At 44.7% G+C, this 144,179-nt stretch overlaps 3 protein-coding genes and 1 pseudogene across 7 annotated transcripts; 2 read left to right on the top strand and 2 right to left on the bottom strand.

The window, feature by feature from the left end:
* Positions 1–14,911: 14,911 nt before the first annotated feature.
* LOC118149439 (uncharacterized) lies at positions 14,912–50,672 on the top strand. 3 transcript variants are annotated; one of them, XR_004736850.3, is made up of 3 exons: positions 14,912–15,049; positions 25,486–25,606; positions 26,865–30,429. XR_004736850.3 is itself a non-coding variant. In XM_078356406.1 (2 exons), the coding sequence occupies exon 2, from the start codon at positions 50,010–50,012 to the stop codon at positions 50,580–50,582; it is 573 nt and encodes a 190-aa protein (XP_078212532.1). In that variant the 5' UTR covers positions 14,912–15,049; positions 42,691–50,009; the 3' UTR covers positions 50,583–50,672. The 3 variants fall into 3 exon arrangements, 1 of the variants encoding a protein (XP_078212532.1); XR_013529615.1 differs by lacking the exons at positions 25,486–25,606; positions 26,865–30,429 and adding an exon at positions 17,586–25,467; XM_078356406.1 differs by lacking the exons at positions 25,486–25,606; positions 26,865–30,429 and adding an exon at positions 42,691–50,672.
* GARIN4 (golgi associated RAB2 interactor family member 4) lies at positions 32,652–34,923 on the bottom strand. The gene is made up of 2 exons (XM_035280585.3): positions 34,752–34,923; positions 32,652–34,612 (listed from the first exon to the last, which is right to left on the bottom strand). The coding sequence occupies exon 2, from the start codon at positions 34,523–34,525 to the stop codon at positions 32,750–32,752; it is 1,776 nt and encodes a 591-aa protein (XP_035136476.3). The 5' UTR covers positions 34,526–34,612; positions 34,752–34,923; the 3' UTR covers positions 32,652–32,749.
* Positions 38,879–94,733, bottom strand: ATF3 (activating transcription factor 3). 2 transcript variants are annotated; one of them, XM_035280587.3, is made up of 4 exons: positions 94,657–94,733; positions 44,352–44,595; positions 41,461–41,568; positions 38,879–40,317 (listed from the first exon to the last, which is right to left on the bottom strand). In XM_035280587.3, exons 2-4 carry the CDS (start codon positions 44,589–44,591, stop codon positions 40,120–40,122), a joined length of 546 nt encoding a protein of 181 aa, XP_035136478.1. In that variant the 5' UTR covers positions 44,592–44,595; positions 94,657–94,733; the 3' UTR covers positions 38,879–40,119. The 2 variants fall into 2 exon arrangements, with proteins under 2 accessions (XP_035136478.1, XP_017822054.2); XM_017966565.4 differs by lacking the exon at positions 94,657–94,733 and adding an exon at positions 50,791–50,978.
* A 23,139-nt stretch (positions 94,734–117,872) lies between these two features.
* On the top strand, positions 117,873–119,256 carry LOC100410782 (protein cereblon pseudogene; annotated as a pseudogene). Its single transcript, XR_013529616.1, has one exon. The product of XR_013529616.1 is annotated as a protein cereblon pseudogene (transcript).
* Positions 119,257–144,179: the final 24,923 nt, after the last annotated feature.

Genomic DNA, 144,179 nt, shown 5'->3' on the forward strand with positions numbered 1-144,179 from the left:
CACAGACCTCAGGGCCCTGCCCAGGCCACCATCTCCTTATCCTGCAGAGGGAGGATGGCTTGTGTCTGTGTGATCCTTTTGTGAACCACACCTGCCAACTCCTGCCTGTGCCAGCTCCTCCTTGGGTACATCGGTGCATGAACCTTGCTCTGCGGATGTTTGACTTTTCCTACCACTATTTTACCTTCTTTCCATTTCTGCTTTACTAAAAAAAAAAAAAACTTGCTGAATTATATGTATTAATATTTGTATTAGCCATCATAGGTTACTCCTGGAATAGACAGAGAATAGAGAAAGAAACCACCTCATTTCTAGAGTTCTTAGTTAACATTCTTCAAGTTTTTATAGCAGTGGTTGTCCAATTTTATTTTCAGAGGATTCCCCTTTTAAAAAATGAAATCTTTTCTAAAACCCCTAGTATATATAAGCAGCTTGATCAGGTCAAAGCAGGGAAAAGGACCTCAGCCACCCCCTGCCTGCCCTGCCTAACCCCGTGTTCCCTAAGGCGACTTCACCAAGTCCTATCCCTGAGGAGCACTGTTTGTAAACCATGAGTCCACTCCATGGAAACCACTCTGCAATGTTTGGTATATCATTTTGATGCAAAAATAAGGAAGTGAGAGGGTTTCCTATGACCTTTTAGACAATTTCCTAATTATTGGTAGACATTAACTGCTGAAGAACGAATATTTGTTAACCTCTAAGAGGAAATAACAAAATGAACAGAAACAAAAGTCCTGTTTACCTTTCTATCACAGAAGACCATCATTTGTGAGTTTAAGCAACACCTGAGCTTTAATTACCACTGACAGAATGAAAACAAGAGCTGGATGCAGATCTTCAATGTGAAAAACAGAGAATACAATTCAAAAGTAGTTTAGAAACTGAATTGTAACTAATAATCAATGTAACCTCTACCTCAGCTACCCCTGGTCTTCCCCCATACAGGGAATTCTCCATTCCTCAGATTGTCTCTACTTTCCCATCCTTTCCTTTCCGTTCAACCCTCTCCTCCAATCCCAGCTCCTTCGTGAAGCCTCTATGTGATCTACCTAGTCCAAACCCGGTGGCACTTTATTAAATACAGTCTGCTCTATCTTAGGGTGTGGACTTAGTCCCCTCAGTGAGGGGCCAACATGGCATCTGGGCCACTCTCACACAGTGGTCAGCCCTGCCGAGGGCAGTGGACACCCAAACACTGCTCCTTCTATTCTCTCTCATTCTTCCCAGTTCTCAAGACAGTGCCTGCTTCTGTAAGAGTTAAAATTTATGTGACTGTGTTGGTAGAAAGACAAATACAGGCTGGGCATGGTGGCTCACTCTTGTAATCCCAGCACTTTGGGAGGCCAAGGTGGGCAGATCACAAGGTTAGGAGTTCAAGACCAGCCTGGCCAACATAGTGAAACCCCATCTCCACTAAAAATACAAAAAAATTAGCCGGGTGTGGTGATAGGCACCTGTAATCCCCGCTACTTGGAAGGCAGAGGCAGGAGAATTGCTTGAACCCAGGAGGCAGAGGTTGCAGCGAGCGGAGATCATGCCTTTGCACTCCAGCCTGGGCGACAGTGCGAGAATTCGTGTCAAAAAAAAAAAAAAAGACAAATACATTAAATATTATATATTAAAACATTCTCTTTCAACATCAAGGTCATTTTTCTTCTGATTTTAGAAGAAATTAAAATATTTACATAAGCCCCTAAAAGCACGATGGGCCCTTGATGATGCTACTGTGCATTAAGGCTGCCACTTGGCTATGTGGACTTGGGCAATTGACTTAACTTCTTCTTTAGTTTTCTCATTTGTAAATGGAGATAATAGCACCCAATTCGCAGGATGAAATGTCAGCTATGACTTGCCTGTAATGCAAGTTAAAAATAGAGAAACACAAATGATAATATCTTCTTGATTTCTTCTACTGCTCTGATCCAATATCAAATCTAGCTTTTCAACTTATTTTTGGCAAACACAGACTTCCTATTTCAAAGGAAAAGCACTGCAAAGAACAAATGAAACCAAACCAACAGCTCTTCCGAGACATCCAAGGACTCTTGCCAAACAGCAACTTGATGAGTTCACCGTAAATGAATCAGAGACAGTGGTTCAGATTCCCCACTCAAAGTGTCAGAGGGACACAGGAAGGCCGAGGACTCCAGAGAGCCGCTGCTGTGTTAGCCCCACTCTGCCAGCTGAGCAGGAGATCACGATGCCCTTGAGCCCCTCCGACATCTCCAGATAATCCTTTCCCCCAGGCTCAACTCACATTCTCATTTCACTCTGTCTTCCCCCAGAGAGAAGATGTCACCAAGGAACCCTAACTGGAAACTAGATAGTTACCAGGGTACCCGTAACCCAATATTTGGTTGTTACTTCATTCCATTCATTCCCAGCTGCAGACAGGTAGGATTTCTAAGGAAGTTACGAGGGAAGAGGTGGTGGACTGTCTCTCTGTGATTGATGTTTTCCAGGAACTCAGCTTGTTGCCCGAGAGATGTCACACACTAGAACGTTCCCAGTGACCAGCAGGGGAACTCTGGAATGACTCATGTGAGGACCTGCGCCAGGAAAGGGAGGGTTATGGCCTAAAACCACACCCCACCTGACCCCCATTGTATCAAACTGCAACCTTTTCAATGTCAGCTTCAGCCCCTCCCCCTCCCCCCCCAGGAAGCCTTCCTAGATGAACCAGAAGCACTTTCTACCCCAAGCCACTCTCACACCTCCAACACTTCATTTGCATATGTGGTTAGCTTTTTAATGATATCAGAGCACTCCATGAACAGCTTCAGCAGGGGGCCCTCTGACGGAATTGAATAAATTAGATGGTTAAAGATCTGATTGAGGCCAGATGTGTTGGCTCACGCCTGTAATACCAGCACTTTGGGAGGCCTAGGAGGGAGGATTGATTGAGCCCAGGAGTTTGAGACCAGCTCCAGGCAACATAGTGAGATCCCCATCTCTAAAATATAAAATAAAAATCAGCCAGGTGTGGTGGCAGGTCCAAGGTGGGAGGATCGCTTGAACCCCAGAATACGAGGCTGCAGTGAGCCATGATTATGCCACTGCACTCCAGCCAGGCAACAGAGTGAGACCCTGTCTCAAAAACTAAAAAGAAAATCGGACTGAGAGCCAACTTGGTAAAGTCATCAGAGCCAAAGCATTAGGCAGTCAGTCAACACACATGGAAGGATTGTGCACTGGGGAACTGTGGGGCAAGACACAGATGTAGAGGAAAGGCCTGACTCTCAGAAAACTCAGGACAGACACAAATAAAAACTCCAAAGAAGCCCCAGACCCAGACCTCTACAAACTGACTTGTTAAGCTTTTGACCAATCACAGGGGAAGCAAGGGCTCCACATCATATGAGCCTGGGTCAAGGCCAAGGTGCTGGGCCAGGTTCTTCTCTGCTCAAGCAGGCTTTGTGTGGAACACACTCTCTCTTTGGGACACAAAACAAGCACCACGCCCCCTTCCACCCTGGACCCCTCACCGTCTCAGAAGGGGCTCCCTGGCCTAGCAGAGAGCAAAAGGCTACAGCTCTCACCACTCAAAGCTGGGCATCACCACCCCAAAGCAGCGAAGTGGAGGAGAGGACACTTGGTAACTGCACCAGCAGGGCTGCACATGAAGCCAGCGCCCGAGAGAAGGCAGGCGGGAGGCAGAATGGAGCCAGAGCCTGTGGTTTGCGGTGGTCACCGCGGCCAGTCTAATTACCATGCACCAGGCCAGGGCCTGTGCTGGGTGCTCCTGAGCATAGAGATATGCAAGACACGGCCCTTGGGGGTGGGATGTCCTGCGGGAGAAATTAGCCAAAAACACAAGGCGGCCTGCATTGAATGCCATGTGATGGATACACATCCTAAGTGTCAGAGGAAAAGAAATCTTTACTGAGTACTTACTGTGTGTCAAAGCACCTCTCAATGGTTTAGATAGATTTAATTTTTCCAACAGCCCATAAAGTAATAACTAGTTTTATTTCCACTTTATGGATGAGAAAATCGAGGCTCGAAGAGACTTAAAGAACTTTCTTACGTCACAGTTTTTCATGGTAGATCCAGATTTTCAATTCAAAATTCTGCCTCTCCAAGTGCATGTGCGTGCACCGATGCATTAAGTGATGGGAGAGGACTTTGGGAAAGAGAGGTGACACCAGGCACAGGACTCTGGAACTTCGATGGCTGAGTTTTCAAGCAAAGGGATGCTTTTTTTTTTTTAGACATAGTCTCTTTTTGTCGACAGGCTGGAGTGCAGTGGGGCTATCTCATCTTGACTCAGGGCAACCTCCGCCTCCCTGGTTCAAGCGATTCTCCTGCCTCAGCCTCCGCAGTAGCAGGGACTACAGGCCCGCGCCACTACGCTCGGCTAATTTTTTTGTATTTTAGTAAAGACAGGGTTTCACCATCTCGGTCTGGCTGGTCTCGATCTCCTGACCTAGTGATCCGCCCGCCTCTGCCTCCCTAAGTGCTGGGATTACAGGCGTGGGAACCAAGAGCTCATGTTTGATGTTTAGTTGTGTAGTCGTTAAGTCTGAGAGTTGTGATCCTGCTTCATTTGTGCTGTGGGAGGGCAGTGGGCCAGGACTGGCTGGCCGGGCTGGGGAGGAGCCCAGGGAAAGAGGAAGGGAGGGCAGGGGAGGGGAGAAGCAGCTGCCCCCGGGCTGCCTGGGAGTCGCTGGGGAGTCCCAGCCTGCCCTTGGGCCTAGAGCTCCCTGATATGGCATCCACTCTTCGCAGGGCCAGGGGGCGAGGAAGGAGGAGGGAAGAAAGAGGGATCTCGGTGGGGAGTGGGAGAGCGTCCTCCAACAACTAACGCTTGGGTCTTCCGCGGGGCAGCCTCGGAGAGGGTGGCGGCAGGGCCCGGAGTCGCCTGGGTCGCAGCGCCATCTCGTGGCTGCTGGCAGGTCTGCCTTGGGCCCTCTTGCGCACATAGGAATCCGGCGTTCTTCCCGTCAGTGGCAGGTGCCCGCCGGCCCGCAGTGAGTTCCAGGGGGATTTCTCCAACGTCAGGGAGCCAGGAGGGGAAGGGGTCACGGGTGCTGGAACCAGATTTGCCTGGGTCTGTGCTCCTGGGTAAGGACTGATTGTCAAGAGTGGGCCTCCACTTCTACCCCAGACCCTGCCCTGCAGGCCTTGTCCTTTTGCTGGGAGCCCCCCACCGTTCTCCCCTGCTCTCTCCCGGCCTCTCAAAGGATAGCATAATGGAAGAAATCATCCTTAGAGTATGCAGGCCAGAACCCTGCCCCGTTGCTTATGAGCTGTTGTCCCCACACCTCTTTGGGCATCAATGGTCTCATCTGTTAAAGGGCATAATAACACCAGGAGGAGAATATTTATAAAGCCTCTAGCACAGTGCGTTGAAGTAGTAGGAACGTAATCCATCATTGATGGCGACGTCATCATCAGTGGTTACGACAGATCTCAGTGTTGCAGAAGCTCATGCTTAGCAGATGGTAGGTGTTCTGGAATATCCAAACCTCACAGTGAGGCCGTCTTAGCTCCAGCCCAAGAATGGGACAGTCGTAGTGCTAGATGTTTGCCTATTTCCATAGATGTTAACTGTCTGGCTGGTCTTGCAAACCTAGTAAAAATAGCTGTCTATTCTACCATCAGCCCAGGAGAATGCTCCTGTGTCCTAGTGACTCCTGCTCCCACTTTTGCCTATAGGAAGCCCTCTTGGAACAAAAATGTCTCACTTCTGGGAGGCATCCAGGTAGTGAAGGGAGAGGGCAGTGGAGTGGAGTACACAGACTTGGGGCTCCCAAACCGGGGTAGGACCTGGACAGGCCACTAACCTCTCCTAACCCCATGTTTGTCATCTGTAAATCAGGGATATTATTAGACTTCCCACCTCTTTGGGCTTTCATGGAATTAAATGAGCGTATTCCTGTAAAACACTTAGCATGGTGGTTTGAGTTCATCAACATCACCTGAGAATTTATTAAAATATGAGTTGCTGGCCCCACCTCAAGGTTCTGAATCAGTAGGACTCTGGTGTGGCTCAATAATTTGTGTTTCCAATTTGCATCTCGGGGGATGTTGGTGCAGTCTGTCCAGGAATCAGACTTGAGGACTAACCTAGCACATACTAGACCTTTAATGAATTTTTATTTTCATTCCCCACACACCCAGGTACAAATCGAAAGAGAATATGAGAACATATGGGAAAATATAACCCAAATCCAGTCAAGTAAAAGTATAACACTCACATCTAGCCAGACATAAGAACAGTTCCATTTAACAAAAGTTAGTTGAATGCCTTTTCTATTTCTTCCCTATGCTTTGTTGGGTAGGGATTCACTCACATGCCTGGTCTCTTTCGACGCTCATAACGATCTTGTGAAGTGCATCATGATCTCCATTAAGAGGTGAGTGACTTGCTTACAGATACAAAGCTCCGGAAGGCAGAGCATAGCCTCAGTTGGAATCCGCTGACCCTGGCTGGGTCCTTTGGAGTACGTCTCAGACACCTCAGCCTGCTCATGGAGGCCGGCTGGGCTTATGTCAGTCTGCTTCAGCCGCTGTCTTCTGAGATTTTCTGTCTTGACTGAATTTCCTGGCCAAGCTCACTCTCTTAACCAGCTCACACTGCTCTGGGGTCAAGTGTGGGTTGGTTTATCCTTGCCAGGCTCACTGGCTCTCATTTCTCATCCACTGAACACTTGGTCCTTTCAGAGCATGGCTCCCAGCAGAAGAACGAGGCCATCAGGGCCTGGGGTAGACTAGAGGCTCATCCTTGACAATCAGTCCTTACCCAGGCCCTCTAGGTCTCAGGAGGAGTCCCCTTCTCCCCCCTCCTGGGCATCTGAGGGGCCTCAGTATCGAGTCACTTGGAGTCGTGGGAGGAGCCGCCATCCTTCCCTACTCAGCGCCTCCTTTGCCTCTCCTGAGTGGGGTGAAGGAAGGAAAGAGCACTAAACCCAGTGGACTCTGGAATGTCAGGGTTCTCTCCTCCAGTTTCCTCCTCCAGAGCCCAGATGGTTTGGGTTTTTATGGTTGGTGGAATGAACATGGCCTTAAGAGCAAAACCTGATTTGAACCAACATCAGGTCTCTGCCACCAAAATACCGGGTGGTCATTAGGAAGTCTCTTAATTTCTTTGTGTTAGTTTCCTCATCAGCAAAAATAGGCACAGGAAGACTTGCCTTTCAAAACTACTGTTTGGCTTGAGTGACATCTCTGTGTTAAAGTTGCTGGCAGCTAATGAGCAGTGTCTTAGGTCATCCATGCTGCTGTAGCGAAGTACTGGAGACTGGGTGGCTGGGAAGTCCACGATCAAGGTGCTAACAGATTCAGTGTCTGGTGGGAACTGCCTTCTTGCTGTGTCCTCATATGGCAGAAAGGGTGAGAGGTCCCTCTTGGGCCTGTTTTATAGGACACTGGTTCCATTCAAGAGTGCTCCACCATAATCACCTCCCAGTGGCCTGTGACTGGGAGGTGATCACCTCAAACAGGCCTCATCTAATACCATTATGCTGGGGTTAGGATCTCAACATACGAGTGGTTGGTGCAGGGGGCAGGGAGGGCACAAACACTCAGACCAGAACAAATACCAAATAACTCCATTTTCCTCCATTTGGTATTCACTAAGCACCTACTGTGAGCCTCTCCATGGGGGTACACAGGTGAGTGAGTCAAAATCCTTGCCTGCTGGGAGCTTCCACCCCATACACTACCCTACATAGACAATGTGGCAGGCTTGAGACCAGACCTCAGTGGGGGAGTTGGGTGTAGGAGGCAAGGCTGCTGGTCGGGGATGGGTGCTCAGGGTGTGAACTCTGCAGCCAGGGCGACTGAAGCGTGCTCTATGCCTGCTGGGCTTGAATACAGCTAACGGTTTTCACGGCTTTGCCTTGGAGGCACAGAGAGCCCTTTGAATCACAGAAGCCTCCTCCACTCAGCAGCCTCTGCTCTGGCATCCTTTGTTACATGTCCATTCTCTCATTCGTTCGTTCATTCATTCATTCATTCATTCATTCCACAGAAAGTGTGCTGGACCTTGGAAAGTGAGCCTGGAATGTGGAAGACAGACTTGATGGGAGGATAAGAGGGGATTATACCCCGGCCATCCCACCTCTCCTCACTGGGTCCTAAAAGGAGTTGGGAGTAGGAACTTTTCTCCCAGTTCTCAAGGCTCACCTCATGGGGTCACAGGGAAGCCTGATAAAGGAGAAGTTTCTGAGGTTAACTGGACTGGTCATAGCTCCTGAAGGGATACGGGATGAGGAAGGAGGAGCCATCGTGCGGGGGCGGGGGGGGGTAGGCGGGATGCCTGATACCTGGCTTGGAGGGGAAGGAAACCAAATTGGGTTCAGTATCAGTGTTCCCTTGAATTTCTTTTCTTTTAGAAGATGAAAAGAGAGTCAAGAAACACAGAGTGGAGGATTGGTGGGTGAATGCTTTCAAGGCCCTGCCCCCTCCAGCCCTCCCGCCTGGTCACATCCTCTCCCCGGTTCTCCTGTCTCTTCAGTGTCTCCCCCTACCCTCCAGACTAGGTCTGAAGCTCCCAAGGAATAACTGAAAAGTGCAGTGACCCCTAAACCTGCTCCCTCCCATCCCACTCCACCTCTGCAACCAGATTTTACTTCAAAGTTTTGCCCCATGACTTATAACCAGAAAAGAAGTCCTACTTAGAAAAAAAAAAGTTGTTTTCATTAGAGGGTGGAAGGAGCAAACAGCCTCCTTCACACTGAGTTACAGGCTACTCTGCTAGTGAGCTGGTGAGCTGTTGTTAGTGGGTTGTCCATGCCACCAAATCCCATTTAAATCCTGCAGAGTAGGGACATTGCTCTTAGAGGTCTCATTCAAGGTTAGCTGACGGATGTTGACAGTTCAGTGGCTTGTCTAACAATATGCTGTTAAGATCATTCTTTCCTCTTCCTTCTCGAATTTCCTTGGGGAGGTCCCAGCCATTCTTAAGATCTCCCCTGTCATCTCTGTGGCCACAGATCAGCTTCTGACCTCTTCCCCAAGCGCCAGAGCCTCATGGTGGTTAGGCGCTTTGGAGCCAGGGGCCTGGGTTCTTACTATCTGTGGGAACTTGGGCAAGTACTTACCCTCTTGGAGCGGTAGTTTCATCATCTATAAGATGGGGATAACAATGTCTGCCCTTTGGGGTGTTCTGAGAATTAAATGCGATAATGCATGTGAAGGGCTTAGCACGGTTCCTGGTAGAGAGTAATCTCTCAATGTGTGTCAGCCAATTCTAGTGACAGTAATAACATCTCCACTTGGACGACCTACAAATACCTTAAACTTGGTATTTCTTCCCTGTAAACCAGCTCCCTGGCCTCCCTTTCTAGCTCCCTTTAAAGGAATCAGCATTCTTCCTATAAGTCTTTTGGGACAAGGTCACCTGGATTCTACTTTGTGCCTTTCTTGTGACCTTTCTACCATTCCTGTATGGCCATGTTCAGCCCTTCATTATGCCTTCCCTGGACTCCCTGATGCCAGTCTCTCCATTCAGTCCTCTCCACAGAGACATCAGATTTGGCTTTTGGATTATGTTAGTCTCCTCCTCAAGAACCTTCAATGGCTCCCTAGTGTCCACTGGCAAAGTAACTATATACTTCTTACACTTCTCTCCACAATATGCCCCAATACACCTGACCACCCACCTCCATGCCCTCCCCTTGCCCAGCTTTTCTCCCTGGAAGTTTACATAACTGTCTCCACCACCCTCTTGCTCTCCAGTATGTGTATCATCAGCAGGGCAGACTTGCAGCAGCTATCTGGGTGAAAAAGAGAATCTTTTGGTGCTGCCCTCAACCTACCTTGTCCTTTCTCCACTCGGATTCTTCTCAACATTGACCCTTTTGAAAGGATCATAAAAACTCACTTTCAGGTGTATATGAGGAGTTTTGTCTCTTGGGAAGGTTTGCATCGTATCTCTAATGGTGGCGTCTCAGGCACCGACTTTTCAGGCAAAGGAAGGGTGATTTTGGGCTGGGGGGCCTTCCTGAAACCTCTGAAGAAACAGCACACCGGCACCTCTGCCAGTCAGCTGCGTCCAGGACCAATGTTCCCCCTGGGTCTGGTTCACTCTTTTGAAGCTTTGTGAAGCCTGGAAGTTCATTCCAACCCTTTCTGTGGTCTCTCTGGTGCAGGCGGAGCTGTAGGAAACATTGTGCAGTGGCATGAAAAAAGTGAAGGGTTTATAGTGTAGTAAACTCTGCAATTTTTCTTTAAAAAAAATACTGCATTAAAAAAATAAAAATACTATGTCTTGTTATAAGGGAAATGTATTTCTACATACACATATATGCAAATATACCTAAGGGACAGTTCAGTTGAAAGTAGGTATACATCTTTATCATAAAAATCCTTGGTTTACCAAAATTAACATTTCTCCTGAAAATGAGAATTCTTGAATCATATTGGGTTTTGGGGAACAACTGCTAATTCATAGAATGTGAGCATCTAGCAGGTACACAATATGTGTTCTCTGAACCTGCATATTAAATGCAAATACTCTGGGCTGGGCAACATGGTTTTCAGTTTTTGCCTGTGTGTGTGCGTGTGCACGTGTTTATACGTTCTTATGCATTCTATCCAAATGATATTCAGAAATAACACTGTGGCTTTGATGCACTTGTATTTTTTTTCCCATTATGGCTGGTTTTGGATATACGCACAATTACTGTCGTCAAAGCAGTTCCCATTTCACCCTCTCTAAATGTAGATTTACACAGTGGTGGAATGTATACTGCGGGGACTTCACAGTGATGAAAGCTGACACTGAAGAGCTGTTTCAGCCCTGTTCTTCTCACCTGCTGGCATACAGGAACAGACTGGTTTCCTCTGTGCCAGCCCGGACACTGCTGGTTACCCAGACTGGGATTCCAGGGCAAACCCCACGGGTTCTAGTTTGTAAACTGTAAATGGAAACAGCTTTACTTCCTTACATGTACACTTTGGAAATAAAGCCCTAAAAATGAAATCAAGAAAAAAAGGAAAGGGCATGAAACCAATCAGAAACCACAAAAAGTATCCATCCATGAGAGGAAGAAGACCTTGCTGCCAGGCCAGTGGGGAAGCAGGAGATCCTAGAGACTCAGGGAGGCCAAAAAGTGGAACCCAGGGCAAAGGTGTGTGTGTGCGCCCAGATGCACGGATGGACACACACACACACACACACACACACACACACACACTCATGGATACAATGGGAACCCCAACAGAAAGAGCTGGGAACACAGCTCTGGCATTTTAGGTGTCCAGCCCACAGCTCTGCCCAAGCCCAGCAGAGGCCCACTCTGCCCCTTCTTGTTTTTATTTGCCCCTTTGCCCAAATTCTCAGATGCCAGGATCCAGGCTCTAGCCCTATGGCTCCCTGTGGAATGCCCTGGGCACCTCCTCAGGGTGCTGGAGAGACCACCATAGGGTAAGACTCACAGGATAAGGCTCAGGAGGCCTGGGTTCTCCCTCTGCTTTTGCCTCCCTATCCTCCTTAGATTCTTCTAGTATAAAGAGGCTCAAAGATCTCCTAGATCTCTTCCAGATCCAACAACAGATGATTATTTTGGAAGATAGTGAAATTCAGAGACTCAGTCTATCAGAATACTTTGGCTGCAAATAACAGAGATATGAAGAATAAAAACTTGGGGTTCTGTTAGCAAGAAAGGGAAGGGGAGCAGCAGTTGGGTGACCAACAGTGCCTACTACAATCGGGGGAGTGCTTTCAGGAGCGAGAAACCAAGATTAGTCTGGTTGTTGTAACCAGGAAGGATATTTATTGAAAGAAAGGTGTGGTGTGAGTCTGGAGGAAACAGGCCGGAAAAAAGCAGGAAGCACAATAGATGCCTTCTAGCTGGAGTGGCCTGGTGTGGATTCCTCATCACAGCAGAAGAATTCTAGTGCCTCTGGGCTATGTGTCACTCATTCAAGATTGAAGTCTTGGCAGCAATATAGTATTGGCTCAGGCTGGGATTCAGGCCTATGACCTGGATAGCTGAGTACAGAGAGAAAGAAGACTTGGCCTTTTTAGTTTCCAAAGCGGCCACCTACCAAGACCTTATATAATAGGAGATTCCCCTCCAATAAGAAAGAGGAGTTGGCTACTACTCGGCCAAAACAAAGCCAGATGGCCCAGCTAATATCCAGGAATTTGCAAAGCCCTTATTGAGCCTGTGGCCTGGTAAATGCAGTACTTGGGGAAGCAATGGTTGGACTTATTTATGGCCACCATGATTAATTACCAGGAAGCAAGTAATGACTATATCCTTCATATAATTTTACAAGTCTTATTAACAGCAGGGTAAGCTTATTTTGATGATAACATGAGGATCTATGTCCACCAAGTTTGTAGTGTGGTTGCTTGTTCACAATTTTAAGATGTTATTAGAATAGAGTTGTTGTTAAAAAAAAAAAGACTTAGAAGGAACATTTAAAAAAATTAGTCTCAAAGATTGCCAGCTGGATACATCACACCTGAGTGAAGCTGTGGAAAGGCTCCAAGCAGTGCCCTAATACATTTGCAAGTCCGTGGAAGGTCTGAGGTTCCTTTTTAAGTTGGAAAGATAAGTAATACCTTTTCACCTCAAAGTAAGGCCATTAAGCTCCAGATGATCCTCAATGAAGGATATCATCCTCTCGATATTCAAAAATCACCCCTCTACAGGGGCCTCTAGACTGCCCATTGTGGGATACGACAGAAACCAAATCCTGCTCCTGTCTTCCTGGGACCTGGCTTGATACCACTTTCAGCAACTCATGGAGCCGACTCAACCTAGACAGTGAAAGGCCAAGACCCACAGAACTACCACCGCCCCTCTGTCAGCAGGAAGCAGTTACAGAAGACTGATCTTCATCCACTTTCCCCCAAAGCTTTGGGGTCTTGGACTCTTGAGGCAGGGGAAATATTACAGTATGTAGCTAGTCGAGTATGAGCGGGGCAGGAGAGGGCTCCCCACCACACGTGCACCAGAAGTGTTGAGCAACCATCAGGTGATGGTCAGGCAGTTGTTAACAGTTTCTTTAAAGTAATAATTGGTCAAAGCTGGTGCCAGGGAAAGGTAGGCTCCTAATAAATAGAAAACACCTGAAACTGATCAGCAGCTTCCCAGTCAGATCCTGGAAGTATGCCAGCGTATAAAACCCCAAGTCAAGACGTCAAGCTGTGCACTTGGTTTCTCGAGGCGCCTGCTTGGTCCTCTTCCAAGTTGCACTTTCCTTCTTTCCTTTCCTTTTTTTCCTACTGTCCTAAAGCTTTTAAAATAAACTTCCACTCCTGCTCCGAAAAAAATTACTCAGTCAAAATTTATTTCAAGGCCTGAAAACATTCAGACTAATCAAAATAGTATTACTGTAACTTCTTATAATAGATAATTAATATAAAACTTTGTAAAATATAGATACAGTTAACTAACCTGTACACACCATACCACCCATCATAAAAGCAATGGCTATTTAACAAAATGTAAGGTAACGATAAGTATTAGACATTCACACGCTTGACGAGAACATAATTAACAGCAAGCTAGTCAGACAAAACAAGCACAAATGTTTTCACATTTTCCATGTTTGTTTTTAACTTTGCTTCATAAAGCCGCTTATAATTGAGGTTTCTTTCAAGTATAGGATTTCTAACATTAAAAATAGTATTTTCTACATATCTCTATAAAGAAATGAAAAAGCCACAAGTTGCATTGTTTGCCATAAATTCACACACCAAAAAGTAAAGCACAATCCAACTAAATTTATCCATGCTTCCCTCTTCTCCAGCAACCACTTTAGACGTCTTTCTATATATTTTCAAAATATATTTATTAAGGTCACTTCAAATTCATTTGTGCAGATTAGGGAAAAATGATTCATAGTGAATTATTTTTAAGATTACCTTCTACATACTTCCATCCCTCCACCAAATCAACCACCAAATTTATTGCTAAAGTGAACAGTAATGCAATATACTATTTGAAGGGGCCCAATGCAATCTGTAATTTTAATTTCCTAAGTATCCAAAGATTTCAACTTTCGGCCAATATCAACAAAAAGACTCAAAAATTACAGTCAGTAGGAGGGAAAAAATCTAAAGTATGAAGACAGTTAAACAAAACCTATGCCTTTCCCTCAAGCTACAAGCATTCTTTAGCGTTAAATTACATTGTGCATATACAACTACACGAGTTTAGATTTGTTGAACATACATTAAGAATAAATAATTTCCATGGACTTCTTTGTATTCTTAGAGTATGGGTTCCATCCTATGCGCACCACCATTTTATAGATCTCTCCACTCCCAACACTGGCCCAACCATAATAAATGCCAGCGCATGCATCAGCTGGATGAGTACTACTTCAGGAAAGTTCACCGTGGCCATGCCCCGTGCTTGGAGCCACAGCACCTGGCCTGGGCAGAAGTAGAGCAGGTAATTCAGAATACAGTCCCCTCGCTTGGGGCACGGGCTGTGGCCTGATCCAGGCATTGTCCACACCCCTGCTTAAAGAGGTCCATCTGGGGAGGGAGTGTGAACTCTGTGATGCCCACGACACTCAGTGGTGCAGTGGGTGGGTCCCTCACGCCGCTGACCCCAGGAACAGCTTCTGAGGCAGCTGGACTAGGGAGGGCGATGACCTGCACCTGCTTCTCCCACACACTTCTCTGATGGGGGCCCGCACGGACGACACTGATGGGAGCAGAGGCTTCTCAGTGATGATTTGGGGATGATTTGGATGAAGGCAGAGAGAAGCAGGTGAATTACGCAGCTTCTACTGTATTGATACAAAACTTCGATTTGTCCACACCACCTCCATTTAAAATGAATCAAACCTGTGTTTGCACAGTTTCGCCGTGCCTGTGACCCAGGTGGAGGCGAGCTTCGCCTAAGTATGCAGCAAGACCTCGCCCAGTCAGCAATGCGCATGCGCAAAGCGGCACCCCCGCACATGCGCACACAGCACAAACACGTGCGGGTGCGCAGTGCTGCCTCTCCGCCAACAGACGGCGATGGGAAGCGAAGTGAGACCCGAGTCCGATGCCAGGCCAGTGAGCCTTGAAAGTCCTGACCTGGCTGCTCCTGTCTTTGGAGAGAGCAGAGTCACAAGGTCTATTGAGGTAAATGACTGGATTTTAATTGGTGCTCTTTGATGGAGGTCTCAGGGTAAGGTTCAGTCTTACACTCCTTGACAGCCCAGGCTCCCACCCCGGCCATCATCTTAGGACATGTCAAACGTCCTGTCCAACAACCACTACAATTCAGACATTTCAGAGATTTAAGTTCTTCCCCTTGGTGCAAAGAAACCCAGCAATGGTGGTTCTTGCATCATCTAAAAAGAAACAGTCTCTTCTCAAACTCATTCTTGAGTATTCAAATCCAGTGACTAGGCACTTTTAATCATCCTCTCTAAAACAAACAGACATTTCCTCCAGATTATCAGGCCCACTTAACTTCCTGAAGCCAGTCCCTGAAGGAGTATCACCAAGTCTCCTGCTTAGACCACCGGGCTTGAGGCAGCTCTGGACACCTGGTGGGCACAGTCAGGGAAAGTGGGAGAAGGGAGCGGAGGGATGCCACCTCCTTCTGCCATCTGAGTCCCCCTATGTCTCAGTGCCCTTCAGCTAGAACCCTCCCACTGCTCTCACACACCTCACACTCCGATTTCCAACTTAAATCCTCTTTCCCCCTCCCTGGCCAGGTCACAGGCTCTTTCCTGTCTTGGTGGAGCTGCAGGTGTGTGACAACTTGGTCTCCATTTGCCCACCAAACCCAGCCTCCTCACTGGTCCCTCAAAGCCTGCTCTCCTTGAGACTTCTTTCCTATCTTACCTCCAGTCGATGTTGCACCCCAGCCTTACTCTCTTCATCACCATCACTAAGGAAGGCTTTTCTTGCCTACCGGTCAAACACGGGGCTTCTTCCCTGGGCCCATGGTGTTTATTGACATGATTTCACTGAGCTACAGATGTAGTCTGTGTGGCAGTTGGGATGTGGGGCAGAAAGAAAGGTGTCACATCTACATGTGACATTGCTTTCAGTTTTCCTTCCCAGTTTGTTTCTTTGTTCATGCATCATTGCTCATTTATCATTTGTCTTGTTTTGTGAAAGACATTGGGTATAAAAGAAGATAGATAAGACATGGTTTCTTTCCTCAGCCCTCAAGGAAGCTTGGAGTCTTGTAGGACAGTAGTTAGAGGTTCACAGCAGATAGGGACGATACAGTGTAGTGAGTGCAGTGATAGGGCATTATGAAAGTGATGCAGAGGGGCTCCAAACCTGGGTGGGGAGGAGGCTCAGCTGAACGTTGAAGGATGAGTAGGCAATAGCCAGGGGAAGGTGGGGGTGGGGGAAGGGAGATCAAGGGACAGTGGTATAGCAGGGGGAGGGAACTTGTAGTCTGGAGGCCAGAAAGTCACCATCATGTGTGCTGGGAACTGAAGGTAGTTTGGAGTTGCTGGAACTGAGGTTTGAGGCAGATAGTGGTGAGTGACAAGGCCAGAACTGCTCTACGTCTGGGGGGTGTTATACTTACTGTAGTCATCACGATAGGTAGCCCCTGTTGTACACAATTTTTGTGGCCTTAGACCATGGCCCTGAATGCAGCTGAGAGGTAAGGCTAAGCTTGGCGATAAGGACTATAACCTGATAAGGGCTAAAGAACTTGAACTTTGCCTCATGCTACCCCCAGGTGACTGGGCCCCCACCATACTGTGTCCCTCTAGGCACCTATGTACTAGTCTTTTCCTTCTCACCCCTTCCTCCTTAGATCACAGGCTGTTAGGACTAGAAGAAAGCTTAAATGCCATCAAGGGCAACCCCCTTCTTTTCAACAAATAAAACTACAGTAAAACAAAGGCTCAGAAATGGGATTGGTGTACCAGAGGTCACATAGTCAGTGGTAAAGTCTTCCAGGTCTGTTATTCCCTAAGACCCACTTAGCTACTGGCAATATCCACGGTGTCCACCCTGCCCTGAACTTCTCTTGGTGTTTTCTTTCAGACATTGGGATGTGGCTGAGGCTGATTTGCCAAATCCTCTCCCTAAACCTTATTGTTTATGAATTGGGGGTGGGTCCTGGCGATTGGACAACGAGGCCCCGGGAGAGGTTTATTGGGGAACTGTAGGAAATGCACTTCCTTCCTCTTCTGAGCGAACTTCCAGAAGTACCAGGTGCTCCTGGATGTGTGGGTGGGACCTGCACACAGCCACTGGGTAGAAATTCTCAAAGGAAGTTTGGAAGAAGGGGAGCCTTGGGAGACACACAAATGGAAGCCAGCAGAGCTTCCAGCTTGAACATTTCCCCTCACGCCTTTGGGAAAGACTGCCAGAGACACCTGTACAGCCTGGTGTGTGGTCTGGGGTGACTGCAGAGAGGGGCAGTCAAAGGAAGACTTTCCTGTTGCCACCTACTTGGTAGTATCCTCAGGGTTGGGGCAGGAGGCAAATACTTGAAATTTCAGGCCATGATCAGGGAGGGAGCAGCAGTCCCCCGACCCCATCCCAGTGATGCTGGGAGGGCTGGAAGGAGCCCAGGATACTCAGAAGCCCCTGGTGCCTGTGCAGCTGTAGGCCTGGGTTGCACATGTATCAGTTCTGTGTATGAACAGCAGGTGTTTATCCTCTCTTCCCATATTTTCTCTCCCCTTGATGTCAGGCTGCCCTGTGACTTGTTTTGGCCAATGGAATATGAGAGCAGCACTAGCAGGGGTTTTAAACGGTTCGTGTGTTTTGGCTTTGTCTCCAGAGCATCACTGGTGAGGAGGAGAGCTTGTTCTGAGTGTCCGCTAGAGCTCCACCACATCCGAACTGCAGGCTATTAAATGAGAAATAAATACAATTGCCATCTGAGATTTCAGGGTTGTTTGTTAAGCAGCAGGGTCAGAGCAAATCCTAGAATACTGTTCCTTTGAGAGACACTGAAAACACAAATGACCAGCGACTTAACACAAAAAGGTTTTCTTTTCTCATGTAAAAGTCAAAAGGAGTTACTGAGACCCAGGACCCTTCCAGCTTTCAGTTTCATCCTCTCCAGGTTGTGGCCTTCATCCTCATGAGCCAAAGTGGAATGAGTGATCAGGGTCCACATTCTAGCCAGCAGGAAGGAAGAGTGAGGGATGGCAGAAGGACATGCCCGTCCCTTTAAGGAGACTTCCTAAAAGTTTTACACCAGGATTAATTTTGAAAATATTTAATGACCAGTAAGGCACGAGTTTCAGTTAATCAGAACCAATGCCAACTATAAACAACAGGTACATTTCTACCTGGGCATGTAGGGTAACTGTCAGCCCTGATCACATCTTTCCACTTACAGATCTCATTGGCAGATCTTAGTCACGTGACCCCACCTAGCTGCAAGGAAGGCTGGGAAACATTGTTTTTCCTTCTGACATCCATGGATCCAAACACAACTTGGAGATTCTATTACCAAGGGAGAAGGAGAAAAAATTTACAGTGGGACAGCTAGTGTCCCTGCCACGCTATTAAAGACATTTAGTAGAGCTCTTGGTACAGGTCTCTAAGCCCTTTCCACAATTTAAAAAAGCATTTTCCAAGTTTCTCTGAAAACTTTTATGAAAAAGTATTTTTCATAAATCGTAAGTCAGCAGAATCTGACCTGATGTGTCTGTTCCATTTGGTGTGACTATTCATACATTTGCTGCAGAAATATAGTGTGTTTGATTATGAGGTACTGCCCTGGATCCCTCTACATACATATAGTATATATACGCATTCACATATATGGGTGTACACAGTATTATCTTTATAAAATCTAAAAAAAATATAAATTTGAAGCACATTTGCCCCCCAGGGTTTTGGGTAAATCAGGTGATCATACATCCCAGTTTTACAACTGTAATCCTGGTGAGATTATTGATAACTCCCCCATCCCTCCTTTTCACTTTCAAAATTGCCTGGTTTGCATGATACATCAGATGGTCAACCTGTGGGTAAGGGATTGTGAATCCGTACAAAGTTAAGCTCTCGATAAACAGCAGCAGTTATTACCATTCCCAAGTCGAGCTCTTATAATGCCTATATATATACAAGAATATGCTAAAGTTTTTTAAGGTAGCCATCCAGTTCCTCAAGCCTAAACAGTACCCTTATCCCCATTTTGGCTCCATTATTTACGAATTGGCTTCCAAGACCGCATGGCAGCCAGCTTCATCCCAGCTGCCTCTTAGCGGTCACAGGCTTGGAAGCAGTGAGCACTAAATCAGGGCTGTTTTACTGAAGCAGGAAAAGGACTAGCACATTTTGAATGTTGACAGCCTTTTCTTTCTTTGTTTATGGGGAATTTAAAAATGGGTCTGGAGATGACTTTTTGCAGCTGAATTCTACATTCATGATATCCCCTTTCCAAAGAAGAGATGTGGGGGACATCCGATTGGAAAGTCCATTTCTTGACTTGAGGTTCTTCCTCCAGGTTCCAGTCAGGAGCTCAACTCCTGGGACAGGTGCCAGTGTCTGTCTCAGCAGGGCCAGCCCTGAGCGGCACTGTAGATGGTCCCTTTCTGTTCCCTCCTCCCTGCATTCCCTCACCATCCCCACTTCAACTTACCCTCTTCCAGTTTCCCACAGCAAAGCACAGTGTAATATTTCCTAAACTTGGCTCATCTTCACTTGCACCTGGGGTGTTTGAAAACACACATTGCTGAGCCCTGCCCCCAGGAGAGTGACTGAGGAGGCTGGGGCCAGGGCCAGGAATCTGTATTTTTAACTGTCCCCTTGGTGATTCTGAAGAGCAAGAAACACTGGGCTAGGCACAGTGGCTTATGCCTGTAATCCCAGCACTTTGGGAGGCTGAGGTTGAGGATCACTTGAGATCAGCAGTTCAAGACCAGCCTGGCCATATGGTAAAACCCCATCTCTACTAAAAACACTAAAATTAGCTGAGCGTGGTGGTGTGTGCCTGTAATCCCAGCTACTCCCAAGTCTGAGGCAAGAGAATCAGTTGCACCTGAGAGTCGGAGGTTGCAGTGAGCTGAGATCGTGCCACTATACTCCAGCCTGGTGACAGAGTGAAACTCTGTTTTAAAAAAAAAGTAAAAAATTCTGATGAAACTACGGGACAATTACAAAGACTTTGGAAGTATCTTTCCTTCTCTTGAGATCTTTAAGAAAAGGTCAATTTCTTTTTCTTTTCTTTTCTTTTCCTCCCTCCCTCCCTCCTCCTTTCTTTCTTTTCTTCAGGGTTTGGCTCTGTTGCCCAGGCTGGAATGCAGAGGTGCTATCTCGGCTCACTGCAACCTCTGCTCCCAGGCTCAAGTGATCCTCTTGCCTCAGCCTCCTGAGTAGCTGAGACTATAGGTGCCACCATGCCCAGCTAATTTGTTTGTGTTTTTGTAGAGACCAGGTTTTGCCATGTTGCCCCAGCTGGTCTCAAACTCCTGTGCTCAAGCCGTCTGCCAAGTGCTAAGATTACAGGCATGAGGCACTGCTCTGGGACAGAAGGGGTCAGCTTCTAGCTTTTGGGGTTGTTCACATTTCTGTTTAGAGTCAGAAGAATGGGCTGAGGCTTCTGGGGCCACCTTCATCCCTCCTGTCCTTTCTTGGAGTGGTCCTTTTCTCCCTTCTTCAGGAAATGAGGCACCTAAGCCTTTGTGGCTGAGTTGACCTGCCCCTTAGCAATCCTTTGAGGCTTGCTTTATAGGAACCTCCAGAATGCCTAGCCCCTGACCAGGTTCCAGAACAATGTCCCAGAACATTCTGGGCACTTGACCGGCCATACCCAATGAGAGTCAAGTACAAGAAGGTCAGTGTAGGGAGATGTAAGGGGAGAGGAGAATAGGAAAGTGCTGTCATGGGAAGTAAGATGTAAATAAAATGTCTGTTTCCAAAGAGGAAGTACAGCCCAGGGGCTGTGTTCTCAGGCGTGCACACTGTCCGGTGGTTTTGACAGGGCGTGGAGCTGAACCAGAGCTCAGAGTCAAGACAGGAGAAAGGAGGCACAGGTTTGGTAGCCAGACGCTTTTTCTTCCTCTGCCTTCTGTTGGGTGGCTTAGAGGATGCATGCGGAACCCAGACCACACTCTTTCCTCTGAATGACTTCCAGCCACATCCCTCCCTGACCCCCAACTGAAAGCCATTCTATTTTAATATTTCTCTTGGGAAGTAGATTCCAAAATTTCCCTGAGTCTTCCCGTAAGGGGAGCCTCTGATTTCCAGTAAATCCAGGGTCACATAGTTTTCTATATTCATTTGCATTTGGTTTGCATAAATTAGCATGCTACCAAGTCCTGGACTCCCAGTCAAAGCAAGCCAGGGAATGAATGCAAAAAGGCTTAAGCTTTTGTGCCCCTGGGAATGGCAGAGGAAGACAACGTCAGCCTCAGAGAGCACAGCACTGAGTTGTAGGCAACAGGTCTCCTCATCCCCTTGGCCAGTAGATTTTCACCCTGGGCTCGCTGAGAAGCCTGCCAGGGGTTCCTCTGTTGTCTGCATCCTGAGGTTTCATCCTCTGTGTGTTGGAGCCTAGGAGAGAGGATTACAGTTATGTGGTAGGTGAGGGAGTTGCGTTTGATGGGGTAGGTGTTGGGTGAGGAGGGAGCCTCAGATTCGGGTAAAGGCAAGAAGGCAAGGAAGCCAAGAAACAGCAAGGAATTGGAATAAAGATGGTGTGTGGAGAAAGGGAGTGAACTGGGTACAGGGGTGGGAGTAGATGCAGAAGGAGGAGGACCAAGAATCTGACTCGGGATTGAGACAGCCTGTGGGAAGTGGACCTGTAGAGTAGGAACGGGAGAGCCAGATAGAAGAGGTAAAGCAGGCAAGAGTGGGGTGAAGCAGAGGCAAGCATTGCATGGCTAGTTGAGAATGGAAGGGGGACGTGTGATCTAGGAAGTTTCTGTTTAAAAGCAGAGAGTGTATGGTCAGGCAGTTTCCCCAGGGGGTGGGGAAAAAAACCTTTCTATTTTCTTTTGCCAGGCAGGTTATGTTAGACTAGGGTTTCTTGCTGGAGTCTGTCCTGGGACTGTCTGTGGTGTCACAAAGAGCCCACAGGTACAGATCACAGATTTGAAAGTGACTCCAGGTGGAGCAGATGACAGTGAGATGGGACTGAAGTTGTTTTTCTAGAAGTAACAAGCTGCTCCACCACCCATACACACAGTTCATTCTCCCGGTGGCCAACACACTGCTGTGCCTGAGGGAAAGGCAATGCCTATGGCAGAAATGAAGTGACCCCCAGCCAGGGGAGACAGTGGCATCTGGTATGCTACCCAGTGCTCTCATGCATGGAGCTTATTAACTGCTGACTGGAGACCAGCCACTCAGTACAGTATAGGTTGGAAGCCTCTAAGGCCATGCACTTTGCAGAGTCTGCCCATGGTGGGGCCAGGAGTGTGGGCTCCAGAGTCAGCCCCTTGGGATTTAATCCCACCTCTAGGGGACTTGGGTAAGTTCTGGTAACTCCTCTGTGCCTCAATTTCCTCACCTGTAAAATGAGAATAATAATGCCTACTTCATAGAGTTGTGGAGAAAGAACTAAGCACAATAATCACTGTAGAGTTCTTAGAAGAGTGGCTGGCAGAGAGGAAGAACTCAGTAGAGGCTATGATGACACACAGCAGCCCCTGATAAGATGCAATAGAAAGATTGCAGAGCTTGGAGAGAAACACCGGATGGGCTCCCAATTGCTTGGCTCTGTGCCCGATGTGGCAGCTGCTCTTACAATTTCAACTTGAGTTGCTGCAGCCACGGCAGCGGGCTGTGTGGATGAGGGCCAGGTTCAGGCTCTGGCCAACCACAGGTTGGGAAGTGACACTGTTAGTTGGTGATGTTTCCTCTGGCCTAGCGATGTTTCTTCCTGTTTGCAGATTTCCTTTCCTTTTTAGGGGAGTATAAGGGAAAGAAATTGCCCCTTTCTTTTTTTGGAGAGAAAGAATCCATGGGCTGGAAGGAGGGACCCTGGCACAAAGAAAGGCATGGGACCCTCCATGACTCGTTTCTACCACTCCACTTCAAGGGCTCCTGGGGAGGGTTTCTTAGTCTTGATCAGTGGGCAGGAGAAACCAAAAATCCTTAGCAGGGTTTCTCCCTGCCCTAAGCTTCCTGTCAGAGCTAGCGGAGATCTGCTGGAAGGAGGCCATCATGCCTGGGTGCAGGAGCAGAAGGATTTTATAACAAATATTTGTGGAGCTCCTAATATGTGCCAGACTGTGGTAGACCTGGATACCCAGAAACACAGCCACTTCTGTAAAGGAGGTTGCAGCCTATACCAATTAAAATAATTATTTCAGTCCCTTCTTATCAACAGAGTTGTCCATGGAGACTATTTCTCCCCCTGCCCCAGGCACACAGAAGCCTTGAGACTTTCATTGTGGCCCCATGGTGACGTCCCTGACAGCACACGCAGGTGGCACTCTCAGCTTATCACTGATTTGCAGAGCTGCTGTCTTGAAGCTAAAAGCGATGCACTGGTGGATTAAAAAAAAAAAAAGTTCTGGGAGGCTCCTTAGAAGGCCATTCTTCACATCACTATTCAGATTCCAGAACACGGTGCCAACCCCCTGTGTTTACCCCAGCCTTGCTCTTCCTCTCAAGATCTAGCTGCTATTGCTATGGGATGGCTGCTGGCCCCGCTTGGGCTCCCCTAACCCCCACCCTGAGCTTCCGCCTGTTTGGAGCTGTTATCAGAGGAAACAGGCTTGAACACGACAGAGTTGCTGTTGCTTGGGCCTGGCCAGAGAGTTGTGTTTTCTTAGCCTGTATCGCCTCAGATTGACCCTCAGCCTGACTGCAGTCATTATAAGCTAAATTCACCATCCCTAGATGCCCAGAAGATTTCAAAAGTGGTCTAGAGGCTGCCAGTTGATGTTAGAGTTCAGAGAATCCCTGGACTTCAGCATCAGAAAGGAGCAGCCGCTGTGTTGGGGTGTCAGGGTCTGGGTGCAGGGCTGTTGCAGTGATCTCAGCTTGCTCCACTGACAACCCACTCATCCATCTCTGAAGACTGGGACCAGAGCCAAGGCTGGGACAGGCCTCTCTGGGAACAGGGGGGCCTGTTAGCATTGGTTTCATTCCTTCACCAAGAGGCCTAAAGACATTGGAATTATGAGCAATTAATGTGAAACGGAAACAAGTGGCTTTAGTTCCAGGCATCCGAAACAGAAAGGAAGCTGTTGACATTCTTTGAGACCCACTATAGGCCATGATTTATGTCGTGCTAGCCAGCACTCTGCTACTTACTTGAAGTAGGACCTTGGGAAAGTCCCTTCTCTAGGCCTCAACTTCCTCATATGTAAAAGTACATCTGGGATTAGTCAAGACCCTTCCAAGCCTGACATGCTATAGTCTAAGTGTCCTAATAATCTCCACGTCACCCAGGGATAAAAGATTTACAGATGTATAGGAGAGATGGGGAGGAACGGACTAAGAAATATCCTTGTGAGTTTAGTTAACAAAAAGGGTGGGAGAAAGAAAGGAAAGTAAGAAAATAAAGTGAAAAGGTAGAAGAGGGCAGAGTGTGAAAGAGGGAGATAAGGAAAGTACCAAAGCTAGAGATGTCCGCTGCAATTTCTCAGCACTATTCAGATACATCCTGGCCAAGTGTACTTGCTTAGGGACAGGGTAGATAGTTAGGGTGTGGCAAATGGTATTTTTCGAAGAGAGTCACAATAGTATTGCCATCCCACATGCTCTTACACAATGTGATATTGACATTTCTCTACCAAGATAAATGCAGTCTAGTTCCTTTTCCTTTAAATCTGAGCTGGCCTGAAGATTTGCATGAACAATAAAATGTGGTAGAAGTTATTCCAAGTGACTTCTGAGACTTGGTCAGAAGCAGCTTCCCTTTATTACTTTGAGACATTTGTTCTGCGGGAAACCTGAGGCTGTCATGCTGGAGAAGCCACACATAGGCGTTGTTGTTGACAATCCTAGCTGAACCCTGCCTTCTAGTCATTTCCCTCAAGGTTTATCAAATAAATAAATGAAGCTATCTTGGACCCTCCAGACCAGCCCATGCTCCAGCTAAGTATTACTGATCATTTCACTTTATACCACAGGGAGCAGAAGAATCACCTAGCTGAGCCCTACCCAAATTCCTTCTGTGTTTGTGCCTAGTTTTTTTTTTTTTTTTTACAAGGTCAAGAGATCGAGACCATCCTGGCCAACATGATGAAACCCTGTCTCTACTAAAAATACAAAAAATTACCTGGGCATGGTGGCCCGTGCCTGTAATCCCAGCTACTCAAGAGGCTGAGGCAAGAGAATTGCCTGAACCCAGGAGGCGGAGGTTGCGGTGAGCAGAGATCATGCCATTGCACTCCAGCCTGGGTAACAAGAGTGAAACTCTGTCTCAAAAAAAACAAAAACAAAACAAAACAAAAAAACAAAAACGTACTGGAACAGGATGGTAGAAAATTTTTTTTTAAACTCTTGTCTCAAACAGCAATGAAAAATCCTTTAAAATTTAAAAATAAGACTTCAAGATTTTAAGAGGTATGAAATTTCAAAAGCAATCTGAAAGCCAACTTTTAATTTGCCCATTAAGGACTTTAGTATAAAACTACTATCTTCTATTGTTTTTGGTTTTGTTTGTGTTGATACAGAGTCTCACTCTGCCACCCAGATTGCAGTATAGTGGCACAATCTTGGTTCATCTTGGCAACCTCCCGTTCCCAGGCTCAAAACATCCTCCCCCCTCAGCCTCCCAAGTAGCCAGGAATACAGGTATGCACTTCCATGCCCAACGCATTTTTAAAATTTTTTTAGTAGACATGAGGTCTCACCGAAGCAGTGCTGTTGTCTGGGATAAATACCTGGGTTCATCATCTCGAGCCAAGAAGATTAAGGACATGGACACACGAGGAGTAGGTTTAGGGGCAGAGGTTTAATATGCAAAAGAACGAGAAAGGAGAACAGCTCTCTCCCTTACAAAAGAGAGGGGCTGCCAAAGGGGAAAACCCAGCCTGGAGTGGACTACACCTGAGTTCTTAGAAGAGTGGCTGGCAGAGAGGAAGCATCAGTAGAGGCTATGATGACACACAGCAGCCCTGATAAGATGCCATAGAAAAACTGCAGAGCTTGGAGAGAAACACCGGATGGGCTCCCAATTGCTTGGCTCTGTGTCTGCTTGAGTGGGCAGTGTGTGATTTACATAGGGCCCACAGATTGGTTTGACCAGTATGAGGTTTACATAGTGTGTGGGGAAGGCTGCTCGCCCCACCATAATCTTATTATGCAAATGGGGAGTCTTTGTTTGGCTGGTGTCATATTGTCTTCTCCTTACTGTACCTGTGGTTTGACAAAGGGAAGGGAAGATGGAACTGCCATTTTGAACCTACCTAGTCCCAGGTAGCCTTTTTCTGTTGTCACAACTGCTGGCATTCCCCTGTGCAAACTTCCAGCTTGTTTGTCTATGTCTGCAGCTTGATTTTACAGGCTACTCTTGGTTAGAAGAAAATGATTTGGGGGCTGTTTTTTCATTAAAAGAAAAACCTCATCGAGGACTCCCATGCCCTCAGTATCTGCCTAAATAATTTCTCCTTAACTCCTATATCATTACTATATTGCCCAGGCTGGTCTCAAGTTCCTGGGCTCAAGTGATCCTCCTACCTCAGCCTCTCAAAGTGCTAGGATTACAGACATGAGTCACTGTACCCAGCCATATTGTATTTTTTAAAGTATGTTTTATCAGGAAAAAGGGAGAAAAGGTACTACATCCTACCAGAAGAGCTAAAATGAACGAGAAAAACACTGTAATTTTGACAAAGATGTGAAACAACCAGAGCTCTCATATATTCCTGGTGGCAGTGTAAAATGGCATAGCCCCTTTGGGAGATAGCTTGCTTGTATCCGCTAAAGCTGGCAATGTGCATCTGTTCAATTATATTCTTAACTATACACCCTAGAGAAATCTACGAGCATTTTAACCAAAAGATCTGTGTACAAATGTCCACAGCAGTAATCTTTTCTTTTTTTGCTCCAGTCAAGGAAGAAGCAGCAATATTTTAGTATCCAGAAAGTGGAAATAACCCAAATACCCATCAACAGCAGAATGAATGAATAAATTATAGCATATTCACACCATGGAATGTTGTATAGCAAAGAGAATGAATGAACTATTGCCAAAAAAGACAAGGACAAATCTCATAAACATGATGTTGAAAGAAACCATAGTCCAAAAAGTACATATTATGTGATTCCATTTATATAAAGTGGGAAAAGGAAGCAACATGAACTTACGGTGTTGGAAGTTAGGATAGTGTTACCCTTAGGGGTAGTGACTGAAAGAGAACATGAGAGGGGTGTTGGGATGTGCAGTGATGTTTGGTTCTTCATCTGGGTGCTAGTTGCATGGGGTTGCTCACTTTGGGAAATACCATTGAGTGGTATGCTTCTGACCTGTGCACTATTCTGCATATGTGTTATACTTCAAAATAAAACATTAAAACACAGGAGGAAGGACATGGTCTCAAAGCAAAGGACAGGTTTTTTTGTTTTCTTTTTCTTTTTTTTTTTGTTTTGTTTTGGTTTTGGTTTGGTTTGGTTTGAGACAGAGTCTTGCTCTGTTGCCCAGGCAATAGTTCACTGCAACCTCTACCTCCCGGATTCAAGTGATTCTCCTGCCTCAGACACCTGAGTAGCTGGGATTACAGGTATGAGCCACCAGACTGGCTAATTTTTGTGTTTTCAGTAGAGACAGGATTTCACCATGTTGGCCAGGCTAGTCTTGAACTCCTAACCTCAGGTGATCTGCCTGCCTCAGCCTCCCAAAGTGCTGGGATTACAGATGTGAGCCACCATAGGCAGGTCTTTAAAGACCAGACAGGTCTTTAAAAAGTAAGTTTAACTTTATAAAAAGTTTTATGAAAAATGTACTACGTTTTCCCACATTTTTCTCATCTCTCCTTGATCCAGTGTAAATTGCTTTAGGACAGGGTTCTGGGCTATGCCAATATCAGTGGGAAAAGGAAACAGGGGTGACATGATTGGCATCAACTGATGCTGTGAGGAACAGGTCAGCTCTCCAAGGAAGGCGCCTCTCGACTGCTCCTGGCTGCTGCGCTCAGAGTTCACACACACTGTGTTGTGTGCGTGTCTACACAGATGCTTCCCAACCTTTTGCAGACCATGGCATATGCAGAAAATGACAACATTGGAATGGCACACTGGCATACCAGATGGGGCTCCTGGCAGTCAGTGCTGACTGGCCTCATCCTTCAGCCACCCCCAGAAAGAGAGAGATCAATACCTTGGCACATCTGTGGGAAAGCTCCAATTAGAGAGTTGGGGGAAGACATGGGGCTCCACAACACATTTCAGGTTCTGTAAACTGACAAAGGGGAAGAGTCTGGGCTTCCTTTGCCCTTTTGTTCTTGGAGAGCCCAGCTGTGCACACCCCTCACCCCTGCACTATAGCTCCCATTCGGGTAGTGAAAATCACAGGACTCAGGGGAGCTGTGCAGCATTCGGGAATGGAGACCTGGAAAGCCACACTCTTTGCTTTCCCGTGAGCCTCTCTTCTTGCTGTCCCCTTTACAAACCAACAGTCCCTGCAGGGGGAAGATGCTCTGCTTTAGTCAGTTCCACCTCCCTTCCAGGTCTCATCCTCCTTCCAGCCTCATTTTCCCCACACCCTCATGCTTCTTCCCACTGTTCACCCTCACCCCCAGCTCTCCTCCAGCACATCACACATTGCACCCAGCATGCTGCGCTTGTCTGCCGTCTATGAACAGACCCACGTCACCCACACCCTTCTCTTTCCCTGTTGTGCCAGAGCCTCTGCCAGGAGCGCTCAGCCTGCTGTCTCCACTTAGACCTCCCCTCTCTACAAAGCCTCCTTCTGCACGCTGCCTGAGAGCCACTCCTCTCTTGGGTTTGTGTTACTGCTGTGTGTGGCGGCATCTCCGTGGTACCTGATTTCCTGTCTTGGCCTATCGTAGATGCTCAACAATTGTTTCTCAAATAACTACCAGGCTGCAGAGGGACCCCGACACTAACTCCACCCCACCCTGACTCTTGGCAGTCACTCATTGTCTCCTTGAGTTGGGATCCCAGCCTCCCAGAGGACCTGTCTTGCTGCTGTTCTATATTCTGTCACCCTACCGCCGGGAGACTAGAGCCATGCTGCCTGGATGAGACTCATCTTTACCAGCTCCTAGCTCTGGTGCTGCCTGCTCGGGGTGGCTGCAGGCAGCAGCCTGATTGGATTGGGCTGATTACAGGTGAATCAGCACAAGGCTGACTGTGGTGTGACAAAGCGGGAGAGTGACTACTGTCTGAGCCTCAGTCCTGGCTCCCCTTCTTCTAGCCATGACCTGCAGTAACAGCATATGGCCACCAGGGGCTCTACTGGGCGACTCATGCCCCACCGAGAAAGGTCCACTGGGAGCATCTGACCCCAGCTCCCAGCAGATGAGAAAGGAAGCATTTGGGAGGCCTCTTCTCTCAGAGGTCTCTGGCGCTGAAGCCCCACAGCCCCACCCGGCTGCCTTATCCTTGTTTTGCCCCTCCTGGGTCTAGAAGCTGTTGTCTCATACCTTAACATCTTCCTCCTTGCTTGCCATGACCTTCTCTGCAGGCCGCCCCCTTTACAGAACAGTCAAGGTAGAGGGAAGATGCCTCCACTTTTGTCAGTTCTGCCTCCTTTAGGAGAGTGCCAGGGCTACTCCCTGTGTGCCCCATCTGTCGGGGCATGGAAAGGACAATTGTCCTGTTTCATCTTTTCAACACCTCTTGACTCTGTCCTCCTGGTCTCCCCACAGCCAACTAGGTTCAGGGCCTCCCATCTCTGGTCAGGATTAGTGCAACAGCTGTCTGAAGGGTCCCGGGCTCCAGGGAGCCCCTTGCCCATCAAGTCTCCACCCTGGAGCCAGACAGCCCTCACTCCCTTCAGACATCAGCCTCCAGTGGCTCCCAAAAGCCCGATGTTCACACAGCACCCCATGGCCCCAAGATCCAGCTGCTTGATTTTCCTGCCATGTCCCTCCTGTCCCCTGGCCCTCCCACCCAGAAATCGCCCCAACACACTGTGATGTTTCAAGCCTTTGTACTTTGCACACATTCTTCTCCATGGCCCAATTCCTTCTCTCCATCCCTCACCCCACCCCTCCTCCACCTTTACCCTTGTTCCCCGTTCTTTCATCACCGGGCACAGCCCTATTTATCCTTCAAAACTGCCACTTCCTTTGCAAAGCCTTTCCTGACCCAGGTCCCAGTATTCCTCCTCTGAACAAATCCCGTTCCCTTAACATGTGTCTCTCGTTGTATCTGTCACTCAGAATTGCAATAATTACACAGGCCTGTCCTGTGTCCTCCACTGGCCCTGTACCTCCATGTGGGACCTGTGGCCAGCACACATCGGTGCTGCCCGAAAGCTGTTGCACTGGAGTTGCTTCCTCTGCCCCATCACCTCCCACCTTAAGCAAATCCTTTAGATGACCTGAACTCCAGTTTGCTGATCTGTGAAATGGAGAGGTGTGAGAATCAGAAGAGAACATACAATGAAAGGGTGTTATAAACTGTTAGGGGCTGTACAAATATTTTTATTGCATTTTTGTCTTCTAGTGTTTACCTACACTTGCCTGTGTGGAAATCAGAAGATTAAAGGAATGGGATGTGATCTTTTTGTAATTTCCCCACCTTGGTTCACGGAAAAGCTGGTCAAGAGTAAACCATTAATTCATCTCCCTGCTGCCCCCCGTGTCTTCTCTAGAGCTCTGGGTTAATGATTCTGAGGTTGTTCTCCTCAGAGCCAATTCATATCTAATCTTTGGCATGTTGCCCCCTTTATTAAGAATAACTTGACTCACTCCAATAATTCCTGATCCTGGGGTCAGGAGCCTTGTTTTGCAGAAGGAAATGGTGGCTGTGTGTAGGTCTTGGGCCTTCTTTCTGTCTCAACTCCCTTTATTTCATGGATTCCTGCCCCCAGTCCATGCCTACAATTCCCTCTATGGACAGAAGAGACCTCTCCTTACCTTTTCAAAAGTAGCTTTAGGAATTAACTGTGGAGGTCCAAGTAGCAAGGATGCTGTGACCTAACTCCTTACCCCCTCGTGTGTGGTTTAATTGCTTTTGGAATCCCAGCAGAAGAAATTTCCTGAAGATCTGGTATGGAGAAGCCATTCTGAGCCTGACTTTTAAGCGTTTTATTAGCAGCTCAGGGAGGACTGGGCTGCGAAGAGATGCAACCCCCATCAGAAGCGGTCCCTGGTGGGGAGCAAGGCCTGGAATTCCAGGAGGGAGGTCTGTTTATAGCTGAGGCAGAATCTGAGGAGCGAAGCCTGGGAGCCAGACACGGCTTAAGGGTGGTCTGGACACTCTTGAGATAAGGCCAGCTAAGGACTATGAGCTCATTGAAGTTCCAAAGCCAGTTCACAGCGGCTCACCACCAGGCATCTCCCCTGCCCCCACACCACCAGGCATCTCCTGCCCCCACACCACCAGGCATCTCCTGCCCCCACACCACCAGGCATCTCCTGCCCCCACACCCCTCAATCCAGGAATTTTGGTGCTCATCTCCATACAGTTTTAGACTATGGTGGTAGGAACCTGGTAAGTCTCAGGTTCTTGCGTTGCCAAATTCTCCCGGGATTTGCTGGCTTTGCCTCCTTCCCACGTCTCAGACAGACCTTTGCATAAAGAAGTGGGCTGGTAGATCTGCAAAGGTCCCTCTCTGTCCCTCTCAAGTTACCCTCTTGAGCCTCAGTGTCCTTTTCTGTAAAATCGGGGTAGCATTCTTTCCCAAGGCTTTTTGTAATAATGTCATTCACATCTGAATCTTAACAAAATGAGCCTTTCAGGCTTCAATCACTCTTGTGCATATATAAAAATGAAAGGATTGAGGAGAAGGAATTGGTGAAGTTATGTCTGGGGCAATGAGAATTGCCATGGTGATTGTAGGGCCATTCTGATTCCAGAGGTATTAAAATACAAAACACAATATTGAAATGCAAAACCCAACAAAATCATAAACAACCTTGTGCCTACCTCCTTGCTTAAGAACTGAAACAATTCCCAACATCAGTAAGAGCCTGTGTTCGCCTCCTTCATCCAGTCTCTTGCCTTTCCACCCCAGAGAAAACCACTGTCCCAAATTGTTCCCCATTCCCTTGGTTTTGTTTTACCAAACATGTATCAAATATGTAACATATTATTTGTATTTATTTAATCTTGTTTTTTAGAATTATATCTTATTTTGCAATTTGCTTTTTTAAAAACTTTAACATGACGAGCAAAATGTATCTGTGCTAATATGTGTAGCTGCCATTGATTTCTCATGCATATAACCCTCTCAGTTCTGTTCATGGAAATTTAGACAGTTTCTAGTATCATTTTGCTATAAACATCCTCATGGCCGTCTCCTGGAACATGTGTGTTTCTCAGGGGTATACTTAGGAGTGGGATTGCTAAGTCTAGACAGTGCTCCTCCCTGCTCTGGTTGCCAACATATGCTGCTGCTCCCTTACTCCCTCCCCTGAATAGTCCAAGGGGCAAGAGTTCTGTTCTTGCTTTGTCTATGGATCTTCCGGAGTTGGTGGGGTAAGTTTATAAAAAGGATGGGGAGATGGTGGACTATAGTCCTGGGAACCAAAGCCAGAAAGAGGCTGAGGAAAGCTGGAGCACTCATCTGGGCTCTGCTGAGCCTGAGTGTGAGGTGGGGCTCACCTTGACTGGCTCCTGGGGTCTCAGGCTGCAGCACAGTTGACATCACAGAATCCATTGTGAGGTCGCTGCTGGGCTGCGATACAAAAATTCAGCCAACAAGCCATTCTCAGATGTATGGTTCTTTATTTAAACGGCAGAAAAGAGTGCTGGACACTCCCATGAGCTCTGGACCACTTTGCAGCTTCCAGCTCGGGGTCCTATTTAATGGGCTTCAAAGGTCCTGTCCATAATGTCAGATGTCATAGAACCAACCATCTCCAGCTCCTGGCCACCCTCTGCTGTCTTGGTGCTGGTTACCATGGTGCTCCTCTCCACTGTCTTAGCCATGATGTCCACATCTCTGCCATGTGGTGCACCCACTGCTTTTGTAGTAAGGTTGGCTCTGACGTTCCTCAGGAAAGAGCTGATCCTGTCGAGTCTCTTGCCGGAACCGGAACTGGTGGTCGATAAGCTCCTCCCGGATTTGTGAGAGGTCCTGGACTCCTTCAAGATGGGCGTGTGGCTAGCGCCTTTATGCGAGCCGCTCCCTGGGGTGTCATGGATTTTCTTCTTTTTGTCATCTTTACTGGCTCTGTGGCTGGATGTGGACCTGCTGGAGGACTTTCGGGCAATCTTGTCCCCCCTTGTCTTGTGGCAGCTTTCGCCTGTCCTGCGGTGATGGGAACTCCTTCTGAGAGCCCCGTCCTTTTCCCTTCTCTCCTTTCTTTCCCTCTTCTCCCTGCGGGCTTCAGCTCTGGCCTGGGTTCGCTCCATTCCATGCTGTCCACTCAGATTGCTCTTGCTCTGCTGGGTGGAGAGGGGAGGTCCTGCTGCTGCATCCGTGTCTGTTTCTGCAGCAGTTCTGCTGGTCGGTTCTACTCCTGCGATGGCCAGAGTCACGCTGCCCTCTGGGGAAAGCCTTGTGGATGCGCTGGAAACGCACTCTAAGGACTTGCCTGCCCCTGCCACAGCCACCTCCGTGCTCTTTGGAGCCATGATGGCAATTCCTGCAAGGGCCATGTTGCTTTTGTTTCTTCCTGCACCTATGGTGGCCGCCCCGGCGATGGCTGTGCTCACCTGTCCAGGGGCAGACTTGGCTGCTGCCACACTCAAGGCACCTGCTATGCTGCCTGTTGCTGCCCCTGCATCTGCCCCTACTGCTGCTGCCTCTTTAGTCACCCCTGTTGCTGGCTCCTCAGCAAGCTCTGTAGATGTTTTAGGGGTAGATACATTGAGATTGTCAGTGGGTTTGTGAAAGTCATGTTGGAGTCTCTCCCCTCCATCATAAGCAGCAGAGGTGGCCCCACATACCTCAGTGACCATGTGGAGGCTCCGGATGCTGACCTGGTCCTGATCCCCCTTTCCTTGAAGATCCACGGCTCCCGGACTCGTCCTCTCTTCCTCAAACACAGGCATGCACATCACGGCTTCAGCTGGAATGGCACAGGTACCGCTGTTACTCTCCATGGGTGGCCGCAAGAGGTAAATTAGATTTTCCCAATAGGCAAACAGGTCATCCCGTGTGTCGAGAGCGGGACACAGTTGCAGATAGCAAGATCTGCCAGTGGCAAACTTCAGGCGCAGCTGTTGTTTCTCATGGTCGTGAACAGAGATCCTTACAAACTTCAAGGGGAGGAGCCTAGTGAGCTCTAAGGTCTTTGCTGCCTTGTGTTTTTTTCTCTTGGTGGCCTTGCCATGTCCAGCATACTCTTCGCAGCCAGTGGCCGGTCGCGCCAACAGCATGACGTCTGGGAATGGGAGGATGGGGCTGGTACGCGCAATGCCCATGGTCACCATACGGACACGGTTGTGCACATCAATCACTTCTCCCCTTTTGGTGATCTGGATAAAGTCGCTCTCAAATATCGGTGCATATTTGAATATATCATACTCTCCCTTGTACAGTTGTTGCTGCAGTTTCCCCATGGCGGTGTTGAACATGCTCATGCCAGAGCCACTCTGGGCTGTATAATATGGCAGCAGAGCATCACTTATCATGGCTGTCTCAGCACGAGGGCAGCGCTGGGGAGGCAGGTCTCTGTGTCTTCCTTGGCCTTGGTGGCAGAGGAGGAACCAGTGATGCCCCTGGAACATAAAGATGGCTCTGCAGCTGGTCTCTCAATCCCACCCCACCCCACAGGCCCCTGCCATTGCCTCAGAGCCTCCCAGAGGCTGGTGTGGGGGTGGGAGCACGATGATTGCTATGCAGGACACTGGAGGATACCTGGACTCCCGACTCTTCCAAGATGTAGAGATGCAGGGTGGGCTCCTGAGAAATTTTCTTCTGAGTCTAACCCCCTCACCGCCACCTCTGATTTTTTTTTTAACGACAATTTGTAGACTCTCCCTGAGTCTCCAAACTGTAGTCCTAGTGACAGGAAGTGACCACCCTCTCTGCTTAAACCCCCTTTGCAGCCATATTTATCTTCTGCTTCCCTTTGTGACCTGTCGCTGTCACATACCCCTTTGTTCTCATCCCCCAGGCCAGGGCTTCCAGCCTCTCACTAATACTCCATTGCCCTCATAGAGGACAGCCTGTCCTCTATGAGAACAAGATACTTGGGTGGGTGCCAAAATAAAAATTTTTCAAATGAGAAAATGCTATGTGGTTGCTTCCCTTCCTCATCCCTAATTCAAAAGATTCAGCAACTACATGGGGTCAATAGGAACGCAAGATGATGGGATACATTTGAACCATTTGAGTACATGGTTTAATTTTTTTTTTTTTTTTGAGACGGAATCTCACTCTGTCTCCAGGCTGCAGTGCAGTGGTGCAATCTCAGCTCACTGCAGTCTCCACCCGCCGTGTTCAAGCAATTCTCTTGCCTCAGTCTCCAAAGCAGCTGGGACTATAGGTCTGCACCACCACACCCAGCTAATTTGTGTATTTTTTTTTAAGTAGAGACAGGGTTTCACCATGTTGGCCAGGATGGTCTCCATCTCCTAACCTCGTGATCTGCCCACTTTGGCCTCCCAAAGTGCTTGGATTACAGGCATGAGCCACTGCCCAGGACTGGTTTAATTTTCTTTTTTTAACCTAGTATTGGCAGTCTTGGTTCTCAGCCCACTCTTCCATAAAATCTCAGTTCATGCTGAGGATAGAAATCTTTAGTAATAACCTTTAATACTAACATGAGATTGCCTCTCCTAGGCGGCATACTATGTATCAAACTCCATTCCAGTTTGATACTATTGCAACTCTTCTCATCTTACAGGTAAAACTGAAGTTGTGTAACTTACCTACATTTGTAGAACTCCTAAGCAGTGGAGGCATTATTTGAATCAGGTCTTGCTACTTTTAAAGTCTTCCTTCTGAACCACTACAGAGCTTACAAAAAAGCTTGGGGAAGCCAAATAGTTGCATAATTAATTCTGTCTCTGTGTGTGTGTGTGTGTGTGTGTGTGTGTGTGTGTGTGTTACTGAGAATCCAGGACAACCACTTCAGGAAGGGGATTAAATTATTCAGGGGGCCACCTCTGTTCCTCCCCTCCATCAGGCTTGTACCAATATCCTGTGTTGGGGAGCCCAGATATTCTCTCAAAGCACCTAGTGTTTACCCCCCACCCTTCTTATCCCCTACCCTGTGAAATTCGGGGAGAAAAGGGTAGGATGGAAGATGTGAGCTTACATTCCAGGAGCCTATCAAAGGCCCTCCTCTACTAACCTCTCTACCATGCAGAAGTAGTTTGGAAGCCATTTTCACCAATGGGGAACAGGTGCCGCTATACCTCCTGCCTTGCCATACCCACAGAGCTAGCCCAGGAATAAGTAATTTCCAAGCTGTTACCTGAAGCTCCTGCTTCCACCTCTCTCTTCTCCCAATTTAATGTTAGGCCCGAAATCCTACCTTAGAGATTCAGTCCTTGAAGATAAAGGCTAGCTCTTTCTTACACACACACACCTGTCCATCCACTGATGAAGGGATAAACAAAATGTAGAGTATCCATACAACAGAATACTATTCAGCCATAAAGAGAAATAAGGTACTATTACATAATACGACAGGCTGACACTTGAAAACATTATGCTAAGTGAAAGAAGCCAGCCATATTGTGTGAAAGGCCACATATTGTATGCTTGTATTTACATGAAAGCCAGCATAGGCAAGTCTATAGAAACAGGAGACAGATTAGTGGCTGCCAGAGGCTGGAAGGAGGGGGAATGAGAAGTGACTCCTTAATGGATTCAGGATTTCCTTTGGGGACAATGAAAAGGTTCTGGAACTAGATAGTAGTGGTTATACAGCACTGTGAATGTACTAATGTCACTGAATTGTATACTTCAAAATAGTTACAATGGCAAATTTTATGTATATTTTACCACACACACACACACACACACACAAATGTATATACTCTTGTTTGAAGCCATTGTGGTTGAAAAAAATAATAGGCTTCAACTTTGGAAAGATCCATTGTGAGACCTTGAGCAAGCTAGTGAGCTCTCCACGCCCTCACCTGTAAAACTGGGATGGAAGTTGTTGAGGATTGAATGGGATAACACATGTAAAGTGTTTAGCGTATTGTCCTACTCAGTAAATGTTTCTGTCAGCATTAGTCCTCAACAGTCCTTTTAACCTCAGTGTACATTCCTTCCTGAAAGCTGTGTTTGTTGAGACCTTTGAAAGCTTCCGGAGTCAGAGCCACCACAAGAACACAGGATGCTCAGTAGGCAAATGTGACCTCCTTTCAGGTGGATTCTAATTGGAAACACGTTCACTCCAGAGAGAAACAGTACATGAAGCCAACCAGAGGGTATGGAACACAGAAGAGAGGAGAAAGCTTGATATGGGTTGGAGTGTTGAGGGTTTATTCAAAGCCCATGGGAGAAATTAGGATACAAATGGAAAATAGTATTTTAGTTAACAGAAGGTGGAAAGATTCAATTCCAGAACCCATCCTGGGCCAGAACCCTTTAAAAGCTCTTGACTCTGAAACAGGTGTCAGGAAGCTCTCAGGGAAAGGCAAGGGGGCAGGAGGAAGGCAAGAGAGGGGAGAGAGGGTGGCTTTCCACACCCTGGTAGTGTGACATCACCACCACCAGCAGGAGAGAGCTCGGTGCAAAGGCACTGTCAAACGGGGTGCTTGATATTGGTGGTGGTGCCATCTAAGCTGATTCCTTCAGATCCCCCACCTTCCCTCTCCTTTAAATGTGAAACAAAAAAACGAAATGACTTAATAAATGCGTAGTCATCCTTTTAAAAATTAAAGTATCAAAACATAAACTTGGCTACATAAAACAAAACTATTTTTAATGCATTTGTGATAGAACTTCATTTACACTTACCATACCCATCAAGTTTTCTGGCTGTAACCACCACCCACCCCCAACTTCCTTCCTCCCTCATCCATTGTTGTCCTTGACAGCTTACAAATTGTCTTGAGTTTCATAATGGCTGGTGGCTGTTGCCTCTACCCATAACTAGAAGGTAAATGCAAGGGATGTTTTCCCCTCCACCAAGATAAGGGACATAGATTATCTCCTGAAAGAAGAGGTGAATGGTATTAACACCAGATGGCTCTTGACAGATTAGGAAAGACCCCTGCTGTGCAATTAAAAGCGTAAAATGAGGACATCTGTGTCACAAGTGATCATTTAAAGAAACCATACATGAGGTCAAAGAAGTAGGCACGAAATTCATGAATGAATCTGACATTTGAAGAAGGCAGTGTCTCTGAAGAATGGCACCCGTGGCGAGTGGCCAGTTTTTATGTCTAGCCTGTGACTTATAGAGAAGCACAAAGAGCAAGGGGGCCTGGCTCTCACAGGCCTCAAGAATCACATGCCCTGGAAATTCCAGGAATTTCAGCGGAATACCTTTCTTTGAATTATCACACCCATGCTGTCTAAAGTTACTCTCTTTCTTCCTCTGGTCCCCCTTCCCATTCTTTTCTGATATATATTTCCGACAATGAGACACACATTTAGAAATGATAACAGATGTAACGCAAGTGAGTGAGTGAGGAGTTCTGTGGCAGAAAGTTAGGGGTCAAAGTTCAAGCTGAACAACAGGTGTAGATTTTAGGTGTTTGTACATTCAGAGAAAATATAGTTAAGCTATCTAGCAAATCAGATTTTATATCAAAATTCTAAACACCAAACTGTGAATCTAAAGGATATATTTGGTACCTTGTTTCAGGGTTTGTCAATGAGAAATGGAGCATAAGGTACCCGGGACTGAGGAACAGGACTGGAAATCAACTGTTCCATCTAGTGGTGCCCCAAAGAGCAAAGGATGACATCCAGAGAAATTGAAAGCCAGACACCCCTATAATAGAGAGGGCAGGGCAGGAATCACTGGATCTGACAACCAATAAGATTTAAATGAACAGAAACCAGCACAACACACGTTTACCATGTCTTGGTTCCAATATTTATTATTCTGACAGGGTAGGAATACTAGGATAAATAAGTAATATTTTCTCTTACAGAAAATTGTAAATGATACTATTGAGTACAATTAAACACTCTGAGAATTTCACAGAAACATCAGAATTTTAACAGACAGTAGCCGCATCCTTGTGGCCAGTGTGAGTGACTTCTCACAGCTGCAAATGCCCTGGGCCAGATTTCTTAAAACAGCTACATGACAAAAACAATCCTAGTGACATCCAATAATGCTAACGCCTGGGCACCACCTAGGCTCCACGAACTGTGGTTTTCAAACATGTCTCCACCAACTGGTTTTCAACCACATCTCCACCAACTGTGGTTTTCAACCACAAGGAAAGGAAAATGGAATATTCTTTGGCTCTTCCAGCCTAGACACAACTCATAAGTCACTGAGTGGAGAGTCCTAACCCTTTGGAAGTTGAACTTTCTGCTTTCTTCCTGTGACATTGGAACTGAGTTTGCAACAGAGGAACTGCCATCATGCCGCCCATGGATTTTGTGTTGACAATGGGAGAATTCTGTTCTTCAGAGGCGGACAGGCTCCTCCGGCCACCTGAACGTTTTGAGATACTGCACATGGTGACAGCCCTGCCCCCCCCCCCACAAACTCTTAGAAACCAGATCTGAGAAAAAGCATATAAAAGTCACAGCAGTGTGTGACACAAACATCAAAAGAGCACATTGCCTAGTTTTCTTGCACAGAATTTCTGGACATAATAGCATATTTGCTAGAAAGCACAACCCTGGCCACCGCACAACTTCACTAAATGCTGTTCTCACTCCACATCCCCTACGAGTGATCATGGTAGCCATGATGAAGGAGATGGCCCCATACCTCCCACCCAAGGTACAGACACTTCTGCATGAATCCTAATGGTGGGCATCCTGGTTTTTTGTAGAATCCAGATGAAAGGCGGGCAGGACACTAGCTGGGGGCCATCTGGAACATAAGAATGGCCAGTGTGTTAAGGCCTGAATCCTGGAGTTGAGGCAAAAATGCACTTGCCCTGGTCCAAGACTCACTCTGGGGCAGAATGGAAAGGCCCCGCTGAGTCACCACAGGCCCTCCAGCCTTGATGGTTATCTGCTGCTGGGATTCTAGAGGTGCACAGGAAGTCAGCTCTCCAATGGCTTCAGGGTTTTGGGTATAAAAGGAGGATTCAATGAGGACTCCCCAATCGCCCCCATACCCAGCTGCTTAGCTCTGCAATGTTCCTTCTTTTATCTGTTGGATAAAGAGGTTTCTCTCATCTTCTGGAGTCCTCCCATTCTGAGCCCGGACAATACACGTGGGCCGATGAAGGTTGAGCATATATATCAAATGCTGCTTCTCATTCTTGAGCTCCTCAATCTGAGCCTTCAGCTCAGCATTCACACTCTCCAGCTTCTCCGACTCCTGGGGGACAAGCAACAGAGGCATCAAGAAAGGAGCCGAGGGTCAGTGAGAAGGGGGCGGCCTGGGGTACTGCCTGGATGTGGGGTGTACTTGGGACACCTTGGGGCTCATCAAGTTGGGAGAGGGAAATAGGAGATGGGAGAGCAGCACTAGGTTTAGGAAAATGTCGACCCTGGAGAAGTCTTTGACCATGGAGGCTCCTTCAGAGAAGCCCTGGAAGTGCCACAGAGGTGGCCTGTGAGTCTATTAGTACTGAAGCTGCAGAGGAACCAACAGTTCAGATACCTCGTTTGCATGAGTCAACAGCCCATGTGCAGGTCTGCTGGACCCAAAAGGGCCTTGGGAGACAGAGAGAAATCCAGACTCATGGTGGCTTAGTCAATTCTGAGTCACAGATCTCAATGAGAAGCTCACCTCCCCAGAAAAAGTATATATGACAACACACAAAATTCCTCATTTTCACTGACCCTCCTGAAGGAATCAACAGAACCTTTGGGGACCTGTGGGATCTGGGTTAAGACTGCCCTGGCCTGTCCACATTTGGAGGAGGGACACAGCCACTGAAAAGACTGCTGGGCACCACTGCCCACCCACAAAGGCCATTCCCCCTAGTGTCTCTCAAGGCTGGCCGGCTGAAGGCAGCAGGGGCTCAGCTTGCTGGATAAGCCAAGGAGAATGGCTGTAGAGTTAGGAACTAGACAAGAATGCAAAGCAAGTGTAGCCACTGCTTGTGGATTAAGGAAATAACTTGTTTGAAGGGATTAATTAAAGGCTTTTCACAGTGAGCCAAATGAGAGCTGGCAGCTTCCTTTTCTCAGAAAAACAGTCAAGTGAAGCCTCTTTAACTGGGCTGGCATGTCCTACAGCCTGGAAGCTGCTGGACATGTATGAACCAGCCAAGGCTGCTGGGAGTTGGGCATCAGATGAATTCACACACCTGCTTTCATCCATCTACAGTCACATCCACTGTGTTAACTGCTTTGCCACCTCCTCATTCTGCAACTGGCATTTCTGCTACCAGCTACAGGCCCTTCTTGGGAAAATATGACCAGGTAGGGAGTTTTCTAACTCCGCTTCTGATAGCAACATGAGGCTGGTAGGAAAAGGCGCGAGCGGCGATGGGGAAGGCTAGACGGCACTCACTTTCTGCAGGCATTCTGTCTTCTCCTTTTTCTTGTTTCGGCACTTGGCAGCTGCAATCTTATTTCTTTCTCGTCTCCTCTTTTTCCTTTCATCTTCTTCAGGGGCTACCTATAAGATCCAAAAGGTGCACATTTAAAGGGCAGTTAAGAAATGCCACCAACCTCAAATACACTACCTCTTACCGCCAGTGAAAACTGGAAGACGGGCAGTCCTAGCACTAAAGAACCCCCAAAAAATAAAGCTCTAGACTTTTGTGTGAAATCCCTACACACACACACATGCACGCAGGCACACATGCACGCACACACGCACGTACACATACACACACACACACACATATACACACATGAATGAACAACAAAAAGTTAAAATTATTCTGGCAATATATTAAAAGTTGGCCAATTTTTAAAATGCATTTGGATTTTGAGTTGAGGATGATATGCAAGTTGATAACTATTGGTACTCACTGTAATCATTTAAAGCTGAAACAGATTCTGTTTGGTAAATATGTCCTTTCTTTGACAATCAGGATTATCACCTAGCCACCCTCTCCCAGCCTCTTTTTGATTCAAGACCCAAGGGCAAACCCATTCACCTCTGTCTTCCCCTGGAGCATCATAGCACCAGCTTCCCAAATCTGGGAGAAGCCCATGATGCTCCTGCAGAAGACACCTAAGCCCATTCCAAACAGAGCGGCATTAATCAACCCATGCTGGGGTGCCACCTGCAAGTGGTGAACTAGAACCATCTTTTGGGTCAGTTCCGCTACTTTTTGCCTAGTGGCTGTAATCATGCCAGTTAACTAAGCTTGAAACACCTCCACTTGCCACCATGAGGGAAAGGCCAACAAAATGGTGGAACCTCAGCTCTGACATCTGTAAGCCACTAAGGCATTGCCAGAAGCTGCCTCCCAGACTTCTCACCATGTTGATTATTCCAGGGGTCTTCAGCAAAGTTGTCAAGTGTGGAACAGTGCAAGTATGTGAGAGGGAAGTGAACCTGGAGCAACCCCTGGTCCCAAGGCTGTGATCATTGCTACAGGGAAGGGTGAGGCTGGCTGCCTGGTCCTTGCTCTACTGTCTGGGTGCTTGGGTCCTAGTAGTGATAAAAATGGGGACCACCACACTCTGTGCTTCTTCAGAACAATGGGACACAGAAGGTGACCTCATTCTGACTCACGGCTTTAAGTGCCATCTATATGCCAATAATTTCTAACTCTATTCTCTCTAGCCCAGACTCTCCTCTGAACTCCAGACCCACATATTCAACTGCCTGCTTGACATCTCCACAAGGGTTCAGAACAGGACAGACCTCCCGGCTGCCACCACCCTATTCCCTACAGTTCCGAATCTCGGCAGCAAATGGACGCTCCATTCTTACAGCTGTGCTGGCAGAGAACTCGGAGTCACCCTTAAGTCTTCCCTTTCTCTCACAACCCACATCCAATCTATCAGCAAATCAGCTTTACCTTCAAGTCAGATCCAACGCCCAGCACTTCTCCGCACCTGCGCTGCTCCCTCCTGCCACAGGCCCCTCCATTCACGTGGATTCCTACCATAGCCTCCTATCTGTGCACTCAGTTTTTGTTTTACCTCTACTGCCCATTTTGAACATGACAGCCAAGGTGATCATATAAAAATATATGTCAAGGCTGGGCAGGGTGGCTCATGCCTATAATCCCAGCACTTTGAGAGGCTGAGATGGGCGGATCACCTGAGATCAGGAGATCGAGAACAGCCTGGCCAACATGGAGAAACCCCATCTCTACTAAAAAAAACACAAAAAATAGCCAGGCGTGGTGGCGGGCACCTATAATCCCAGCTACTCAGGAGGCCGAAGCATAAGAATTGCTTGAACATGGGAGGCAGAGGTTGCAGTGAGCCAAGATCATGCCACTGTACTCCAGCCTGGGTAACAGAGTAAGACTCTCTCTCTCTCTCAAAAAAAAATCTATATCTATGCATATGTCAAATCTTGTTGCTTCTCTGCCCAAAAATCCTGTGGTTTCCCATGTCACTCTCAGCACAGGGTTGCATCTATGCTATAATAGTCCGTAAGACCCAATATGACCAGCCCCTATTTATCTCCCGCCCCTATACTCTGCCCCACTGCACAGCCCACCAGGCACCAATACTCTCACCTCAGTGCCCTTAATTTCTTTTACCAGATACCCACAAGGCTTCTTCCCTCTCCTCTTTCTTTCTTCCTTTCCTTTTGACCTCTGCTCGAAAGTCACCATCAGTGAACCTTCCCTGACTTCCTAATTTAAAACAGCAACCCCAACTGGGTACAATGGCTCATACCTATAATCCCAGTGTTTGGGAGGCTGAAGCAGGAGGATCACTTGAACCCAGGAGGCTGAGGCTGCAGTGAGCCATGATCACAATTGGGTGATCATGGCTCACTGCAGCCACAGCCTCCTGGGCTCAAGCGGTCCTCCCACCTCAGCCTCCCAAGTAGATGAGATGACAGGCATGCACCACCATGCCCAGCTAATATTTTTATAGCGATTGGGTCTCTTTGTGTTGCTCAGGCTGGTCTCAAACTCCTGGACTCAAGTGATAATCCCACCCTGGCCTCCCAAAATGCTGGGATTACAGGCGTGACCCACCACACCCGGCCTGAAAATGTTTTAAATCCAGCAAGCCCACCCCTACCTGTTCTCTCTGCCCCGCTCCCTACTTTTTTCTCCTTTGCACCCATCTCTTACATATTATATTTACATATGTGATGTATTGCCTGTCTCCTCCCAGTGGAAGGTAAGCTCCCTGAGGGCAGTGGTTTTGTTTGTTTCACTCTCAACATCTGCCCTCTGCCTAGAACACGCCTAACCCACAGTGCCTGTGAGAGAAACGAGTGCTGAAAGAACAAACACCTGTGGTAGAACCCACCTCAGCTTTCGTGACGGACACCCCGAGGGGTCTATCGCTGACAGTGACTGACTCCAGTGCAGAGGACATCCGGTGGCAGAGGTGCTTGTTCTGGATGGCAAACCTCAGCTCTTCCTTGACAAAGGGTGTCAGGTTAGCAAAATCTTCAAACACCAGTGACCCAGGAGGGGACAGGCAGGGGACGATGGCAGAAGCACTCACTTCTGAGGCAGAGACCTGGCCTGGGTGTTGAAGCATCATTTTGCTGAAAGACACATTGAAACCCAAACTGTTTCAGGGGCTCTAGCACATGGGATCAAGTCCGCCTCCTCAACCAGACCTCCAACACCAGAGCCCCACCCTCAGAAAAAAGTCCCAGAAGCCCTTAGGTTTCTGTTTTGTTTTCATTTCATGCCATCCTCATCTTGAGTAAAAGAGATTCTTAAAATCCACACGGCTCAGTGGTGTGAACAAAATACCTATTTGACGTTTCTAAGGGTTGATGTTTCAGGCTACTCTGGACTCACAGGAGCTATGAGTTTTGGCTGGTGTGCCTATGTGCAAATGTGGCCTCAAACAGTCCTGAAAGAGGAAGAACTTTTTAAAAAATCAATGAGGCCATTCTGCAACCTCATGTTCAGCCTCTTTTGCAAAGAGGCTTGACATCAAGCTGAAAATATCAGTGAGTGGAAGTAAAAGCAAAATGTTAGGAATCCTTGAATTTAGCAAATACATTGCTGAAGCTTCTCCCCCAGAAGCTGGACCCAAGCAATGGGAATAAGAAAGGTAACTATAGCCAGGTGCGTCTCTCCACCCCAGACTTTGGCAGGGCATGGGGAGACGGATTCTTAAGGTTAAGGTTAGTGAAGCAAAAGGCCTTAAAGAAAAGTGAGGTGCTTTTCTTTAGCACCTTTAGCTCACTTTAGCACCTTTTAGATATGGGTATTGTGGGGGAGTTGTTCGGGCTTGTGGTGTAGGGATGGACTTAGGCAGGGTGTGGGGCAGGGAGCCTGGGACTGGCTCTGGCACTGAGGAGCAGTGACTTGAGCTGGTCACTTCAGCTCTCTAGGACCCAGTCTGTGCCTGGTAAATGACCGAGAGCTCCTCAATGCAAGGACTGAGTCTCCACCATTGCTTTACCCAGAACCTGACCCAGCGCCTGCCTCGCAATGCCTCACTGGCCGATTGAATAAATGAAATGGGGATGGGGTCATCAAATCACATGGCCCCCATGGTCCAAGGTCCCATCTCCCTCTATTATTCTATAGCTCAGTGAGCCCAAAAGGATGACAAAAGAAAAATAAAGGGTAGAAAGAGTGACAGTTTCATAGCCCCAATTTGGAAGAGTGACAGTTCTATAGCCCCAGTTTGGAAGAGTCCCCCAGAAGTCTTGGCCTGCTGTGTACTCCCTCCAGCGGTGGCCATTCCCCCTCCCCCCTGCAGGTGGTTTCCAAGGAGCAATGAGTATAGGGATGAGTGTAGGATGAGTGTGATCTGGCCATTCTTCTCAACCAGGGATCTGTGGTCTTTAGCCCAGTCCAGACAGAGAGGAAGCCCTCTGACAAGTCTTGACATTTAAGGAGTACCTTCTTCAGACCAAAACCCTTATGGACACTATCTCACTTAATCCTCATGAGAACCCAGTGAGTTAGGACCTAGCCCCATTTTATAGATGAGATGACTGAGGTTTAGACAAACTAAGTCATTTGCCCAAAGTCACAGAATTAATGTGGGGCAGCATCAGGATTTGGAATTAAGTTAGTTTGACTCCAGAACTCATGCCCTTAATTTATACATTGCAAAAATGAACAAATATTATTCAACATTACAAAAACAAATAAGTATTATGTTACATTGCACAAATAAAAAACCTGAGCAAATTTTGCGGGGGCAGGGCTTGGGGTTGGTCGGAGGCCTGGAAATGAAGTGATGCCGGGGAGGCTAAGTAAAGATTCCTGGAGAAAACCTGAACTCAGTTTAGTGAACTGCTAATCTTTTTTTTTTTTTTTTTGAGATGGAGTTTCGCTCTTGTTACCCAGGCTGGAGTGCAATGGGGCGATCTCAGCTCACCGCAACCTCTGCCTCCTGGGTTCAGGCAATTCTCCTGCCTCAGCCTCCTGAGTAGCTGGGATTACAGGCATGTGCCACCATGCCCAGCTAATTTTTTGTATTTTTAGTAAAGATGGGGTTTCATCATGTTGACCTGGATGGTCTCGATCTCTTGACCTCGTGATCCACCCGCCTTGGCCTCCCAAAGTGCATGAACTGCTAATCTTTATGTCAGGGTACCTACCCAGGCTGCTTGCTACCTGCGTTCTGGGAGGGTGAATAAGTGGGTCTCTTATTCACAAAATTTCCAGACCAGGGTCAGAAGATGAAGATTTGAAGCCCACTTACTCTGTTATGTGTTATCATTATACCTCCCAGTGGCTTTTTCTTCTCTGTTAAAGAAGGCTTATAACAATCCCTATTTTTCCGCAATATCCTATGAGGAATTGAGAAACTAATACATGAGTATGCCCTGGAAAACGTTCTTCAGCCAGGAGTTCCATGATTACCAGGCCTCCCAGAGATCTCTCCAGCCCAGGGCTGGCTCTCTGACAGAGGCTCTGTGGGGTCCAGGTGGGAGGGCGGCTGGTTACCCTCTTTGATCTCAAAGGCTTCTGAATAGAACACCCTGCCTCAAACTCCCCCTGGAGATCTAACATACACTAATGGAGGCAAGAATTCCAGGCCAGTGGATGCTGCTCTTGACTAGTCAAAGAAACCCAGGCTGCGTATATAATTCTTTTCCTAAAGCCCTGTGTCATGAGTCAGAACTGAAGTTCTTCTCTCAATTTAATCCTATAATCTTAGGATGCTGGGAGGATACTTGTAGCTGTCAGGTGGTAAACTCTGAGAAACTAGCCTTCTAAAGCCAGAGGCTTAAGATCCTCCCATGCATTCATATTTCCCTTCCCTTTCCAACTTTATTAAAAACCCAGTGATTCAGGGATGGCATTCAGAGCTACCACTGGGCTGGTCTTTGTTGGGAGGCCTGGATGGCTCTCCTCTACTTGGGTACTTTGAATTCCACTGCAGCAGAGTGTAGTTATATTTTGCCACCCAACTAAGTTTAATGAGCTCTCAGGGCTTGGGGTCTGCTGTTTGTGACTCCAATCCCCAGCCCTTCTTATTTGTAGTCAGCAGTCCCAATGAAAGAAGCTAAAGAATGTCAGTGGTATGGAATGCTTTTATGAAAAGCATTGGGTGGGCTTACTTGGGTAAATAAATGGTTGTAAAAATGTTAAAAGCCTTTCAGAAAATAAAACAGATGTATCTGTAGAGATCTGGGTTTTCTCGGCACTAGGCTAAAGCTTAACTTACTGGGATACTTTCTAGTTACTCGTGTACTCAGTCTCTTGAGGTATGATTCAGCCTAGACTCAGGCTGTGTCCCCACAAGGAAATGAAGTTAAATCTTCAGACAATTTTTTCAGAAAGTTGAGATCCTCAAACATCCTGGTCGTTGAAAAAGTTGTTTGGGGGCCTCAGATCAGAGTTCACTTTCTATGCTGATCATATAATTGTACAGACTTGCTACCAAGAACTTGCATTTTGTTTCTGCTTGATGATTTCCAGTCATCAGAAATCATGTTGTATCATTGGTAGTTTCATCATTTTCAAAAAAGTGAAACTTTACTCATGTATTTCTTTAACTGGAAATTCAGCTTCCAGATTTTTATTTCCTGGTAGCCACAGCTACATTGAATTTTCACCTCTTTCCACTAAGCATTGCTCACTAACCATCTTATGTTATTAGGACGCCAATACTGGCCTTTCACTAACTTTTCATATCTTGATCTTCCTCCCAGACCTCTTAAAGATTGTAGGTGCAAAGCCGAGCTTCAAGGGCCAGAGACGATGTTTCCAAGCCTATCAGTGCCACTCACAAACTGAGCACCCACCAACAAATCACTTAGTCCTTCTGGGCCTCTCAATCTCTTGTCTATAATATGACACCAAAATGCCTGCCCCAAAGGGCTGTTGAGAAGGATATATGAGATTTACATACACACTGGGTAGTCATTATTACTGTGACTCCATCTTCTCCCTTTCAGGAGAAACTCATTCTGTTGTTATCAATTCAATTAAGCCCTGTTAGGGAGGAATTAACTGGAACCTTCCAGAAATTCAGGTCAGCTAGAGCCTTGTTTGTACTGATTGACCCCAGGTTCTTGACAGACCAGGTAGATTCCACCCCACTATTTGCTGACACCAGCATTTCTCCATTAACATATTTGAAAGAGAACCAACTTTCACACATAAGCCATTTATCCTCTGGAAAGCTTCTGCGACCTCATGGCTATGTCCTTCCTCCTCCTCTGGCTGGGTAACACTAGAAGCCACCAACCCTGTCCCATGCCCAGCCAATTTTAAAAAGGAAGGAATCATGAACTCTCTCCAACGGAAATCATACAACATTCAATATTAGAATCATCTAGGTCAGCTTCTTATTTTGTAATGAGTATGTTGGCCCAGGGAGGTAAAAATGACTTGCCTAAGGTCATGAAGCTGCTGACCACCCACCCACTGCTCATTTCACTCCATCACCAATAGGGATCCATTGCCTCAAGGGATCAACGAACTGGGCAACCAGAGAACAGAGCCGTTAGCCAGGCAGATGAGGGGTCAAGAGTCCTGGCACCTGGTACCAACCACAGAGGAGACTGACAGGACTGAGACAGGGAGGGGCTATAGCAGAAATGGGCCATGGAGAGAAAGGAATTCGATAATGGCTAAAGGGCAGGGAGGGAGAGAGAAAGAAGGTGATGGGTGCTGTATCTTATCCACACTGTGGGCGTGGAGTGCTGCCTGCTTTTCTGCCCCTGAAACCATTCAGACAGTAAGTGCAATCCCCACCACACCCCATCTTTGTCCAGGATATCCTCAAAGCAGAAGCCTGGATGTTATAGCATTATTCTACAACCAATGCTAAGTGCAAAGCAACGAGGACAGTTAATACCAATCCTTTGCCTTCACTTCAAGTTGCAGAGACAAAAACTTCAAACAGGAGATATGACTGTCATCTACACCAAAAGGGGTACATTGAGAGAACGTCCAGATTTTCTGGCTCTCCTTTTTTTTTCTGGCGTCATCAAGGATTTAGTAACAATTTTATGTGTAAAGAAAGCATATGTGTCCTATGCAATGAAATCAGGGAAAAGAAAATGTTTAGGAGGAAAGGAAGTAGATGAGAGACGAAAATGAGGGTGGGGGAGCAGAGAAGGAGAACGGATCCAGTGGAAAGAAAGCTGGGAGGGAAGAGATGCTCCGCAGAAAAGTCCCCTTTCCCCCACTGTGTGGACACTGGTGAATGACATGAGATAGAGACCCACCCCATTCAAGTCCCCTCACTGGCTCCTTTTCTTTCCACCACTCTGAAAGATTTTCCAGATCTGAAAATCTCCAGACAGAAAGGACCTTAGCAGTCAGTTATCTGACTACATTCGGTCCTCCAACACGCAGAGTGGGCCGGCACTGCCCATATGCCTTTACTTCCCGGCTGGACATACTGAGGCTCAACGACATCGACTGCAGTGCAAGCGCTCAGAACCCTGGCACTAGACCGCAAAGTCTTTGTCTCAAATATCTCCACAACTGGCTCCACACCCTCGCTTCCCCTCCACGGTGTGTCTCCATGGATGCAAAGCCAAGAAATCCGAGGACCCGCCGAAGGAGAAGCCAGAGTGAGAGTCCCAGGTATGCAGGAGTCCCGGCTCGGGATCCAGACCCCAGCCGGCGCCGGATCTTCCACCCTGGGACAGCGCGGCACCAGCGCTCGCCACTTCCAAACTTATCCCGCTTTTTCTCGGGGCAGCCTTCGCGGTCCTGCAGCCAGCGCTCCGGGGTGCCCAGGGCGACCCCCAGCGGCCGCGCCCACGACACCGCCCACCTGCCCGCCCCCTTCCCCATTCATTCCTCTCGGAGCGTGGGCCAGCGCTCCCGCGAGCCTCCGGCCTTCGCTCCTTCTGCGGACCCCGGGAAGGATCGACTCCGGCAGTCCCGGGTCTCGAAGCGAGGGATGCAGCGGGACGGCGAGCCGGACTGCCTCGGACACCCCTGCGCACCCACCCACCCACCTCACGCCCTCTCCCAGCCGGGCAAGCCAGCTCCTTCGGCGGAGAAGGGGCACTGGAGGCTGGCGGCAGAGCGGACGCCAGACCGCCGTCACCAGGAACCTTTCGCTCCCCAAGTCAAAAGAGAAAGTTAGTTCTTTCGCTTTGCGAGAAACTTTCCGAAGAGCCGAGGAGCAGCCGTGGCTTACAAGAAGTTCAAGCCAGAGTTATTTCCAAACCCGAGGTTGGGGGCGCGGGTCGGGGGTGAGTCTGGGGTCGGCGGACTGGTTACTTAGAGGCGCGCGAAGGGAACGAAGGCGAGCCACCCTCATCACGCTCAGTCCCTCGGCTTCCAGCGCTCACCTCCAGGCTCCGCTCGGGGCGGCCAGGGTCCGGAGGACGGGCAGGGTCGGGACGGGGTAGGGCTGGCTGTTGGTCCGGCTGGCGGGCGAGCACCAAGGACTCACGACCGGCGCGCGGGCTGGCGGGTGCGCTCGGGCGGCGGCGAGGGGAGAGCGCTGTGCAGTGCGCGCCTGGCTGCGTGCGACTGTGGCTTTGAGCTCGTTGCATCACCCCTTTTATAGCTCTCTGGCCGGCGGCGCGGTCGATTACTCCGGGTTGCCAGTCCCAGGCTGACGTAATGCTATTAATAGCTTCCCGGGAGAACCGGCCGAACCGAGCAGAGGAAGGCGAGGTGGGGGAGGGGTCAAGGCGGGGCGAAAGGCGGGTGCGGGGGGGGGCACTGGTGATGCAAGTTCGGGGTGGAGCCAGCCGAGGCGCGTTCCCCCAGCCTCGCTCACTGAGACGCTCACCCTCCCGCCCTCTCTCTCCATATCAGGACTGGAGCGGCCCGGGATAGCCGCCAGATGTGCGTACTCGCTGCTGCGTGTTCCAGGCATGACCAATGGTGCCCAAGCCAGCCGCATGACTCCACCGCGCTGGCATCTCTCCCTGCGCTAGGTTGAGGAGCAGGGGGGCGGGGAAGGTGGGGAGGCGGATCCCGGCCCCAGCCCAGACTAGGTGAGGCTGGGAAGCGGGCACGACCTTTCTCTAAAATGCGTGGTCATTTTCTGGAGCTTCAGAAAAATACCCCCTCCCCCACTGGCCTCCTACTTCTCTAGCAGGGGGCGGAGTAGGGCAAAAGCGTTAGTCCGGTGTGGAGAAGGTGTCCAAAGTCACCCTTCGGTGTATACACGCCGTTACCCGCCGGGTGTGACCTCCGCGTTGGGGACCGCGAGAAGCCGGCGGGTTAACACAAAAGCGGAGGGCAGCGCTCGGCTGTCACCGTGCGCCCGAGCCCGCAGCCCCTGACACTCCACAAGGGCACACATGCGGGACGGCTCCGGGCTCCGAGGCTAGGGCGAGTGGTGGGACCGTAACGGTTCGATTTTTTTTTTTTAAATAATCACAAAGCGTTTGAAATTGACAAGAATGTCTCAGTAAAACCCGCAAGAGGGTGAAAAGATAAGAGTCCCAGAGGAGACAGAGGCAACCTCTTGGGAGGGTAGGAGGGGGCTGAAGCCCGAGGCCAAGAGGAGGGGGAAAGAGAAGATGCTTTGGTGTCGGTGAACCTGCCCAGGCCTGGGGGTCGCCCCCTCTCTCAGGCAATATTTAGGGAAAACCCGTCTTCAACTTTTCACGTGCTCTTCTGCGTTCAGAGCCGATTGGGCTGGGACCGGACGGCCGGGAATGGGGACCCACTGACCACAGGCGGAACCCGCAGCAGAAATCCCCTCTGCCCTCAAGCCAGGGTGGCGGGAAAGGCGGGGCCCCATTGCCCGAGATTCGGTCTGAGACCTCAGCAGCACTGGGTTTGAACCTTAAGAACTATTTCCTGGTTCCTATTTCCCGACCCCAACAATTTCTGCTCAGAGAGCAGCAGAACCAGGAACCTTCTTGACTGCCCGAGGATGACTATTTGTGGACACAAGTGTGTCCCGGGACTTTCGCACCTGCCTGGGAGGGAGACCTGCGCGGCCGCAGGGTGTGGGGGCACAGCCAAGGGCAGAAACACCTGCTCATTTCCACCTGCCTCTGGGAGACAGGCGGCCGAAGATCATAGTTTAGTAATTTGAGGTAGAAACTAAACGTGTCTAGAGCCCGGGTCTCACTTGAGGTCCCCAATTCCTCGCCCCGGGGTTCCTCGCCGCCAAGCCAGACCTCACTCAGAGCACCCCCTTCCCCACGGGCCTGGGACCACGCGGAGAGCTGCCTCGGAAATCTTTGCGCCCCGGCGGGCCCGGGACCCCTGGGGTTCCACGCGGGATCATTGGAGATCCTGCTCTGGACCTGACCCGATTTCCAGCGGCGTCGCGCGGGAAGTGCAGGGCGGGTGTTTTTGCTTTACTTTTCGCCCTGGTAACGGCTCTCCCGGCCCCACCCTCCGCTCCCACGCCCTCACCCCCGCGCTCCGCGCTGCACACCTCCACAATCCGCCCTCCCGCTGGAGTGCGCTCAGGTAAACCTCGGGCGTGCCAGAGCAACCCCGGGGAACGCCGGGCGGGAGTAGATGGAGGAGTGTTTGTGCATTTGAATTAAGTTATTTGGAATCTCTACTTAGCTATTTTATCTACTTATAGACTGCCCTGGAATAAATAGCACCATTATAAAGTGAAGCAAGGAGAGGAGGGAGAACACGTGAAGCTTTTTACTCTTTTTCGGCAGTGAAACAGAAATTTTTGACCAGTTTACAGTTTGAACTGTGATTCCATTAATGCACCCAAGCCAGATCTGTGGAGATCTGGTCCTGTCCTTAAGGGGAAATTCAACTTAGGGCGTCAAGTAAACAAACAAATAGACTGGCCCCCACAAAACAATTGCAAGGGAAGGGTAATTGGGGCAGGGGAAGCCCCCCGCACCGCTCCCTGGTCAGGTTATTTTTATTACCACTGTGCCTCCAGTTCCTTTTATCAATCTTGCTTCATTCTAATTACTCTGAGTTTGGACTCTCCAAGTCACACCTGGTTAGAAATGCCGTCAGTTGTTCACAGAAGACTGATCCTGACATTCTAAACCCTAAAAGTGATACGAATCTTGACAGAGAACTAAGTCCACCCCCACTTGAATGAAGCTCTTAGCCAAGGAAAACAAAAAGTCCTCCTGCCTGCCTCCCTCCTCTCAGCCCCTGGGAGAACCCCGTGATATGTCTGCTGAATTAAGGGACTGGAAAAGAACAGAGCAAGGCAGAGCCCCTGAGGTCTTTGCCACAGGAGAGTGATCAACATCTGAGTCCTTTGCATCCTCATTTTACCCTGACTTAAGTTAATGCCACCAATGTCCAGTGTGCCCACTCTCAGCACACACACAGGCAGTGCTACGCAGAGGAAGGGACAAAAAAGCTTTCCACACTAAAACATTTGACACAAGCCAAAGAATGGCTCTCCCGCCTTAGAAGGAAGCCCTGGCTAGGGTGATTTCAGGGGTTAATCCTCAATGAAAGGGCGTGAAGCAGAGACTTGAAGATTGCTGAGGTTTTATGCTGGTGAACTGCCTGGGGAATCCACATTCAGATCGGCTTTGGTATGTTTTGCTGAGTGAGATAAGAACTGGAGACTTCATGCTGGGACATGAGCAAAAGGAAGGAAAAAAAATTAAAAAGGGAGGGGAAGGAACTAGGCAACTAAAAACAGCCCACTCGTGGCAACCAAATCTAAACATAAAAACATTACAGGGAGCCAAATGCAAAAAAATGAAAACAAAAAAATTCAAGATATTTAAAGGTTCTAGCAGTTTCTTAGTTCAGTACACAGTCTCTTCCCACATTCCTCTGCCCCATTACTCTGTTCTCCAAACCCTAAGACTGTTGGTGCCCAGAACTCTAGAAACACAAGATAAAATCCAGCAGAGAGGCAGCCCTGTCTGCCGGGCTCAGCCTACGTCTTCACCTTGGAATGGGAGTGGGGTCGATTTTCTTATGCTTTATTCAGCTTCTGAAGCCCATTCTTTCTGCAAAGTCAGTTTGAATGTGGGGATTGCTAGTTTAATAGTGTCCAAAAGAGGCATTGTCAGGAAACAGGGGCAGCATCACCCAGTAGTCACCGAAGTGTGGAAGGTACTTGGATTCTGGATTCAGCACTTAGATGCTGTGTCACCTTAAGTAAGTCATTTTCTCAAAAATGGCACTAACAACGCCTAATGCCTAAGGTTGTCGTGACATTTCTCTGAGGATCAGGCACCTAGTCAGCCCTCAGTGGTGGTATCATAAATTATGAACCAGGAAGAGCTCTCTGAGGTACCCCTGACTCTCTCCAGGAGCTCAATCAGTCCCCCTTGTCAGTTGCAAATAGTGGATGAAGTCAAGCGATATCCAGAAATGACAATGTGGGAATGAGAGCCCAGGCAGACAATGAGAACGGTCCTCATTCTCCATCACAGCAACTGCACCACATACCTGGGGCTTTCCTCAATGCTGTGTGGCCCTGCCAAGTATCCTAGGCTGGGAACCTGGGATTTGGGTTCCGGCATGGTTCTGCCTTTGGTATTCTTGAGCAAGGCACTCCCCCTTTCTAAGGCTCCCAACTTTTCTGACGTGAAGAACCTTGGGCTGAGCTCTGACAGTCCTGAATGGAGACCCTCTGCCAAAGCCACCCAGTGAGCCTCTGGCAACTTCCCCTAAGAGAGATGGGGAGAGAGAAGACATCATCGGCAAGGCACTGAATAGCACAAGGACAGACCCATTTCTGCAACCTTTCTTCCCCTCCAAAATCTAGAATTAAGAAATGTTGCTTTGGGAGGCCGAGGTGGGTAGATCATGAGGTCAAGAGATCGAGACCATCCTGGTCAACATGGTGAAACCCCGTCTCTACTAAAAATACAAAAATTAGCTGGGCATGGTGGCGCGTGCCTGTAATCCCAGCTACTCAGGAGGCTGAGGCAGGAGAATTGCCTGAACCCAGGAGGCGGAGGTTGTGGTGAGCTGAGATTGCGCCATTGCACTCCAGCCTGGGTAACAAGAGCGAAACTCCGTCTCAAAAAAAAAAAAAAAAAAGAAATGTTGTCCAACTTGAATCTCAAACACAGCCTGTCCTTCTCCCACCTCCAATATTTCCAAGAGTTTTCACCCCTATGGACTAGGTGCTTTGTGAGAGAGGGACGTGGCAGAGCACCCCAGGCATGGATTGCTTCTTTAGGGACTTCTAGTGTGTAGTCCATCATCGACAGCCATAGACCTCTACCTTGGTCCAGTGGGCCAAAACCCAGGTAGCAGATATTCCCATTTGAGAGATTGAATCCTGGAGACCCCAGAATCCAAGATGGAGTCGCGGAAATCGGGATTAGCAGGACTCAGGAGACTCGGGATTCATCCACAGGTTTACTTTCAGTCAACTGAGTGAGTATACAAGTCATAACCACAATGTCTCGGTTTCCCAGTCTACAAAACGGAACTACTTAGCATTAACTCCTCCTAGATTGTTGTAAGAATCAAATGAGATCGTAGATGTGAAAGTGATTTGAAAATAATTAAAAGATTCATAATTCTAAAGATTTCTTTGGGGAAAATTTTACTATAATTTTTTTGTCATTATGAAAATTTGGGAAACAGACAATAGAAAAATATTGCCCACAATCTCAACACTACTAGCATTATGGTGTATTTCCCTTCAATCTTTTTTTTATGTATATTATTTTAAAATATAGTTATGATTTTAGATTGCATGCACCTTTGAAATTTGCTCTTTTGCTTATTACCTTCAAATGGTATGTGGTCTTTCTTCTTAAAAATATGTGTTATTAAAAATATAGCATATATACAAATGATTACATAGAACACACACACACACACACATTTTAATAATAAAACACATTGGGAACCCACTCAAGTTAAGAAGTAGACCTCTTTGCCTCCCAGAAGTAACCACTATCCTGATTCTTATTACCATAACTTGCCAGTGGGTGTTATATGATTTACTTAATCATTTCCCTACTTTTAGCATTTAGAGTGTTGCTAATATTTTGCTTGAATGCTATGCAAATTTAAATCTTTGCATAAGGGAAGGGGCATCAAATACCATCATTGCTCAGGATGCTTAAATGGCGTTGAAGAATGAGTCTTGATGTCTTCCTTCAGAATGCTACACAGGGCTTATATATGGTGGAAGATGGAAGGACCCCCAAAGATTGTAATTACCTGTGCGTTTTCCTTTTTGTCTAACATCCAAACAAAAGACCCTACAGGCGCATTTTCCCGTGGAGCATCTCCTTTAATCCCCACCCCTCTCTACTTTCCCATCCTCCTTTATTTTCTCTTCATCCACCTTGGAACAGAAAATGCAGTCTGCAGCGTGGGCTAGTGGTACAGAGGTAGAACAGCCGGGCTGTGCCTCTCCCTGTGCCTTCAGGCAAAATGCTCACTGTAGCTCAGGCAGCTCTGGAATCTCTATGCCAGTTTGGTGACGTGAGTGGCTACCACGTATCTGGTCGCCTCCGTCTCTCCTGAGCAGGTGCAGATGTTCAGCAGTGATTCTCAGAACTAAAAAGCACCATAGCCAAAAGGACCCTAGAAGTATTCACTTCCGTCTTTCTCAAACTGGACATGAGCACACACGGTGTACCAGGGCCACGAGATAAACAGAGGGGATCTTAATGGAGTGTCTGCCTTAAATAAAAAATCCTGCTGGGTTTGGTGGCTCGCGTCTGTAATCCCAGCACTTTGGGAGTCTGAGGTGAGGAGATCACAAGTTCAGGAGTTTGAGACCAGCCTGGCCAACAAGGTGAATGAAACCCCATCTCTACTAAAAATACAAAAATTAGCTGGGCGTGGTGGTGCATGCCTATAATCCCAGCTGCTCAGGAAGCTGAGGCAGGAGAATCACTTGAACCTGGGGGGCAGAGGTTGCGGTGAGCTGAGATCATTCCACTGCACTCCAGCCTGGGTGACAGAGCGAGACTCCAAATCAAAAAAAGAAATAAAAAATCATTAAAATATTGGGTTATATTAAACATATATAGATATGTGGAATTTGAATGTAAGTCATACAAGGATTTCTAAGGAAAGAGAGATGTCAAATCCATTTTGGGTTTAGCATAAGCCCCTAAAAGTTATATTCCTGGGACCTTGAGAGGATTAGTTCCCTCCATTCTTCCTAAGTGTAAAATGCTACTATGTAGCACTCAGGGTGTTCCAGTCTATGTACTAAGCCCTGTATGTACAGTTAATGCTTTTAATTATTGTAACCACCCTTTAATGGACTGTAAACATCTTTATTTTATAGATGAAGAAACTGAGGCATAGGCAGGGTAAATAACTTGCCAGAAGTTACCCTGTTAGTGAGCAGTAGAGCAGGATTCAACCCAGGGAGTCTGACTCCCAAATCTGAGTGCATAGCCATGATACATACTACCTCCTGGCAAGTGCTCATGGGAAATTTGTGAGGCTCTGATGCAGTTCAGGGCCCTCATTTGATTGATGAGGAAGCTGAGCTCACAGAGGAAATGTGGCTCTTCATGGTGTCAGAATCATAAATTCTCACACCCAAAGGTATCTTAGCAGCCACTGAGACTCCTAAACTCCTTTTTTGCCCTCTGCCCGGGAAGATGCTGCATTTGCTAAGATTAGGGCCAACGCAGAAAAAAGAGCTGATTGTAAGAAGAGCACCCTAAAACATTTCAGGGGCATCCTCAGCTAGTGGCTGGCCAGGCATACTATCCTTGGGGCTGAAAAGGAGATGCTGCAGGGCAGAAGCCAGGAATGGCAGAAAGAACCTGTGGTCAGATAGAACTGAGTTCAAATCCTCCTTCTGCCACCTCTTATTTGGTTTTGAGTAGGTCCTATAACCTCAGTTTCTCCTGTAAAATGAGGATAATATCTATTTCACAGGTGGTATTGAGGATTAAGGAATTGTATGTCGTATGCCTGTATCAAAATATCTCACATACCCAATAAATATATATACCTACTACATATCCCCCAAATTAAAAAACAATGCACCCTCAAAAGTGACATTCAATAAATTTTACTTCTTTCCCTCTTCAGGCCTTACCTTTGAAGCTAACAAGTTATATGGAAACCGGAGACACCAAAGTGTCTAGACCCTTGCGGAAAGTTCCATCCTTCAGGCTGACTTACTGACTGATTTGAAAATAAATTTTAAAAAACTTGTGTGGCCAGGTCATATTTAGTAATTACTATTTACTGAGCACATACTACATGCCAGGCACAATGGTAAGCACTTTTAAAAATACCCAGTATCTTATTTCATCCCTATAATACCCTGTGAGGTAGGCTTTTTAAACCTCAGTTTTACAGACGAGGAAACCAAAGCACAGAAAGGTTAGGAAAGTTGCTCATAGGCACTGGATTTCAAGACCAATCTAACTTATTTCAAAACTTATATTAAGCAATACTATCCTCAGAATCTTAGAGAGCATGATGTGTGTTTCTTTAGTCTTGCCTCCCTTCTTGAAATGGGCACCCTGGCTTTACCAAAGTCTCACTGAATGCACAGATGCTTCTAGAGTTGACCTTACCAGAAAATTCTTTCTCCTGATGTCCCAGAAGATTCATGCTTAACAAATTCCAGACCCCTGTGCCCTCGGGGATACGTTCCCCTCTGCCAAATTTGCAATTATTTCATGATTTGCTTTAACCACAAACATAAGCCCTGTTATTGACTGAGTAAACTGAGTAGGGCTTTTTGGACTTTTCTTCTTTTCTCAAAATATGATGAACTTGAATCATCGGATGATGAACTTGTACTTGAAACTAGAGTGGCCGAGGGCAAAGTGAGTCACTCCAGTGCGTTTACGCCTATCAATCAAGGCATCAAATTGTGTCCTATTGCCAGACACCGCTCTCAGCCGTCTACTTAGACACCTTGGGGTTACAAGGGCAATAGAAGAGCATTTCTTGACCTGAGGAGTTTAACATCTTGTTGAGGTGGCAAGTTAATACACATGAAGCCGATGTCCAGCAATATAGGAGGCACTCCGTATATGTATGTACATCTATGTTTAGTCCTCCAGCATTTTAATGAGCACCTACTATGTGCTGGATACCATGTCAGGAGCTGCAGGTACAGAGTGATGCTTATCTGCCTTCCAGGTGCTCATAGCTCATGAGGAAACAGACTTGACAACAAGAGGTTACAGCCCAATGCAGCAAAGGCTAAAGTGGGACAGGACGGCTCTGCCCAGGAGAGCTGGCAAGAGCTGATGGCTGAGGTGACTTTCGAGCTGGATGTTGAGCTGAAAATTTTCTAGGGAGGGGAAGTGGACAGGCATTCCAGGCATAGAGAAAGTCATATGAAGAGGCTGGGAGTGCCAGGAAGGGGCTGTGCCCTCCTCATCTCTGTGCTTATTTCCAGCTCTCTGCACAGTTCCAGGTACATAACAGACTCACAGTGAATATGCATTCAGTGAATGAAAATATGGAATGGAGAGAACAGGCAGCATGTTTGGAGAAGAGGGACGCAATTGCTGAGCAGGAGTACTGGTGGAAGGGAGGGGAAGTTAGGGAGGCAAGTCAGGGAAGAACCAGACTGTGATAGGCTTTGAAGATGTAATAATCAGTTTGGACTGTGTCCCCAGGGACAAAGGGAGGGGGATCACAGGGTCTGTCAGTGGCAGATGGACAGAAGCAGATGTTTTCTGGGAAGACTGTTGGTAAGGGGCTGAGGGTGGGTTGAATGGGAGAGGAAGATGCCCATGGAGGGGCATCAGGAGGCTGCAATACCAGTCAGGTGAGGCCACCAGAGGCCAGATGAACTGAGAAGATGGTGGTATCCCCACTCTCATATGTTGTTCATTCAAAATAAAAATTATTCATGAAACACAATGCTCTTATGTGTACTGAAATTAAAATGGCCTTTTCCCCCTGGATCTTTTCATTGCAAAATTCAGAACTGCTTCGTCAAAGCTGAGCTTCCCTCACTTTTGGGGACCCCCCCTCCGCCCCATTACAAATACCCTAAACAGGTGCCTGGTCAGTCTTGGGCGTGCAGCAGTGTTGCCTCACCTGAGGCAGGGCGGGTGAGGGGAACAGGAGGGGATGATTTGGGAAAACTTCCAGGGAGACATCTTTGGATTTTGGCACCAGCTTGGTGTTAGGACAGATGGAGAGGGGAGGAATCCCCCATCTCAGAGGTTATAGAGCATAGCACTGGGGTGGGAAGTAACTGATTGGGTATTGTAGGGAGTAGAAGTGGGAAGAGACTAAGTACATTTTGGGACAAAATGCTTTGCAGTGGGATGTCAAAGAAGGGAATGGCCCCTAGGTATCAGCATGTTGGGAATATCAAAGTCATAGACTCAGAGGAAAGGAGAGAGGGAGGAAGGAGAGCCAAGCTGGGCCTTAAGGCTCAATGTAGGAGTCAGTGTGGACTGTCGGAAATTTACTATTACCAAGTACCATGAAATCTACCCACTGGTTCATAGATGAAATCTGTGCTTTCCCTCAGGCTTTGGATAACAATATTTACCCCGGCTAGCTTTCTGATAAAGTAATTAATGAGGACCAGGAGTGGTCTCTCAAGAACCAGGAAAAGCCAGTGATCCTCAGCCTGACAAAATTGAGACTGACATAATTGAGAATTGACAAACTAGACAATTAAATAAGTATTTTTTTCAATGCTATGTCACTATTTTAAAAGATATTCACAAAGAGGTTACAACTTAGGGAATGCTGTAGAGATAATGCAAGTTTTAGGTGCAAGATACGTATTATCTTACCCCAGTTAAAATGGTTTTATCCCAAAGACAGACAATAACAAATGCTGGTGAGGATGTGGAGAAAAGAGAACCCTCGTACAACTGTTGGTGAGAATGTAAATTAGTACAGCCATTATGGAAAACAATTTGGAGGTTCCTCAAAGAGCTACCATATGATCCAGCAATCCCACTGCTGGGTATCTACCCAAAGGAAAGGAAGTCAGCACATCAAAGAGAGATCTGCATTCCCATGTTTGTTGCAGCTCTGTTCACAACAGCCACGATTTGGAGGGAAACTAAATGTCCATCAACAGATGAATGGATAGAGAAAACGTGGTACTTTTATACAGTGGAGTACTATTCCGTTATAAAAAAGAATGAGCTCCTGTCATTTGCAACAACATGGATGAAACTGAAGGTCTTTATGTTAGGTGAAGTAAGCCAGGCACAGAATGACAAACATCACATATTCTCACTTATTTGTGGGATCTACAAATAAAACAATTGAACCCACGGACATAGAGAGTAGGATGGTTACCAGAGGCTGGGAAGGGTAGTAGGAGTGGGGGAAGGTGAGATTGTTAATGGGTTACAAAAAAACAGTTCAAATGAATAAGCCTACTATTGAGAGCACCACGAGGTGACTGTGGTCAAAATAATTTGCTTGTACATTTAGAAATAACTAGAAAATCCCAGCACTTTGGGAGGCCAAGGCGGGTGGATCACGAGGTCAAGAGATCGAGACCATCCTGGTCAACATGGTGAAACCCCATCTCTACTAAAAATACAAAAAATTAGCTGGGCATGGTGGCACGTGCCTGTAATCCCAGCTACTCAGGAGGCTGAGGCAGGAGAATTGCCTGAACCCAGGATGCGGAGGTTGCCATGAGCCGAGATCGCATCATTGCACTCCAGCCTGGGTAACAAGAGCGAAACTCCATCGCAAAAAAAAAAAAAAAAAAAAAAAAAAAAAGAAATAACTAGAAGAGTATAATTGGATTGTGACCCAGAGAATAAATGCTTAAGGGGATGGATACCCCATTTCCCAAGATGTGATTTTTCCACCTTATATGCCTGTATCAAAACATCTCATGTACCCATAAAAATTAAAAATGAAATGTAAAAAGATATATATAAACACAAAACACTCACAACTCAATAAAAGCTATAAACAACAAAACACATAGGGTAGAGGAAATAAATTTCCACAAAATATTAAAGGTGTTTCATTGCTGGAAGTACGGTGGGTAACTTTTCTCTCTTCTACTTACACATTTCCGAATTTTCCAATTGTTCTCTAGTGGCTGTGTGTTCATTCCTAAACGATGAAAGTATAAGTTTCTATGAAGGCAAAAACTAATATTACTGTGTGTCTTTCAAAGGGTATATTTGCCTACTTTTTCCCAGTCCTGCCATTACTTAAGACCGAGATTCCATCCAAATCAAATCCTGGCTTAACTAAATGTATCAAGCACTCCTTGAATGCCTACCATGTGCAGGGGACGAAATGGAATCCAGGAAAGAATAAAATCATTTCTAAGGTAGGAGATGGAATGATTAATTCATCTTCAATAAGCTCAGTTTTTGTCCTGCTAAACCTCACGACGACTTACATAAGCTGAAACAGAAAGAAATCCAAAGTGTCCTCATCTAGACTGAGAACACCGTGTGAAGTGGAAACAACGCCAGGCTAAGGTTCAAGTTCTGCTCTGCAGTAGCTGAGCAACCCGAGGTACCTCTCTGAGGGTCAAATTCCTCCTGTGTTAGTCAAGGAGGCTGTGCTAAGGGAAGGGCTCCAGAAGGCAGCAAGAGTCTCAACCTCTGCCACTTGCCGGCCTGGGACATTGAACATAAAGCTAGCGTGACCCACCTTGCAGGGTTGATATGGGGCAGGGGGTAAAAAGATAAATGATTGCTAGATAGATGAATGGATGGATAGCTAGCTAGCTAGAGATAGATAGATAGATAGATAGATAGATAGATGATAGATAGATAGATAGATAGATAGATAGATAGATAGATAGATGATAGATAGCTCAATACCCAGAATATAACAACACATTCGTAAATGGGAGCTTCTATTATAAATTCTGGAATTCCTTACAGTTCTTCAATTCTATGATTTTAAGCTCTGTGTCTACAGTCAATGATGGTGATGATGATGAAGATGATCATGATGGTGACGTTATTTTCAAAGGAACCCTTTTTTCTTGTTGTCATTCCCTATTGACCAAGGTTCTACAGAAGAGGTATGTACCTGGCCACATAAAAGTGAGTCACTGAGGAGGCCCCATATTGTCTCCCTCTGTGTTGGACGTGACTTGCTGGACACACCACCTCTGTCCCTCAATTTCCAGCATTTAGTCTCTGTTGTCTTATCTGAAACATTAACCCTGCAACTTCCTCACATAGAAGGGCTGTGAGGAATAAATGCATACAGCTATTCATGTATTGAGTGCCTGCTGCATGCTGGCGTTGTTCAAAGAGCTAGAAATTCAAGAATGAACACGACAGACAGAGGCTTCACACGGGGCACCTAGCAGACACCCCAACATTAATTTCTCCTCTTAAGCTTAATTTAAATGGAAATAAGGCAGCAGTGGAAATTCAAAGAGACTCTCAATTCAGAGGAACCAATGTTATCCCGTCAGCATTCCTTTAAAGAATTCGGGAACAAAACACTGACTGCTACCAGCTCACCATTTATGTGCTAGAGGGAAGCCACCATCTTTTTTCCCCCTTCGCATTGGCCTTGAAAGGGGAGCCAGTGGGTGAGAGGGGACCTTGTCCTTTCTTTCTGATATATAGAGCCTTAGCTTTCACATTCTCCACAGCACTCTTCTGCCTTGGCTCTATGACACGCCCTGACATGTAGAACCAAAGGAAACACAAATGAAAATGAAACAAATGTTCCACCTGAGTCACTGTCTGTGTTTCTCTTTATCACCAAAGCAATGAACGCCCACGCAACCGAGGCTTGTTCTATTTAGGTTGTAAAACGTCATCTTTGTAATTAAAGCACACTATTATTGCTATAAAGTAAACAATTGGAAAACATGTTCTTAGAAACATCTCTCTGATTCATAAATATTTGGGTGGTGAGATCACAGAAGTGGAATGCTAACTTTGCTATCAGGCTGGTGATAAAGATCGGTAGGCACTTCTGTCACACGGAAAAGCCAGCCTTAGCGTGCGGTGGGAGAGTGAGATGGAAAACAGGAGCTACCTTGTGATGGCCATTTGGAATCATGGAGATTTAAAAAATATAAACTCTTTTTCTCATCTTAAATTTCACTTCACTTGTGTTTATTCACTTCTGTTAATTCATTGAAGGAATATTTTTTTGAGAGCTTCTCTACTTCTGTCCTTCCCACTCTGCTGGGGCCACACCCCACAGGCACTTCAAGCCCCAACCACTTGAGGCGCTAGTGGTTTTATTTTTTTCTCATCAAGCCTCTTACATCCAACATTCTTGCCTATGATGGAATTTCCTCCTCCTCCTGCCACCTAACCCTTCCCATTTGCAAAACTGCTATTTCATTTTATCTTTCAAAATCCAGTTTCAAAGTCACTTCCTCATGTGGATAATATAATGTTAGCCACATCCAGGACTAGCCATATAGTTAGCGGGGCTTATTACAAAATGCAAATGTGGTGCCCCTTGTTCAGAAATTACTAAGAATGTCAGGTCAGTGACAGCAGAGCATTAAGCCATGTGAAATACGTTAAGGGTGGGATGGAACAGGCTTTCCGGCTTATGAAGCTAGCTGTGGACACACCTTTTCTGCATCCCCATAGTTCTTAGTGGATATTTTTGTTTCTTCATTTAGCATCTAACATCTTAATTCAAGTAATGGTTTCCCAGTTTTCCTCTGAGAAAGCCGCTCCCGTCACCTTCCTGGTCCTTATGGGTGACCAGTCAGAGCAAACCAGGCCAAGGATCACTGCGGTTGGTCCAGGAAGGGGCTCAGGATCCATTTAGAGCCAATGCACTGCTGGAGCACTGAGCTGGGACTGCTGGAGGCAGCTCACTAGCTGGACTTGAAGGCAGGGGACTGTCGCCTGGGACTGCCGGGGTTGCCACATGCAACTGGGGAAAAAGGACAGAGCCAAAAGGCTCTACATCAAGCTGAGTGGCAGTCACATATTCTGTTGAGTTTTCAGTTATATGAACCAGCAAATCCCCACTTTTTGTTTAAGCCATTTGGTACTGGTTTTTCTAACAAGCGAGATTCCTAGGGGCTACACCTCTATTTGGTCTTTACATACATATTTTTATACATGTGTTTCCCTACAGTTTTGTGAACTCCTTGGGGGTGAATATCCTATTTTGCTCATCTTAACTTCCTCAGTGGTTGAGATTAAAATATTCTTTCACTCTTTAAATAAACAGAATTGTAATAGTAGATGGCAAAACATAATTGACAACCCTGCAATTCTCCCCAGTATTTGTTGTGAAACTTAACCAATCTGTAGAACTGGAATGGCTGTGAGCCCCTGCACATGGATTCAGTTCAATACACGCTAAGGCCAGGTGTCCAGGCAATCAACCACGGGGTTAGTGCTGCTCACAGGCGCTGGCGACACTCTCTTCTTTCCCCTGACTTGGAGGCCTATAAGGGGCCCAGTAGCTTCCACCAACAAAGCATGTTCACTCCCATTAGCTCCTCTGCATCTCCCACAACCCTAAAAAGGGATCAGGTAGGGCGCGTCATCTCCATTTCACAGACTGGAGATGGAAATGAAAAGTCTGGGCAGTTTCGGCAACATCTGGAGCAGTGCTAGCCCCTTGCCACTGTGATAGCCCTTTGTACGCGTGGCCGCCGAGGCCTTGAAATGTGGCTCAGCCAAACTGAGATGTGCTGTCAGTGTAAAATACACACTAAATTTTGAAGACTTCAGTATGAAAAAAGAACGTAAAACATCACATTTGTAATTTCTATGTTAATTACATGTTGAAATGACCTTTTAAGTATATTGAATTAAATAAAATGTTATTAAAATGAATTTCTGGCTGGGCACAGTGGCTCATGCCTGTAATCCCAGCACTTTGGGAGGCCAAGGTGGGCGGATCATGAGGTCAGGAGTTCAAGACCAGCCTGGCCAACATGGTGAAACCCCGTCTCTACTAAAAATACAAAAATTAGCCAGGAGTGGTGGCGGGCTCCTATAACCCCAGCTACTCAGGAGAATTGAAGCAGAAGAATTGCTTAAACCTGGGAGGCGAAGGTTGCAGTCAGCCGAGATCGAGCCATTGCACTCCAGCCTGGGCAACAAGAGCAAAAACTCCATCTCAGAAATAAAATAAAATGAATTTCCCCTGTTTATTTTTACTTGTATTAATGTGGCTACTAGAATATTAAACATTAAATATGCGGCTCACATTTATGGGCTCACATTTTATTGCTGTTGGATAGCTGGTCTAGAGTCGAGCTAGCATCCTGGCTCATGCTCTGTTTCTGTTGTAGACCCAGGCTCTCCTGCACCTCCTGATACCCTCAGTATGGACCCTCAAGTGGTCCTCCAGCCTCAGCCTCCCAAAGAGCTGGGACTACAGGCACATGCCACCATGCCTGGATAATTTTTAAATTTTTTTTTTTTTTTGTACAGATAGGATCTCACTTTGTTGCCCAGGCTGGTCTTGAACAACTAGGCTCAAGCCATCCTCCCACTTCAGTCTCTTAAAGCACTATGGTTACAGCTGTGAGCCACCATACCCAAGAACACTTATTTTTAAATGCCATATTATCAGTGGCTGCATCAGGCTGGCAGCACCCAAACCCATAGATCTGTTTCAAATCTCAAGAAATGAGACCACCAGATGCAAGGGCCTCTTGCTATGATGTAATAAAAAGTGCACAGCCCACCAAAGGAGTTGAACCCGAATGAAATCCGGCCCGTGGATCCGACCATTTGCTTATGTGAAATTCAGAGGATAGAGGAAATGGTTAAACAATGAGGAGAACATAATGAGCCAAATCCAGAATGAGGGAAATTCTACAGGACAAATTACCTCATTTCTTCAACAAATAAATAGCATGAAAAATTAGGAGGAAGAATATGACACATTGAAGTAGTATTAAGAGACATATGAATCAAATATAGTGTGTGGACCTGGTTAATATCCCAGTTCTGTCAAACTCACTATAAAATGACATTTAAAGACGTACTTTTGGAAACGTGAATGTAGATTAGCTAATTAGATGACATTAGAAAATTATTATTAAATTCATTAGGTATGTTGTGATTAATAGCTTATAAGCCTTTATCAGTCTTTAAAGGGCACAAAATTCTTAGATAAACGTGGAAAATGTAGGTCAAGTAAACCAGGTTTTTAAAAATGCTGTCTGATTTCACTTAGATGAGATGTCCAGGAGGGTCAAATTGAGAGACAGAAAGTAGGAGAGTGGTTACCAGGGGCTAGGTTGAGGGAGAAGTGGGAGTTATTGTTCAATGGGTACCAAGTTTCGGTTTATGATGCAAAAGTTCTGAAGACATATGGTGGTGACAGTGGCACACAGTGTGAAGGCACTTAATGCTGCTGCATTGTACACTTCACAATGGTAAAATAGATCATTTTATATTATGTATACTGTACTGAAATTTTTTTCCTTTTTTTTTTTTTTTTTTGAGACAGAGTCTCGCTCTGTCACCAGGCTGGAGTGCAGTGGCACAATCTTGGCTCACTGTAACCTCCGCCTCCTGGGTTCAGGCAATTCTCCTGCCTCAGCCTCCAGAGTTGCTGGGACTACAGGCACGCACCACCACGCCCGGCTAATTTTTTGTATTTTTAGTAGAGACAGGGTTTCACCATGTTAGCCAAGGTTGTCTTGATCTCTTGACCTCGTGATCCACTTGCCTCGGCCTCCCAAAGTGCTGGGATTACAGGCGTGAGCCACTTTGCCAGGCTGTACTGCCTTTTTTTTTTTTTTGAGACAGAGTCTTGCTCTGTCACCAGGCTGGAGTGCAGTGGCGCAATCCTGGCTCACTGCAATTTCCATTTTCTAGTTTCAAGCAATTCTCCTGCCTCAGCCTCCCGAGTAGCTGGGGCTACAGGCACGCACCACCACACCCGGCTAATTTTTTCTATTTTTAGTAGAGACGGGGTTTCACCATGTTGGCCAGGATGGTCTTGATCTCTTGACCTTGTGATCCACCCGCCTCAGCCTCCCAATGTACTGCCATTTTAAAAGAAGTCCTTATCTGTTAGAAACATATTCTGAGATGCCTATGATTTGCTTTAAAATACTCCCACCCAGCAGAGGTTGCAGTGACTCAAGACCGCTCCACCGCACTCCAGTCTGGGCAACAGAATGAGACCCTTTCTCAAAAATAAAAAATAAAAAAAACTCCCACCCTACCCCACCACCCCATAAAAGTGTGCAGAAGGGGAGATGAAATAGATTGGCAAAGTATTGATCATCATTCAAGCTGGATTTTGGGTATATGAGGATTTGTATGTGTACGTTTGCAAATTCCCATGATGAAAATGTTTAAAAATGATGACTGCAGAATGCCTTACTATCAAGGATAAATGAATATAGTGCAAATCCGCCCCCAAACATAGCGGAGCCCAGCTGATTGGAAGAGTACACACAATGGGCTGGGGCAGGGGATGGAGGGCATTCCCTGCGGCCAATCCTTGGCCATCAGTGTCTAAAGGGCACATACATTTTCAAAATTGCATCCTGACCTCTGCCCTTGCTGCAACATCCCAATGACCTTCTCAACTGGTTTTCTGAGCATCTGGATTATATTTTTTCCACAGATATAAGCCAAGATATCACTTTAGATGTTCCCCCCTGCAAGAGGAGCCTGGTGGCAGCTGTTGAGTATAATTGAGGAACAGAATGGCACAGGCTGGTGGGAACACTCAGGAGGGGTCTCTCTGTCTAAGGAGCCTGGGGAGACTGCGGTGCCCGAGGCTCCATTGGAAGACAGGTCTTGACACATGTACTTAAGAAGGTGGGAAAAGCATTCCAAGTAGAGGCATCAGAATATGCAAAGACATGGAAGTATAAAGGAGTGTGGCTCTCTCCAGAAAGGGAGAGCTGCCACGTGTCCCTGGTACCGGATACAGGGGAAGGGGCAGCTGGGAAAGTTGGGATCAGATGGTAGATGGTCTTGTTTGTCTTGCTATGAATTATTTCAACACACTGAGAGCCTACCAAGGGCCATGTTTTTGCAAAGATGTACAAGAAACCAGGCCCGTCAGATAGGAGTGTTTTTCATTTCTGTACAGTCTTCCCTCCTCATCTAAGTGGTTGACGCACTTACCTTATAGTAAGAGCCATGAAAGTACATTATCCTGCTCCCCTAATGCTGCCCATATCCAATGCTAACTTTGTAAGTCTTTCGACAGGAGACTCATTAAGCTTATATTACCATTCAAAGTGGTGCCGGGGAAATGTGCAATTTCTGATGGCACAGTAATACAGATGGCCACTGCAAAATGAGTATCTGCATTTCTGGCTCCTGTGTTCACACTGAATTCAACTTTTCAGTATTTCCACATGCTACATTTTAAAAATTGAAGTAATAGGCTGGGTGCGGTGGCTGACGCCTATAATCCCAGCACTTTGGGAGGCTGAGATGGGTGGATCAGTCTGGCCAATATGGTGAAACTCCGTCTCTACTAAAAATGCAAAAATTAGCCTGGGGTGGTGGTGCACACTCCTAGCTACTTGGGAGACTGAGGCAAGAGAATCACTTGAACCCAGGAAGTGGAGGTTGCAGTGAGCCAAGATCGCACCACTGCATTCCAGCCTGGGCAATAGAGCAAGACTCTGTCTTCAAAAAAAAAAAAAAAAAAAAATTTAAAAATTGAAGTAATATATGCACAAGATAAAAGAAATCGGATAATAAGGAACTGTTTATATTGAAAACTAGCAGGGCTCCCCCCACACACATGCCACCTTCCAGAGACCACTATCTTCAACGGCCTCATTTAAAAATTATTTGAATGGTGAACTTCCTAACTCCAAAAAATATGTTTATGTGACTTTTTAAAAACAGTTTCTTGATCAGTTTAAGACATTCTTTTTCTTTCTTTTTTTTTTTTTTTTTGAGACGGAGTCTCACTCTTGTTGCCCAGGCTGGAGTGCAGTGGCGCAATCTCAGCTCACTGCAACCTCCGCCTTCCCTAGTTCAAGCGATTCTCTTGCGTCAGCCTCCTGAGTAGCTGGGATTACAGGCGCTCTTTGGACTCACCGCTATAAAATAGGACATAACTTCCTATTCCCTTCCCCCAGCTTTTTGAGTTTGGTTCTTCTACAGGTTCCCTCTGTACACTAATATGATATACTTAATTTTTTATTTCTTCCTCCATCTAGAAAGTAACTTTTGACTCCCTAGTACATTAGCTGAGGATATTACCACAGTGCCCTTCTTTCTATCTCTCCCCTGCTCCCATTATCTCCTATCTGTACCTTTAATTTTGCATCAAGAATGAAAACATTTACAATCAGCTCTGTTTCCTTTCTCATGTCTTCCTTGCTTTGTGAGGAGGCTGATTTTAAGAGTGGAGAGCTATGCAAATAAAGGTTTGCATTATTATGACTATGTAAACTCAGGATTGCTGTGATGCCCAGCAGTATGCTGGGATCACATTTCTCTGCCCGGTCATAGTCACCACTCACGGCCACTTCGAGGAGAATGTGCCTAGTTAAAGCAGAAAAACAGACTCTCTCTTATGACATGGGTTCAAAGGTTCAAAGTGATGCTATATCTTAGACAGCTTCAGACTGGGAGAATAATTTTGTTTTTAAAATATAAATATGTCTTCGTATTCACAGAAAAAACGTATATGCGTGTATTACTTATATTTTTGAAAAGGAAGTTATTGCCAAGTATGAAGATGACGAAAATATGACATCATTCTGAGCATTTGAAGGAGTGATTATGTGGATGGTGGAGGAAGGAAGCAAAATTCAAAATGTCCAAAATGAGAAATAAATATATAATGTCCAAATGGAAAAATCAGGAAGTGAGCAGTATACACACATGGTTTACAAATATGGAGAAAAAATAGTGAAAAGAATTGAAAACAATTGCCTTCAGGGAGAGGGAATCAGGCGTGGGATTGCATGGGCTGGGAGACTGTCGTGTTTTTCATTATAAGCCTTATAGTATTTTTTCAGTTTTTAAACTTTGTACATGTATTACTTTGATAAAAATGAAATTTAAATTTAAAAAGAGAGCAATTGTCCTTCTCATCCCACCCACAAGGCAATTACTGCTGCCCCAACCTGATAGGAATGAGGCACTAAAAAGAGAACTGGAAGCTCTTTGTGTGAAGTGAATCGTGTCTCCTGGTGGTGACACCCTAGGGTGGTGAGAGGCGATTCTTTGCTGGTAGACACAATGTCAGCAATCCTGTCTTTGCTCTATGAGCCAACGGGTTTCTGCGTCCCTGGAAACATGCCGGGTTAGGGCTGTTTATGAGCAGGGTGGGGAGTTAAGAACTTGCAGTTTCACTTAATCCTCTTGTTTTCATCCAATCCACACCCTGCCTGGAGTCCCCTAGCCCTAAGCATCTTCTCTTGGGTTTCAATTTCTCCTCAAAACAAGCTTCTCAAGGTGAAAGGGATAGACATCTGGCTGCAGTAGAAGAGGCTCCTGAGGACCGACCTCTTGATTTAGACTTAATGGCTAATCTCCCTGGTCTCAACGTCTCCCCTCTCGCTTATCTCCCATGATCACCTTCACCCCACATGCTGAGCCTCACTGGGGTCTGCAGAGGGACTGCATCCCCCGGCAGGCTCTTGCTTGGGGACTGCTGCTTTGCTAAACTAATTACAGGCACCCTACCCCACACTCCCCATTTTCCACAGTTCTGTTGACATCTCTTGTCTGCTGTTATCTGTCTTCCTATCCTGTTTGTCCTTATAAGATCATTCATTTTTAAAATCCTTCAGTGTTATTTTCAGGGGACCTGGGAGGAAAGAGAGGAGATACACACGTATGTATGAGTGAGTGAGTGGATGGTTAATGCTTCATTTGAACTGAGGTTACAACTGACTTTAAAATGGAAAGGCTGGATTGTATTGGCTGTTTTCTGCCCTCTGTTTTGAGTTCATATTCTAGGTATTTCCGTGTTAGCAAAACTTTGTCCCTTGACCAATGGCAGCTTCCCCACGTCCAGCCTGTGGGCTTCTAACCATGTGGGTTGGTCACAGGAGGTATAGACTAGAGATTATGGTTTGCGTCACATAACCCACCCCCATGCCAGCAACCCTGACTTCTGCAAAAGCCCATTCGCAATTCTGTTGTTTGGAATGCAAAACATATTTTCCCATAGAAACAATATCATAAAGGAATATTTTAGTTCTCAGGTCAGCTTTCCAAAAAGTCTGTCTAATGCAGATAAAAACTCATAGGTACAAATATTCTTCATTTATTAATGTATTCATCCCAAGCATGTATGTGTAAGTTAAGCATTATATTATGATTATAGAATCCTATCCAACACAATCTTTTAAATACACCACTTTCCTCCATTTTTTTAGCTTTTATTGTTTTTAACTTCCAAATAGTCAGCTCTTTTCCAAAATATAATCTTCTCCCGTCTTCCTTCTAATTCACCCATTCCACTTTAAGAGAAAAAGGCAAAACTTATGTCAGAGTTGGTGAAAACATTCATTTGTCAGAGACAGAAAGTCCCCAGAGCTTCTCCGCACCCAAAGGGCTCCTCTGCACTGCAGAGGGCCCAGCCCAGGGTCACTTTCACAGTAAGAAGCTGCTCATTGTGCTTTCCCCAGGGCCCTGCAGTGACTTGGGTGAAATTGGCAATTGGCTCCCCATCAATTATCTCTGGGATTCCTAGCACTGACCTGAACAAAGAGTCACTTTTTAAGGCTTAACATGATAACTGTTGGTTATTTTTTGCCTTCCCATAAAACTTAAAGGTAACTGGAGCATGTTGCCAGCTCAGTGCTTCACATGTTTATTTTCTCCCAAGTCAATTCATGTCTGGCTTCCAGAGAGCTCATGCTGTCACTCATAGGCATAGGGGACAGCTACTTTATGGTGAGATTGGAAACTCTCACCAAATTAGGTTTTTTGGCATTTTCTCCAAAGTTATTCAGGGCAGAAGTATCATTCAAGATGGCAAACTCAGACTGATGTAGTCATTAATTCATTTGCCAAATACTCCTTTAGTGCGTACTGCCTGCCAGGCATTGCGCTTGGTGTGGAAGATGCCCTGTGGAGTCACCGCTACATCATTAACTCTACACTTTGAGCAGCAAAGAGGAAGAAAGTGCCATGCCTTAAGAAGAGTATTCCCTCCCACTGACTTGCCCCAGATAAAAATTTGCCAGCTTAGGAGAAAAGGAAAAAAAAGGGAGAGGGAGAAATAGGGGAGCTGCCTGGTGGGTCCCCCTTCCCCAGTTAAGCTCTGTGTCAAGAGATAACAGAAACTTCACCACAAATTAGGGAACCGCGGGATGGAGGTGACCTGAGCCCCCTTCCACAGGTAACTTTCCCAAGAATCCTGTGCGTGAGGGTACAAGAGGCATGGTTGAGGGGGGCATCCAGGTGGATGGACTGAGGACAGACTTACAGTGGGGTGCAAAAAGAAGAGCCTGGACCTCCCCTGCCCACGGGCAGGACCCAGAGGGTAGAGAGAGGCTGGAGGACCCAACAATTGTGGGAAAAGGAGAATGCCAAGGCTACTGGAGACCACAACAGATCCTAGGTCACTTGGGAGGAAGTCAGGAGGATGGTTGCCAATGACTAAAGGCCAAGGGGACCCCACCTCTCAACAAAGCCACTGTGGACAAAGAACAACAATCATGGAGCAGGGGCCTCTCTCTTGGCACCAGGGCAAAAGTAACCCCCTGTTTTACACACACACACACATACACACACACCCCTAGAACTGACAGCCCCGCCCCCACCCAGGAAGAATGGGAGAAAATCTGCCTAGGTCGAAAATCAGAAATGACCCTGTAACCAAAGAAGATTCTGTTTTCTGTGACAGAGGGAGGGTTCAGAAACTAAGAATTACAAAATATAATCTATTACAGTTTTGTACACACAAGTGTGTGGCCTATGAAACTGGCTCCTCTGTCACACACCAATAAACCTTTAAAACCACACATCTTCATAAATTCAAATTCAGGCAAACAGGTTGTGAAACAGAGGGAAGCCCCAACATCAGATGGGGAGGTAAGAGGCGGGAAGAAAACTGATGTCCCAGCTCAAAGACAGACAGGCAGGAGGAGTTACCTTCTACTCAGCCTCTTCGCTGTCTTCAGGACTTCAGCCAACTGGATGAGGCCGACCTGCACGTGAGGGCAATCTGCTTCACTCAGCCCATCAGTTTAAATGCTAAGGTCGAGAGAGATCCAAGATGGCCGATCACTAGCAGCTCAGGATTGTAGCTGCCAGTGAAAGCACAGAGAATGAGAGGACGCCACACTTTCAGATCAATCCAGCAGAGGAGCCCCACAGGTCACCAGTGCAACTCTTGTGGCCGGCGCAACGCTTTTGCTGGTGCCTTGGCACAGCGGTTCTTGGTGCAGAGTAAACGAGCTGCATCCCCTTTTGGTCGATATTTGGAGCTCCAGGAAGACAGAGTTGCTTATTCAGCTGATTGAAAAAGGGACTCAAGAAGGAAGCCAGACTGGAGATTCCCGGGCAGAAAAGCACCATCAATATTAACGCCACTGTTTTAGCTGGCACAGTGGGTTGCTCAGATTCCGGTGCTGGGAATCAACAAGTTGGACATCCACTCAGAGACCTAATTAGAAAGTTGGTAATTACAAAGACGACAGATGGATAAATTTATAATAAAGGGAAGAAACCAGCCTAAAAAGGCTGAGAATACCCAAAATCAGAATGCCTCTCCCTCTACAGGGGATCACAGTTCCTCATCCATAAGGGAACAAGGCCTGATGGAGAACAAGTGCATTCCATTAACAGAATCAGGCTTCAGAAGGTGGATAATAAGAAACTTCTGTGAATTAAAAGAACATGTTCTAACCCAATGCAAAGAAACTAAGAACTTTGAAAAAAAAAAAAGGTTTGACGAAATCCTAACGAGAATAGACAATTTAGAGAGGAATATAAGTGAATTAATGGAACTGAAGAATACAATGTGAGAACTCCGTGAAGTATGCACAGGTTTTAACAGTCGAATTGATCAAGCAGAAGAAAGGATATCAGAGGTTGAAGACCAACTTAATGAAATGAAACGAGAAGACAAGATTAGAGAAGTAAAAGTAAAAAGGAATGAGCCAAGTCTCCAAGAAATATGGGACTACGTGAAAAGACCTAATTTATGTTTGATAGGTGTACCTGAATGTCGTGAAGAGAATGAATCCAAGCTGGAAAATATTCTTCAGGATATTATTCAGGAAAACTTTCCTAATCTAGAAAGTCAGGACAATACTCAACTCCAGCTAATACTGAGAACACCATGAAGATATTCCTCAAGTAGAGCAACTCCAAGACACATAATCATTAGATTCACCAGGGTTGAAATAAAGGAGAAAGTTCTAAGGGCAGCCAGAAAGAAGGGTCAGGTTACCCATAAAGGGAAGCCTATCAGACTCACAGCAGATCTCTCAGCAGAAACCCTACAAACTAGAAGAGAGTGGGGGTCAATATTCAATACCCTCAAAGAAAAGAATTTTCAACCCAGAATCTCATATCCAGCCAAACTGAGCTTTATAAATGAAGGAAAAATAAAATTTTTCACAAACAACAAACACTCAGAGATTTCATCACCACCAGGCCTGCTTTACAAGAGCTTCTGAAGGAAGCGCTATACACAGAAAGGAACAACCAGTATCAGGCATCCCAAAAACCTACCAAAAGGTGAAGAGTATCTCCATAATGAAGAATCTATATCAACTAATGGGCAAAATAGCCAGCTAGCATTAACCGACAATATTAAACTCACAAATATCAATATTAACTCTAAATTTAAATGGATTAAATGCCCCAATCAAAGACACAGAAAGGAATATTGAATAAAAAGTCAAAACCCATCAGTAAGCTGTATCCAGATCCATCTCATAAGCATTCTAACTTTTGTCTCTGACAAAATAGACTTTAATAGTAACAAAGACTAAAAGAAACAAAGAAGGACATTATATAACGGTAACAGGATCAATACAAAAATAGGAATCAATGATCATAAATATATATGCACCCAATATAGGAGCACCCAGATACATAAGACAAGTTCTTAATGACTTGGACTCCCGCACAATAATAGTGGGAGACTTTGACACCACATTGTTAATATTCGACGGATCAATGAGATAGAAAATTAACAGGGGCGTCTATGATTAGAACTCAGACCTGGAACAAGTAAACTCAGTGAATATTTATAGAATTCTTCACCCCAGGTCCACAGAACATACATTTTTCTCAGTATCACAGTACACCTATTTTGAAAATGACCACATAATTGGAAGTAAATCACTCTTCAGTATTTGCGTAGCATTTCACAGACTTAAATGAAATATTGGTTGGCTTTGTTTGTTATTTTCTTCCCTTATCCCTTCCTGTCTCCACTGATAAGTACAATTATCGGCATAAAAGAGGTTTTTAATACCTATTTTTAGATTGCATTCCAGCCTGGGCAGTAGAGCAAGACTCCTGTTCTCTCTCCCCCTTTCTCTTTCTCTTTTTTTCTTTCAAAAAAAAAAAAAAAAGAAAGGAAGGAAGGAAGGAAACACTAGTGGTAATTCTCAATTACAAAGACATAGAACCAACCTAAGTGCCCATCATCCAAAGAGTCAATAAAGAAAATGTGTTATACACACACAGACACACATACAAAATAGTGTCCAACATGGATTATGTAGGAAGGACAACATCCTGGGGCCAGAGTTAAGGAAAATAAAATTAGCAATAGTGAGATTCATATCTATTACATTGAGTTGATTGTATGGTTCCCTCTTTCCCACCTAACCCCTCTTAAAAATAAATAAATAAATACTAAGGTCATCCAAAAATACCCATCAGCTCCTCCTGGGTCTTGAGCCTCCCAGCCTCAGTGGCTGGGAACCGCACCGATGGCCCCCAAGCTTGCTGACTACAGATCTTGTGGCCCATCAGCCTCCATAATTGCATGAGCCGAGTCCCTTACAATAAATCACTTCCATACATGTGTCTTACTGGTTCTGCGTCCCTGGAGAACCCCGGGAGTAACAGCTGGTTTCCGTTTTCAGGACTCTCAGAACTTCGTATTCCAGTGGGAGAAAATCCGTCCTGATGGTAAAGGTCGCTCGTAAATACATACTGGGACAAGAAACCAAGAAGTGGTATGCAGCATAGGTCTCTTTGGGGGGACTTTAAGAAATAATCATAGCTACTGTTTATAAGGACTATGAGTACCCCATGTGTGAGAGGTGATATTTTATCTCCTCCCTCTTGTAAATGCTTATGTAACGTCTGGCTTTCTTGTGTTTCACCTACCATGAGGGCAGAGATACGGTCTCTTTTGGTCATCACTGTATCTGTGGTAGAGAGCCCAGCTTATAGTAGGTACTTGGTAAATAACTGTTGAATGCATCAGTCAATCGTGTGTTTCTAATCTTTACAACAATGCCACAAGGTAGATATTATGATTTCCATTAAAAAAAATGAAACTGATGTCCAGTGGGAACATTATTATTCTCTGATACCCCACCCCTTCCATCCACTTCCTGCCCTCCTCTGTGCCCTGAGGGGTAAACTCTACAGACTTACAACCTGAGCTCCCAGCTAGGGAAAGAGAGAGGTCAAGGTTAGGACATCTGTTCCAAGGTGTGGTTCCCACAGTGGCTGTGTTTCTCCAGGACTGTGGCCCCTGTTAGATGGCCCTTGTCCATGATGCTGGCTTTCAACAGGATCCAGTAAAATATTCCCTCCTCAGGGAATATCACACACTGGGGTCTGCTGGGGGTGGGAGCAGAAGCTTGACCAAGTATCCCTAGGGGAGGGATAGCAGGGGATGGGAGGTTGGTAAGGGATAACATTGGGAGAAATACCTGATGTAGGTGATCCGGGGGATGCAGGCTGGAGACAGCAAACTACCATTTTGTTATACCTCATGTTCTCTCAAAAACTGGTTAGGAATGAGCCTGCCCCATGACAGTCTATGCTCTCCTCTAGAACATTCCATAACCCTGGCATCCTTTGCACTCTCCCTTTTCTTAGAGAGATGAAGGGTGGTAGCCTGGAAATAGGGCTCAGCCTTTCGCAGCCCAAGAGACCTGGACTGGAATCCAAGTTAGGCTGCTGGCTCTGTGACTCGGGAAGGGCTTGACTTCTCTGAGCCTTTGTTTCTCAGTGTGTAAACGAGATTCATACTTCAGCGGGAGTGAATGAGGATTAAATAAGCAAATGTATTTCTTTCTTCCTTTCTTTCTTTCTTTTTTTGAGACGGAGTTTTGCTCTTGTTACCCAGGCTGGAGTGCAATGGTGCGATCTCGGCTCACTGCAACCTCTGCCTCCTGGGTTCAGGCAATTCTCCTGCCTCAGCCTTCTGAGTAGCTGGGATTACAGGCACACACCACCATGCCCAGCTAATTTTTTGTATTTTTAGTAGAGACAGGGTTTCTCCATGTTGACCAGGATGGTCTCAATCTCTTGACCTCATGATCCACCCACCTCGGCCTCCCAAAGGGCTGGGATTACAGGCGTGAGCCACCGCGCCCGGCCCGCAAATGTATTTCTATCAACAGCTCAGTAAAGTTGGCATTTTCCCTCCTTTCTTCTAAATTCAGGTCTGATGGAAAGGCTGGAATATCTACCTGAAATCACTCAGTCTCTGGTTAAAAAGTGCAGCTCAATCCCTCTGCAGGGAGAGATGTCAGGAACTTTGTTGAAAAAAAACGCACGCCATGTTTCAAAAGGCGGCTTCCAGAGCGTTCAGTGCATGGCATGGAAGCCCAAGCCTTCTTTCAGGCATTGTTTTACTGACTTTCCTGTGACATGGCAAAAGGTGAACCTCATGACCAGTATGTGTTTTCTCCAGCTCTAACGACTGTGACTAAAATAGAGCTTTGTGGGGGAGAACCCACATGGCCCTCCCCTTGGAGAAGTTCTGAAGGCTGCCCTGCTTTGCTTTGCAAGGGGGCAATGGGTTTGAAAGCCAGTGGTTGGTGACTTCAGTCTCATTACAAGCCTCAAAATGTGCAAAAGAAAATGCATTAATACGAGCTCACCAATACAGAATTTTCAGGGTGTTGGGCAGAGGCTGACTGGTTCCTTTACAATGGGTGGTGCACAATGAAGGTTAACATCTGAGGTGAGAAGCGTTGCCAGATAAAGTACAGGGTGCCCAGGCAAATGTGAATTCCAGATAAACCACAAATATAAGTCTGTCCCATGCAATGTTTGGGATATAGTACACTAAATAGTCTTTGTTTCTATTTGACAATTCTTGTTTACCTGGTCCTGATGTGTTTTCATTTGCTAAGTCTGGCAATCATGTAAGCGAGGGGAAGGGTGATGTTTCACCAGCTTATAAAACATTGTTTTCAAGCATCCTTCACACATTTCAGAAGCTTTATTTCACTCAGAAACCAATGTGCTTGTTATACATTGCTTTTTTCATTCATTGAAAGAGGGCTTTAAATTACATCCTATTAACTGAGTTCTAACATCTATGTCCTCAAAAATAATAAAACTGTATTTCATTAAGAATATGCAATTATATCCTTTATCTAGAAGCCATGTAGCTGAAAACTTCAAATATCAAAATGCTGCCAAGCTTTTATTATGTCTGTGTGTAAGATATTTCATATGTATAGATTAAGTATGTCTCTGGGGACTGAGTAATATTATTTTATTATTTTGATTTGTATGGTTTGCATTTTCATAATATGAGCCTTATTTTGTTTATGCTGTTTATTTCTCTTCAAACCATTAATAATTATGTGATAAAGTATAATTTTTATTGCATGCAAGTGTCTAAGGAACCACAAATTTTTTGTATTTTAAATATCATGAAACTATGACAACAGCAAAATAAAACTCCTACGACACCCATAAGAAATGCCATGGAATTCATGCCATTCACTCAGGGCACTGCTGAGCTGTTCTTAGATATCTACTCAAAAAGGTCTTGATGTTTGGACTTTCCACCTCAAGCAGGTAGAGGGGTGCAAACGAGGAAGGTGGCTAGGACTCCCACTAGGGTCAGGTGCACCGAGAGCATAAGAGCAGAAGCCGCACTGAGACACAGGATCCAGGTGCACCGAGAGCATAAGAGCAGAAGCCGCACCGAGACACAGGATCCAGAACTCCAAGAGGCCTGCAGGGCCGGCAACCTGCACATGCACACACCCTCATGCAGCACTGTGGAACTGAGGCACATAGCATGTTGCATGTCCTCATGAGGAACTTCAACTATATCCAGGTCAAAACCTTTGTCTCCCCATCCCTCTCTGGAAAAGGTACCATAGCACTTTAAAGATATTATTATATGGCCCAGGGCAGTGGCTCATGCCTGTAATCCCAGCACTTCAGGAGGCCAAAGCTCTATTTGAGGCCAGGAGTCCGAGACCCGCCTGCCTAACATGGCAAAACCCCATCTCTACTAAAACTACAAAAATTAGCTGTGCGTGCTTGCGCACAGGCCTGTAATCCCAGCTACTCAGAAGGCTGGGGTGGAAGAATCACTTGAGCCCGGGAGGCAGAGATTGCAACGAGCTGATATTGTGCCACTGCACTACAACCTGGACAACAGAGTGAGACCCTGTCTCAAAATAAACAAACAAGCAAACAAACCCAATATATTACTGTAGTTTTGAGAATCCTAGACAATGTCACAATTTTCTCAGAGAACTGGAGTGCTGCAAATATAGAATAATTACTGGATTTTAATATACTTGTGCTTAGTAGTGAACACAGAGTGAAGAATGATTATCATATATGACATAAGAAAGTGAAGGCTGGATATGGTGGCTCATGCCTGTAATCCCAGTGCTTTGGGAGCAGAAGGTGGGTGAATCACTCGAACTCAGGAGTTCGAGACCAGCCTGGCCAACATGGTTAAATTCAGTCTCTACTAAAAATACAAAAATCAGCCTGGTGTGGTGGTGTGCATCTGCAGTGCCAGCTACTCGGGAGGCTGAGGTGGGAGGATCACTTGAGCCTGGGAGGCAGAGGTTGCAGTGAGCAGAGATTATGCCGCTGCATGGGCAACAGAACAAGACACCACCTCAAAAAAAGAAGTGGGAATTTGAAAGAACACAGTGGTAAAAAAGACAGCATTCTTCCCCCAATAGAGCTCACACTCTATAGAGAGGAAGTATACAAGTAAGTAATTTTATCCATCAAGATAGCTTAAATTATGCTCTAGTAACAAACAACTCTACAGATCTGTTTCTTAACCAAGGTAGTTTATTTCTCATTTGCCCTACTCCATGTTGGCTGGGATCTGCTCTGTTTTTCTTGGAGCCCAGGCTGATGAAGCAGCCATCACATCTGGATACAGCATTGCTATTCCACCATGGGTTTAGGATGATTAGGTGACTTAACTAACCAAGGGCAGAGCCAGCCCTGAAACCAAGGTCTTTTAACTCTTATGCCAATGCTTCTTCTCTTCTACAGATAAAAGCTGTGCTCTGTACTAGGCTGACTGTTCCCCAGAGGGGCTGGGAGTAAACAAAGTTCCAGGTTAAATACCAAAGTTTCAGTCCTTCAGTTTTTGACACATTAGCCATCATTCATTCACTCAGTTTACCATGTGTTGGCACTATTTTATGCACTGGGGATACGTTGGTGACAAAAATATATACAGCCCCTCTCCTTGCGGTGCTTAGAGCTTTATGATGGGGGAGGTGTATGGAATTGAGTTTCCCAAGTTTGGGAAGGAAGTCTAAAAAAAAAAAATGGCTCCAGAAGGCTGAGCTCGGTGGCTCACACCTGTAATCCCAGTACTTTTGGAGACCGAGGTGGGTGGTTTGCCTGAGGTCAGAAGTTCGAGACCAGCCTAGCCAACATGGTGAAACTTCATCTCTACTAAAAATACAAAAATTGGCCAGGCATGGTGGTGCATGCTTGTGATCCCAACTACTTGGGAGGCTGAGGCAGGAGAATCGCTCGAACCTGGGAGGCGGAGGTTGAAGTGAGCTGAGATTGCATCACTGCACGCCAGCCTGGGTGACAGAGTGAGATACCTTCCCAAAAAAGAAAAAAAAAAAAAATGGCTCCAGAGAGTTGCCTGGGACTCTAGCTCCTAGAAGTTGCATGCCTAGGGGTGTGGGAGGACACAGACACAGCCCCGTGGTTGGGAATGAGCCCGTGACTGGGTCTGCTCTGTGCCTATTGTCCCAGCAGTAACCCTGAAATGCCCCCAGAAACTCTGGTTCTGGGTTGGGAAGCTGGAGGGCTGAGTGGACCACTATAATAGTGGAGAACAGGGAGGGATGAGCACAGAATGAGGGAGAAAGACAGAAAACAAAACAAAACAAACATGACTTTCACCTGAAATGAGCCTGCAAACCCAGCTTCCTAAACACATGAAGAAATCTAATGCTAAGGAAGACAGCCAACAAAGTGAATGGTCAGGACACGATTCTACTCCAGGTTAAAAGTAGAAAAAAGGGCCAACTAAAAACCTCAGAAATGATTAGTACAAACATGGAAATTTTAAATGCACCAGACAGAAAATTTCTGGCCTGGACAAAATTGAAGAAGGCATTAGTGAAGAGGAAAAGGGTGTGGAGGAACACACCCAGAATACAGGCAAAGAAGAGAGAGTAAAGAACACACACACAATACAGGCAGAGAGGGGACATGGAAGATTGATTGATAGATACCAACCGTCATTTAATAAAAATTCTGAAAGAAGAGAAAGGAGGAAATGACAGTGACGCAATATTTAAAGAGGTAATGGCTGAGAATTTTCTAGAAGTGAAATACATTGCAACTGAATTGCAGAACACTATGGATAAAGAGATATTTGTAAGTTAACAGGTTTCACCTCACACGTCAGAATAACTATTAGCAACAAAAGATAACAAATGTCTGTCAGGATGTAGAGAAAAGGAAACCCTTTCACACTGTTGGTAGGAATGTAAATTGGAAAAGCCATTATGAAAAAAATTATGGAGATTCCTCTAAAAATTAAAAATAGAATTACTATATGATCCAGCAGTCCAAATACTGAGTAATATATTCAAAGGAAATGAAAACAGTATGTCAAAGAGCTAGCTGCACTTCATGTCCATTGCAGCATTAATCAGAATATCCAAGATACAGAATTAATCTAAGTGGCCATCAACAGATGAATGAATAGAGAAAATGCGGTATATGTACACAATAAAATACTATTCTGCCGTAAAAAAAAGAAACAAATCCTGTCATTTGCCACAACATGATGAATCTGGAAGACATTAAGTTACGTGACCTATGCCAGGCACAGAAAAACAAATACCACATGACCTCACTTGTATGTGGGAACTGAAAAAAGTTGATCTTCCGGAAGTAGAGAGTGGAACGGTGGTTACCGGGGGCTGAGGCTGTGGTGGGGGTGGCATGGGGGTTGTGCTGGTGAGTTGGGGAGATGTTGGTCAAAGGTTATAAAATTTCAGTTAGGAGGAATAAGTCTGAGATCTACTGTACCACATAGTGACCATAGTTAATAACAATATATTATATTCTTGAAAAATGCTTAATAGAGTGAATGCTAAGTGTTCCCAGCACAAAAATGCTAACTATGTGAGGTAACGTACATGTTAATTAGCTGGATTTAGTCATTCCATGTTATAATTTTATTTTAAAATGTCACATTGTACACTAGAAATACATATCATTTTATCTGTCAGTTAAAAAAAGATTAAAGAGATAAATGAATTTATCTACAAAGGAATAAAAATTAGTCTGACAGCAGCCTTCTCGTAGACATCAATAGATTCTAGAAGATACTAAGGGTAATATGTTCAAAGTGCAGAGAGAAAATAAATATCAGTCTAGAATTCTATACCCTGAAAAATAAAGAATTTCAGGTATCCAAAGATGAGAGTTTACCAGCCACAGACTGTCACGTAAAGAACTATGAAAGAATATTTTATTTTGATAAACATAATTACATGATTGTAAAAAGTAATTTTTTATCTTTAAAAACTATAACTCTGGAATAAAAATGAGATGGGGAACAGGATCCACGTGTAATTTTAAAGTGCTGAGATCCTTGCTGTTGTCAAAAGAACAAGTAAAATTCTACTCAAGAAAAAAAATCAGTAAAAACAAAATGAAAAAACAAATAAAAACAGCACAATAAATAAGTAAACTATTCAACCTAAGAAACTAGGCACAAAGCAACAGGAAATCTAAACTAGAAATAAGAAAATCATAGAAGAGAAGAATGAAAGAAATTTTATGTAGGGAAGATGAATAAAACACGAAGTTAGTTTTTCAAAACAACTTACAGAAAATAGTAAAGAAGAGAAAAACAAACAGCAAGTAGGAATAAAAACAGCTACAGTGGAGATGTTAAATTACATAAAAGAATACTATTAACTGCATCTGAATAAATGTAGAAATTTGAAGAAATGGATAATTTTCCAGAAAAAAATTAAAATTTGGTAATTTATTTAGATAAAACCAGAATAAAGCCTTAGACACTGAAGAAATTAAATTATTAATCAAAAGTTCTTCCATCTCCAAAGACGCGAGGCCCAAATGTTTACCAGATTTTTTAGAAATAGATAAACCCTGCTTAAAAGACAAAAACTCTCAGAGGATGAGAGGAAAAAGGAAGAGAATTTCCTCACTTATTTTTTGAGATACTAAAGCCAGACAAGGACAGTCCAAATAAGGAAAATTATAACTTAATCTCATTTTTCATGTAGCTACAAAATCTTAAAGAAAATATCATGAGCAAGTGGAATTTCACCTCAAGAATGAAAGAATAATTCAAGATTTGAAAAATCTACTAAATTAACAGATTAAAAACAAAAGCCTTTTTCCTTTATCTTTTTAGTATCTCAGTAAATTCAGAAAAGGTAGTGACAGAATGTAGCATTCATTCATGGCTTTAAAAATCTAAGCAAACTAGGTATAGAGGGCAACTTTCCTTACCTGACAAAGGCTATATATCAAAACTCTAAATCAAATATTATATTAACTGGTACTACTTTAGAGACATTTTCATTAAAGTCAGAAATTACATGAGGATATAAGTTACAAGCCTCTATTCAGCATTACACTGAAGTTCTTAACTGATGTAATATAAAATAATGGAAAAAGAGAAAGATAAGAAACTGTTCTTGTTTGCTGAAAATGTGATTGTCTACATAAAGAACTCAAGAACATTCACATACTCTTAGAGCTAAAAACTGGTCATCAAGGGTTGCTAGATACAAAAAACATGCAAAAATCAAAGCATTCTTAATAGTAATAACCAATTTGAAAATATAATTTTAAAAATCCCATTTATAATAGTAACAGAAATTATGTGGCACCTAGAAATAAATTTGTTCAAAGGTATGAAAGACCTCTAAGAAGAAAATTGTGAAAATATTATTGAATAAAATAAAGGAAGACCTAAATAAAGGGAGAGAATTACTATGTTTATTGATTAGAGTACTCAGTAACATAACAATGATAGCCATCTTGGTGGCACCCCTGGTGTATGGTATCATGCAAGATTTCCATAGAAATATTAGCCATCTCCATATTTATTTATAGATTTAATAAAATATTAATATTGAAAATCCCCAAAATGTGTGTGTGTGTGTGTGTGCACGCGAATACACACACAATTCTTAAGAAGCTAATTCTAAAATTCATGTGTATAGGCCAAGAAGAGCCAAGAAAATTCAGAAGAAAAAGAAGAGAAAGTAGCAGGGCTTGTCTTGTTAGACATTTAGACTTATTGGAAAGATTGTGGTCGTATTGGCATAGTGAATAGAAATCGATTAATGGAACTGAACAAAAGTCCAAAAACAAGCTATACACAGGAGGAAGCTCTGCACATGACTGAAATAGCCTCACAAAGCAATGGGGGGAAACTGTGGGACTGGGACAACTGGTTATCCATATGGGAGTAAGTGAAATTAGATTCTCACTCACATCAGCCATAAAGATTAAAGACACACATGTGAAAAGCAAAACCTTGCAACCATGAGAAAAAACAGTATCTAGGAAGACACATTCCTTACCATTAAGTACATAAATATTTTTATATAAGATACAAACATACAAACAATAAAATAAGAGGGATATATTTGATTACATTAAGGCAAAAAAACTATATGTTAAAAAAGACAATATAAACAAAATGAAAAGATACTATAGGAGAAAGTAGTTCTTGCTTTGGCAGCACATATAGAACAGAAAAAGTATTTGCAATGAATATAACCCAATGGGAGATATTTTAAGAAACAAATATTATATAAGCTTGATTATTTATTCACAATGCAGCTATTAATAATAGAAATTAAAGAAAAATAATTAAAGTATAAGGACAGAACAAAACTTAAACCAAAAATTAAAGTATAAAAACATAGCAGTTAAAAGATAATTAAAATAAGAGCACAATATATCAAAAGGGGTGAAATAGTATCAAAGTTGTACTAAAAGTTGAAGTTAAAATCCTATTTGTTTTTATAATTTTCAAGGAAAGAAAAAATTAAAGCATTCAACCCAAGGATTTATAAAAACAATGACAACAAAATCGCTAAGAAATCAGTAGACAGAAAAGACTAAAGGTAAAACCAAAACTAACTGAATTAGGATATAGAAAAACTAATGGAATTAATTCAAGAGCACTGTTTTTAAAAAGCAATAAAGTAGACAACTATTAGAGAAACTGAAGAACACACACACAAAAAAACTTCTATGAGTAATAAAATTAGAAATTAAAAGGGGAGGTTCAGCACCAGATAAGGTGGAGGTATTTTAAGTATAAGACAATACTTTGCTAAATTATGAATTATAAATCTGAAAACCTGGATAAAATGAATAGTCTGAAAATATATATGTTATCAAACTTGGCATATGTATAAAACCTACATATGCCAATCACAGCTGAAGAACCTAAAAAAGAAAAAAAGGAAAGATTTCCCTTCAGGAAAAAAATGTGTCTAGGCCTAGAAAACTTTATAGAAAAAAAATCTTTCAATTCTGAAGAAATACATAATCACTATGTTTCAGTAATTTCAAACATTGAAAAATATGAAAAATTTATCTAATTTACTTAACAGAGATAATCCTGATGTAAAATCCTGAAAAAGACAGCTCAAAAAAAGGACATAATAGACTTGCCTAAATTATAAACATAAAAAGGAAATATAAATTCAGATAACAGTATCAAAATCACCCAAGGAGGGTTTAATCTAGAATAAAAAGATTTTATGTTTTAATATCTTTAAAATCCAATAGTATAATACATTACATCCACAGGCTAAAAAAGGAAATCAAATAAGATTCTCTATTGATGCAGGAAATACATTAGAATTCAGCAGCTCGTCCCTATTGAAAATAATAACAACTTTAAGAACTTTTATTAACATAACAACAGGTGTTTATTTCAAACAGTCAAAGTCATCTTTAAGAATGAAGTCCTAAGTCAATATGATTAAAATAAGGACCAAAACAAAGATACAGTTAATTGCCATTTTTACTTAATTTTGACCTGAAAGTTCTAACCAATGAAATAGGGCACTTATAAAAATAAGACGCACAAACACGGGAAGGGAGAAAGCAGATTTGTAATTATTTGTACATGATATAATTACATTCCCAGAAATTCAAAAGAACAATTCAACTAAGAATTATTAGAATTGATATGAGAGCCCAAGATCGCTGCGAAATATAAAAAAGATACAAAAGCCAGTATCTCTTGTGTGTACACATTTTCTGTATAAAAATTTGTATATAGAAATTTGCTACACTGCTTTTCTATATAGAACTACTATCCAATTAGATAACTTTTAGAAAAGATAAAATGACAACAGCAAAAATCAACAATGATGGCATTGGAAACTTCTATGGAATGCCTTGGAAAAGCTATAAAGAGAATGTGAAGGACCCATATATAAAAATTGCAAAGTGCTATTAAGAAATGTAGAAGATTTGAATACTAAGCTTTATGGCAATGACATCAGTGTTTTGCAAATTAATTTATATGGCCAGTATAATTTCAACAAAAATCTCAACAGTGTTCTTTTCAGAATTTCACAAAATCATTTAATGTTCAACCAAAAGAATAATTAGTATGAACAGCAAAGAAAATGTTGAACATGAAAAGGAATGATGAGACAGTGACCTTGCCAGTTCTTAAATCATTTTAAAAAGCAAACATCAATAAGAGTATGAAACTGACAAAAGAACAAGTGTAAAAATGTACAGATCAAGACATAGAATAGATATTCTGAAACCACAGTACATATAAGAACTTAATCTATGATAAATAAAACATTACAAATTAGTGGAGAATAAAAGTATTGACCGGGCATGGTAGCTCATGCCTGTAATCCCAGCAGTTTGGGAGGCTGAGGCGGGCAGATTGCCTGAGGTGGGCAGATTGCCTGAGGTCAGGAGTTCAAGACCAGCCTGGCCAACATGATGAGACCCTGTCTCTACTAAAAAATACAAAAATTAGCCGGGAGTGGTGGAGGGCACCTGTAATCCCAGCTACTTAGGAGGGTGAAGCAGGAGAATTGATTGAACCCGGAGGCAGAGGTTGCAGTCAGCCATGATCATACCACTGCACTCCAGCCTCAGTGACAGAGTGAGACTCCAGTATAAAAAAAAAAAAAAAGAATAAAAATATTATTTAATAAATTGTGCTGGGTTGATTTATTATTTAGAAAAAAATTAATGTAGAGATTTACCTCGACTTATAATCAAAATAACTTTTGATGGATAAAGAGATATGGTTAGATATAAAATACACAAATATTAAAATAAAAACTAGAAGCACATGGAAAAAATGCTCACTTTATCAAGGGAATGCAAATTAAAACTACGATAAGCTACCACTGCACACACAACAGAATGGCTAAAATAAAAAAGTCTGACAACACCAAATGTTGACAAGAATTCGGAGCAACTGAATTCTCATGCATTGTTAGTGGGAGTGTAAAATGGTATAACTCCTTTGGAGAAAAGTCTACGAGCTTCTTATAAAATGAAATATTCATCTATCCTATGCCCAGCAATTCCACCCATAGATGTTTATCCAAGAGAAATGAAAGTATATGTCTATAAAAGGGCATTTACAAGAATGTTCATAGTTTCATTATTCATGATGGCCCCAAACTGGGGACAGCCTAGGTGTCTATAATAGAGTAATGAATAAATAACCTGTCATATAGGCGTACTATAATGAAAGCTTACTTTTAGTAACAAAAAGACACAAATTCCTGAAGCTCACCAACACAGATGAATTTCACAAACATTATGCTGTGAAGGAAACCTTATGCAAAAGAGTTCATGCTGTATGATTCCATTCCACATGAAGGTCAAAAACAGATTAAACTAATGATGAAAAAACGAAAACCCCGTGGTTGCCTATGAGTAGAGTGGGAGTGAGGACCAGCGGGAAGAGAATACAAGGAAGCTTTCCGGGGTGACAGTAATTTCCATTTTTTAAAAAGGTCTATGGATACAATTTATATACAACACTTATTTAAAGTAAAGTTTACCTTTAAAAGGCTGTTTGTTATTAGAAGAAAATATGAAATAATTTTAAAAGTTCTATATGGGAAAAAAGTCATTCTCCAGGAAAAAAATAGACAGATTCAATTACTTTAAATCTTAAAAATCTCTCTGGGCCAAAAATATACAAATATAACTAACATTCAAATGTAAACGTCAAGCCAGGGAATTATTATTATTTTTTAAAAAATAGATAAGTTGATATATTTTATATATGCATAAAACATTTAAAATCATTGCAGATATTAAGATTATAACAGATATACAGGCAAAGGCTCTGAACAGAAGATTCATAAACAGAAAATAAACTTGTTAACAAACATGGGGAAATGTCTTTGCATTTATAGAAATTAAAATTACATCAAGAGCAACATATATCAAAGACTCTATGATTTGTGTATTATTTGGTTTATTTGTTTTTGAGAAATAAGTCAATTCTTTTTAAGGAAAGGTATTTAAAGTGTCTAAGAATTACCATGAACATAGCTTTAGCTACAAGAATGTTTATTACAGTACTATTTACAATTTCGATGAATCAGATATTACCCAAATGTTTTAATATAGAGTAAAGGTAAACTACAGTACAAAAATATTACATTAACTTGGGGCCCCTGTACAATCATCAAAAATTATGTTGTAGAAGAATAATTCTTATGAGGTAGGAAGAATGAGGTGGGAAGATGTTTACATTTTGAGAGAAAAAAGAAAGGCCCCCCCAAAAAAATCCTTGGTTCTGTCACACTAGCTCTTTCCCCTGTGTCTCCACTGTGGACACACAGGCACTCAGCTTCTGTCGACTCTGTCCCTTCTCTTCTCCCCATTTCCGTTTGGAAGCCATTCGTTCATCTTAGTAAGGAGGAAATAGGCTCGCATTATAAGTGGACAAATGAAAACAAGAAGGGTGTACAGCTCTGTTCCAGTTAACTTTTTTATTGGGGAAAAAATATTGCCATGATTACAAATTCAAAGTCAGAAAGTGCATATGCTGAAAAGTCTCTCCACCTCATCCTAGGCTTTTTGATCAGTTCTCTTTTCTCCTTCCACACATATTTTTTAGAAAGACATTTACCAAAAGCAACAAACAAATGAAACACAAGAAAATAAAAAGAAAAGAAGGCAGGGAGGAAAAAGATGGAGGGAGAGATGGAAAAAGGGGGAAGGAAGAAAGAGCAGAAGAAATAAAGAAAAGGGTACCAGGGGAAAAATGCAAATTAGTTTATTCTGTGAGGGCTCTAAACAGCCAATGTTTATTTTAGAATATATGTTAAACATTTGGATCCTTCAACAACCTGTTACTAACTTAATAACACTATTAAATTGTTTCTTAGTGTATTCAAAATAAATAAACCCGGATCAGAAGTGAGGAGCCTTTTGACTTGAGATGCTTTAAGAAACAGCCCCCCACACCCGGTCCAACACTCTTTAATGAACCTATAGTAACGATGGAGTTGGGGAGGTGAAATCACAGCTGTGTTGGACATGCAACATTGAGAGAAAGAGAGCAGTGGAGGTTTAGACGTTAGAAATGCTGGAGCCTGTATTCCCCGCATTGGAAAGTCTGCCTAGGACAGAAATACCAAATGACAGTCACCAGGAGAACACACTAAATTTGTTTTCTGGCATCATCTTCAAATATCTGGGATGGGACCACAGATCCTGGCTCTCCTGGATGGCCATTTTGGATTGATTTGCCATGAACAGACTCGCTTAGATTTATTGCTTGAAATAAGCCGAACAATAATTATTCACAGGTCCAGGAGGAAGAGATCACTCAATACAGGAGTCCACAAAAACACACCTGAGCCCCTTAGTTCAGGGTAGGTCGATGTTTTTGGTGTGCTCTCTCTCTCTGGGGCTCCTTCTTTCTCCAGGATGCAAATGTGGAGCATGCAAAGTTGTAGACTCAAGGGACGAGGCTTAATAAAATTAATTTGTGTTGCTTCGTTAGACATTCTTAAGCAAACAGGAAAATTTTTGTGTGTAATTCAGCTTGGCAACCCCAAAATAATAATCAATTTGTTCATAAATAACTTATGTATAAGTGAATGTATAATTAGTTCGTGATTTTTTTTAACACATTAAAAAATTAGCGACCCTCTCCATGTGAATGACACCTTACTAGATGCAATAATAAACCCCAAGAGCAGCGTTTATAGCTTTATCTCATTCATTAATTCTTCAAATACTTACTGAGCATCTCTCAGTGAGTAAGTAAATAAGGGCAGGCTCTAAGTTAGACACTGGAGCTACAGTAGTGGGCAGACACTGCCTCTGTCCTACAAAAGTTCAAGGCTAGCTGGGTGTGGTGGCACATACCTGTAATCTAGCTACTCAGGAGACTGAGGTAGGAGAATCGCTTAAACCCAGGAGGCAGAGGTTGCCGTGAACCAAGATCATGCCACTGCACTCTAGCCTGGGCAACAAGAGTAAAACTCCATCTCAAAAAAAAAAAAAAAAAAAAAGTTTGAGGCTCCTCCTCTGACATACGCAAGCAAGTATTACTAGTATTCTTGTTGTGAGATAAAGAAATTGAGGCATTTCCATTCCAGTATTCAGTTCTGGAACGGGACTGGAGCCCAGTTTTTCTCTCCTGAGGTCTAAATACTTGGTGCACTCCACTCGATGGCTCTCATAACTTTTCCCATAATAATGAGACAAAGGAGCTTTAAGACAGCATTTCCCAGTGCCCCTCCCCACGGGCTTCTGCCCACATCTTTAAAACAGGGGGAAATGATTTTTGCCCTTGTTCCAGTCTTAGAAGCAGCAGCACATTTCTTCGTACAGCCTTAGACTATTATGATCATTAATACTCGTAACATTACAAAACCTAAATAATTTGCTAAAGTCTTTAAATCCACCTTTCCCTAGAGTTGGGTAAATGAAATATAAGCTATAAAAACATTTTTTTTCCTATGAAAAGATCAGACATCAAGGCATTCAGATAACAATGCTAGATCTGGATTGGTCCCTGGGGAACTCTAAGTTAACCTGCCTTCCGTGGCATCTGAATCCTTTGCACAGAAACAGAGACGAGAGAGAAGGGTTGTTTTTCTTGAGAGTATTTTCTTATTCCTTCACTCATTGCAGCTGTTAGCAGCAGCTGGTTACTTCAGTGTGCTGAAATGCCCACTGCCGTGTAAACATTCTCGCTAACCCCCTGCATTACTCATAGTTTGAAAATCACTTTGACTCCTGAAACGTAATTATGTTAATGTCAGATGAGTCAGCAGGGGACAGCATGCTGCTCCTATGGCAGCTGCAGCTCCTGCCAACCTCTGAACGTCTCAGTGCCTGGAGCCTCAAAAAAAAAAAAAAAGAAAGAAAGAAAGAAAGAAAAAGAAAACCCCTTTCTGTGGGCAAGAAGAGAAATTATACTTATGGCTCAAACAACAGCTTCAAAGACGTTGCCAATTTCACGTTCACTGCAACATGAAAGGAAGAGTTGAAGTAAAATCGCTACCCCTACGTTAATCTGTTTATGTGAAGAATAAACAGGAATTTGGAGAGTTTCTCCAGGGAATCTGTGACTTTCCCTCAGAGACGGCTCGAGACAGGTCACTGTGGTCACTGTTCGGGCGTGAGCCATAAGTTGCAGTACTAGGCATTTTTACTTTCCTAGGAAGTGATGCCAAGCAATGCAGGAGGGGCATCCTCATGGGCACCAATAGGAAGCAGGAGGCTGCTCAATTTGCAGGGGTCCTCAGACCCTGGATGTGCTTCCCAGCGCATGCTTTGCTCCCCAGGCATGATCCCCTCAGACAGTTTGCAGCCACTTTTGTGAGCTGTTTTCAGCATCATTTATCACCTCTCAACTGATTCCCCTCCCTTAGCTGCTGGGAAAGGAACAGGAACTGAGCAGGACAGGGCCAGAGGTTTCTATGGCCTGGCTCGCCGTGACCTCCACCCGCTTTACACTCTGGTCACAGTTCAGCCTGCCAGTAACCCTAAACATCGCCCCTCAGCCTGCCTTACCCCACCTGCCCTGTCCAAACTCAGGGTGTCGCTTTACAAAAAAGGCTCTCAGCTTCATTACCTCACTGATGTCTCACAATAACCCATATTTTATAAATGGGAAAATTGAGTTTCAGAGAAGGGGTTGTCCCTGTCCAAGGTCGCACAGCAAGTGGCAGAGCCAGACACTCAAACTCGTGCCCTTTCTGGTCTGCCAACAACAGAACCGCAGGTCCACATTTAAAGGACGGAAGAGAACCAGTGCGGCTGGAAGAACCCCAAGTGCACACGGTTTTACAGATGAGATGAGAAACCAAAATCAAAGAGAAACAATGACTTGTCCAAGGACACCAGCTGTCAAACAAGATCTCCTGACCCCCCCACTCGGGGCTCTTCCTCTCTAACCTCTTTACTTCCTCACTCTGGACTTATTCCAGTTTAAACACAGGAAGAGCCGGCTCTCCCCATATCCAGCCCATATCCAGTTAACCTATCCATGAAACATTGTGATACAAAGCATTCTATTCCCAAAACACAAGGGCCCCAGAAGAGGTAGGAATGTCAAGGAGGAGAACACACTAGAAGGAAGGGGTTAACCAACTCCAGTGGCTTCCCATTATGAGTAATCAATACCCCACACTGACCACAGCACTGACTAGTGGTATCCCCAAACCACGATTTCATCCAGGATGAGACTGAGACGACACCACAGTCTCGCTGGGATGGTCCCACAGGTGTTACGCAACCAGCAGAGGGGTCAGTACCAAGCTTAATCCAACCTGGAGATTCTGCAGCACCCGAACTCCAGGACTTTTCAATCCCTACCCCTCAGATCACTTCACTGGGTGCCTGCCATATGCACCGAACTGCTCACTTTCCCACCTCTGTTCCCGGTGGCACCCACCCAGCAGGGCCACAACAGATACTCCCCAAGCTGGAGGCTTTCTGACCAAATACCTTTCTCCTGTAACATTTTCCCTGTTTTTCCCCAAAAGCCAGAGAAAAGTCAAGACTCACATTTTGGGGCGAGGTGCTGAAAATCCTTAGGAAATGGCAGAGCATCCTATTTAGAGGAGGATTTCTCTTCTTGTCACATCTTCCCGTCTGATCCCATCCAATTTATCCTCAAGGCATGGCTGGTCAACTAAAGCTAACCCCACCTCCGCCCCCCAGAGCAACCAACAGCTGTTACTATATTGAGCGGCAATATGATGTCATATCATAGGTGACTAACCCACCAAGGCTTCCCTGCGAGCCATCATCTAAATATGACAGCCTTCCATCATCCTGACCTTTTCACGGGAGAAAGCTGAGTGAGGGGGCTCAACACTGATCTGGGGCTCACATCTGGCCTTCTGTGGCCAGGACCTCTGAGGACACACATGAATGACTGAGGACACAAATGCCCCGCATATACAGATTCCTTTCCTAGTAGAAGACACTTTCGCCTAAGGCAGCTTTCCTCCCCTGGCCTGACTTCAAAAATAGTAACCATCAGAATATATAAGAATCACAGTCATTGGGGAAGAATGGGGAGGCCTGTGTATATTTACCATGCTCTATATGCCAGGTGCTGGATTCAATTCTTTACATACAGTTTTGCATTTAGTTCTCCAAACACTCTGAAGAAGGCATTACCATCTCTGTGGAGTTAGAGAAACTAAGATTAGAGGGGTAAGTAACTTCCCCCAGGTTACAGAGCTTGGCTCAGATTCCAGCCCAAATCTGTGTGACCCTACAGTGGAATGAACTCTACAGAAACGTGCTATCACCTCACCTGGCTTTTTAAAGCATCAACTGTACTGTAGACCAGTTTTAGATTGACAGCAAAATTGAGTGGAAAGTACTCAATTTTCCATATACTTCCTCTTCCCACATTTGTGTAGCCACCTCCTTTATCAATATCCCCCATCAGACTGGTACGTTTGTTACGATCAATTAACCTAATTAACAAATGATTAATACCTGAAATCCATAGTTTACACTGGGGTTCACTCTTGGTGTTGTGCATTCTATGGGTTTGGGCAGATTTTTAAATACATGTATCTACCATTATCGTATCATACAGAACAGTTCACTGCCTTAAAAATGCTCTGTGCTCCATGTGTTCATCCCCACTACTCAACCCCGGGTGACCACTGATCTTTTAGTCTCCACAGTTTTACCTCTTCCAGAATGTCATATACAGGCATGCATCACTTAGCAGCAAGAATATGTTCTTAGAGGCCGGGCACGGTGGCTCACGCCTGTAATCCCAGCACTGTGGGAGGCCGAGGCAGGTGGATCACGAGGTCAAGAGATCGAGACCATCCTGGTCAACATGGTGAAACCCCGTCTCTACTAAAAATACAAAAAAATTAGCTGGGTATGGTGGTGCACGCCTATAGTCCCAGCTACTCGGGAGGCTGAGGCAGGAGAATTGCTTGAACCCAGAAGGCAGAGGTTGCAGTGAGCTGAGATCATGCCATTGCACTCCAGTCTGGGTAACAACAGTGAAACTCCAGCTCAAAAAAAAAAAAAAAAAAAAGAATATGTTCTTAGAAATGTATCGTTAGGTGATTTCATTGTTGTGCCAACATCATGGAGTGCACTTACACAAACCTAGCTAGTATAGCCTACTACGTAGGATACATACCACAGCAATAGGCCGTACGGTATAGCCGATTGCTCCTAGGCTACAAACCTGTGTGGCATGTTACTGTATTGAATACTGTAGGTAACTGTAACGCAATGGTAAGTATTTAGGAATCTCAACAGATCTAAACACAAAAAAGTTAGTATGCTGCACTACCATGACAACTGTGTCACTAGATGACGGGATTCTTTGAGCTCTATTATTTCTTTTTTTGTTGTTTGTTTGTTTGTTGTTTTGATACAGAGTCTTGCTCTGTCACCCAGGCTGGAGTGCAGTGGTGAAATCTCAGCTCACCGCAGCCTCCGCCTCCCAGGTTCAAGCAATTCTCCTGCCTCAGTCTCCCAAGTAGCTTGGATTACAGGCACGCGCCACTGCACCCAGCTAATTTTTGTATTTTTAGTAGAGACAGGATTTCACCATCTTGGCCAGGCTGGTCTTGAACTCCTGACCTCAAGTGATCTGCACTCCTGGGCCTCCCAAAGTGTGCTGGGATTATAGGGGTGAGCCACCGCTCCAGCCCATTATATCTTATGGGACTACTGTTGTACATGCTGTTCATTATTAACTGAAGCATCATGCGGCGCTTGACTGTATGTCCATGTATTTTCTATCCAATTACCACACAGGCTTATCTTTCTTTATTCCATCCATTCATACATCCAGTATTTATTGAGCAATGAATAAATGGGCTGAATGTTTGTGTCTCCTCCAAAATTGTATGCTGAAGCCCTAACCCCAAGTGTAATGGTATTGGAGATGTGGCCTTTGGGAGATCGTTAGGTTTAGATTAGGTCATGAGGATGGTTCCCTCATGATGGAATTAGTGCCCTTAGAAGAGGAGGAAGAGACAACAGAGCTCTCTCTCTTTACAGGCACAATACCAAGGAAAGGTCACGTGAGGACACAGCAAGAAGGCAGCTGTCTGCAACTCAGGGAGCCAGTCCTCACCAGACACTAATCTGCTAGCACCTTGATCTTGAACTCCCCAGGCTCCAGACTGTAAGAAATAAATATCTGTTGTCTATACCACCCAGTCTTTGGTATTCTGTTATAGCAGCCCAAACTGACTCAGACAAGTACCTGCCTTATATTGATCTTAGATAACAAGTCCTTAGAGGACATTGAATCTGTTCAGGTAAGTTTCTGGGCAGAGGTGCACCCATTATATCACCTCATTCCATTAATAAATGCTTCCCCCACCCCTTATCTTCACTATGACACTTTTAAAAAAATTCTTTAAAAATTGAGATGAGGTCTCACTATGCTGGTCTCAAACTCCTGAGCTCAAGCAATCCTCCTACTTCGGCCTCCCAAAGCGCTGGGATTATAGGCGCAAGCCGCTGCACCCAGCCAAGAGATACTTTTTGACTGGGGTTGGAGAGAGGTGGGTGGGGGGATAAACACACAGACAGTGAGTGACTGAAAATATGAAGCCTGTGAGGCCATCTGCATAAATAATTATTATCATCAAACTTTCATATAATATTCGTTATGTATAACATTATAGATATCAAATTATTGTGATTATTTTTATAACAAACCATTATGCAACGCTTCCTGTGTTTTAGAACTCAAGTCTTTTGACATAAATGGTAAATCTACTTGTTGCCTGAAAAGGCTGTACAGGCTGAAATATAAATAGAATAAAGAAAGTTTCAAATAAATTCCTGGAGGGCAGATCCAGAACAAGTTATTAAAGTGGGGTTAGAACTAATCAGCGTGCATTCCTAACCTATGAGAATGATGTCACCAAGGGCAAGTGCCATAATCCAGCCCAAGCCGTGGCAGTGTCTCCATCGGAGGCAGAGCTCATGGCCACTGCTAAGGAGTTACTATGGAATTGGACTCCACCAGGGACCCCTGAGCAGGGAAACCCCTCCACCTCTGTCAGGGCACAGACCATGTGTCTCGCTGCTCCACGGCTCTCCCTCTGCGAAAGTGGAGCTTTGCCTTGTGTCACACTGTGAGTCACAGGCACAGTTGGAAGCTGACCCAGGATTCCTGCTCTTTCGCTTGCCGGGGCTGTTTGCCGGAGATCACAATCCTTCCACATTAGTGGCCAGTTACATTTATGTTTCTTAATGCTATTTAATGGGGCTTCTGGGATAAAGGAATGATGGAGAGTAAAGACTGGAAGATAAAAAATTAAAACTGAAATGACACACAAGATCTTTATTACTGAAGGTTTACAAATGGCAATCCACCTCACTGTGTCATTCCGCTGGGAAATGATTCTTAGGTCTGAGGACGAACTCCTCACCTGTCTTCAAACAAAGTGGGAGGCAGAAGGAAAGGGGAAGTGGGAATAGGCAGTGGTCATCAGAAATCGAGTTCTCCACATGTGGACTCAGGGAGAGGAGCATCACACACTGAGGGCAGTTGAGAGGGGTAGGGGAGAGACAGCAGGGGGTCGGGAGGGAGGGGAGGGTGGGGAGGGATAACATGAGGAGAAATGCCAGATTTCTAAATGCACCTAAAGTAAAATAAATAAATTTAAAAAAAAAAATCATGTTCTCCAATTCTTCCCTAGGATTTCATGTCTATATTCACTTCATGTCATGATCTGTCTTCCCTTCCATTGTAAAATATGACCAATGTTCCAGTTGGGCATGCAAGTTCATGCCCTTTGTCCCACCTGAGTCTTATAACAGTGGTGTGTGTTATCCATGGAAATGAAGCAGGCTGGAAGTCAGGTGACTAAGAATCTCTACTCCTAACAGGCCATGGGACCCCGGGCGGACCACCTCACCTAGACCTTGGTTATAAAACCAGGGGTTGCCTGGTTGGCCTGAAGGTAGCATACAGCTGTAAGTTTCCATGTGTGTGTGTCCAGCCCCAGTACAGAGGAAGAAGCTCTTGTTCCCACAGAATACCCCTCCCCCCCCCAACAGTACCTAAGGCTACTAGTGGTTTTCTCTCCTGGGGAGTACACACAAGGTGTTTGGCCACAGGCACTAGAAAACCTGTAAGAACAGGAAGAGCAGTGGGCAATGCTTCTATCAGCATGAGGGGCAGGAGCTGGGGACAGCAAGGGAGAGCTTGCTGGTGGCTGGAGACTGGGAGGGGAGAGGAGTTAGCGTTAAACGTCTCCCAGGAGTGAGCTGGAGGCAGAAGGTGCTTCTGGTACACCTGGTGTGTGTAGCCTGAGGATGAGGCTGCAATACTTAGCCAAGGACCAATAGTGACTGTCAGAAGGGACAGTGACAGAGGCTCACTTACTTGGCTCCATTTCCAGGACACACCCACCATCATTTTGCTTAAATTTTTGAGAAGTTGTTGTTGTTTCTAATTTGTTTTTGGGATAAGCATGCTGTTCCAATAGGAAACTTTCTGTTTTATGCTTGAGAGGGGATGACGATAGAGAAAATATAAAGTGTTTCTTCTGCGCTTGGGCAGATCTGGTTGCTGAGTAGAATGGCCTCTGGAGTTTACAGAAAGGAAACACAGAGTCAACGGTGGGCCTGGCAGGACTGGGACGAAGGGGAGCCAAGTGAGGTGCCTAAGGTGCAAAGCTGAAGGCGGCGCCCATGGTCAGGCACTGTAAGCACAGGTGGGCACCTGATGTGATGCCTCCTCATTCACCTTCCCGTGTCTGGGACCTGAGGCTGGCCACCTCCATCTCTGGACATCTGGCCTGGCATGGGTTACCTGCTGAAAGGCACTGAGATTGTGTTCAAAGTGGAAAAGCTGGTTCTAGGAGACTCACATGCACAGAATAAAACACACATTTCACAGCCCACCTACATCACCAAAACCAGGGACTTTGGAGTGTCTGACATGGGGCTGACTTCCAGCTTGTGATTCATTAGCTGTGGGACCCAGGGAAACATGCTGAATTGTGTGCCTCGATTTCCATCCTCATCAGTAAAACGGGGAGGACAGCACCTACCTCAGAGAAGAGGATTAAACGACGGGGTGGGGGGGGATCATGAAAACACCTGGCACAGAGCAAACCTCGGTATATTGGGAGTTCCCTGCAAGGCCGTAATGTTGTTTACCATCACGTGTTGGCCAGGGATCCTGCCCTCTGGAAACTTCAATCGGCAACATTAGTATAGTAGAAGGGTTTGGAGATCAGTCCACGATTTTACCACCCAGAGACATTAACTGGTTTCTGTTGACACCACTAATGACAGTTTAGACGCAGTCGAAACAGTGATAAAGGGGCCTAGTTGGTCCAAGTTGATGGATTCATAAATAAGTATTTAAACTACAGCCTTTCTCTGCCAGCAGAGGCATCAGACAGCTGAGACGCTATAAGCGAAGGGTTAGGGAGTTAAGGGCCATGGAAAATTCTTCCTGACACTTGGTTCAGGCTCAGAAAGCAACTGAGATGTCCATCTGGTTAACCAAGGAGGGCTTCCTGGAAGAGGTTCTGGGACTTCAAAGAGCCTCCAACTAGGCTCAGTTGTTCTCCGGTTTTCATCACCATCTCAACAGTCAGCTCCCTTAAATACAAAGGGATACAAGATGGTCTGCAGGTGGGTGAGTGGAGTCGTCTCCCCAGATCTTTCACGATCCCAAGCCTGGTCCCTTTAAGGCATCGAAACTCCGAACATTCTATCAGCAGCCTCGGCCTCCCCTTGGCGCGCTTACGTCACCCTTCGGGGAAGCGGCTGACGTCAGCGCGTTCTTGGCGAGTGGGGCGGGGCCGGTGACTCATCCGGACCGCGCCCCTTGCTCCCCTCCTCCGTCCGGACGCGCGCTCACGTGCGCGCGCGGCGCTCTGCTAATTTTAGTTCAGGCAGCTTCCCTGGGGTCCCGTGAGGTGAAGGCGGGTGGAGGGGACGAGGCAGGCAAGGAGTGCGGCTCTCCTCGTCCCTTCCAGCCCCGCTGTCTTCCTCGAGGACCGGGGCCGGTCCGAGGGGTGGGGCGACTAGAGGTGCTGGAACGTGGGTGTTTCCCGAGGCGGGAACCGAGGGGTCTCTCTCTCTCCGCGTGGAAACCCCGCTCCTCGCTCTGCCCTGGACACTGTGGGCCTTAAGTAAATGAATCGAAGTTTCTTCCTGGACGGCGACCCTGGGCTTTCGGGAGAAAGCCAGAGGGGCAGGGTTCTGGAAGGTTCCTTGGCGGCCGGGGTGCGGTGCGGGCTGAAATCTGAGCAAGAGCGGGGCGCAGCCCTCGGGCACCGACTGTGGGCCAGCACTGCGGGTGTGGGGCAAGGGCGGGCCTGGACCCCTGGGGCGTCCGCAGTACGCGGGGCCGCGGGAGGGACAGTGCTCGCCCGCTGTGAAGGGCGGTGGCCTTTCTAGGGTCAGGCCCGGCGCGGAGGCCTTGAAGGTCACCGGGTGAGAAGCCAGCGCTGGTGCGCGCCGGGTCCCGAGCCCTGCGCGAACCGGGGTGATCTTCCAGGAACCAGATGAGAGCTGCGTTTTCAAGAAAGCAGTGCCAGACGCCTTGGGAAATGGTCACGCTCCTGTCCTCGGGTGGGGGTGGGGGTCCTGGAAAGAAGCGCCGTCAGCGTAAAGTGAACTGCAGTTTTGACTTTGCAGAGGGATCCGCTGTGTCACAGTGACCCGCATTCCTGTGGCTGATGTGTGTTTCACAGCCATTGCCTCCCTAGGTAGACTGTAAAACGGCGTTGGTAGTGCCTTTGACGTCGTTAGAATATGTTGGAAATTACACGATAGTCAACATAATGATAAATGGGGAATGTTAAATGGTAGTATGGGAACATTTTCTAATGGTTGTATCCTTAATATCTTCTATTTCAAGTGTTTGAAGGCTATAACCTTTAAAAAAGCTGACCGTAGGAAAATGGTGGAGTTGTGGATTAAAGATAACTTTGGGGATTATGACATGAATAAATGACAGAAATTGGTGTCATTTTTATTTGTTTTCCAAAAAAAACCACATTGGTCTTTGTAAATTGGAAGTTTCTCGGCTGTGAATGTGGAACCTGCAAGCTTTTTAGGGCCTTACATCCATCTTAAAGCTGGTTTTAAAGGATTGGCAGTTACAGTCTAATACCGTTATTTGTAACAAATATATCCAGAGGTATGCATGCTTTTTTTATATTGTTCATATTATCAACAAAGGTCTATTATTTGTCCTAATGTCCCCATAAGCATTACATTGAGGAAAAAAACGTCTTTTACTCAGTGTAATGCTTATAGGGAGGGTCTGAAACTGAGCAGGTATGAGGATGCTCAGTCAAGTTCTCAAACTGCGAATTTCTCTTCCTCTGGGTTATTGAGCGCATATAATGTGCAAGAACCTAAGCATGCAAGTCTCATGTTCAGAAAGGAGAGCTTTTAGTCCAGAAACTGAGTTTTTTTTATTGAAAAAGACATAACTTTGGAGGGGGCCAGCAGCATCCTGCAGGCAGCCGGTTAGCATTTCTGCAGAGCCTTCCCTTCCCTGCAGTTGTGCCTGCTTGCTTTGAGCATGCATCTTTTTCAATTATTGGTTACTATGTTGGGATTGTTTGCTTACATGTTTATTTCTGGACTAGTGTCTTTATCGTTGTATCTGTTGCTTCCAGAACAGTGCTATCATGTACTAAGAGCTACTAAAATTTTTAATTAGTGCTTTGATTCATTGAATAAATGTGGGTTTCCAGAACCAGATTGCACATTTGGAGAAGGGGGAGTTTTGTTTTTGTTTTTTAATAGTTGAGAGGGTTAGCACTGCAGACCTGTGTTGTTACCATAGAGGATACAATTCTTTTCCACACCCACCTTAACTCCTCCCCAACTCCCACCACCACCATTTATGAGGAAGAAACAAAGGAAACAAACCAACAACCAAACTCAAAATTATAAATTATATTGGGATCGAAATAGTGTGCTATACTTTTAGATTCAAGATGGTGGAAGTTTGTCTAGCTCTCCAGGCTGTGACTGCAATCCACAGACAGGCATTATCGATCAAGTTTTTGTCACAGGAGAGTTAGTCTTTACTTAAAAAAAAAAAAAAAAAAAAAACATTGAAATTGAAATTTCAAGACCACTGCTGCTTCTGTGTGCTGGTTGCTAAATAGGGTGTTTACATTTGAAATAGAAGTGATTTATGCACAGTGATACCTCATGGCCTAAGATTTAAGGATATAAAATGAAAGTGAAGAGATTGTACTTAGTCTCTTTCTTAGATGTTACCACTGTTAAAGAGAGGAAGATCTTTATAGTAAAGCTTTAAGGAATTCTCAGCAAGCTGGAATTGATGCCACAGTCAATTTTATGAAAGGCTAATGACAGCATAAGAAGTTATCAGAGATTTAGTTTTAAAAATAAATCTGTAGTATGTTACAGTGATTAATATCTTCACTGATAACCTGATGCCTCTGCAAAATTTTAAATCAGAAGACTCATATTTTTATATCCACTGTGCTTAATTAAGCAAGTAGTGATCTGCATTTGAAAGATTTTTAACCAGATTTTAATTAGGACTTCAGATAGTGGTACAGTTGAAATATCCCATACAAAGGGTTATGTTAGGGATGAAACACAGTAACTTTCATGGAGATAAGAAAGAAGAGCAGAAGGAAAGGAGAAACATGGGAAGTTTTTTGTTGTTGGCTAAGATAAACTTTGACAATCCCTACTCACTTTGATTTCGGCTTCCTCACCAAGAATACATATTTAGGCCCGATTTCATCTGGATTTTTTTCTCAAAATAGAGCCGTCTATAATAATAGCAATGTCCATTTATTGAGTACTATGTGCCAGCCTCTGTGCTCAATGCTTTATGAAATTATTTCAGTCAATCTTTGTTACAATGCTATGCCGAATGAACTGTTTCCATTTTACAGGCTCAGACACATTAAGGGACTTGGTTAAGGTACACAGCCATTAAGAAACAGAGCCATGATTTGAAAGCAGGTTGTTGTATTAGGGTTCACCAGAGAAACAGAACCAATAGGATATGCAGGGATACCTCATTTTATTGTGTCTCACTTTATTGCACTTTGCAGATAATGCATTATTTACAAATTGGTACCATTTTTTTCAACAGCATGTGCTCACTATGTCTGTCAGCATTTTTTTTAGCAAGAAATGTTTAAATGAAGGTATGTACTTTTTTTTAAAGACAATGCTGTTGCACACTTAAGACTACAGTGTAATGTAAACATAACACGTATGCACTGAGAAACCAAAAATTTGTGTAGAGTCCTTTATTGTGATATTTATTTTACTGCGGTGGTCTTGAACCAAAGCTGCAGTATCTCTTGAGTCATGCCTGTGTGTGTATAGATATGATTTATTATAAGGAATTGACTTATGCAATGGTGGAGGCTGGCAAGTCCCAAGATCTGCAGGGTGAGTAAGCAAGCTTGAGACCTAGGAGAGCTGATGATGTGGTTCTAGTTCAAGTCCAAAGGCAGGAAGAAGCCCTTGTCACAGTTCAAAGGTAGTCAGGAAGAATTCTCTCACTCTGGGGAGGGCTAACCTTTTTAGTCTATTCAGGCCTTTAAATGATTGGATAAAGCCCACCGACATTATAGAAGGCACTCTGCTTCATTCTATCAATTAAAATGTTAATCTCATCCCAAAACACCCTTACAAAGATACCCCAGAATAATGTTTGACCAAAATATCTGGGCACCCCATAATCCAGTCAAGTTTGACACAGAATTAACTGTCACACTGCCCTATCTGATTTCTAAAGACCTTGGTCTTAAAATTATGTCACAATGTCTCCCTCCTCTTCACTTTAGGATTGACAACCCCAAGTCTTTTACTCTCTCGCCTGGAATGTTTGTCAAACCCCACCCCATTCATACCTGAAAAACACAGTTAATTAGTGCAGGTGTTTAAATATAAGTAACTAACTCAGAATTCCCTTTCCCAATAGCACAATTGCTCAGCCATTTCCTTTCTGAGAATAACTTCCCAGCTTTCTAATTACACTCCAAGTTTTCTTTTTATTCATGTAACTCTTTGAACACATTCCTCCCATACCTGCAATTTTTACATAACTCTTTGTTCCAGTTCCCTCCATTGACCTCTTTGAAGGGGACTGAGCCCAGATGATACAGCTCAGTGAGTCCCTGAGATTTCCATCTCTCAGCTGCCTCCTTAGGACCAACTTTTTTACTGTTTCCTCTTGACTCACTCCCACCATCATTCTTGCTGTCATTTTGGAACTCTGACCTCTCAACCTGCTACCCCACAACAGAAGCATTGCCACTGCAGGAACTTCACTTGGCTGCATTCAGACTTGTGAACCCACATCACAGAGATTGCCTATTTCAAAGTACTTCCATGATCTATGTGCTCTTAATAAATATTGTTTATTAAATATACTTACTTGATTGAAATTTTAGAACTAATTCGTAGAATAATGTTTACCTAGTGGACACTGTTCTGTTATGACACATTATATAGATGTCTTGGGTGTCATGATTCCACCCTCTTCAGCATTTTTTTCACGAAGAGCCTCAGAGCATTTGTTCTTTGCAAGTTAATTTTCCTTGACTGTCCAGAACATAGTCATTCCCAACGAAGTGATTCTTTAAACACTTTCTCTTCCTTTCAACTTTTTAATGCTACTCTTCATCGTTGCATGTTATTAAATAAATTTTTAAAAATTAGCATTTAAAGAATACATGGATGAACAAAATCAGATTTTATTGGCATTCAAAATATATGGGTTAGCCTGTCTAGCTTTGAAAAATGAAAAGTTTAATATGGATTTTGGAAGATGGGCTTCATTAAGGGAAGGTAATTGTTGCAGTTGTCCATACTGAGTTGTCATTGAAGGTATTTTTCATCCTTTTAAAAGTTAATTTGTCAACCATAACACTGAAGGGTATTTTTATTAAAACCACAGATAAAAATACACTCTTTCCATATTAGAAAAAAATCAGGCTTATATTTTTTGATTGACAAATGACATCTGCCACGATTACATTGCTCTAATCAAGACAAGAGAGATCGTCCTGTTGTATGGTACATTTGTTCCACCATTTTCTGGGCCTGGAATTACATTACCTCTCCAAATTTAAATTGGCTTGGTTGATTTTGATGCATCTGGGTGGAATAAAACAGAGGGTAGAAAGTAAGGATGCATGGAAAATTTTTTTTTTTTAAAGATGGGATTTCACCATGATGGCCAGGCTGGTCTTGAACTCCTGACCTCAGGTGATCCACCCACCTCGGCCTCCAAAAGTGCTAGGATTACAGGCATGAACCACTGCGCCTGGCAAGGATGCATGGAAATCTAAGTTGAGAGAAGTTTCATGTATAATTTGATACTGTTTTTACAAGCCAGGCAGTGACTTTGGTCTCTAAGGCGATTATGAGGGTAAGTTCTTTGTAAATGGTTTCTTGGTTGTATTTGCTTCTATTGAAACCTTAATAAAGAGGACCGATCATTTAAGTAATGGTGACACATGCTTGTAATCCCAGCTATTTGGGAGGTCAAGGTGGGAGGATTGCTTGAACCAGGAAGGCAGAGGTTGCAGTGACCTGAGATGGCGCCACTGCACTCCAGCCTGGGCAATGGTGAGAGATTTCATCTCAAATAAATAAATAAGTAAGTTTGCATGGTGGGCATACAACTGTAGTTCTAGCCACTTGGAAGGCTGAGGCTGGAGGATCATTTGAGCCCAATATGAGGCTACAGTGAGCTATGATAGCAACACTGCACTCCAGCCTAGGTGATGAAGTGAGACCCTATCTGCAAAAATAAAAAGTAAAAGAAAAAAGGGAAAAGATTAAGAAAATTATACAAACAACACAGAGGAAATCTGTATCTAAATGCTTGAAAAAAATTGAGAATGCAAACGTTTACTTGTATAGAGTGTTAATCAGATGTATTACATACTAATAAGGTTTGATAAACAGTGGCTCAAAGTTATACGTCTGCTCTGATTTTCTAAAGTTGCTAAGTAATTTGACCAGTACTATGGTATTAGAGCAGCTAAATTATGAACATAATGAAACAAAGAGTGCCACTTTTTCTTGCCCAATGCACACAGAAAAGAGAATTTTCTATGAATGTCCAGCGAAACTGTCAAGAGTGAGGGTAGAATAAATAAAATTTTAAATATGCCAGGTGTCAAAAAAAATTGCTTCTTTTTTGTCCTTTCTCAGGAAGCTGTTGGGTTGGGGATGGGGAGATATTCTATCAAAATGAAGGAATAAACCAAGAAGGAGGAAGGTGAGGGATGCTGAACCAGGGGCTTCAACTGGTGCTACCAAAGAACACAGAATAACCAAAAATACTTATCATGTGGAAGAGCGAAATAAGTTGGAGATGGTGAAAGAAAAAAGAATAGGCAAGAGAATGAAGCTAGAGATAAGAGGAAAATAAATGCATACTCTGAGCCTACACAGTTTCAAAACTTGGATGGCAAATCTGTCTCTCGAGCTTCCTAACATCCAAAGCCAAGAGGAAAATACGCCCAGTTGCAAGTTGTATGATGTTCTTCAAGTTGATTCCCAAAAGACCTCCTCCGGATCTTATGAAAAAGATCCTTTGCTCTTAACCTTATCCCTGCAATCAACTATTGTGTTTCATTGTACTGTTTCTTGTAGCATACCTTATAGCCCCCAAAGTATTGTTAAGTAAAGGCAATTCTATAAGGACTCAATAGTGATCTCAGAGGCGGACCAAGGACATGTGAATGGCTGGTTAGGTCATTTGGATTTACCACCCCATAGACTTCATGGGAGGCTAGCAGGAGGCTGTGGCAGGTAAGGCTTTCTAGTATCCTGAACAATTTCATTCTTGCCGAAAACTAACCCCCTGTAAGCAAAACAAAGTGTCCTTCATTGCATGTGTCCTCCTTAGGGCACAGTTTAGCAGCTGTCTGGTTACTGGAGCATTTTCATTTGGGTTCTCATGCCTCATCCCATCCCACTCTTATCGCACCCCAAATGGTTCACTGGAGTATATATTCCTACTTCAATTTCTTCCTCCCCTCCCCTCCCCTCCCCTCCCCTCCTCTTCAGTGGATTGTCACTCTGTTGCCCAGGCTGGAGTGCAGTGGCGTGATCTTGGCTCACTGCAACCTCCACCTCCTGGGTTCAAGTGATTCTCCTGCCTCAGCTTCCTGAGTAGCTGGGATTACAGGCATGCACCACCACACCTGGCTAATTTTTGTATTTTTAGTAGAGACGGGGTTTCACCGTGTTGGCCAGGCTGGTCTTGAACTCCTGACCTCAAGTGGTCCTCCCACCTCAGCCTCCCAAAGTTCTGGGATTACAGGCATGAGCCACCACACCCAGCCACCTTCCTACTTTAATTTCTAAGAGAAATTTTGGTAAATAAAATTTATTCATGTATTATATTTCCAATAATATTTTAGTACTTTTAGATTAGATTACCTGGCCCTCCCATTAATCCAATTCTGAATACAATCTAAATGGAATGATTTCTGATGACCCTTTTCCTTCCACAGGTAACATTCAGCCTATCATGTCCTCAAGTAATCTGCCATAGCATTTATTTCCTGCAACCAGGCTTCTATTGATAAGTGACATTGCATTTAGTTAAACGCTATAAAGTTTAGACAACTAATCAGAATTTTCAATTGTTGGTCACTTGGTCACATATCATCTCCCTAACAAATGATGAGATTAACTATCACTTTGAAAAAGTCAACCCCTTTCGTTTGATATACTTTCCATTAACAATTTTTGAAAAATCAAGTATAATTTTTCTGACTCAGTGTTGGACGTTGTTTAACCTACAGTTATTAAATAAGCATTGGAAAGAAATATATTATTTCTTTGACATTGCAAATATTATTATATTATTTCTTTGCCATTGAAAGTAATGGCAAAAACTGCAATAACCTTTGCATCAACCTAATACTTTTTAAGTCGCCTTAGAACTAATCTCTAGGAAGATAAAATTGTGTGCCATTAATGCTTTTGTGCTTAGTAGGTTATGTTTATTCACACATAGATAGCTGAGTCTCCTGACATCCTAAAATTCAAACCCTTGAAAGATTTATGTTTGTAGAGTATTAACTTCTCTTTGCCAGGAAACGTATTCTTTTTCAGAGTGACAAACTACCTGCCTGCCAATGATGGTCCACTTGTATTACTGTGCTAGAATTTCTATTGTCTTTAACAAATGCTTGATATCCAAGACTAGCAAATGCTGTGGGAGTCCAGTAGAGTTCATGGCAGCATTTTTATTCTGACCTGCAATCAATTACCATGTAGTAAATGAAACGAAGATTCAGCAAAAATATTTCTTCAGAGCTAAATCTACATTTAGTGTTGCTATAAAAATATATGTAACCAGTTCTTTTATTTTTCATAACTACAGTTAAATTTTAGCTCTTTACTTGGTAAGATTATAAGTAATGATCCATGAAGTGCTAACTGATGTGTCCCTGTTAATAGAACCATCATAAATTTTGAAATAATTTCTGTAAGTGAGAATATATCACAAATGTTGACGTTTTTTCTTTATAACGTTTTTTCCCCCCAAATTTAACAGACTATTTTGACTTTGGAAAAATCTATACAATAAGAATATAATTTTCAGTTGTTTGAACCTTGTATTTTCTTCATCCAGAAGCTCTCAAATTCTGTGCTATGTAAAAAACACTACTTAAATCAATAGAGAAACTAGCTACCTTGTATGTAAATCTATAGCCATAGGATCTTAATAGCGAAAAACAGACTCACTGCCTTCCACAGTTCCGTGAATATTCAAAAGCATATACTAGTACTTTTAACTTCAATTTAACTGGCTAAAGACTCTTGTATATATTTACATCATCTAATTATGGGGAGAACCAATATTATTCCTTGTTCGACTAACTTAGTTTCTCAGTGTTAAATTCATTTTGTGGATGGAATAGAAACAAAATATTCTTAAACAGTTTAGAAACTGGAAATTTGAAGAACTGCTAAGTATAATGTTTAAAAAATTTTTGCTTTCTTAAAAATCAACTGTCCACTTAACTGTACTTTTAGCATGTGCCACCAAATCTGCTTGTGCCTGACTAACTTATAGCTTCCTCTAGACTGTGAGCTCCTCGAGTGGGAAATTATGTCTTTTCATATTTGACTCCTTAGTGCTTAGGAAGCAAAAAGCACTCAGTAAATTCTTGTTGAGTGAATCTGACTAGCAAATCACTACAAAAGGTGAATTATAATCAGCAGCATTTTGAAATGAATCAACTAAGTCTCTCTACTCTTATCCTTTCTCCTACAATCTCCATTTTATACCCAATAGGCGTAGTCTGTTTTTATCTATATGCTTGGCATGTGTTTGTGTGTGTGCGTGTGTGTGTGTGAGGTATGGGAATGTTTCAATGCCACCCTTATAGTCTTGGATTAGAAAGATTTAAAGGACTGCCATAATTTCCCCACTTCTAAAGGAAGTGTTTTCACGTAATTTAGATGTCCATTAAACACTTTTCCCAGGTAAGGATACGTGATTTTGATTCCTTTGTGTTAGATGTGCAATTTCATACAATTAGAAGAGAGAAAAGATGAACATAAAGTCGTTTTTTGAAAGAGAGTGTTGCCAGAGGATGGAGTAAACATCAGACCACTAGAAATCAATACCCCATAGGGGAAGGCTCGGTAGCACAACCCAGGCACTGACTGGGGAGATCTGGATTCTAGTCCCATGCTCCTCTGTCTGACTTGCTGTGAGAGCTAGAGTAGCCTCTGGGTCCCTGTTTGTCTCCTCATCTGTAAAATGAAGATGCTTCATGACCTTTAAGATTCCTTCCAATTCTATAGTTCTATGCTTTGAATGGCTTTTAAATACACTTGAATTGCCAAAATTTAGCCCTTAAAGATTTTTTGTTTTTGCTTTGCTTTATTGTGCCTTCAGTAAATCATTATGATGCAAACATGAGTTTTTCAGAATTTCCATTTTTCAGATGGGAGTCTGAGCGCGTGACTTTGGGTCATGTAATAGATTGCCTAACCACATCTTAGGAAGCTAGCTCCCTTGGAGGAGGAAAACAAGCGAGACTCCTCAGGACAAAAGAGCTTATTCTACATCACTGTGATGTTGGCTTAATCTGTTATTTACTACTTTTTTTAGATCAAATTGAGTAATCTCACTTCTCAGATTTTCCCTCTGCCTGTCTTATATGCAAATAAACCAATTTTTTTTTTTTTGGAACAAATGCAATGTAAAAATCACTGTTCATGCTTCATGGTATTCCAAACTCATTCTATAATTCCTTTTATCCTCCCCAAGTAGTTCCCAACTTTTGTTCCCTTTCCAATATTAGAGTGTTCTCCTGGATTCTTGATGTTTACCCACCTCTTTTCTACCCTGAATGCTAGATCTCTACTCCTTCCACCAAGATTTGAAAGGTTTTGAGATACAGACCTCTTAGGTAAAACACAAGGACACCAAACATTGCATAACAACATAGATACTTTTAAAACTTCCTTCTTTAAAGGAAAATTAAAAACTTGTCTCCTTTGCACAGTATATACTACCTGATTTATAACCATCAGTTAACACCATTACATGCCATGCTTTAATTTTTAAGATAAACAGTAAATACAAGTCAGAATTGTATTGGAAACAAAAAAGACTAAAGGAGTACCGAACTGAAAGCAAAGATGTGATTTTCGTACTGGCTCTGCCACTCGAACCAAGCAACCTGTAAGAGCCATCCCCTCAGAAAGTCTGTGACTCTGTGACTTTCTACATCTGTGTCTATGCATGGATGGCAGAGTCCTCCAGAATCACAATGCAAATCCAGGTGACTCTTCTATTCAAGAAAGGAAGGAAGAAAACTAATATTTTTTTAGAGCAGAATGTACCCCATATCTGGTGTTGAATCATGATACAGAATTGTCTCATTTAGGTGTCTGCTTTGCTTTGTTTTTTTGAGATGTGCCCTGGGCTGGAGTACAGTGACACAATCTCAGCTCACTGCAACCTCCGCCTCCTGGGTTCAAGCGATTCTCCTGCCTTAGCCTCCTGTGTAGGTGGAATTACAGGTACGTGCCACCGCACCAGGTTAATTTTTGTATTTTTTTGTAGATATGGGGTTTCGCCATGTTGGCTAGGCTGGTATTGAACTCCTGACCTCAACTGATCTGCCTTCCTCAGTCTCCCAAAGTGCTGAGATTACAGATGTGAGCTACTGTGGCCATCCTCATTAGTTTTTTAAGAACTTTAGCAGATAAGCCTATTCCCTGTGCAATGACATAGAAATATCTTCAAGATGAATGTTTTTAAAAATGGTAAGATACAGATGAGCATGCATGGCATAATCTCATTAATGCCAAAAAAGTAGGTCCTGCATATGCCTAGAATATTCTGGAAAACTACACAAGAAAATATTAATAGTAGTTAACTCTGATAAATATTATTGGGGGTTTGGAATAAAGAGAAGATTTTTACTTTTTCATTTTAAATTTTTTTGCAGCCTTTAGAAAAACTCCAGGCAGGTACTAACCTTGTTCTTATATCTGCTTTTCCTTCTCAGTAAAATACTCTAATACATTACAGCACTTAAATCAGAAAATTCTTTTTGAAGTCTAACTTGCGGACTCCAAAGGAAACCCCTTTCAGATAAGTATGTATGTATCAAGAGAATGCTACAAGAAAACTAGAAAACTTTCAGTGAACAGAAAAGGGATGTCAACCATAGAAGGTAACTTCATTTGACTTCGTGTAGACTGCATAAGGAACCGAAACACAGAGGAAAAGGCACAAAAACCGGAACTTAAGTCAAATCCACCAAGAAGAGGAATGAAGCAGGGCAGAACAGAAGGTTCCGTGTGAGAGAAGCAGAAAACCCAAAATAGGAAATGCAAGTCAAATGACAAAAGACAAAGGGAAATTAAGCATTTTTTACATAAGGAACCAGAGGAAGAAAAAGGAAAATATTGCCTTATTAGGTGTTGGAGGAGGTCGTACATACTCAAGGCCTGGTCAGCACAGATTCAGAGGAACAGGTGGACTGCCTGTATCCCAAGAGGACTTCCGGCCTGCCATCTGTTACTCCTGGAGAATTATCTCAAAAAGCCCCAGTTTCCTGAACTTTAAGTTGAAGGTAGTAATTGTTCCTTCCTACACGTTTATTCTAAAGTGCCAATCATACAATGTTTATAAAGCACTTAGAACAATGCCTGGCACATAAATGGAGGGTAAATAAAAACTGTTCTTAATAGCATTACAAACTTGTTAATCCAAATTTTTAGTTATTCCTTATGCTAGTATTTTTTATTTTTACTTTTTTTTTTTTTTTTTTTGAGACAGGTCTCTCTCTGTTGCACAAGCTGAAGTGCTGTAGCATGATCACGGCTCACTGCAACCTCCAACTCCCAGGCTCAAGCGAGCTTCCTATCTCAGCCTTCTAGATAGGTGGGACTGCAAATGCATGCCACCACACTCTGCTAAGTTTTGTATTTTTTGTAGAGACAGGGTCTCAGCATGTTACTTACGCTGGTCTTGAATTCAGGAGCTCAAGCAGTCCTCCCGCCTCAGCCTCCCAAAGTACTAGGATTACAGATGTGAGTCACCAGACCCAACCTTCTTTATGCCATTATTTATTATAGACACAGTCTGGTAGAGATATAACATTTAACTACACAGGTAACTGCCTTCCCAGTATATAGGGCCATTGTTTCTAATAATCTGTTTTAATTAACATGCTGATGATGGACCATTAGTGACAGATCTTACAACCTCAAATTCATAAACAGGGAACAGAGGTGGCTTAAGCAATTTCTCAATGAGATATTGCAAAGCAGTGTCTTAGCTGAATAGAAGACCTGCATCTCAGAGTCCTATACTGTGGCCAGGAAGTTCTGCTAAGACTAAAATAGCCACTTTGTTATTTTACATTCATATTTACCATCTGTATCATGTAAGCAGTGATCTAGACTGATTTAATTATAGAAAATCTGCATTTGCCCTATGGACGTAAATATTTTTTGAAAGGAATGTCTAAAGTGCCACTTATGTTTGCAAACTAAGGGCAGCAAAAGTTAAAGGAACAGAAGCCATTTTAAAATTGTTCATATTATCACAAAACAAATCACTCACAAGTTGATACACTTATTAGAAAAACTTGCTTCTATATTTATCATTACTGTATCTTTTATTTTACCTTATTTTCTGCCCCTCTGTAATACCAATATAAATGTTAGTGATATTAATACTAGTATCTGACTGGGCACAGTGGCTCACACCTGTAATCCCAGCACTTTGGGAGCCTGAGGTGGGCAGATCTCCTGAAGTCAGGAGTTCGAGACCAGCCTGGCCTACATGGCGAAACCCTGTCTGTACCAAAAATACAAAAATTAGCCAGGCGCGATGGTGCATGCCTGCAATCCCAGCTACTTGGGAGGCTGAGGCAGGAGAATCACTTAAACCTGGGAGGTGGAGGTTGCAGAGGGCAGAACTCGTACCACTGAACTCCAGCTGTGGCAACAGTGCAAGACTCCATCTCAAAAATAAACAAATAAAAATAAACTACAATAAAAAATGAATAATAAATAATAGCCATTATTTATTCCTGCTTCCTTAGCATGCCCCTTCTCTCTTTTTCAGGTCTCCAGCTTTCAGTTGTAAGATGCTACATAGAAAAAGGATGTAAACTGCTAAAGAAACTACAGAGTTAGCATTGACCCATCCCATATACTACAGTAGGGACCAGAAAAGCCAGAAAACTAGAGACTGAAACCATCTAGATTAGTTGTTTCCGGATTCAGCGTGCTGGGCTCAGTCACATTTCAAAAAATTGGGGGGGAATTGGCATTGAGATTATTAGAAAAGTTTTCTTGCATATTTTGCCCTTACTTTTGCCATGTAAGGATTTTAAACCAACAATTGCTACCATATATTGACAACATTCTTTATTAAAAGACAGAGTTTGTCAACTTTAAGAAAAACCTGGTAGGCAGGACAAAAATATCAGAATCGAGGCAGTTCACAAGAAGTAACCAGTGATCACTTTTTTTTTTTTTTTTTTTTTTTTTTTTTTGAGACGGAGTTTCGCTCTTGTTACCCAGGCTGGAGAGCAATGGCACGATCTCGGCTCACCGCAACCTCCACCTCCTGGGTTCAGGCAATTCTCCTGCCTCAGCCTCCCGAGTAGCTGGGATTACAGGCACGCGCCACCATGGCCAGCTAATTTTTCATATTTTTAGTAGAGACGGGGTTTCACCATGTTGACCAGGATGGTCTCGATCTCTTGACCTTGTGATCCACCCGCCTCGGCCTCCCAAAGTGCTGGGATTACAGGCGTGAGCCACCGCGCCCGGCCCAGTGACTTTTAACCATCTCACATGTATGAGTGAGTGTTTGCTCAATTATTTATAAAAAATAGTCTCTTCTCATTTTGCTGGAGACCAGTGAAAATGGACGGGCCTAATTCTGTGGACTGCTGTTTGGGAGCTCTGCAAACCACTGATGAATCCATTTGGGGGTTAGATAAATGTGAAATCCAGAATCAAGCAGGTGACATTCATTGAGGGGTTACTCTAATTCCGGGCCCTCTGCCCAGTACTTTGCCGGCCTGAGGAGGGAAGAGGTCCCCGTCGTGTGTGAGTAGAGGAGCTTGCTCCTGCCTTTGTCTAAGTCTGATCACCACAACAACTGCCATAACCCAGAAAAGCTCACTGGTGAGTTGCTCTTTCCAAAAACACGATCCCTATGTAAAATTTTAAAACTCCAATGTAACAAAGCCACGAGCAGCCTTTGGGAGACTGCCACAGCAGAATCTAACCACACTAGGATTCGATGTTCTGCTTTCACAAAGAGACAGAAAGTTGCCAGGTTTTTGGGTACAAACCTCTGTGCCATGACAAAGCACCGCTTTGACCAGTGTGCTGGGCCTGATCTGAGACCACAACAACCAGCCAGTTAGGACAAACCAAAAATAGCCCCAACTTCTAAATCAAGACAGACGGAGAGTGACCACCCTGAGTCACCCAAGTTACACATTTTATTTTTGGATAGCTTTACTGGGCACCAAAAGTGTTTCATTTGCTGCGTCTCTCCAATAAAAGTACAAAGAAAGGAACTAAGTCTTGTGGTTCTGTTTGACTTACCATTAAGGTTACAACTCGTATAGATGACGTGATTCCTCGGCTTTGGAAAACCCACGCTAATTGTTTGGGGCGGGATGTCTCCCTAACAGATTAAACTGCTCAAAAGATCTTGGCTCACGATCTGTTGCATAAGCAATTTTGCCCCCAGGAATACATGCATGTTATCATTTCAAGATCTTTGCTGCCATTCAAAATGATAAAACATAAGTATATGAGAGGTGTAATAAAGAGCTTACTTGTCTTATTTAGACATTTTTCCTATTTAAGATATCCAGTGAATTTTATGTTAGAATTTGCATTGTAAATCTTCTAAATGGCTTTCATCTTATCAAATGTATTACTATCCTTAAAAATGATTTTCATGTGTACATGTAATCCAGATTCTTCACTGTCATCTGGTCCCCCTACCACTCCACCCTTATATTTCATTGTTCTCCTTCCAGTCACTGCTCCTCAACATTCTCTTTGTTCTTGCAAAGTGCCAAGCTCATTTTCACCTTAGTGTCTCTGCATTTGCTCTTTCCTCTGCCTGCAATGCCTCTGTCATCTTTGCATAGCTTGTTTCTTCTTGCCACTTAGGTCTCTGTTTAAATACTATTTCATGGAGAAGCCGTCTCTGACCGCTTTGGCTGAAATATCCCATTTCCATAAGTCACTCTCTAACATATCATTTTATTTTATTGTCTTTATAGCATTTATGAATAGCTTTTTTTTTTTTTAAGATGGAGTTTTACTCTTGTTGCCCAGGCTGGAGTGCAATGCCATGATCTTGGCTCACTGCAACCTCAGCCTCCTGGGTTCAAGCAATTCTCCTGCCTCAGCCTCCCAAGTAACTGGGATTACAGGCACCCACTACCACACCCGAATAATTTTTGTGTTTTTAGTAGAGACACGGTTTCACCATGTTGGCTAGGCTGGTCTCAAACGCCTGACCTCAGGTGATCCACCCACCTGGGCCTCCCAAAGTGCTGAGATTACAGGTGTGAACCACTGTGCCTGGCCATGAGTATCTTTTTAAAAAAAATCTTGTTCACTTATTTGTTAACTTGTTATTTGTTTGCTCTCTTTAGACAGAAAGCTTAACAAGAATAGGGACTTTGTCTTGTTTATTCATGCTGGACTAGTGTTTGGCACATAGCAGTACTTAATAAATATTTGTCAAATGAATGAATAGATGATGAATGAAAGAATAGACAAATTCATGAGCGTTTTCATATTTGTCACCTTTATCCCAGAGATTTCATGCCAAATGTCACAAAGGCTAATGTAGGTTCAACAGTTCTCTTGGTAATCTTATCAGTAAACATAGGCCAAATGAGTCATGATTTAAGTTATCTGGCTTGGCACTAAATTGCCAGATCTCCACTTCACTTAAGTTACGTAGCTCAGTTTGACAGAGCAATCTAATAAGTGTGCAAATAAGGTTTTAATACAAAAATGAAAGATTAGATGTGATTTTGTGATTTAGAATAGACAAATCCTTTTCAAAAGTATTTATTTCAAACCAATAGCTAATATGATAATTGCTAGCAGGAAAATTAAAAAAAAAAAAAAAACACTAAGGCAGAAGGCCCATTCTTCCCATTTTTAAAATACTGATTTGAAAGTTCTAACCAATACACTAAGATAAGAAGAAGAGGCGGGTAAACAGACATGGCCGGCGAGGGAGACCAGCAGGACGCTGCGCACAACATGGGCAAACACCTGCCGCTCCTGCCTGCAGAGAGTGAGGAAGAAGATGAAATGGAAGTTGAAGACCAGGATAGTAAAGAAGCCAAAAAACCAAACATTGTAAATTTTGACACCAGCCTGCCAACATCACATACATACCTAGGCGCTGATATGGAAGAATTTCATGGCAGGACTTTGCACGATGACGACAGCTGTCAGGTGATTCCAGTTCTGCCACAGGTGATGATGATTCTGATGCCTGGACAGACATTACCTCTTCAACTTTTTCACCCTCAAGAAGTCAGTATGGTGCGGAATTTAATTCAGAAAGATAGAACCTTTGCTGTTCTTGCATACAGCAATATACAGGAAAGGGAAGCACAGTTTGGAACAACAGCAGAGATATATGCCTATCGAGAAGAACAGGATTTTGGAATTGAGATAGTGAAAGTGAAAGCAATTGGAAGACAAAGGTTCAAAGTCCTTGAGCTAAGAACACAGTCAGATGGAATCCAGCAAGCTAAAGTGAAAATTCTTCCCGAATGTGTGTTGCCTTCAACCATGTCTGCAGTTCAGTTAGAATCCCTCAATAAATGCCAGATATTTCCTTCAAAACCTGTCTCATGGGAAGACCAGTGTTCATATAAATGGTGGCAGAAATACCAGAAGAGAAAGTTTCATTGTGCAAATCTAACTTCATGGCCTCGCTGGCTGTATTCCTTATATGATGCTGAAACCTTAATGGACAGAATCAAGAAACAGCTACGTGAATGGGATGAAAATCTAAAAGATGATTCTCTTCCTTCAAATCCAATAGATTTTTCTTACAGAGTAGCTGCTTGTCTTCCTATTGATGATGTATTGAGAATTCAGCTCCTTAAAATTGGCAGTGGTATCCAGCGACTTCGCTGTGAATTAGACATTATGAATAAATGCACCTCCCTTTGCTGTAAACAATGTCAAGAAACAGAAATAACAACGAAAAATGAAATATTCAGTTTATCCTTATGTGGGCCGATGGCAGCTTATGTGAATCCTCATGGATATGTGCATGAGACACTTACTGTGTATAAGGCTTGCAACTTGAATCTGATAGGCCGGCCTTCTACGGAACACAGCTGGTTTCCTGGGTATGCCTGGACTGTTGCCCAGTGTAAGATCTGTGCAAGCCATATTGGATGGAAGTTTACAGCCACCAAAAAAGACATGTCACCTCCAAAATTTTGGGGCTTAACGCGATCTGCTCTGTTGCCTACAATCCCAGACACGGAAGATGAAATAAGTCCAGACAAAGTAATACTTTGCTTGTAAACAGATGTGCTAGAGATAAATTTATCTAACAAATTTGTTATTCTAAAATCAGATCTGCTTTGGAAATTATTGCCTCTGATACATACTTAAGTAAACACAACATTACTTGGAAAAAAAAAAGAAGAAGAAGAAAGACAGGATATAACTATTTTAAAGTAGAGACAAAATTCTCTTTATAGACAATGATAATCTATCAGGAAAACTTAAGATAACTTTTTTAGTGGACTAAGGATGGAATTAAACAAGGTACAGTTATAAAATAAACAGATAAAAAGTGATAGCTTGTAGAGCAGCAATAGTTGCTTAGAAAACACAAAGGCCAAAATATAGCTAAAGAATTACCGGGAGGCCAGGCACAGTGGCTCGTGCATGTAATCCCAACACTTTGGGAGGCCAAAGTGTTGGGATTAACTTTGAGCAGATCACTTGAGGTCAGGAGTTCAAGACCAGTCTGGTCAACATGGTGAAACCCCATTCTCTACTAAAAATACAAAATTAGCCAGGCATGGTGGTGTGTAGCGGTAATCTCAGATGCTTAGGAGGCTGAGGCAGGAGAATCTCCTGAACCCAGAAGGCAGAGGTTGCAGTGAGCCAAGATTGCACCACTGCACTCCAGCCTGGACAAGAGAGCAAGACTACGTCTCAGAAAAAGAAAGAAAACAAAAGAAATTTATTAATGTTTCTATACCAACTATAGGTTTTTCTTTTCCTAAGATCCAAACATGGCATTAATTTTAAACTGAGGAATATAGCTATGAATTTTAATTTAATATTTATTTTCCTATGAAAAAGCCAATCTTATCACTTGTTCATTCAGCTAATATTTATTCTCCTCCTCTATTTATAGTTCTGTACCAAGAACTACAGAGAAAACAAAGAGAAAAGAAAAAAACATTGTCTCTGCTTTTAAAGATTTTACAATCCAGGCTGGGTATGGTGGCTCACGCCTGAAAATCCCAACACTTGGGAGGCCGAGGCAGCTGCTCACGAGTTCGAGACCAGCTTGGGCAACATGGCGAAACCCTGTCACTACTAAAAATTAAAAAATTAGCCAGGCCTGTTGCTGGGAACCTGTGATCCCAGCTACTCGAGAGGCTGAGGCAGGAGAATTGTGTGAGCCCAGGAGGTGGAGGTTGCAGTGAGCTAAGGTCATGCCACTGCACTCCAGCCTGGTCAATAGAGCGAGACTCAATCCAAAAAAAAAAAAAAATTACAATCCTGTTGGAAAGAGAAATTGTAACATATGCATGAGAAATGACTAGGAAAACATTTCTGACAACAATATGCATTACTTATTACTGACAAAAATAAGAAAATACTTATTAAGCATCTGTAATGACAAGGTTCCTTTGCAAGTTGTATGTGGAGTGGTGAGTGGACTTACCATAAATATAATTAGAACCCAGTCCTTGCCATTAGAGCAAGATATTAGGGAGAATAAGACACACATATTTGAATTATTAAGGCATTAAGCTGAACTGTGAAAGAAGAAAGAAGGCTGTCAATGCACAGATCACATGGGATTCCAAGTGACTTTGGGTAAGAAAGCATGGGACATGTTTGTGAACACAGAGGAATCCTGTTTGGCTGGAAGACAGGTAAAGATGAAAGGGGACTAGGAGGTAAGACCAGAAGCAAAGATGGGAGGTCAGGCCTCAGACGTGGTCTTGAATTCTTTACTGCAACTAATATAATCCTATATTAGTTGTTGTCAGAGAGCTTTCAAACGTTTCCAAACAAGAAAGCATTACAGGAATATTTGTCTGATAGCAGTATTTGGGCTGAGTTGAAATGTGGAGAGACTGTTAGGAGGGTCTGTTAGGAAGCTTGAAAGACAGGGAATAGGGACCGGCACTATGCTGGAGAAGCCTTGAGAAGCACTGAGGGGCGCTTGACACTTTGGCACCCAGTGTGCTTGGCTGGTAGGTAGTCAGAAAACACTGGTAGGTAGTCAATAAATATTTATCAAGTGAATGAATAATTTTTCTGTCCTCCCTGTAAAGTAAGTTCTCAGAGCAGCATCTAGCTGTCTTTCAAGCACTATTTACATTTGTGATCATAAACTTAGTTGTGAGATTGTTTGCTGAATGCCTTTTTCTCCCGTTAGACCATAAGCTCACCCGGGGAAAGACCTTGTCTGTTTCTTCTCTCTTTCTCTCACTCTCACTCTTGTTCTTTTTCTCTCTTCGCTTTATTTTTTCCACACTGTATCCCCTGAATCAGGCATTCAGTGAATGCATGTTGAATCTATAATTAGTCAACTCATTAAATATGGGCTTGAGAGAGATGGAAGAGTGAAAGATGATTCTGTTTTAAACCTTATTTCAATGTTAGTGGCTTGTGTTCTTTTACAAATATTAATAGGGAAGTTAGGAGGAGGAGCTGGACAAAATTATTTGTTCTCATTTTAAGTGCTGCATTTGAAAGTCTAGGAGAATTATCTAGATGAAGCCAGCCAGGAGACAATTGAAAATATGAGACTAAGCAATATGGCAGGCCCCAGCTCTACAAAAAAGAAAAACACAAAATAACTGGGCATGGTGGTATATACCTATAGTCCCAGCTACTTGGGAGGCAAGGTTGAAGGATCACTGGAGCTTGGAACGTTGAGGCTGCAAGAAGCCATATTGTACCACTGCACTCCAGCCTGGGCAACAGAGTAAGACCCTGACTCTAAAAGAAAAGAAAATATGGGCTTGATGAGGTGGCTTACGCCTGTAATCCCTGCCCAGAGGTGGGCAGATCACCTGAGATCAGGAGCTCGAGACCAGCCTGGCCAATATGGTAAAATCTCATCTCTATTAAAAATAGAAAAATTGGCCAGGAGTGGTGGCTTACGCCAGTAATCCAAGCACTTTGGAGGCCAAGGCAGGTGGATCACCTGAGGTCGGGAGTTCAAGACCAGCCTGATCAACATGGTGAAACCCCGTCTTTGAAAAGAAAAAAAAAATACAAAACTTAGCCAGGTGTGGTGGTGTGTGCCTGTAATCCCAGCTACTCAGGAAGCTGAGGCAGGAGAATGGCTTGAACCCAGGAGGCGGAGGTTTTAGTGAGCCAAGGTCACACCATTGCACTCCAGCCTGGGTGACAGGGTGAGATCCTTTCTGGAAAAAAAGAAAGAAAAGAAAAGACAATATGAAACTCTAGAACTCTGTAGAAGATTTGGTCAGGGGTAAAGATCTGGACTAGGATAACATCTGCATGGAGGTGTTAATTGAAACAGTAGAGGTACTTGAGATCATCAGAAAGGAAATACAGAAAATGAAGAAAAACCGGGTTGAGGACAAATCTTGGGACACACCTGTTTTCAGTAAGGCACAGATGAGCCAACAAGGAGAGAGAAGTAAGTTAGTGAGGGGGAGAGGCAAACTGTATTCCAGTTGCTCCAAAGATAAGGGAAGAAAATTTTCAAGGAAGTAGTGAACAGCTGCATCAAACTCATTAGAAAGATTAGCAAGGATAAAATTCAGGAAACGCTATTACACGGGGTGAGCAATTTCAGAGTTTGCATAAGTGTGGAGGGAGCATGTGAAGTGAAATCAGATTTAAATGGACAAGGTATGAGATAAAGGCAGTAGATACAGATGACTCTCAAGAAATTCAGTGGGAAGGGATGGGAGGAGAAAAAAACGATAGCGTTGTCTGACTTGTTGTTTTTGTAAACACCCATTATTAAGTAAATAATTTGCCCAAAGTATTGAAACTACACACCAGTCCAAATTAGGATCTATGTGTCACGTAACTTCTCATGATATGTGTATGTTCCGTTCTCCACGGCCAGTCAGCAACACTTGCTAATGACCTCCTAAAGCAGCAGTGGAGCCTGGGAGCTATGGAAGCGGTCGCAGAAGGGTAGACATAAGGGGTAAGAAAACACTACTTGCCTAACATCCACCTTTTTGGAACAGGAGGAAGGAAAAGAACTGCTCCAAGTAAGGGCAGAGCCAGAAGTAATCAACTGGGTTCACTAACATCATCGACCGTTGTTCTGTGCCAGGTTTGGGATCTGGGTAAAGGAAGAGTTGCTGGGAGGGATGAATCAGGTTTCTGCCTAACGGTGGGATCAGTCTACTTGTTACCAGTGGAGGGTGTCCAGGTTCTTGGCGTTTTGAACAAAGAATTGGGCAAAACCTACAAACAAAGCAAGAAAAGAATGAAGCAACAAAAGCAGAGATTTATTGAAAATGAAAGTACACACTAAAGGGTGGGAATGAACCCAGGCTTAGGGGCTCAAGAGCCCTGTTATGGAATTTTGGGGGGTTTAAATACCCTCTAGAAGTTTCCATTGGTTACTTGGTGTACACCCTATGTAAATGAAGAGGATGAAGTTATAAAATGGAGAGGATATTTCCTGTCAGAGCTGAAATGTTTCCATTTGAGTTAGTTCTAGGAATTCCTCATGTACCCTGTCTCCAAATGCTGCTCTCCTGCCTCCGACTGACAGGTTCTAAACTGGAATAACGAGGGGCTGGAAAAAAAAAAAGGGAGGTATCCATTGCTAAGCTGAATTTGAAGGTTGGCTTGAAAGAGTCAGAGTGAGGAAGAGAAGGCAACCTTCAGCCTGGGGACAGACTTGAAGACAGCGGCAGCATGAGGACTGCCTTCTGTGGGCAGTGAAATTACGTGACTGCAGAGCCCTAAGGGCAGAGGAGGTTACGAAAGTGAGCCTGAAAGCCATTCGCTGACCTGCGGAGGGAGCTACCCCTCCTTAAAGCCTGAAGAAAAAGTTTATTTCCTGCTCCTCTGTTGCTCCCACATTATTTCTCTGAGCTGGAGGTGGAAATAGACTTCTGTGTCATGATCACACTACTAGTTAGGAAAACATTTTCCACCAAAATAAAAAAAAAATGAATACAATCTTCATAAGATCCAATCTTCATAGATCTTCACAATGTATGATATTCATGTGAAGGGCACTTTCTAGACCAGGCGATATGCAGCCACTCACCTTTTTAGAACAGGAGGAAGGAAAAGCTCACCACAGTCATCAGAATCAACCCACTCTCTCACCCACTGACTGCAAAGCGGATGCAAACAGCCTTCCCAGATGCCCTGTCATCTTGTGTCATCTTTGTCATGAGACCAAGGACGGTGACCCTCAAAGACACATGTGACTTCAGACCTCCTGCCATGTAGCCCTCATTATCACAGTTGTAGCTTTAAAGAAACTGGTTGAACTTTGTCCTTCTTAATACCACTTTATGTCAGACCCTTTTCTTAAGAGCCACTTAATTTCTAATACTCAGCCTGTTTACTCCATGATGAAAAGCCTGAAGATATAAGGAAAATAGGCCTTCCGAAACTTAAGGAGAGCACAGTTATAAAGAGTGACTTTATAATTCTACAGAGGGCTGTTATTTCCTCAGGGCAAAACAAAGGGAAGCAAGAAAAGATCCACTGAGGCTGAGGTCTGTAGGTGCAGACGGCAATTTAGAGGACCAGTGGGAATTCAACTGTGATATTCCAGAATGATTATCCTTGGGTTTAATGTAGTATTTTGCACAGCTTCCCTGATTAAAAATTTACTAATAAGTACAACTTTGCAGAAAAGTCCCAAGGGCTTGGAAACTGTGGAATCGGTATGAGACATTCCCAGAGGAATGGGAAAGGACCCTGTCATCCAAGGAGTCTGTAATATCCATGAAACGGACAAGCTAATAGTTGCTTTCTGGAAATGACTGGGGAACAAATGGTGTAGTTGTGCTGTGGTGGTAAGCCCTCTGGAGAGAGATGCAAAGACAATGTCTTTTGTCATAGTTGTTTTTGGCAACTGTAGCTCCATGGCTCAGGTATACAGGTGGCTGTGAATGAGACAAATGATACACTTTGTTAAAATTAGCGACTGTTCCCAGGGAGAGTTTAACAGAGACTGAAACCAGGAAGAGTTCTCACTTTCATTTACAACATGGAGTTTCCTGATTCCTTTATTTTTTTCTCCTTTGAGTGTACAACAAAATACAGTCATGTTTGGTATTTGTCAGGGATTGGTTCCAGGACCTCTGCAGATACCAGAATCCTCAGATATAAAATGCACATCCTTCTGTATACTTTAAGTCATGTCTGGAATATTTGTAATACCTAATACAATGTAAGTGCTGAGTAAATAGTTTTTATACTGTATTGTTTAGGAAATAATGACAAGATGAAGGTCTGTACATGCGTGCTTTCTTTTTTCCTGAATTTTTTTTTTATCTGGGATTGCTTGAATCCACAGATGCAGAACCCCTGGGTAAGGAGGTCAGACTTATTTGGGATAGTCAACCATAGAGACTCAAGGTTCTTCCTCACTTTATGTTATGAGTTTTTCAAAGGCGCTCCATGTTTTCCAAAGGAAGCAGGACCAGAGAGAAGACTGTATATCTACGTTAATCCCTCAGTCATTCACCCTACCCAATCACCACTAACCTCTCCATTCCACAGGCTACACAATGACCTTGTGTTATTTTCTCCCCAAAATTGGTGCTTGAAGTTTCTTTTAACCCAATTTCACCTAGATACAAGTGCTTTTGAGAAGAAAGCCCATTTCTAAACATGAGAACTTGAATTTTCCTTTAATGACTCAAAATTTATCATCATTTATTTGATACACTTGCTTTTTCTCTATGTACATTGTTAATGATTCAAGTTAAATGTCAACACATCCCCCCTTTTAAAAAGTATTAGAACATTACAGATAAAGCTAAGTGCTCCTTTCCTATAATACCATTAGTACTCCTACCTCCACCCACCTCCTTTCCACTTCTTTCTCTCCCTCTCTCCCTCTCACTTATCCCACATATAATCAGCTTTATATATAGTCTTACAGTCTTTTAAGAAATGTTTTTACATCTGTGTATGTCCAAAGGAAATATGCATTATTGATTTTTATTTTTCAAGAAATTGAATTTTTCAAACTGTCTAAATGTAGAATTTTTTTAAAATTCCACTTTAGGTTCTGGAGTACATGTGCAGAACATGCAGGACTGTTGCATAGGTACATACCTGGCAATGTGGTTTGCTGCCTCCATCCCCCTGTCACCTATATCTGGCATTTCTCGCCTGTTATTCCTCCTCAACCTCCCTACCCCACTGTCTCTCCCCTATTCTCCCCCAACAGACCCCAGTGTGTGATGCTCCCCTCCCTGTGTCCATGAGTTCTCATTGTTCAACACCCACCTATGAGCGGAAACATGCGGTGTTTGTTTTTTAAATCTAGATTTTAGGAACCAATGGAGATGTAGAAGGGGACAGGTTTGCTCTGAGTGAAGCTTTCCCCATTCTTAAAAAAATAAAGGCCGGGCGCGGTGGCTCATGCCTGTAATCCCAGCACTTTGGGAGGCCGAGGCGGGTGGATCACGAGGTCAAGAGATCGAGACCATCCTGGTCAACATGGTGAAACCCCATCTCTACTAAAAATACAAAAAATTAGCTGGGCACAGTGGCACGTGCCTGTAATCCCAGCTACTCAGGAGGCTGAAGCAGGAGAATTGCCTGATCCCAGGAGGTGGAGGTTGCGGTGAGCCGAGATCGTGCCATTGCACTCCAGCCTGGGTAACGAGAGCAAAACTCCGTCTCAATAAATAAATAAATAAATAAAAATAAAATAAAAAGGGGGCAACTCTTGGGTTTGCTTCAACCATGGGGTCAAGTTTGGAGTCCTGGAGCTTTACCTTACCACCCACTTCAGTGGGAGCTTGATAAATCCACAGTAGGAGTCTCTGAGAGGTTACTGAGGTTCTCAGCTACTCAGTTTCCATCAGCATAAAACTGGATGTTTTATATAACATAAAAGCCATGTTCCTCCTCTCTTGGGGTTATGAGAATCATGAGCCAAGGTGTTTGGCAGTAGCAGTGCCTGCTACAGTGCTTCTTGAGGGTTTTCTTGGTCTGAGAGCCTCAGTAATCTCTCAGAGATTCCTATTGAGGATTTATCAAGCTCACACTGAATTGGGTAGTAGGGTAAAGCCCCAGGACTCCAGACTTGACCCAGTGGCTGAAGCAAACCCAAGAGTTGCCCCCTTTTTATGTTTTTTGGGAATGGGGAAAGTCAGAGCGAACTTGTGCCCTTCTACAGCTCCATTGGTTCCTATAATCTAGATCTGGACAGTAAGAAAAATTCAGCTCTTTGTCAGCTTCTCCCTGCTGAAGGCACTCTTTCTCCTGAAAAGTGCTTGCTATACTTCAAGTGCAGAGTGACACATTGTCTTAGTATCCCGAGGAGGACAGCTAATGGGAAATGACTTCAGTTTACTGCATCTTCTAGTAATCCTGTGATGCCATCGCAAAACAAAAAGCACATGACTACTCGTAAGCCCACTGCACCTAAAAAAGAAATTGGATTCTACTCGGAAAAATAGGCTGTAAAGCTAATCGCTCTGATCCAATAACATGGCCCTGCAGAGTGGCATCATCAGCCCAGAGACGCAGAGAGGAGGAGGGAGGGCAAGGAGGAAGGGAGAGCACTTGGGCAGGCAGCTGCCCAGCTCTCCAGACACTCAAGCCAATAAAAAATTCATAAGGAGATGTTTTATAGCCAATGTCTAATACCCCTGCTGGGTCACAAGCTGATCTGAGCCAATCAATAGTATTCATCATCCTGAAAGGAACTAGTGATTGCATGTTGATGAGAACTGGGAGGTTTTCCAAGCCAATGCCAGTTTCTGGTTACTTGGTATGTGTCACCCTTAAAAATATAGAATTTATTTTTAAAATGGGACCCAAGATGTTTTAAAAATTACAGAGCGGAGAGAAGGAGAGATACTTTTTAAATCTAGGGGGAGGGGATGTTTGAATTCTCTTTAAAGTCAACCCAAGGACTACTTTTTAAACTGGAGCAACTCTTTTGTTTCAATCAGGCGACCATTCCTAGTATATGGTTTCTTTTTCCTTAGCTCCAGAATTTTTTTTTTTAAATAACAGCATCTGAGATAAACTCCTTCAAATACAAACAGGAATGTATGACAATGAAGTCCTAACAATGAAAGTCAATAGAGTGAGCTTTATCATTACATACCAGTACATTTCAGATTTGTTTTGTGCTTTTTTGTTTTTTTGTATGTTTATTTGAGACGAGTTTTGCTTTTGTTTCCCAGGCTGGAGTGCAATGACGCGATCTCGGCTCACCCCAAACTCTGCCTCCTGTGTTTCAGCGATTCTCTTACCTCAGCCTCCCGAGTTAGCTGGGATTACAGGCGTGCACCACCATGCTCCGCTAATTTTGTATTTTTAGTAGATACAGGGTTTCTCCATGTTGGTCAGGCTGGTTTCGAACTCCCAACCTCAGGTGATCCACCCACCTTGGCCTCCCAAAGTGTTGGGATTACAGGCATGAGCCACCGCAACCGGCCAATTTTATTTTTAAAATAAAAGGATGACCGGGAGAGGAGGAGGGTCAGTGGGATAAGGAGAGGTTCATCCTTTCCCTTGCAATGGTGTCAGGAAAAAGTGAGGCCTGCATCTTTGTAAGCAAATAACATCTCTTTTCATAGATGCAAAGGTACCATTCAATGTGTTTGAAATACAGAAAAGTAAAACAAGAAAATGAAAATCATTTGTGAGCCTCATATCCTGAAAATCCACTTAAGACGATGAATTTTACTCTAGTCACACACACACACACTCACACACACACACACCCCTCTTTGCCAAATTGGCATCTTGGTATATAGAGTTTTACATTCTGAGTTCAATGTATATTTATTTTGTAATCATTTTCACAGCTCAAAATAGTCAGATGTGGCATTTTATTGTCCAGTTAGAACTGTATTAATGGAATGTGTCATTAGGTGCCATTCCTCTATTGACAGACAGACCATGCATTTTCAAGCCCCAGGACTTTGTGGATGCAGGCCTATGTCATGGCCGGCCCGCCCTCCCACCTCTGTCCACTGAACCGTCCTTGATGTTTCATTCCAATGCCAACCATGCTGAAGCCTCTTCCATCTTCCTGGTTGGAAATCATTGGGGAATCAGAGGGGTGGAGTCAGGGGGTTGTGGGCCTTGGAAGCTGACAAGCTTGGGCTCCATACCTGGAGCAATGCTTACCAGCCGTGTGACCTTGGGTCTCTTTTTAACTAAGCTTCAGTTTCCTCACTTGTAAAGCGGGGTAATACTCCCTAACTTCGAGTGTTAATATAATGATTGAGAAGAATGTATGTGTTCGTTTTCTCCTCTCCACCCTTTTTTGGTTTTCTGGTTTCTCTCCAGACCAGCTATAGAGTAGTGGTTAAGAGTTTAGGTGAACTTGAGCGAATAACCTAGTCTCTCTGTGTCTCAGTTTCTTCATCTCTATTATGAGGATAATAGTACCCATCTCTGCAGGTTTTTAGGGAAAATTAAATCAGATGATCAACATAAAACTTTTTTTTTACTATGAAAATGCTTTAATTGAGGTTTCTTCACAGTATCCAATGTGAAGACACAGAGATGAGCAAGTGCACGCACAGTGAGACACGGCGACCAGGGAACAGCTGTGAGTGAACGAAGAGTTCGCACCACTTCCATCCTTTGCCGAGTAATAGAAGGCTGTTACTCCTCAAACCACCCCTCAGCCATGGCATGCTGGTACCACTGGTGCCTGGCATAAGTAGGAGCACAGTCAGTGTTGGTTCTTCTCTTACAGTCTTACAGGCCCTAGCATGGGTGTTCTTTGATTTCATCAGAACATGGCTTCCCAGAGGACAATAAGATCTTCCCTGCTGGCTGCCTCTTGGGGTCTCTGTCTGGTGAGCTTCTGAGCAACCCAATGCCTGGGACCCGGCCCTATTTTCCTGCTGACCATAGCTTGCAGAGGGCTGTGGTCACCTGGACGTCCTTACAATCTCTGCTTGATGGGTACCCTGGAATGGAGGAGCCCTTCAGAACTAGTGGCCTGAAATGGGAAGAAACTTCTAACCATTGCCCAGCAGCTAGGTATCAAACCAAAGAGGAACGTCTGACTGTGAGAGAACTGCCTGAGAATTGATTCGGTTCCCAGAAGGCCCTGAGAAGAAGGCCCTCTCCAAAAGTGCCACATATGATCAGCTTTGTACGTAGTCTCATAGTCCTTTTAAAAAATGCTTTTACGGCCAGGCGTAGTAGCTCACCCCTGTAATCCCAGCATTTTGGGAGGCTGAGGCAGGCAGATCACAAGGTCAGGAGTTTGAGACCAGCCTGACCAACATGGTGAAACCCCATCTCTATTTAAAATACAAAAACTAGCTGGACGCGGTGGCGCACACCTATAATCCCAGCTACTTGGGAGGCTGAGGCAGGAGAATTACTTGAACCTGGGAGGCAGAGGTTGCAGAGAGCCAAGATTGCACCACTGTACTCCAGCCTAGGCAACCGGGTGAGACTCCATCTTTAAAAAAATGCTTTTACATCTGTGTATGTCCAAAGGAAATATGCATTGATTTTTATTTTTCAAGAACTTGCATTTTTCATACTGCCCAGATCTAGAATTTAGGAACCAATGGAGATGCAGAACGGGACAAGTTTGCTCTGAGTAAAGCTTTCCCCATTCTCAAAAAAATAAAAAGGGGGCAACTCTTGAGTTTGCTTTAACCACAGGGTCAAATCTGGAGTCCTGGGGCTTTACCTTACCACCCACCTTGCCTGGCCTCCTTGGGCCCCATTTCCTCATGGGCAACGTGAGAGTAACTATCTCACCTTGCAGCATTTTTTTTTCTGCTTCCGTGAGTTTGCATGAAGCATCTGCAGGACAATTCCAGGTCTGCTCCCGAGGCTCTGAGGCTGCTGGGAGGGGGTTAGAGCTGCAGCTGTGCTGTGACCTGGCCAGTACCAGTACAAAGGAGGCAGAGCATGCTACCGCTCGCTTAGGAACCCAGGCAGGTCGCTGGCACCAACCAGGAACATCAGGCACCAACCCTGGCTGGCAACTGAGGCTGCTGCCTCTGGCCTGCCTGGCTCAGAGGCTGGCCAGACCTGGGCCTGACTGTGGATTTAGCAACTGAGCTGGGGAAGTAGAGAGAAGTTGAAAAGCGAGGAGGCGGCTGGCATCAGAGGCCAAGAGGATAGGAAACCAGGCTGGGTGAGGCTTGAGCACTCAGCAGGATCCTCAGGCAGGGGATAAAGGTTTGGTCTTCTTCTTCTCAGGGCAGGTTTGGATTCTTCATTGGTGTGTGATGACTCGTCTCCACAAGGAGTCCTGGCGGCTCTTTGCTGCTGTGCTCCACGGTCACTCAGATCTCATCCTCACTCTGTTGTATTCACAATGGCTCCCTAATGCCATGGCAGACCCCTCAGCCTGATCATTTTCAGGAGTGAGAGGTGCTTACCCCTATACACGCATTCCTGCTTCTCACACCCACCTGGCTGTTCTCTCCGGAGCTTTGTCATTGCCAAGTCCTGTCCTCAAATCTTGGGGTTCATCTTTATTGGAAAGTACGTCATGTTCATTATTATCCAGCTAATCCTCCAAGCCTGTATTCACACTTGTATCTCAAGGAGATTTGGCAGCACGGCACCTCCCACCCTCTCCCAGCTGCCCTCTGACACAGTCACCTCTGTACCAAGCTGTGTGCTCGCTTGGGCTGGGGGTTGCATTTATTCGTCTTTCTATCCATCACAGATTCTAGCTTGGTGCCTGTCCCATAGCAGGTACTTAGCACACTATGGCTGGGTGCAAGAAAGAGGAGGGGCTGGGCCAGACACTGCAAAGGGGCCACCCAAAAGCGTCTCCCAGACTTCTCACCTAGACTTCTTCTACCGGTGTGGACACAAAACCTCAATTTCTCAGCTTCTCTTGCTAATGAGAAAGTTCTGGCCAAGAAGCTGTAAGTGCATGTCTTCAAGGAACATTTTCTTTCCAGAATAAGAGGTAAACTTCTCTAAGAGAACACCTTGGATGCCTTTGCCATCCCTCTTCCTCCCACCTGGAATGCAGACATGATGCCAGAAGGTGCAACAGCCATCTTGCAACCACGAGGCAGCAAGCCACACTCAGACTGGTCCAGGGACAAAGAATAAAGTACCTTGGTCCCTGATGGTGAACTGATGACTGTTACTGCTAGGCTGACCGACCGTGTGGAGGTTTCCCAAGATGCTAAAACAAAAATGGTCCTGGGCAAATCTGGATATTGGTCACCCTACCCAGCCCTGGACTTACTGACTCCAGAAACATGTCATACAGGGAGAAAAGCCCCGATTTATCACAGCCATCTAGTCAGATTTCTCCATCATTCATAGTCAAAAGAATTCCTGCACATGAAAATTGGTATTTCTAATATTCAACAAAACAGACACATAGAGAGTTGTGGGTCACAGGTGCCAGCTGCCTTTTCTTTTCTTTTCTTTTCTTTTCTTTTCTTTTCTTTCTTTCTTTCTTTCTTTCTTTCTTTCTTTCTTTCTTTCTTTTTTTCTTTCTTTCTTTTTCTTTCTTTCTTTTTTTTTTGAGACAGAGTTTTGCTCTTGTTACCCAGGCTGGAGTACAATGGCGCGATCTCGGCTCACCACAACCTCCGCCTCCTGGGTTCAGGCAATTCTCCTGCCTCAGCCTCCCTAGTAGCCGGGATTACAGGCACGTGCCACCACACCCAGCTAATTTTTTGTATTTTTAGTAGAGTCGGGGTTTCAGCATGTTGACCAGGATGGTCTCGAGCTGCCTTTTCAGAGGTTAGCCCAGTTGAGTCCAATAATGATTCTTTATAAAAGTTTTATTATACTCATTTTGCAGGTGAAAATAACTGAGGCACCAAGACAGTTAGCCCAACTGGAATCTAAATCCTATACATTTTATGCCAAGCCCTCTCCCTCTGCAAAGCCACTCTGACTCACGTACTTTTATTTATTTATTTATTTATTTTTTGAAAGAAAGAGAAAGAGAAAAGGGGGAGAGAGAACAGGAGTCTTGCTCTATTGCCCAGGCTGGAATGCGATCTAATCTAAAGTACTTTTAATGTAATATGTGATCATCTAATGTTATCCTAGGTATGGGCCTCATGCTTTTCTATTGAGTAAAGTTCATGTGAGATACAATTATGATTTTTTATGATTTCTTGATGCCAAAAAACCTGGTGATCTGACTTGTCTTTTTAAGATTGGATAATAATGCCTAAGTGCATATGAAAACTGATTTACATAAATTTACAGAATTTTAAAATATATATATTGTTATGGCCAGGAGCAGTGGCTTACCCCTATAATCCCAGCACTTTGGGAGATGGAAGTGGGCAGATCACTTGAGGCCAGAAGTTCAAGACAACCTGGCCAACATGGTGAAACCCCAACTCTACTAAAAACACAAAAATTAGCTAGGCGTGGTGGCACACACCTTTTCCAGCTACTCCGGAGGCTGAGGTGGGTGGAAGGCTTGAACCCAGGAGGTGGAGATTGCAGTGAGTTGAGATTGGGCCACTGCACCCTAGTAACCTGGGCAACAGAGTGAAACTCTGTCTCAAATATATATATATATATATATATATATATATATATATATATTTTTTTTTTTTTTTTTGAATGATTCAAAAGGTACAAAGGAGAAGGTAGTAAAAAAAAAAAAAGTCTCCTTCACAATGCTTGTTGTTTTACAGATGGATGCTGGGAAAACTTCCATCAGTTTTCAATGGATAGTTCTGATTGTGGATAACAGTGATAATTCCTTAAATTTGTATTTTATTTTTGCTATTACAGAATACTTTCAAAGACACATTTGGGGGAAGTTTTCTTCAGATCCCCTTCATAGTCACAGATCTTCCCCTGAGCCCCTTCGTCCCTCACTTCCCCTGGGTCCCCTGTCCCTTTTGTAGTGATGCTCCTGGGGCTTCTTGGGTACAGCTGTAGGCTCTTCCCACTCCCTGCACTGAGAACAGACCTCTCCCAGGAGATGCTGGGGGTGAGTTGCTGAGGCTGCTCTGCTTTTGTAGGAGAGCAGTGGGGTAACTCCTTCAGTTAGCATACCTGACCCAAATTTTCTCTTACAGTTTACATATTTATTTACATTTTGCCCTTTAATGTTTGTGAAGGTTCTACAATAGCATATAATTTATAATAGCATGGAAAGATAGTTGTTACATTAATCGAAAAAGCATACTATTTCAATAGCATTAAGTAACCAAATTAATTGAAATACTGCAATTATACTAATTGGAAAAGCCTCTAGGTGTGTGTGTGTGTGTGTGTGTGTGTGTGTGTGTGTGTATCATATAATTAAGACCCTCAACAAAACCGATGTATAGACAAATTCCTGGAAATAATTTATTCTTTCCTCCCTCTCAGCCCAGCTGTACCTCTTGCCACGGATTCCCTCATCTCAGTTGAAATCTGCCCAGTTTCCCAAGCTAGAGCCTTTAGCATTAACATCGTTGACTCCTTTCCTTAGACTCTCAGCCCCAGCACCTCTCACCACCCACCAATCCTGTCACTAAGGCGGGTCCATTCTATCTCCTTAACCTCTCTGCATCCCCACAGCTGCCACCCTGGTCCAGCCCCCACCATCCCATACCCAAGTTTCTGCAACAGCCTTAAAACCAGTCTCCCAGCCTCAGGTATTATTCTGATCCAACCATTCTTTACGTTTCAGTCAAGGTTCTCTTTCTTTAAAGAAACAAAAAGTCTTGCAACACACTCTGCTTAAATCAAAAGTTCTAAGTACATCCTACTGTCCTCAGGAAGCAGTTAAACTTGCTTAGAGTTCTGGCCCTGCTCACTTGCCTGACCTCCTCTCACATTTCCAGATTCTGCTCATGGCCTATGAGCTGCTGCTGAACCACTTGCATTGAGCCCATGCTCTCTCCTCTAGGCCCTGCACAAGCCGGTCAGCATGCTCTGCACCCTACCCTAGATGAACTCCTCCTGATCCAGGTCTCAGTCTCACCGACTTCAAGGAAAAAGGGAAAAAAAAATGTCAACCAAGTCAGCTGAATAGCAATGATGTTTTTTCACTCTCATGTACATTTAACTTAGTCAACTCATCAATATTTCATTGCAGAATCATTAACTCTGTTCAGATTTATTAGGCATACTTCATCCAGTGGCCCAGGGCACCACTGGTTCTAGGTGAACCTATAGTGGGAGTATTTTTTTGCAGACTCATTCATTCATTCAATATTTCCATCTTTTATTTATATTTATTCAACAAATACCATAGAAAAATTAACAGAAAGGAGTCCCTGTTCTCAAGGGCATGATCTGGTGGAGGACACAGGTTCATTAACATAACATCACACTGCATGGTTAGTGCCACAAAGGAGAAGACAAAACACCACAGGGGATCAGAGACAGTCTCATCATGATAGAACTGAAGTTGAAGTGGCAGGCGAGAGGTGTTTAACAGGTAAATGAGGCATGAGAGATGGGGGACAAAAACACAAGGGAGGGAAGCTCTTTCCAAAAGGAAATAGCAGATACAAAGGCTGAGAGTTAAAATCTGGCTTGTACAGGCACCCAGGTAATGTATGCAGAATGACCAGAGTGCCAGGAGTGTGGGCAGGATGGCACTGGGAGCCATGCATCCCCAACACCCTACTGCTGCTTGGTACCACAACCTCCACCAGATTGGAAACACTTTCTCCTTCCTCTCCCTCCAAGTCTTCCCCATTCTCAAGACCTATTTCCTTCATGAAGCCTTCTCAGACTAGGTACCAAACTGATGAGTATTCAATTCCATTCTGGTTTGTACATGACCATTCAAAGATTTCATAATAAATCTTACCTTCCTGCCAAACTGTAAACTCCTTAAAGGTGGTGATTTACACTTATTCCTTTTTTGTTGTTGTTGTTCTTGCGACAGAATCTCGCTCTGCGGCCAGGCTGGAGTACAGTGGCGCAATCTCAGTTCACTGCAGCCTCTGCATCCCGGGTTCAAGCAATTCTCCTGCCTCAGCTTCCCGACTAGTTGGGACTACAGGCGTGCGTCACCATGCCCAGCTAATTTTTGCATTTTTAGTAGAGACAGGGTTTCACCATGTTAGACAGATGGTCTCGATCTCTGGACCTCGTGATCTGCCTGCCTCAGCCTCCCAAAGGGCTGGGATGAGCCACCACGCCTGGCCAATTTACTCTTGTTCTTAAATTCCTTTGGGTATCTGGGTAAGAAACGGAGTATTGCTCTGTAACTACTTATAGAGGCAACACCAGCCTGGAATCGCTTGAAGTCAAAGCCCATGGACCCAACATCAAGCAAAGGCTGATGAGTCTCTTAATACATACCTCCTGTCCGTCTTCGTGATATGATACGGATCATAGGTTTGTGGTGAGCATCAGTTACATGCCTTAGCCTGATTTTCTTATTCTTGGAGAAGAGATAAGTAACAATGTTATGGAATTTAAAGGAATTCTTATTAGAAGTCCTTACCTTTCATCAACCTTTGATTTTTGTCTTTTGTTTTTTTTGTGACAGGGTCTCTCTTGCTCAGGCTGGAGTGCAGTGGTGTGAACATGGTTTACTTCAGCCTCGACCTGCTGGGTTCAAGTGATCCTCCTGCCTCAGCCTCCTGAGTAGCTGGGAACACAGGTATGCACCCAGCTAATGTTTTAATTCTTTGTAGAGATGGGGTCACATTATGTTGCCCAGGCTAGTCTTGAACTCCTGGGATAAGCCTTGCAAAGTGCTGGGATTACAGGCTTGAGCCACCATACCCAGCCTGAATTTATTGCTGATTTAACTTTTTACCCATGGAAAGTAACAGCTGTTGCCATCTCTGAAGCCCTGGACTCTTAGAAGAACCAAATCTTTGTTCCATCTCTATTGTGTGTCAGCCTTGTGGCCTTGGACAAGTCATCTATGATCTTTTAAACCAAAGTTTCCCCTATCTTTCAAATTGGGCTAATAATATCTCACAGGGCTATTGTAAGGAATAAGTGTAGTAATGGATGTGAAATTAATTGGTAGCATATGAAGTGTTATTTTAAACATCAGAGAGTATTTTAATCTTCATTGAAGAAAACTTCAATGTTCTCTTTTCTTTGTTTTATTCCTAGCATTTAGAATCCCAGTGTAAAATTCCCTTTCCACAGGGAAGTGAGTGAACTGTACTTATTTTAAGGAGGGAGAGTGTTCATCATCTCCTGTCTGGCAGATCTCAGAAGTCACCTTCTCAGGAGATCTATACATGTTAGAATGATCATGTCTGCCTTACTGAGGATCGCAGCTCCTCTGGACAGGTGGAGCACAGACTAGGTAAGGAGCCCTGCCAGGCGCACTACCCTAAGGGCATGGCGCCAGCTGAGTAAGCTGTCCAGGCTAAGCTCTTGGAACGGTAGCCTGTCCCAGAGAGAATTCCGTATTCCAGGCTGTCCTCGTCAGAAAGAGGGTTCTACTTAGATTTGTCAGGGGACGGTGGTTAACCAACACAAATAAAAAAGTGGGCCCCAAACCAAAGACTCTAAAACAAAGAGATGAAGAGGGAACTATGGAAGGAGAGAACAGTCTTATATACACGGCAAACGCCAAGCTAACCTACAGTCAGAGGCCCGGATTCAAAGCCTGTCTCCGATACTAACTGGCTGTGTGACTTTGGGAAATTCACCCATCCTTTCTGAGCCTCTGTAAAACTGCGCTCTGTAAAATGAGCATAAAATAATTCCTAGCTTTTGGTGTTAAGAATTACATTTGTACAGCTACTCGGGAGGCTGAGGCAGGAGAATCGCCTGAACCCAGGAGGCGGAGGTTGCAGTGAGCCGAGATCGCACCATTGCACTCCAGCCGGGGTAACAAGAGCAAAACTCCGTCTCAAAAAAAAAAAAAAAGAAAGAATTACATTTGTAGAAAAGAGTTTGACAAATTGAAAGTGCTCTATGGCTATAAGCTGACTATAAATCATATACTGTATAATAAATCACTTTATATAATAATGCAATCATTCAGACAGCCCATATGACCTGGGTATCTTTGGACCTCCATGGAGTTGTCCATTAAGAGGTCTTAAGTGGAATTCCAACAACCCCAGGGACTGAGAAGGTGTCTCCTGCAGGTGGGGAGTGTGCATGAAAGCCAGCTGGTTTCCACCGGTAACTCAAATGCCACCCCCGGGAAGCTTGCCATTGTCTCCGATGCACATCCCCGTCCTGGGGGGCACCGCTGCACCCCCCCCATTCCTACCTACACCTCACACTTTAAGGTTTAAGGCCTTTCCTCTTACTCTATTTTTTTTCCAATTTATTTTTATTTATGTTTGATTTTTGTTTTTTAATTCTGGGGACAGGGTCTTACTCTGCCCAGGTTGGAGTGCAGTGGCGTGATCATGGCTCACTATAATCTCAAACTCCTAGGCTCAAGTGATCTTCCCACCTCAGCCTCCCATGTAGCTGGGACCACAGCCATGTGCCACCATGCCTGGTTAATATTTTCATGTATTGTACAGATGCGGGGAGTCTTGCTATGTCACCCAGGCTAGTTTTGAACTCCTGGCCTCAAGCAATCCTCCCACCTTGGCCTTCCCAGGTGCTGGAATTATAGGCTTGAGCCATCACATCCATCCTTCCTTATCTTTTTGATCCTCCCAATAAACCTGTAGTTTAGCAGAGCAGATAGCAAGCTCTGTCTTCATCTACACAGACTTTTTATAGATGATTTTCCTGGGGCCACAAAGCTCAAAAGGGCAGCTCGACATCTTTAGCCTCTGCAGCTCAGAACCCACAGCTTGGAGGGTCAGCTGAGATTTGAACCCAGATTTCTAACAGCCTGGCTCCGCTCATAGCCCAAGCTGCTGCCTTAGGGGTAAACAGAACCCTCATTAGCACAAAATTCCCTGGCAACCCTGATTAGGCCTGGACACCTGCTTCTACCCACATGTGTTTATTGTCTTGTGTTGTTTCCAAGGGGACCAGTAGGTACTTGCTCTCCCGCTTTGGCCCTCACTCCCTGTGTGTAACTGGGGAGCCCTGCTGGCCCCCCTGGTGATCCATGGGCTTCCTCAGGCAAGCAGGCAGTGACTGAAGCCCTACCAGCCACGTGGGCTACTCCTCTGCAGCGCCGCACTCCTGCTACTAGGCCTGTGTGTCACAATGCTTGGCAACAGTTCCGGGAGGCAGGAGACCTTTGCTCATGCCATTGTCCTGTCAAGTGACTACAATTTCATTTGGCGGTCGGCTGGCTTGGCCTTTTGCATCATCCTGTCCTGCCCCCTCCTCCCTCGGTTAATGGTTAGTCCATCATTCCAGACTGTTGAGGGGCACCCTTGGTGGAAATGTGAAGTTCCCACGTCTTCCCCTAAAGCAATTTCAGAATGATCACTCCAGATAATAAAAAAGTGCTACATGTTTTTAGGCAGGAGACGTCCTGGGAATTTTCTGTTCCTGCCGTGGTTGACTTTTCACCCCAGCACCAGGCACTCTGAGCTAGCTGTCGAGCAGGATAGGGATTCAGACATTTGTTCATTCAACTAGTTTTATTTTTATTTTTTGAGACAGAATCTTGCTCTGTCACTCAGGCTGTGGAGCTCAGTAGTACAATCATAGCTCACTATAACCTCTGCCTCCTCGGCTCAAGAGATTGTCTCACCTTAGCCTCCCAAGAAGGTAGGACCACAGGAGTGCACCACCATGCCCAACTAATTTTTAAATTTTTCATAGAGACAGAGTCTCACTATGTTGCCCAGGCTAGTCTCAAACTCCTAGCCTCAAGTGAGTCTCCCTCCTTGGGCTCCCAAAGTGCTGAGATTACACTGTGCTTGGTCACTGTGCATGTAGATAGTTGAGCACAATCTACATGCCAGGCACTGCTCTACACACTGGGAATACTGCCGTGAACAAAAAATTAAAAGCCTTGCCCTCATGGGGTTGACATTCGGAGGTGGGGAGGGGAGCAAAGAGAAGAGACAGTCAAACCAACTTAAAGATAGGTACGTTACAAGATTCTGGGAAGAAAAATTAAACGGAAGAGAATCTGGCCATAGAGGATGGTCTTCCAAGCACCCACACAGTGCCCAGGACAGAGCAGGTCCCTGACTCTAACTGACCTGGCCAGCTCCTCAGGGTCAGGTCTAATTTCCCCACACCCCAGGCACAGCTGGTGAAGGACTGCTGGGATGGAAAGAGCCCCAGAATCAACCACCAACACTGATGGCAGGAGTATCCCCAAAAAGCCAGATTCCACCCAGTGTAGCCTCCTCCATCCAACCCTGCCAGGATGTCCTCTCTCCCACATGTCCTCTGACCTCCTCCAAATCCTGGCTACCTGAACCCAGCCATTAGGACCTGCACAGTCCAGCAGGGAGACCAACCAGTGAAAAGACCATGACAGTACAGGGACAAACAACCTGCAGGGGCGTGCAGGGGCTGTGGGAACCCTGAAGAGGAGGAAGCAGTTTCTGTAGGGTTCTACCCTGTGCATTGTAGGATGATAACCAGCATCCCTGGTCTCTTCCCACTGGATGCCAATAGCACCCACCCCCAAACTGGAACAACCTAATATCTCCAGACAATGCCAAATGTCCCCTGGGTTGGGTGAGGGCAGGAAGCAAAATCAGCCCTGAGTTGAGAACCACTGGTTTAACTCAAGGTCAATTCAACTTATTTTACCAAGAAGCACCTTTTATTTATCTCGGAAACTTTATTAACACTGATGTAACTTATGTTATATTCAACACTGGGAAGTGCTGGCTTCCAGAGAAAGCCCATGTTCCCTATTCCAGGGTGCAAAACCTTGGGATCTGGGCCCTGCCTGGCCCTCTGGCCACACCCTGAACCACACTTTTGCTTCTCTACTTTTGGCTTCAGTAAAGGCCAACCGTAGTTGCCTCCAAACACTGCATTTGGTGTTCTGGGCTCGGTCGGCTTCTGCTGTCTGGAATGCTCTTCCCACCTGTCCTCACCTGGCTCCCAGATTCATTCTTCAAGTCTCCACTTGGGCATCATCTCATCAAATTCCCCTGAAGCCCAGACAGGGCTGAGCAGCCGACACTTCTCCAGAGCTCCCACAGCACCTGAAACACTACAGTCCTACAGTATGAGGAGTTTGAGGTTATGGACTCATTTCTCTACTTGACCAGCAAGGCAGAGACCCTGTCTTTTCATCATTGCTATCTCCAGAATCCCTCAAAGTGTCTGGCACAGAGTAGATCCTCCATAAGGTCAAAATGAATTGAAAAGTAAATAGAGCTTTGGGAGGCCAAGGCAGGAGGATCACCTGAGGCCAGGAGTTCAAGACCAGCCTGGGCAACACAGCAAGACCCCATCTCCACTAAAAATTTAAAAATTAGCCAGGTGTGGTGGCACATGCCCATGGTCCTCACTACTCAAAAGGCTAAGGTAAGATCACTTGAGCCCAGGAGTTGGAGGCAGCAGTGATGATCGTGTCACTGCACTCTAGCCTAGGAGAGTGTGATCTGGTCTTGAAAAAAATAAATACAAAAACAAAGGCCGGGCACAGTGGCCCATGCCTGTAATCCCAGCACTTTGGGAGGCCAAGGCGGGCAGATCACAAGGTCAGGAGTTCGAGACCAGCCTGACCAACATGGTTAAACCACATCTCTACTAGAAATACAAAAATTAGCCGACCATAGTGGCTTGTGCCTGTAATCCCAGCTACTCGGGAGGCTGAGGCAGGAGAATCGCTTGAACCAGAAAGTCAGAGGCTGCCGTGAGCCCAGATGGCCACTGCACTCCAGCCTGGGCAACAAAGCGACACTCTGTCTCAAACAAAAAAGAAAAGAAAAGAAGAAAAAACAAAGGAAAGTAAATAGAACACAAAGATGCATGAGATAAAGATATGGGGAGCCAGGGTGGGAGAGCACAGCCTCGGGAGGGAAGCAGAGGGGTATCTTCTTCATGAAATATGGAAGAGATGATTAAGCTGCCAGATCCTCATTCTTTCCTCCTTCCGGCTAAACACTCCTAGTTACTCAACCTTTAATCTCACATCCATTCTATTTTCCAACCCTCTAATCATCTTTGTCGTTGGCATCCCTCCCTGCCTTCTCCGCATTTTCTAGAGCTGCTTTTGCGTGTAAGACGATGCGTTCAGAGCCGCAGGAACACACAGCCCCAGGAGCACGGCTTCCACTTAATTAGCTTGATTCCACAATTCCCTGAGGCTCACGTCGCCCGACCTGGTGGCTGTTTAGAGGAGCCCTGCCTCTGGGCACCTGCAAATTATTTTCACAGGGAAGCTAGTGGAGAGAGTGTAATTGGTAATTATGCTAATTCCTTCCTTTTCTGTGTCAGGGACTGCTCCGAAGGGAGGCCGGGCTCCCAGGCCCGGCCGTGTGCGTGAAGGCCTAGCAAGCTCTAGGCTCCTTCCTCCACAGCAGCCCTGGGTGGGGGACATGGCCTCCATATCACACTGCACTGTCCTGAAGCTGTGAGGAGACAGCCCACAGGTGAAAGGACCTCCCCAGGGTCACCCTCGGAGGGAAGACACGGCCCGCGTGCAGGGGAGGGCGTGTCATTCCACACTAGCTTCTGGAACCCCAAGCTTACACCTTTCCCCCATCGCACGGGGCTCCCTCTCGGGGTGTCGGTGATGGCAGAGGAGGCCAGACCCTTAGCAGCTCTGAAATCCTGTGACATAGGCCTGGACGCCGCAGGGCAGCGTTGGACGGCCCAACTGTGGCTCCCTGGGCGGTCTGTGGCCTCTGGGGCCCGCCGCTGCTGGAGCGGGTGCTCTCCGGGGCCCCGCACAGGAGGCCGCCTGGGGAGCCACTGGGCCCCTCAGCTTTCTCAGCCCCACCCCACCATACTCCGCTCAGCTTCCTAAGCCCGAGCCCAGCACATTCCCGCGGCGCTGGCTCCGGCTGTTTCTGGCTGGGCCTGGCGCCTCCAGTGCGCAGGGACTTGGGGGCGGGGGCGGCTCCGAGCGTGGGGACAGGGGGCCGCAGGGCACAGCGCGTGCTCGGGGCCCACGTGGAGGGGGCTGGGAGGCTGCGCGGGGCGGGCAGGGCACTGCCAACACCCTGCTGGCTCCAGGACCCGCCTCGTCCTCTAACAAAGTCCCAGCTTCATGGCCAACACACAGAAGTAGCCTCGAGGTGGGGAGTTTTGAAGACGCTGCCCAGGCTGATGCCACCTCTGTGTCCCCAGCATGCGTACGGCAGCAGGACAGGCCCCTCACTAACCCCAACTTCCCCCAGCGCGGAAGCTCAAGGAGGCTCCCGCCTGGTCAGTGGGAGGCCCGGAGGCTGCTGCAGGAAGAGAGGGCCGCGGCGCCCCGCGGTGGTGGGGAAGGGTCATCTGGCCTGGATGTGGATTCCAAACTGCACGGCTTTATCCCCAATGATGGGAGGCAGTAGGGCAGCAGCTCAGGTGGGCGCCAAGGCAGGCAGGGGCAAGGGACGGGAGTTCTCTGTGACTCCTTTGCTTCTGGGAAACAGGGAAGGCATGAGGCCTCGTCTGCAGGAGTGTCGCGTGCATGAACGAGATGTGCAAGGTCAGCTCCGGAAGCGACAGCTCGGCTCCCTCACTGCCTGGCCTGCGCCCTCCACAGGAAGTCCTTCTGCCTTCCCTTTCACACCTCCTTGGCAACTGTCCAGAGTCCAAGGAGTAAGCTGTCTGGGAAGAATGCAACGACAAAAATACTTGGCCGAATCCGGAATTTCGCTGGTGGCAGCTGGTCTACGACCATGGACTTCCCCTGGGAGCTGTTGTGTTGATGGTCTTGGAGAAGTCACCCAAACTCTCAGCCTCAGTTTCCACCCCTGTCAACTAGGGCTAATAATACCTCCCACAAATGCCAGCTGGGAGTATTAAATAATATAATGTAGATGGCCACCTTTCTATACTCAGAACAATAAGAGGATAGAGTGCCATAGGAAAGACACAGGGCGCCCAGTAATGGTGCTGAGTGAGCCACTGGGAAGCCCCTGACGCTTGCCTGGAGACTGTACACCAGCAAACAGCCACGCAGGGGCACTTGCTGGGCTGCGGCACTGTGCTGAATCTCTACACAAACCCCATGACTTAAGCATTATCCCCATTGCACACATGAGGAAAGGATACACTAGAGAGACTAAGGAACCTGTCTGAGGTCACCCAGCTTGGAAATGGCAGCACCAAGGATCAAACCCTAGCTGTCTGCTGCAAAGGCCCCCGCTGCCAGTCGCTCCACAGTGCTGCCTGCT

Source organism: Callithrix jacchus, chromosome 19 (assembly GCF_049354715.1).
Source record: "Callithrix jacchus isolate 240 chromosome 19, calJac240_pri, whole genome shotgun sequence".
Lineage (NCBI taxonomy): Eukaryota > Metazoa > Chordata > Mammalia > Primates > Cebidae > Callithrix > Callithrix jacchus.

Bases quoted from the DNA above. Each gene is read 5' to 3' on its own strand.
- ATF3 (XM_035280587.3), bottom strand. From the start codon at position 44,591: ATGATGCTTCAACACCCAGGCCAGGTCTCTGCCTCAGAAGTGAGTGCT. The intron at 41,569-44,351 runs GTGGGTTCTACC...TGGATCTTATAG, and splicing joins TGTCCGTCACGAAAGCTGAG to GTAGCCCCTGAAGAAGATGA. The intron at 40,318-41,460 runs GTGAGTGCCGTC...CTTGTCCCCCAG, and splicing joins AGACAGAATGCCTGCAGAAA to GAGTCGGAGAAGCTGGAGAG.
- LOC118149439 (XM_078356406.1), top strand. From the start codon at position 50,010: ATGGATGCAAAGCCAAGAAATCCGAGGACCCGCCGAAGGAGAAGCCAG.
- GARIN4 (XM_035280585.3), bottom strand. From the start codon at position 34,525: ATGATAAGTGATGCTCTGCTGCCATATTATACAGCCCAGAGTGGCTCT.